The sequence below is a fragment of the Cryptomeria japonica genome, chromosome 2, assembly GCF_030272615.1.
Source record: "Cryptomeria japonica chromosome 2, Sugi_1.0, whole genome shotgun sequence".
Classification (NCBI taxonomy): Eukaryota; Viridiplantae; Streptophyta; class Pinopsida; order Cupressales; family Cupressaceae; genus Cryptomeria; species Cryptomeria japonica.
The window spans coordinates 679625851-679770029 of NC_081406.1; the positions used below are offsets into that span (position 1 = coordinate 679625851).

At 37.9% G+C, this 144179-nt stretch overlaps 1 protein-coding gene across 1 annotated transcript; it reads left to right on the forward strand.

Moving 5' to 3' along the window:
• The first annotated feature begins 10621 nt into the window (after positions 1–10621).
• On the forward strand, positions 10622–70213 carry LOC131036864 (large ribosomal subunit protein mL101 (rPPR4)). The gene is made up of 6 exons (XM_057968868.2): positions 10622–10776; positions 10882–11209; positions 67988–69383; positions 69504–69546; positions 69686–69736; positions 69900–70213. The coding sequence occupies exons 1-3, from the start codon at positions 10742–10744 to the stop codon at positions 69221–69223; spliced, it is 1599 nt and encodes a 532-aa protein (XP_057824851.2). The 5' UTR covers positions 10622–10741; the 3' UTR covers positions 69224–69383; positions 69504–69546; positions 69686–69736; positions 69900–70213.
• The last annotated feature ends 73966 nt before the right edge of the window (positions 70214–144179 follow it).

Sequence of the window (144179 nt, forward strand, 5' to 3'; positions counted from 1 at the left end):
TTATGCTTAATTCGATTTTGTATAATTTGGGTTTACAACCACCAATTTCTTAGCGAAATTTGGTGTCAGAATTGTAAGACAAATTCAAAGATTATGCTCCTAGAATATGTCACGAACCCTATTTATCGTTAATTATTTAATTAGGAAAAATAATGTTTACTTTTTGCAAATGAAATGAAATTGAAATGGAAATGTAAAATTTAAGAGGAATTAGATGATAATGTGAAAGAAATTCAAATGCAAATAAATGATTTATATTATTTTCTGTAAGTGCAATTGAATGATCAGTATTATTTTTATTATTGGGGATTGTCATTGCTAATGAGCAATTGAGTGCAAGTGAATGCAGGAACATGTGAACGCAGATGAAGGTGAGAACATGGTTCAGGTAGAGTTGTCTTAGCTCATGGACTTCGCTAGAATAGATGGAATATCTCACACACCACTTTAGTATATACATATACATGTGCATTTGTTGCATGATTTGAGTTGTGATTGAATTAAATCCAAGTTGCATGAGTGATTGTGAAATATTATGTCTTATTTTAAAGTAAGATTGTTTTGTTAATGCGTTGGATATGAATACTTATTGTAGGTTTATACGTTCTTTATGTGCAGATATGTATAAATATATGAAATATCGTACTTATGAGTTTACTTTTGTAATTTGATAATAGTATAACAAATATATGTATATGAGATATCGATTCAATCATATACATATATATCTATATAGTTATTATATATGTATATCCAATTATCGTGAAATTTAATTACTTCTTGAATTCTATATATATTTATATATACACTTATAAATATATAAACTTAATTATTTGTCATTGTGTGTGTGTGTGTGTGTGTGTGTGTGTGTGTGTGTGTGTGTGTGTGTGTGTGTGTGTGTGTGTGTGTATTATGTATATGATATATATTGCATATATTATTATGGCCAAATTTACCAAGTATCGGTTTTGTATTATTAAATCAAAGCTCTTAGAACAGTGCGAGTGGGAGTCGATCATCCCACATCACCGAATGCATACCGTATTACAAGGGAGGCAATGCCCTACGAATCATGGTATGCAGGGAGAGTCGAGGTGGTATTGGCTAAGTATATGCTGAGACTGTCGAACTCATAGAGTTCGAGGTAAACAAGGACTGTAGTTGCAAGCCTACGTGGTAGAACTTGATACCACATGCCATTCAATTGATTTGAAACTATAAGACCTATTTCTCAAGGTGGCATAAATAATAGTTAAGATAAGCTCAAAACTAGGATAGATTATAGGCTGAAATCAACATAAATAAGACTGTGGATTTTGCAAAAACACACAGAGCAACATAATCGCAAGACATAGTCAACAAAACCATGCATGAATGATATAAAGGAAGTCGTTACCAGTAAAGTCGACTTGGCATAAGACTTAAATGCCACTATAACTTGGTACTGATTTGCAAGGAGATGATAATAATATCTACCATGCAGCCAATAGACTTGTAGTGTTTGAAATGAATTTGAATTCTGCAAGGAATAATAACTACTATGAAGTGTTTGTGATGAGAATGGATTTTTGCAAAGAACACCACGATGTGTTTAAAGAATTACGTAGAGATTACTATTGGAACCAACCCTTCGTGGCCAAATATTTGTTAGACATGTTGCATGGTGGCATGAAAAACTATTATTATAGAGTATGTAAGACACCAAACTAGCAGTGGTGTCAAGATAAATAAGTCACCACTAAGAAAGATAGCTCGAAAATAGGAAAGAAGGTAGATGAAAACACTATATATAGACCATCAAATTGGAAGAGAAGGGGAGACACATACAACAAAGGATTAGAGAATATAATGTAGAAGAGAAAAGGTATTGGAGAGTTAGGTGTATGATGACCAGATGTAGAGGATTGGTTATGATCATCTCAGATTTAGCGTTGAATTTCAGAGAATACAGAATAGAGAAAGAACTAAAGAACAAAGAATGGAAATATAGAGTAGTAAGTAGAGGGAGCTCTTGAGATAGAATAGTGCAGAGGAGAAAAGCATTGGAATTTGGACGTATTGCAGACAATTTAATGTTATCAGTGATCCTAATAGACTTGGATCCTATTCCAAAGGTAGGCTCTATTGTAGCATGTTTTGTTGTAGAGATCTAAAAGATAAAAGAATGTTCTATTTTGTTCAGATTTATACAATATTCAAATGAAGGAATTAGAATCATGATATGAAACCATTTTAAATTGCTTTAAAATACGTTCATGTAAATAAAGATGAAATAATGAAATATTTTCTTAAGGTTTGTTGATAAACATAGCGTAACTCATAGAAATTGGATCACAAAATCCTCTAGAAACAAAGCAAGGGAATAAAGAGAGTTTGTGCTTTATAAAATTTGAATTTGAACCACAAAGAAGATGGAATGCTAGGATAATGAATTATTAGATATTGAAGCTTATTTTGATTTTGTGAAGAAAAGAGTTACACTCCCAAATTTGATCCTTGCATTAGAAGTTAAGATGATTTTTGGGTATCTCATTTGAAAAGCCATATAGGTATGCGCATTATGAATTTTCATCATGTTAAATGTTGTTATGGAAAATTAGTAAAATTAGTTAGTTGAATTCATAAATCATGAAAAATCACATATTAGTATCAAACTAAATAAGTTATTCGGGAAAAGAGGTAGACAAACCAAAACACATGGAAAGATAGAGAACTTAGACGATATAAACATGGAAATTCAAAACCATAAGAAATAGAATGCAAGTTAATGATTACGCTATTTAAATGTTTTGATAATTGAATAAAAGAATGTGTACTCATTTTTATTCAATTTTTAGGTAAAGATACATACATGTGTTACACCTTCTTATAATTAATTCTTGTCTTTGAATTACTTGAAAGATAGAAGCGAAAGATTGTTTTCTTTTCAGATATATATTTGTTTATCCATGAAAAATTGCTTCCTGTCAGATAGGATTGGTTGTAACAAAAGATTGTCTTCTTTAACATTGTATTTTTATCTTGCGAGAAATATGAAGCTAGAATTGAAAAATGAAAGATTGTCTTCTGTATATATTTATTCTAGATTCATATGAACAAAGCTAGATAGGCTTGTGTTTGTGGAAAGTTACCTTCCAAGACGGGTGCCAAATGTGGGTTATAGAGAGAGAGTTTGCTTTTTCCAAACTATATTATTTGCTATGCATGGCATTATACTCGGCCGAGTAATCGAATAACCATTGAAATAGATGGATTCATTTATTTATCCACTCTACCACATCCTTGATTAATCTTGCTTGTTTCTTAATGGAATTAGAAAATAGAAAATGCATGTATTATTCTAGGCACGCAAAATATTCCATCTTGTCTATCGAATTCTTTTTGCTAAGCAATTCGTGTAGGGTCGGGTATTCTTGATTGACCAAGAATTTTGGGGAAGTGTAAGCTTCAAGGTTGGGCGGAAAAAGCACCTGAATCTTGTTCTCGTCTTCATTCTATAAATCACATTGAAGATAGCTTGGATTGCAGATCAAATGATGCATCTCATCCTTTACTTTGTATTCTTTTGTTATTGAACTTAAGGCATTTTGAAAAGCCTAAGTATTGTATGATTGAGATACTACTTATATCGATTTATTGAATGAAGAATCTTTATCTCCTATAGAAATTTCGTGTTTATTATGATATGAACGGAATGATCAAATGAAGCTATGGAAGGAAAAGTGGAATGAAATAGACTTATTAAGGAATTATGAGTTTATTTAAGATTAAAAAATATTTGGTTTTATTATTTAAGTTAGAACAATTTACGTCTTTACATAATATTTACTTTGTTTTTCTTAACAAATGGAAGGTTAAACAACCAAAACTAAATGATTAGCCATAGACTTAATTTTTTTAATTCAAATAATTTATCAAAGTAATTTAAAAAATTTGGAACTTATATTAATGCAACTATATAGAAATTGAAAAAGCTTAAACTCTACATTACTTTGTCTTTCATTTATACCATTATAAAATGAAGATTGAATTTGAAATGACATTTTGTGAAATATTATTTGCGTAGAATAAAAAAGTTCCATGTTCATTATTTCTAATCCATGAAAGGATAGGGGAAGAGCACCAATAGATAACATAGTTCCAATAACCGTCACCTTATTATCATGTTGACCCCCCAATAGCCGTCATAGTGAAAACACCATTAATAAATTTATTTTGTACCAATAGCCGATCATTTTTTGTAATTTTTTGTTTATAATTGGCCCATTTGTGCACCACTATTGGAACATTTGTGCATCACTATTGGGACATTTGTCAACAAGTACTAGCGATTTTGAGTTGACGGTTATTGGAACATCTTTAGTTAGGTATCATGCGACACTTTGAAATGTGTACTTTTTGACCTTTGTGCGCATAACTGATTCCACAGCGTGCATCGTTACTACCTAGAAGCCAGATCAATAGCTATAAGCGGTTAAGTCGCATACGAAGACAACTAAAAAAAAAATATAAATCTGATGTACCGTTTAAGATTTGTGGGTGCACGAAATTAGCTATGATGACTACTGGTGCTTTTCCCCTAGTAGAGCTTGTAAGATGTAATGAAGGTAGTGTGAGGTTTCAACTTGTTTATTGATACAATAGAATATTACATTCTAATATTAGAGATGTAATGTTCATCAAGAATTTTAAACTGATTAAGATTCTTTTGTTCCAAATTCTCTACTACCTTTCAGTTCATTTAACATTGTACTGTGACCTTATACGCCTTTAATTTTTGTTAGATATGATTGATTGTTAATGTCGACATAGCAATGTTATACGTGGTACACGATTTGTTTTATTTGCACCATTAAGCATGAGATATGGCCAAAATAAATCTTGCCTTGGTACTATGATGGAGGAGGCAGATATATTTTCATTTCAACATGGGATCCCTTCCTAAGGAGGCAGTGAGTAGAATCAATTATGATATAATTTGTGAGGATAACTGTGCCAATTCTGAAATCGATTCAGGGTGATCGGTAGACAGTCCATGTAAACAACTACAAAAAAGATCCTTCTGATTGAATCCGCTCCTCTCTATAAGTGCTGTAAATTTATTCTTACTTGAACTCTCTCTATGGTCAACCATCATTAATGGAAGATAACAGTATGCCTTTGATAAGGTTTTTAAAGAATATAGAGAGGAAAGACTGAATCCTTTTGTAAAATGAGAATAGATGAAGACGGCTTTGTGAGGGATTGAAAGAAGAAGTCCTCAACGAAAACTATGGTAATTAAGGTGTCCTTTGCACTGTCTAACATTGAGCCAATGAGAGAGAGAGGAATCAACTTTCATTGAAAAAAAATGATACATGTTTATCTCTAAGACAAGGTCATGCTTCTTTGTACTAAAGGATGTGATTTTTCAAAGGAGGTCGTAATTTCATAGAATGTCATGACATTTATAACCGTTGCCACGCTCAAACTTAAAAAATGTGTCTTGCAACATTGAATAAGGACAATGAATTTAGAAACACATGGCAATGAAAGAGAAGGATTCATTTATAAGTCCTTTTATAGTAGAATCGACATTTCAAATGTGAATGTTTTGTATCTTATTAAGCATTCCCTAACTATCAAGTCATATTTTATTATTAGTATTCTTATAAGATGATGTGGTGTTTATTGATATTTTGTTTTCTATCTTTTATTTAAAGATCAAGGTCATAATGATAAGATGAGGAATTATGAAGGCCATTTGAGAATTGGTAATAATGAATCAAAAAAACATTTAGGCTATAATTTCATTTATTTTGATGAAATTTCTATCTCAAACTTCTGTACTCCAAAAACAAATGTAAACAAAAATTAATGCGTGAATTGTTTCAAAATAAAAGGAAATTTATGCTATCTATATAAAAATTCATTTTGTTTTCTTTATTTTCATAAGAATAAACATCATTCCTCACTTAGTGATCCAATAGATGTTAATATGAAAAAAAAAAAAGGTATCACCTTAGAAAAGAATGAATAGAATTTTCTAACTTAGCCTTGATGAATTGATTTAAAATTTTTTTGAGATGGCATACTAGATGCATTTCAAAAAAATAGCTTTACATATGTGTTGATTTACCATAGGGAAATTTCTCATCAAATTATATATATCTTCTACTATAATCTGTAAAAATGATTAATATAGCCTAATAGGATCTGATGATACCATGTTAGAAATTAGGATCTTAGGATTCTAATAATTATAAAGAAGATTATAAAGTAAATGAAATAAGAAGCATACATACATAAATGTACACATTACACAAGATATACATGAGGAAAACCCTTTCGGAAAAAAAAACCCCATAAAGCATCATTTAATTAAAACACTTACAAATATAGTCTATCATAAAATAGACATGAACTTGGAGATACTCCTCCAATACTTCCACATGGCCAATAATACCTCTTGTGCATAGTGATACAACTCACCATAAAGCTCCAAATTCACACGACTCTCAATGAGAGAAAACCTCCTTAAATATGGGAGGAAGGGTGACTTCACTAGTCACAAGTCTTTTCAATAACCCCCATTCATAAATAATTAATAATTCTTTAAATATTTATTAGATTATAATCATTTCAAATGGGATATGATTATAAAGCATATAATATATAAGGTTTTCTAACCTTATATTAGAACATTATATATAAATATTATTAGGACGTGACTCCTAATAACATTATGTTCTAACACAAAGACTCACTACTTTCTCTAGAAAATACTTAAGAGATAAAGAGGATTTGAGAATTGATTTTTTTATAAGAAAACAAACATGCCTTATTATTACTTTGATTTGTTCTTGGTAGGGGACTTGATTCCTTTAATTCAAGGACACCTATAATAGAGAGAGGAGAGGGTTTGCAACAAGAGAAGGAAAAAGGATACATTGACTTCTCAAATCATCCCTTGATACAAAGGGGATGAAATTTCATTCTTGGTTGACCAATTTTGGGAAATAAAACGCAAAAGTGGAAGGCTAGTCAAATAGGGTGAATGATGTGTGACTAGAATGAGGAAGGGAGGAGAAGGAGTCACAAGAAAAGGTAGAAAAAAAGACTTGAATATATTTATCAAGTATGTTGCTTGAAACTCCTATATGGAAGAATTATTTTAAACTTTGATTAGAAGAAAGTCAAGTTTTTATTAGTTAGAGTGTCCTTAAAAATGCGGACTCCAAATATTTTGTTTTCTTAATTACCAATTTAGGCATGCATGCTTTTCTATTTTAACTTCTCTCCTATTCTTTAATGATCACAAGAGTGCCTACTTTACCCTTGAAATGATCTATGGCTTAAGCATGCAATCTCCAGTGCTAGAATAGGAAATTGTGATAAATCTTAGGAGAAAATTCTATAAAGCTTCATGAGGAAATTGTATAATAGAATCTAAAGATAAGTGTGACAGATGAGGAACATGAAATGGAGACCAAATTTACCAATTTATTTGTCAAATTATTTGTCTATAAAGTTTCTAAAACCTTTCACTAAAACCATGTTGCCACATTTTAAGAACAATACATCGACTTTGTTATGAAATCATATTTTGAACTTAAATAGAGCAAGAGCCATTGCATGACATTAATTTGTGATGAAATACAATTCATATAGGATAAAGTTCAATGAAAGGACTACAATTCAATTTGAATGTGATATACTAGATTTAAATGTTATATACAAGTAACCCTCGTGCCATTACCAAAAAATAACAATATTCTTTGGTATCATTACCACAAAATAACAATATTCTTTGGTATCATTACCACAAAATAACATTATTCTCTAATCGTTTCTTTCTTAAGGTTCTTGATTATGCCTCCTCCTTCCTCAAACTGCTCATCTTCATTTGGAGTTGATTTATATGTTATACTTGAGATCTCTTTCCTTGGTTGTACTTTTAGGTTTCTAAAGCTTTTCCTTGACAATATTTTGCAAGTCCTTTATCTTGCAACACTTATTTCATAGTGCACAAAAGTTTTGTGCCAATCACTTTGCACATTGACTCGATGACTCCCATTCTAGGATTTACAGGTCTTTGATCCAGGGTTTGCATGCACAAATACTCTATTTATGTGTTTTCTTAAGGCTTTTATAACATATCTACTTCTTGCATATCCTATTTCCGTTATAAGAAATTATGTCATCTTTTGCAATTGTAGTAGATCTCTTTCTCCCTTTTTCATAGACATGTTTTCCATTTTTCTTTTAATCTCTATACCTATCATAGTTATTGAATGTCTCTGTAATATATCATTTTATACTACTTAAGTGATGTGCTTATGAATTTATAAGTGAACTCCTTACATATTTGATGGTAACTAAATCAATTCATAGAACAACTTATCAAAGAAATGAATAATCATGTAGGATTATTTATCACATTTGAATATAAAACTTGTAGGTCAAATAATAACAATAGATGTTGTATTTAAATGTTTGATTAGTTGTCATGTTATTCATAAAATGAATTCATTATTAATGTCCTTTAGGAGATCAATAAAATGAATTCTGAGCATTATTAACATGTTATAGAGGAAACATTATATAGTTACTTAAAGATTTGAAAGAAATTATAATTTTTAACATATTGTGGAACATAATAAGATTTATTATGTTTTGTATATATTATTGATATCTTTTAAAATGAGTCTATGGTGTGTGAGCCTAAATTTAGGTCTTTTATAAAACCCTAGTGCCTATTTTTACACACATATTTAACCTAAGCTTTTATTCTATGGGTCATCAGTAACTTATACCAAAGAAAATAGTTAGAAAACATGAAATATAGTTAGAATATGCATTGCATTCAATATCACATGAAAATCATAGTAGAAATAGATTGCAATAAGTACCACGTTGTTTATCATTTTTATGAAAAGAATTTAAGAGTTTTTTATATGACTGACTTATGCATGTTATGTTTGAATTATCTTTGTTAAGGAAAGTAGTTTCTTTTCTTGCATGTGATGGGTTTACCTTCTAGGATGGGTGCTAAATATGAGCTAACAAAGAAGGTTGATCCTCTTTTTAGGAAAAAATGGATATTTTAAAATGCTTTGGCCAAAGCCATGTTTTCATTGAAATAGATGAATGTTTGCTTAGCAAAATTATATTGATATATTTCTATCCCATATCCTGATAGTAGGTCATTGCATGTTCATGTTAGAAATGCATGTAGATATGTTAGGTTGCATTAGGGTTCCCTCTTGCCTATTGTTTCTAGGTTGCTAGGCATTTTGTTCAGGGTTGGCTATTCTTTGTGTCAGGTTGAATTTTGGGGAAGTGTAAGCTTTGTGGTTGGGTAGAAAAGCGTCTGATCCATGTTCTCATCTCTCGGATTTGCAAATGACCATGTGGGTTAGTGGCAATTAGAGGCTTTATTGAATATATTTCATATATCATTACTTGTATTTGTATAACATTATTTGTATGGCGATGACTACATGGCATGAGAGCCTAAATTGTACTATTTGTATATCATATTTCATGTGCTCATACTTGGATTAGGCACTTTCACATGTGAGATGTAATATGTCATATTATTATATATTGAAATTATTTCATATCACTTCCTCATTAATGTGAATTTGAGCACTTATTTATTTTTGTGATATAATTAAGGGTTGCAAACCTTACTATAGGAGCATGCAATGTCTGAGTGTCATGAAACTTAGCAGAGAGGCCTAATTAATTATGTAGATCCTTGTTTTTTGGTTTTGACATGCTAAGAAAATCCACTTTTGGGACCTCCTTTGTAAATTGGGTCCTTCAATAGGCAATTTAACAAATTTTTGGTTTAGGCATAAAAAATTCTCCAACAACCATGAAAATAGAGCCGAAGGCTAATGAGGACAAATGAACACTTAGGCAATCACGAAAATTGAGAATTTTGAAATTCTTACATGACCTTATGGATGAACTCTAAAATGTCAACACATTAAATTATGACCAAAACTCATGTTCAAAAGCCATGAAAATGGAATGCATACTCCTTACCATCTATAAAACCTTCTACCAATCCAATTTTCATGACAAGCGATAAATTGCATAAATTTTATGTCGAAAGATTTAGACTAGCTAGATGCCACAAGACTTAAAATTGAGTTTTTTGTCACCAATTGAAAGGTTGTATTATATTGGAAATTAACCAAATTGTAAGAATTTGTGTTAGCAATGTCTCCTCTCACTTGGTGCACCACTCAATCTTTTATCCATGTTGCTAGCAACATGGATGGTGAATTCGCTTTTGCCAAACATTGCAAAATAAAGCACTTAGCTCTGCAGACAAGAAAATGAGGGAAATGGTAGATGAAGAGAGTTCCAAGTTGAGGTTTGAAATTCTGCAAGATAACTACAATCTCTAATAGATGGTTTTTAAAAATGAGAAAAATGAAGAAGACAAACTTCAACTACTTAATAATTGAATCGAATATTTATTTATCAAAAGTTAGAACAATAAGAAAGACAATATGAATTATGGTAATATATTCTCCAATTATAAATGAACAATTGTGTTGTTTAACAATGACCGAGTATCACAAAACAATAGAAATTATAACTTCCCCAATTAGATGAACAGCCATATAAACAACTAGACTAATTAATTTTCATTTTTTGGGTTCGAGACTCATAAAGAGAAGGGCTCCATTATTTTGAAGCTCTTCTTCAGTAAGACGCGGGAGCACAAGTATCTCGATCGTTAATGAAGTGTCTCGCGCTTACGCCTCCGGTCCGCTGGTATAATTTAAGCTATCCATCCTCCAAATTATGTAATCGAACCCTCCAGCTTTATATATTTATTCTTCTTTCAGAAAACAGCTCTATACTAATTTCCTAGTGCAGGTCTGGTCAATGTTGGGGCAGTATTTTTTCCTCCAAGCCCAGCACGAAATTCTGCCAGCCGATAGTTCCTGAATACCAGGTAGATGCCATTTTTCCAAAACTTCATAATAGGCAAGTGGTTTTGGGTGCAGCACGTTCACGCCAGGTTAAGACATTAGAGCCCGGAGACCATTTGTACAAGAGGCTGTCGTGGTTGGGAGACCCCAATCTGGACGCCATTTTAGTGCTGCAAAAGTGGGTCGACGAGGGCAGAAAAATTGGGAAATGGAAGCTGCAAGCTTACGTCAAGTCACTAAGAAAATACGGTAGATATCGGCATGCTCTCCAGGTTGGTTCTACAGTACTTAGTTTATTATAAATAAAAGTGCTTGGGTTATTGGATTTAAATTAAGTATTTAGGTATACTACTAAAATAATAGTAGATTGTTTTGTGTGCACCAAAAACATCTCTGCAGAAAGTCTAGAAAATTTCTGCAATAATAGTAGATTATTAATAACTACTTGTGAAACTATTTAGAATTGATTAGTTTGTAGGACATACCAAATAATATAGATAAGTTAATTGGATTCTCGCCATGCTGCTGCTTAGCTTATTTTGGCTAGCAGCTTCTCAACTTTTTCGGGAACAATTTGTGGAGCAAGTGGCCCAAGGATAATAAAATTGTTGCTTATTTTTAAGCAATCTTCTTAAATTATTTTTGTAAATGAAATTATTAGTAATATTCTTACAAATAAAATTTGTAGGCAAATAAAAAGGAGAGGAAAACAATATCGTGAAGCCACATGTCATCTTTTTCAATAAGCAGCCACTGCTTATTTCCAGCCCCCCTTTTTCTTCAAAACTTATTTTCAATTACTAACGAGCTGCAGCTCCACTAAAATAGGGGAAGATTCCAATTTATCCTTTTCTCCTAATTAAAATTGGACACGAGAACACTCCGGCTGCTTAAATTTAAGCATAAAATGTTCATAAGCAGCGGCATGGGGACGTGGGGTAAGTCATACTTGGTGTTGTTCTTCTTGTTTTCAAACTTCTATCTTTCTTTTTGTCCTTAGATATTATTTCTATCTTTCTTCTTATTCGTATTCTCTTTGACAAGTAACTGATGCTGCACTGTGGGGAATATCGGCTCAAATGCAGAAGTTTTGGGCAAGGATAACAGATTATTGATAACTACTATTGGCATCCCTTAGATTAAATTGGTTTGTCGATATCAAAGTGTATAGACCAGTTAGTGGGAATTAGGTGTTATACACCTTACAAATTCTAATATTTGATTTAATTAGTTACTTTAATTATAATTATCTCTTAATGTCATGGAAGTTACTAAAAATAGTAATGACAACGGCTAATTATCACTTCGTATCATGGAAGTTACTAAAATCAATTATGACAATGAAAGATATAAAAAATTGTCAAGATAGAAAGAGTGAGAGTTAATTGTGGACTAGGAGAAGATCAAGGAGGATTTTTGGTCAACTATGATATGTATGAGCAGCTTTCTAAAAGATGAATTGGTTGAAATTGCCATGCTTTAAATTGGTGGAGGAAGTTGTGATGTTTGTAGTTTCACCAGGCTTTGGGTAGACATTGAATTTTGTGCTCGATTTGGATGCCTAAACTTGTCCATGGTTTTCAACACATGAATTTAGAAATCACTTATGCTTTCTAGCTTTGACTTGAATATATATGGATGCTAAGGTTGGAGAGTGAGATGCACTTGTTATTTTGCAATGATTATGCTGCTAAAATTTCTCTAGAGATAGTTAATGTTTGTAACAAAATATATGTACTTTGATAATGAATTGTAATTGTAGTATTGGTGATGATAGAATGATACATCAAGGCTTCTTTATTGTTGGATTTTTTTGAGAGGGCTTTCTTAGGGTAAATATTATGTTTGTCGTATTTTCATTTGCATGTTACTTGCATGTGTCTTGTATTTTCATGAGATTTTTGTAAGGAATTTAGGGTAGCGGAGCAATTTTTTTCACTAACCTTGAAAGGAGGGTTATGCAAAACTTTTTTACATCTTTACAATAGTTACAAATACTTAAAATAAACATAAATAGCAATGCATGCTACACACAATGATTTATGTGGGGAAAACCCTTTTGGGAGGAAAATCTCACACTCCAAAAGTTGCCTAATATATCATTCAGAAATCAACAACATAATACAATATACTTGCAAAGCAAGCTTCTCATAGGAGTATCACCATCTAGAGATCCGAAGGTAACTCAACAAGTATAAGTTTTTTGCACACAACCTCCATCTCACGCACCTAATATATAAGAGATACAATACATGAAACTATCAAATGGTATTACAAAACCATGAGCTAAAGCCACCAAAAAAAGGGTGGCACCCAACTTATCTCCAATCCAAGATGCCCTATGATGTGTCAAAGAACACACCAATGCATGTATCTCCCTTTTACAACTCATTTATGTGTCCGACATGTTTTTTTATTTCCTATTTTAGGAGACCCAACTTTTGGAGGCCATAACTTTTGACTCGGGAATCTGATTGACAAACTGTTTACAGAGTTGGAAAGATCTTGAAGTACTCTGTTGAGCTATAATTGGCTATGCCACTTTTGACAACTTTCAGGCTTAAAAAATGCCTCTAAGGCCTTCAAAATTGACTTTGAAACTTTCAAATGAAAATGTCAAAAACAAAAACTTTAATATCTTCAATCTAGACATGATCTTGCATTGAAAATTTACTAACATACTTATTTAGCCAATCCATAGCTTTGGGGAAAATTTTGGACCAATCCATGCTCAAATGCAAACTTACTATAAATAGTATCCTTATGTAAATGCAAAGTTGAGACACCATTTTCCTAATTTATTTTAGATCTAAGTTATGTTCCATTGAGTTTCTTGACGTGGGGACGAGGGGATGGGTTTCCAAGATGGGGGTACGGGGGGCATAAGTTTTGGGATGTTGGTGGGTGAGCGGTGCTGAATTGTATATGGTACTTTGAAAAATTAGTCATAAAAAAATTGTATAACTATATAAGGAATAAGTAAACACATTACAATGATTGCATTGAACTTTGAACATTAAGTTATAAATAGAAAGATTATGTTGGAGTATCTTAAAAGGATCTAACACTAAAGGCAGTAAAAGCTCTAATTACCCTATCATTTCAGCTCAAAGTATGGAAATAATAAGCTTAAATCTATTTAAATTTTATCATCACGAAAAACATCTTTATATGTGTAATGACCACCCTAGATGATCTTTTATGTTTTAACAAGCATATGATCCATGCAAACAAAAACAATGCTATCCCTGCTATTTAAGTACTGATAATGATTACAAGCTGATACAAATGCTGGTACAGGACAGCACATTGAAAAGACACTTTCTAGATTGCCTGAATTGCATGAAACTAGCACCCAATAGAAAACAATAAAAGAAAATACCTTGAAAAGAGAGCTGAAATGATCACATCAGGTAGGGAACACATTTAAATTACTGTATACGATAATGCAGGTTTGATACAACTAGAAAATGTGTTGCAGGTCTGGAACATCACTATTGTAGGTCCAAACAACCTCTTAAAGCCTCCTAAAACTCACTCTATGAAATCATGTTTGCTTACAAACAATGGCAAATAATTTGAGATAGAATCAACGATACCAAACAACCTTAAAAATTTGCAAGTCAGGTTGTAAGTCCCCTCCAAGGTCAAGGAAAATTTGGGAGTCTCAAGGACGTCCCATTGTCTCCTTATGGCTTTTCCTAGCATGAAACGTCTTAGAGACGTCCCCTATTAGAGGAAACATCTTGGAAATGATAGAGGGTGCGTGGCGGTGGTGGAGGGACAGCGGAGGGACGTTCCCTTGGAGTTTTTGAGTCTTGGGGACGTCCCTATCCCGGAAACGCATGGTTGTTCCAGGGGGACACATTCTCGTGGAACATTGGATCTAAGCCTCTTTGCATTCTATACTCACAAGATTAAGTAGGAAGTTGTTCAACATTTTTATTTATTTATTTTTGTTTCATTTGGTATCAGATTTTTGTCAAATGGTTTCTTTGGTTTTAGGAATTTTTAGTTTCCAGGCATTGTGCCTAGGAGGGATCTTATTTGAGTAAAAAAGATGGCAAACACATAATTGTTGGAGAGGACAAATTCAACACCGAAAATATGAGTTGGTGGAAGCTTAAAATGGAGGATTTGCTCATAGATCAAGGTTTATTTATTGTGGCATTTGGAAGCAACCTGTGACTATGAAGGGTGAAGGTTGGGCGGTGTTGGATTGAAAGATAGAAGTCTAATCAGTAAGTGTTTGGTAAATAAGTTTTTCTCCTAAAGGAGCTATATTCTTTGAGGATGATTGATGGAGATTTAATCATAGAGCACTTGGATGCATTCAACATCATTGTGAGCCAATTATAGTCCACAGGTGTGTAAATGGATGATAAGAATGAATGTATTATTTTGTTGTGTTGTTTGCTAGATGTTGCTCTTTGTTGGACTCATGGGACAACTTGGTGATGGCAACTAGTAGTATTGCCACTAAGCTTATGCTAGAAGAAGTGGTGGATACGCTTGTCTCAAAGAAGTTGAGACAATAAACATTATTTTTTGTCAAGGATGTGCTACTGGTCAAAGGTAGATTGAAGGAGAAAGGCAATGGAAAGAAGAAGAAGGATACAGATCTAAATCCAAAGGGAGATCTAAGTCTCTTGATAAATCCAAAATAAAGTGCTAGAGTTGTGGCAAGACATGCTACATAAATAGCTACTACAAGGAGAAGAAGAAGAAGAAGAAATAATTTGATGATGATTCAAATTTGAGGACTTTTAGGATGATATTGGTGGTGCATTTGTTGCAATCATGGCTATTAGGATGATATTGGTGATACATTTGTTGTAGTTATGGCTATTAGGATGATATTGGTGATGCATTTGTTGTAGTCATGGCGATGCATGCATGTGAGGATGTATGGATGATCAAATCTGGGACCTCTTTTCATGATTCCCCATAGGGAGTGATTTTTTAATCATAAAAGCATTGATGGCGGAAATGTTTAGTTGGTTGACAACATGTTCCTTTGTATTGTTGGTGATGGTAGAGTCAAGATTAGATTCAGAGATAGATGATCAAAGGCATATTAAGAGTTTATACATCCTAGGTTTGACATGGAACTCATTATCATTAAGTAAATGATGTGATTATGTAGGAGATCTGTGGCAAGAGAAGGTTCTAAAATGCTTCATGGAGCTATGGTGTTTGCTAGGGAGTTTGGGTGGAACTTTGTTCTGCCTTGAGTTTAAGACTTCCATTTAGTGTAATAGTTTGAAAGTTTGGGAGCATCCTTAGTGGCAAGATAAAATTTCATAGTAGTGGCACTTTGGCAACAAGTTGACACTTCAACAATGCTTGATGCCACTTTTGTAGCCATTAGCAGACTTTAGCAATAAAGTGCCACTTCTGCAACCATTTTTGGATTAGCAATAGCTTGCCACTTCACAACACTTGGATTGCAGTTTGGGTTCTTAAGTATGTTTAGTTGAGGTGTCATCAATTGTTAACTTGGTGCGTTCCCCCACCCCTTGGTGGATTGGGCATTGGGAGATTGGAGATATCGACCCCCTTCTCCCAAGGTTGGTCTAAGACATTATTTGTTCGCTCATTCTTATCTTAGAGAACAAGGTATCGACTAAGAAGACAATGTCTTGACATGAGTGCATGGGCTGCATTGCAAGAAAAGTCTTAGAACCTTGAAAAATAAAATCTTGTAGAGGGTTTCGTTGATTGTTATTTTAATGTTGACTTTGAAAAGAAAATTTTTGTTTATTTTTAGTCAAGCTTTGCTAGATTTGTAAGGATTTTGGGTTTAATTTATTATCAACTAGGGTATGTCTTATTTCATTACTATAGATGAGCACCCTAATCATGAGGGCATATTGATTTTGAACTTCCAAAGTTGGTAACTCGTGTTGTTTGAACACGATATTTCGCTTTGTTTCATACATTCATGCAAGGCTACTACATCATTTGGTCTAGCTGAAGACGATACAACTACCTTGAGCATCCCATGGTATGTAGGTAAAGTTTGAATCAAATCTCAAAGGGAGAACTTAGTTGAAGTGGCTGTTGGCAACAACAATGAAGAAAACTGAGAGGGGGGGAGGGGTGAATCAGTTTTCACCGGATCTACAAACCTAATCACAAATTCAGATCTGATAAATTGCAGCAATAACAGAGATAGGAAAATTGAAAGCACAACACACAACACCAAGATTTTGACGTGGAAAACCCGATTAAGGGAAAAACCACGGTGGGAACCTACCCACGGTAAGATGATACTCTGCAGTGGTATGTGAAAATATTACAATGGGGAATGCACATGCATTGAGGCACACTGCCTAGAGCTCACTGCTCAAATACAATGACCCGGAGGGCTACAACCCTCAGAGAAGTCTCACTGACCTACAACAAGATTCGGACTACAATTCGGAAGAAATGAATTGAAAGAATAACATCTCCAAATGCTTGATTACAATTTTGGTTAAGCACAAATGTCTGCTCTGCAACACAAATCTCTGCTCAATCACAATGCCGAAGGATGAATCACTTGTTCGCACATACACCACTCTCTGATAATGCAGACACAACCTCGATACCCAAATTACATGAATATATCACCTATATATACAATTCATCAACCTTGACAACAAGGTCAGCTAAACCTTCAACTCACAATTACAAAATTACATCACATGATACAAAGATCGACCACCGAACCAATATAATGATTTATATGACATAACATGGACCTAATTCAAATTCCCAAATGCTCAACTCCACCGAAAATCACGCCAAGATCAACCACAACATGTACACCACCAGAAATACCGCATAACAAGTAAAACATCACTAGTTCACGAAAACCACCAATAAATCGCACAACGATCAACGCGGATCAACAAAACAAATAGGACACGATTAGGAAACACCAACAAGCACGTTAGAATCATCAGTAACAGCTACACCAACACCACTTATCAAATCTTCATCGATCAACATCTGAGAACTCTAGAACACAACCAATCAGCAATTGTCACGAATAAAGATAACTTGCGGAGCACCAAATCACGAACCATCTGAAATGAAGATACACAAGACCATTCCAAACAATATCCCAAAAACTCAGCTCAAGATCTGATCACACGGAATATACCGGAGGAAATATTGAACTCTACAAAGCACCAACACAACAAAACAAAACTGCAAAACCGGATCATAAGATCTTCCCAATCTGCAATCACTGGAGCAAATCATAGGAATATGTTGACATCAATGACAACAACATATCCTAGCAATAGCAATGACCAACAATCTCCCCCTTTGGCATTGATGGCAACATATGAATGTGAAAAACAATCAATGCAAAGAAAGAAGATATCACCAGCAAACTCCCCCTAAGATCAAGACAGATAAAACAGTTTTTCACATGATCTCTCTCCCCCCTTTGACAACAATGCCAAAGATCCTCAAAACAGAAAACCAAACCCTCTCTCCTTAAAATAGAAACATGAGTCTCTCCCACAGACTACTCCACCAGAGGAGCAACACCAACTCATCAATCTGGACAAAAGAATAAGACTATGAAGTCCATTGGATTGATGCAACTCAATGCATCTAGTTCTCATCAGGAGGGGTAGATACCCCTAATTTGTCTCTCAAATAGACAAATGTCTCTGCAGGCAAAGGCTTAGTGAAAATATTAGCTATTTGTTCTTTTGTAGATACATACTTCAGCTTCACTTTCTCTTCATTGACTTGCTCTCTCAAGTAATGATATTTGATTGACACATGTTTAGTCTTTGAATGTTGCACCGGATTCTTTGACATGTTAATAGCACTTGTATTATCACAGTATATGATAATAGGGTCATCATAGATAATTTTGATATCCTTCAACATTTGCTTCATCCAAACTACCTGAGTGCAATTACTAGCAGCAACAATGTACTCAACTTCAACAGTAGATAAGGATACTGAACCTTGTTTCTTACTAGCCCATGAAACCGGTTTCTTACCCAAAAAGAATGCTCCACTGGTAGTGCTCTTCCTGTCATCTACATCACCAGCCCAATCAGCATCAGTGTAAGCGCATAACATGAAATCATCATTTCTTGGATACCACAAACATAGTCCATAGTTCCCTTCAAGTATTTGAATATTCTCTTAACAACAGTGACATGACTCTCTTTTGGATCAGCTTGATATCTAGCAGCCATGCACACAACATGCATAATGTCCGGTCTAGTCTGAGTAAGATATAGCAGTCAACCAACCATAGATCTGTACAAACTCTGATTAGCTTTCGGAGATTCATCATTCTTAGACATTTTACAACCAATCACCATAGGAGTCCTAACAGGTTTGGAGTCATCTAACCCAAACTTCTTTAACAATTCCTTCACATATTGTAATGTCCCCTTCTAGCCAATGATTACTCTTGGTGGAGAATAGCCTATTCAGGAGGCTCGTAGGCTATTTTTGGCAGAATTAGGGTTTCCATCTTTCGGGAGGATTTTGAATGGGAAGCAGTTGGAGTTTGAAATTTTTGATTGTGGAGTTTTTCTGGGTTTTCAGAGAGCTTCGCAGTAATGGTACATGCATTGCGTTTAGTTGAGGTTTGCATACTTACTATTTTTAGTAAGTAGGGTTTGAGTAGCACATTTTTTTGGGTTTTTCAAGTGTTTTTCGACAATATGACATGCAACTTCATTTGACAACTCTTTAGTGGACTCACTATTTTTAGTAAGTAATATTTGATCCCGGTTTGTGCCCTAAAGAAGTTGGGAGTCACTATTTTTAGTAAGTGTGGAAATTTTTAGGGTTTCAGTCTAGTCTGGCAGCACCGGCTATTTTTGGCAGTTATGTGATGGCTCAGTGACTCAGTTCTGGCAGGCATAGTTGAGTTCAAAATGCAGTTTAATGGACTTGGTCATTTATCATTAAAATGACTTAAGTTAATTTTTTATGACATTTAGTCTGCAAAATGGTTTATTAAATATTAACACTTTGTCCCAAGTTTAATATTCAATTATTAAATTGGATGACTTAGGAAAGAGGGAAAAATATTCTATTCATAAGATTTAATTATTTCTCCTAAGTCAGGGGTTGAAAAAGGGAAAAGTATTTTGAAATATTACTTGTGGACCTTGGACAAGTTTTAACTTGTCTAGGAGAGGAAAAAAATACATCTTGGGGCGGCCATATGCTAGTGTAATGAAATGAAATGCAACGCTCATTTGGGTGAAATGAAATGTCATGTAATGTGGGCGAATTTGGAGGTGTTGAATTTGAATTTCGATGAGCAAATGTTATCAATAAGAGCTTGGGCTCTCATTTGGATATCTTTGAAAACTTATGCTGTTATGCTGTCGGATTGACTCCAGACTTCTTCGAGGGTGAAAGCCTCCTAGGGCTTTTTGCAGTTTCGAGTGTGAGACATCACTCCTAGCTGTGGTTTGATTTTGGATTGCTTGTTTTGATCCCTGTGGGTAGCGTTTGTTGGAGTGCTGAGTGTGTGGCGTCTTCTTCCTTTGGAGGGCCTGATTTTTGGTGAAGAGCGCGACTTTCATTGCTGGCCGTACTTTCCTTGTAGGCTGTACCTTCCTTTGTTGACCGTACCTCTTGGTGTTTGTGGCTGGATGTGTTTGGTGTGCTTTGTGTGGGAGATTTCAGTGATTCTATGTTCAACGATTCTGGATTTTGGGTGTGTGCGAATCTCCAGTGTTGTTTGTGCTTCGTTGGTGTGGCTTTCCATAGTTTGCTGTTGTTCGTGGTGGCAGATTGGTGGAGTTGTAGCAGGCTGTTGTTTGTAACAGCAGTTCGGTATTGTGTTTTTTACTCTCTTTCAAAGCTTTTCCTTGTTCTTGTGCTTCTCCTTCAGTTCTATGTTTGTAATAGCTTATATTTCATATTAGCTGCCGTTTTCAGAATGATTCATTGTAAAGCTAAATGGTAGTACCATTAGCCATCACTGTTTGCTTCTTATTTGTAATTCCCACTGCACAAGTGGAAGAGGATGGCTTGGCCGCCTTCTATGTTTGTAATCAGGAAGTGATTTTAGTCCTGTTGACATGTTTTTTATGACCGCGTCTAACACAGAATAAAGTCACCAACGGTTACCTTATCCTCTCTTGATCAAGATTAGTCCGTATGCTAGGATTACTTAAAGTTCAAATGGCTAAATCCCAAGGTTCATTCAGTGTGTGGATGTGACTCAGTTGTTTGATGGGTTTGCTAATAACCCAAGGGGCCTTACGTATGTTGAAGAAACTTATGCAAGCTCAAGGATTTTTGTACCGATGATTTGTAATGAAGGCTCTAGTTTTGGATCTTTTGGATTTTGAATTATGCAGAAAGTAAATAGGAATAGGGTAGAGAAAAAAATAGACTAAAAGTAATCTAATCCTATGAACAAGGAGACGGGGTAACCTGCGCAAAATCCAACCACGCTTCGCTTTGCCAACAACACACAACTACCCGAAGGCGGTGCAATCTTCAGAGGGTGTGTTAAAGATTTTCAAATCATCAAGAGAAACCATGAAATCGAACAATCTCTTTTGATAATCGAAGTTAAACATACACGTATAAGGGAGGCTCAGGCTAACTTTGCATGGTATGCAACAATCAGCTGCACACCAAAAGTATGAGCACGAATTTTGCAACAAGCGATCCTATCAAATCTAGTTCGTCTAACAGCATGAAAGCAAATCTAATCTATGAAGAGAATGAGACCATGCGAGCTCCAAAACAACACAAGAACACACCAACAATTGAACAATGTATTAAGTGTTTGCTTCAAAAACTCTAAGCAACAATCTCTGACGGTAGTCTCTCCTGATTACAAATGAGGGGGTCACCCCCTTTTATAGGCCTCAAGCCATGATTACATGCAAAACCCTAATTAGGGTTTGCCCTAAAGATTCCCCACTCAAGGTGCAACAAGGTGGGAATCGGCAATTAATAACCCATTATGCCCATTTACAATAAATTTAAAAGAGCCTAAAATAGCACCCACTAGCACATTAAATGTGCCCCATGATGTTGATTATGCCCAAAATATAACCGACGCCATCATAAATGCCCATCATTCTCCAAGTGATGGCAACATGCACGAAGAATCTGTCATAAAACCATAATGAGAAGGCGACATGGAAGAAGATTCCCTATTTGGTGGTGGCATGCATTGATTGGTCCCACGCCTAGTCAATATTCCTTCAGCAATAAGTACGCCATCACTATTCAGTCAAAAGACTTTCGTCCAAAAATGGATGACCATTATCTCGTTCATTTATGGCGTATGCAATGAATCTACCGACGACAACTTCCAGTTCTCCGATGGAGACACTTGGCACATTCTCAATATTGAACTCCATCAAGGCAATTTCTTCTTCGCTTCTGGAAAAGAAGCTTTCCCACTCTGCCATGACTTCCTGTGTTTTCTTCATCATATCGGAGAATGAAGAAACATTTGCAAAATGTTCCTTAGGGAACAAATCGACGAAGAAGAAATCATGCAATTGGGATTTCAAGGAGTTCACCGTTATTCCTCTGTCACTGAGTTTCCTTGAAAATAAAGCTTCCATGGCACTAAGGATTTCTTCCTGTATCCCTCTGATAGACTCCTTCAAGGTGACAAAGTCAATGCTGAATTTGTCAAGGGTGTTCTTTCCCGAACAGATAGCGTAGAACCATCGGGGGAAATCATAAGCTTCATTCTCTTGGATCACTTTTCCGTCCACCAGAATTTGCCTTGGAGTCCTTGTCAGAGCTCTGAGCCAGGAAATGGTTAAGTCTTGGTAAACATCTACGTCCTCCCATAGTCCTTCTGCTGTCTCTAATCTACTTAGGAGGGCCACGAACTTTGAATGAAGCTGAGCTAGATCCTCAACGAATTTTCCTGCCTTAGCATAGACATCCTCTACCCATTCCCGGGAATTTTGTGCCATTGCTCTAATAAGTTCTTCATCATCAACTACTTCCTTGGGAAGGAAGGGAGGAGGAGTGGATGAAGGACCTGCTTCCCTGAGGTGTCTTTTGAAACTCCTGACGTATTCGCATAGGAATCTATTTTCCTCCCTCAGGCGCTTACATTTTGCCTTTGATTTCAGCAACTTCTCCTTCATGGCTAAGGAGGAATCTTCAAAATCCCCCACTACTTGACCGGTGGAAGCATGGCCAAGATCCACTTGTTTGATGACATAATCCTCTTGTCTAATCTCTCACTCCTATCCTTATCCACTGCAGGTTCAACAATGTGCAAGGTTCGGGATCCAGATTCTTCCTTGACCACCTTGGAAAACTTCTGGGGGGCCTTTCTTTTCGGTGGTCAATCCATCCTCTTCAATGATTCTTCTAACTCCTGAGCAGGATTGGTTCCTCCTTCTGCTTCATTCCCCAATCTACCTATCAACCAATCTGGCGCGGGGATGGAATGGCTATGATCGTCTGCATGCTCCTGTTCCTGAGATTCCTCCATTTCACCAAGGATAGTCTCCACGAAGCTATCTTGGTGAACTTCTTCCTGGTGCGGGGGACTTTCTTCCTCTGACTTCTTGGTTGATGATGGCCTTGCGAAGCATTGATGCTGAGCATATCAGGCGCTGGAACGTTCCCTGGAAGTGGGCCTATGGGATGTGGAAACATCTCCACTTCCCGTATGCTCGAGGAGCTAATTGGTGAATGCTCCCTTTCTGTCCTTGCTCTCTTTTGTGGAGGTTCCTCTTGCTGGGCTTTCTGTCGAACCTTGTGTGGGATTTCTTGCTGGATATCCTTCATCTTTGTTGCCCTTGGCCTCTTTGGGGCATTTTTTCCTTTGTCCATCCGGGCTTCTCTTCTTGCCTAAACCTGTGAAGAGCTTTCAGTTGCCTCACTGTGGGAATCCAGATTTCCCATTAGCTGGTATGTTAGGTGGACATTGTCTTCCACCAACTTTCTTGTCTGCTTGTCAATCCAGTGCTTAGTGAATTTTAGCACTGGTCTAGCTAAGATGTTCAAATCATCCACCTTAGGCTCTGACCAATTTGGCAACTGGATAGGTTGATCCTTTACTTTCTCGAATTTGGGTTGTGTCAAATCTGAATCTTCCTTCACTTGATCCGGTACCTGATGAATTTCACTTATTCTGATGGTGTCGAGGGGAGTCTGGAATGCATTCTTCTCCGGACCTCGAGGTCATCCTCGACACTTGCCTAGTAATCCTCCAAGTGAAATTTGTGTATGAATTTGACATCGACAATCTTCCTAATCTGGCTGTAAGGATCATATTGGGCCCTGGATGTGTAAAATGGTAGGTGATAGAATGCCAATTCCCCTGGTGCACTTTCAGTGGCCTCCAAACCTGGGTATATCTCCATTAAACCCCCCAAGACAATTGGAAATTCAATAGATTGCTTCTTCTTCTTCTTTTGTAGCTGATCATAGGCAGTTAACTGCCTCATGAGCTCGAGCAATACAAGCTTGTCTAACGGATATTTGGGCAATTTGTAAGACTGGAAGGAGAACCCTTGCGTCCTGATGTAGGTGAATTTGGGGAATTGCAGGAATGCAACTCCATACCTCTGGACCAAGGCACTTGCTTGTGGTGACAACCTCATGTGCAACTTGTTCTGCATAAGTCGTGTCAGGTACATGGTGAAGGTGTCATTCGCCAACCTGTAAGAGCTAACATTGGAGAGATGTAGCTGGGGGTAACACTCATGTACTTTTAACTAAGCCGGTCCGCAACCCATGATTCCTTTTGCTGGCAGCCCATCGAATCCTCCCCTTCGTGCAAGCATATAAAATAGGTAGGAGCTCATGAAAAAGGACTGGGACCTTTTCTCTTTCAGGTTCTTCAATTGTTCATGCAGGTAGTGACTGATCAATCTAGCCCAGTCGATCAACGTATTTGAATTCATGATCTTGCCTATGTAGAAGAACATCCAGGCCTCAAAGTTCACCGAATGTGGGCATCCCATTACTCTGCTTAGCATTTTTATTAGGTCCACATACTCTTGCTTGAACTCGAAGATTGTGAGAGTTTTGGGCATCTTGGAAGCGTGCACTCTAGGCTTCAGCAACCATTGCTTGTTGATCAAATCAGTGCTCCTGACAAGGCCTGCTTCATATATTGCCTGAGCTCCGCTGTTGGTCCTGTACGTCATGGAGTAATGCGAAGGGATTCCGAAAGCTTCACCAATTGACTCTGGAGTCAATGTTGCCAGTAGCTTGCCATCTGGCGTTGAGATTGTTTTCCGCTCCAAATTGTAATGTGCTGCACATTCCAAGACTAGGTTTGGGCATTGAATAGCGGGAGGAAAACCAGCTGCTGCAACTATTCCACTTCTCACAATTCTGACTGTTGTCGGGGATGGATTGTGTCCTGCTGTTCCGAACATTCGGATCTTGAATGCAGCCAAGTTGAACGTGCCTAGATTAGTATCGCTGATTTCATCCCATCTTGAATTCAACCGAGAATGAGGGAGAAAACTCTTCATCTCCGCTTTGATCAATGCCTGCCTGGAGATAGTAGCTGCCTTGCTTGGTTCCGCCATCTTGGAAGCACCTCGAAATGATGAAAATAGAGACTAAGTATGACTATTCTTCACTTCTCCACTTCTTCTTTCCTGAATCTTGCACGTGAGAAATGAAATGCCTTTCCAAACTTATATAGATTTCTCAAGAGGCATTAATTTAGCAATTGCATTCATTATGCGTCATACTTTCCCCAATCACTGCGCCATGCAAAGGCAACTTCCCATGCGAATGAGTTCAAATTTAGAATTTTCCTTAAATGCTCCCAGTCATGTGTCATACTTGGAAGATTCCTTCTGCCAACTCATTGATTTCATTCTTTCCAATTTTGGAGGGAAATCGAAGGATCTTCTTAGGATTTGCTCGATTCCATTCTAACTTGTCATCTCCTGCTTTCGAAGGAATTTTCATGCCTCTTCTCCACATCCCTATTTTTTAGGGATCTTTCTAAAATTTAGGAGTCAGGTTCATTGGATGGGGAATTTCATCCTGATTCCGAATCTATAAAATTTTCCACACTTGGTCGAGATTTGGTGTCTAAAAATAGCATATTCAAAAATTCGCCCGAGGGGAATTTTGCTTTTTATTCCTCCTTGACTCCTTGGATTCCATGCCTTAGGCAAAATTTCAATTTTTTAGCTTGGGTGAAATTTTCTCCATGCTAAGGATTCATGGATTTTCCTTCTCTCCTTGGCATCTTCAATTCAGCGCCTGACTTCAGACTTGGGCGCATTTTTGCTGTGTCCATGGATTCATGGATTTTTCCTCTTGTCCATGCCTTCTCCATTTTGGCGCACTAGTCCAGTCTTGGGCGCATTTTGGCTCTGTCCTTGGATTCACGAATTTTTCCTCTTGTGAATGCCTTTTCCATTTTGGCACCCCAGTCCAGTCTTGGGTGCATTTTGGCTCTGTCCGTGGATTCACGGATTTTTCCTCCTGTGAATGCCTTTTCCATTTTGGCGCCCCAGTCCAGTCTTGGGCGCATTTTGGCTCTGTTCGTGGATTCATGGATTTTTCCTCTTGTGAATGCCTTTTCCATTTTGGCGCCCTAGTCCAGTCTTGGGTGCATTTTGGCTCTGTTCGTGGATTCACGAATTTTTCCTCTTGTGAATGCCTTTTCCATTTTGGTTCCCCAGTCTAGTCTTGGGCGCATTTTGGCTCTGTCCGTGGATTCACGAATTTTTCCTCCTGTGAATACCTTTTCCATTTTGGGCATGGATTTTCAGTATTTGACCTATTTCTGGCTTCTCTGTCTGTTGTCTGACTTTCCGAAAATAGAAACTTTCCAGGTGTCAGCGTTAGATCTCTAAATAGGGTACAATAATGACTTACTATAAATAGAAACTTACTAAAAATAGAAATTACTAAAAATAGTAAGTTTGATTTTTGGCAAAATGGTGACATTTCGGGACTCGGAAAAATCCCTAAAAAATAGGGACTTTCTAAAAATAGAAAGTTGCTCCGTTTGGGCTCAAATTTTACTGGGAGGTCTCTTGAAGGGTCTTGATTCTAGTCGTATGCTTAGTTTTCCTGAAACCCTAACAAGAACCTCTAAAATCTAGGACAAAAGGCAAAACCCTAGAAAAAGGACAAAACAGGCCCTAGACTTTATAGAATTCGCTCGACAGAGAAGCAGATTAACTCTGACCCCCGAACATCTGCAACGCAGAGAGATTGCTACCACCACACACAAAAACCAAGACCAAACGACCAAAAGGGGCCTAAAAGCTGGGGGGGTCCCTATCTGGGATGGGGTGATGTGTGATTAGGTCACAACATCTGGCGACTCCACGGGTGAAGTGTTGAAAAACACTTTGAGTGTTGAGAAACACTTCAGGGTTTGAACCCAGAGTAAAATTCAAGTGTGTAGATATCGACCTTGTTCTAGGAGATCATCAAAACTCTTAAAATTAGTTATGGCAGGCTAGTGGTATCTGTACTTCAAAAGCATCCGGGACATTGCCTCACTGCCAGTTAGGCGTCCATAGCCCCGACGAGCTTGTCTCTGGAATTCCGCGAACATAGCTCTACTGTCGGCCGGGCGTCCATAGCCTCGGTGGAGTTATCCGCATATTCTCAAAGCCAATATTTTGATATTTCTTTTATTTTTCATCTTTCTTTCTTTCTCTTTTGGTATTTCATTTTATTTCCATCAATTCCTTTGGCTCGTAAGTAATGAAGCCTACTATGGGTTTGGAGATTCCAGTGGCGCTGAAGCAAGATGTAAAGTCTTCACCAACCATAACTTCTCCTAAAAGGTCTGAATGACTCAGGACAAAGGTCCAGGTACCGTGGAAAAGATAGGCCAAATAACATCACCACCCCACCAACAGACAGAGACTCCAAAAACTTTAAGGCAAGCCAAAAACCCCAGACCCAAGCAAAACCACACGAGCGGACAAGCTCGAGGGAAACCAGCACCGAAAGCCGCAAACCAAAACCAAAGCAACAACAAGCAAAACACACCAAAAGAAAGAACCCAAAACTCTAAACTAATATGGTACAAAGAAGGCCTCACAGAAAGGCCTATGATTGGAAATAATGCTTAAGGAACTGCCCATTGACGGGCAATGGGATGTCCTCTCCGGTCAAGGCCTTTAATCTGAATGCATTATCCCCGAGGATCTCGGAAATCTGATAAGGACCCATCCATAGCTTGTCGAATTTGTCATGATCACCTCTTCTTTCATGGGCCTTATCCCAGTACAAAACCAGGTCGGAAATCCGGAAACATTTGACCTTGGCTTGCTTGTCAAACCATTGTTTGACCACTCCCTGATGCTTTGCAAAGTTGTCTAATGCTTGGTCTCTCTTCTCCTCGAGGTGTAGCAACTGTGAGAGACGTGTCTGAATCCCATCTTCACCATCCAAATATTCTTGCAAGAACTGTAAAGTCGGGATTCTCAGTTGGATGGGAAACACTGGATCTTGTCTGTAGACTAGATGATAGGGAGATGTTCCCAAGGAATTCTTCACTCGCGTCCTGTCCGCCCAAAGGGCAAACCTTAGCTGCGTATGCCAGTCCTTGGGATTTTTGTCTAACAGCTTCTTGATAGCACTCAACAAATTTTTATTTGTTGATTCTGCCAGCCCATTTCCCTGGGGATAGTAATTCAAAGAGAATTTCAATGTGATTCCGTACTTGAAGGCCCTGTTAGAAAACTTTAATGATGAGAATGCAGGGCCATTGTCGCACACCAAGGTGTGTGGACATCCAAATCTTGTAATAACGTTCTCTTCGAGGAATTTGATCACTACATCAGAGGTACACAGTTTTAGGGCTTGGGCTTCGGACCTCCTGGTGCAATAGTATGTGGTAGCAAGGATGTATTTGTGCTGGGCTGAAGAAGGGGGGTTGATTGTTCCAATAAAATCCAATCCCCATTGAGCAAATGGCCTTACTTCAATAGCTGGTTGAAGTGGCATAGCAGGATTCTTTTCTCAAACCGCGGCCGTCTGACATGTGTGACATGCCCTCACGTGTTGGTATGCATCCTTAAACAGTGTGGGCCAATAATATCCTGCTCGGGCAATCTGATGTGCTGTAGCCAAACTACCTCCGTGACTGGTTCCAAATTTACCATGAAAATGTTCCATAATTTGTTTGGCTTCTTTGCCTATACATCTTAAGTATATTCCTTCATGATTCTTTCTGTATAGGACAACTCCTCGCAACATGTATTTCTGGCCCTTCATTCTCAATGCCCTCTTCTGGACAGGGTTCAACTGTAGAGGGCATCTGTGGTTCAGTAGATAGAAAACAACTTCATCGTACCATTCTCTAGGAGATACCTCTTCCAGAATATAAGTTTGCTGTATAAGTCCAAGCCCAGTCGTGGCAATTGTCTGTGCTAATGCTTGACCTCGGACTATCTTCATTGGTTGTATCTTGATATCATATTCTTGGATTGTGGTGATCCACTTGCCTCTTCTCTCACCCAATTCATTATGCATCAATAAAGTCTTTACAGCCGCATCAGGAACAATGGCAAACACCTTGCTTCTCAATAAATAATGTCTGAACTTCTTAATACCCTTGACCAATGCATAGGCCTGTTTCTCCACGTTTGGGTACCTCAACTCCGCGTCTTTCAATGGAGAACTCATAAAAGCAATTGGATGTTCATCTTTCTCTTCATTCCTCTGGGTGAGGACTGCCGCACAGGTATGTTTTGAGGCAAAGGAATACAAATAGAAAGATTTGGTATAATCGGGGCTGACCAGGATTGGGGCATTGACAATTGCTTGCTTTATTTCTTCAAATGCTTGCTTTGTTGGAGTTGTCCACTCGATCTTTGCTCGTTTCTTTAGCATGTCATTCAGTGGCTTTACGATTTCAGCAAATCCAGTAATAAACTTCCTGACGAAGTTAATCTTACCAAAGAATGATTTCAATTCTCTTTGACTGGCGGGCAGGCCGATCCTTGAAATGACCTCAATGCGCTTCGGATCAATAGAGATCCCTTTCTTGGAAATAACATGTCCAAGAAGTTTCCCCTCAGTAACGCCAAACATACATTTCTTGGGATTCAAAGATATCCTGTACCTTCTACAGCGTTGGAAGATTTTCTTCAGATCATCAACATGATCTTCCCTTCTTTTGGAAAATACTGTGAGGTCATCCATGTAAATTATTATGCACTTTCCCACTAAATCATAGAATGCTATGTCCATTGCCCTCTGGAAGGTGGCTCCTGCATTGATCAAACCAAATGGCATTCTTCTGTAGGCGAAGGTGCCCCACTTGGTGGTAAAAGCTGTCTTCAGTGTGTCCTCTTCCTCTACCAGAACTTGGTTATATCCAAAGTACCCGTCCAGGAATGACATCATTTGAGATCCATTGACGATTTGCAACACCTCGTCCAAAGATGGAAGGGGTAATTATCCTTCTCAGAAGCCCTATTCAGATTCCGGAAGTCTATACATAACCTTATTTCTCCATTTTTCTTCCTCACCGGAACCAAATTGGTGACCCACGTCGAGTGCCTGACTGGAAATATTATCCTTGCTGAGAGCAATTTCTTAACTTCTTGATAGATCAGTGGTTCTAGCAATGGATTCACAGGCCTCTGTCTCTATCGGAAGGGTTTGCTTCCTTGCTTTAATGGAATTGTGTGGGTGAAAAGGGAAGTATCATAGGTTTTCAAATCCTCGTATCCCCATGCGATAACATCAGAGAATTCTTTCAGGTTCTTTAAAACTCCTTCCTTTTCTTCTGGGGTGCAAACTTTCCCAATGAACACGTTCCTTGTTTGTCCATCTTTCCCCAGGTTCACAGCTTCACATTCACTTCCTTTTGTAGTTTGATTCCTGCTCAACCTATCAGGATCAAAGAGTCTTTCCAACTCAATCATTCCACGAGGGATAGTATTTGTTTTCAAGTTCATTATCCCGTCGGTATCAAATTATGCTTCTTCAAGCTCCTCTTCATCAATAATTTGTGCCATAAACACATCTGAGTTTGTAAGAAAATCCAAGATGTGTTTATCATCTTCGAAGACTTGGAAATTTGTAACATTATCTGGCACGGAGGGAACCGAAGTTAATTCAACTGTAAATTTCTTCAAACCTTTCATGGCGAGGGGCTCCAAGGAACTGGCTGTTTGAACCAGTGCATTCGCGGCCTCATTGTCATCTCTGTATATTGTCTTGATGTTGAATGCATCGAAACTCTCAATCAGGTCCCATACTCTGTTACGGTAGCGGCACAGCCTTCTGTCATGACAAGCATATATTTTCCTTACTTGCCGCACCACAATTTGTGAATCTCCCAACACGTGCAAGGTCTTTGCACCCTTCTGGATTGCAAGGAGCAATCCATGGACCAATGATTCGTATTCGGCTACATTGTTAGTGGAAGGGAATTGTAGCTTGTAAGCCGCCAGGTAAGCTTCTCCAGTGGGACTAATTAATTCAATTCCAGCACCACTCCCATTCTTGGATTTGGATCCATCAAACCTTAAGGTCCACATTTGATTAGCATTTTGAATTTGGGTGGTTGGATGGCTTGTTTCTTCTTTTCTTCCTTTTGAGAATCCTTGTGATCTGGAACTACCCTGGAACGGGCTCCAGGATTACTGGTTTCTACAATATTTGCTATTGCTGGGTCTAAGGGGACCACCTTTACTACTTGCTCAATAGCAAGTTTACACATTTCGCAGGTAAGCTCTGAATGGAAGGCATTATGGATTCTGCACCAATTGGGTAGCAATAGATCACGGGTGCCAATGCCTTTGCCCAACTGGGTTTCTTGCTCTACACTTCTCATGATGAACTCTCGGAAACTATCAAACATATCCTTACCTCCACCTGGCTGTTCTTCAGGATCATCTTCAATAAGAATCTCTGTGGAATTAGGCATTTCTTCCCTCCGTTCTATCTCTGTTGAGCCATGCAGCATCAAAGTCTCCTCAACCTTGGGCCTGTAAGTACCCAAGTCGGTCTTCAGAAACAGGATCTCATTGCCTTCTCCATATTCAGTGATTGTCAGGCGCAATTTGGGCGTGCTATCAATTCTGATCTGGTTGGGAACGCCCTTCCATGGAAGCCACATGTGGGAAAAGTCGGTAGAGATATATCCATTTAACTTCCTCGACCAATCTCTACTTAGCAACATGCCATATCCATCCGGGATGTCCACCATTGAAATATCAATACAACTCTGCACCCTAGGGTTGGCGGCCAATTGCATGTGGATGTTGTTGAGTTCCCCAACAACGGGTACTTCAGTCTTGTCAAGCTGGGTAACCTTCTTGTTTGTATGTAGAGGCATTAATCCTAGTTTTTGGCATATTGCCAATGACATTACGTTGCTTGAAGCGCCAGAGTCTATCAGGCAATTGTGTAGGAGTTTGCCAAAAATCTTGACAGAGACCAGAAAAGGAGCAGGCTCATCCCTTCCAGTGTAACAAATTGTGGGCTTCCTTCTCCGTTCACTGCTGTTGATGATTTCTTGGTTCCTCGCCTCTTGCTGTGAATCTTGTCCTGTAGCTAGTGCTTGGATGATCTTTGTAAAGGTTGGCTTTATAGGTTCACTAACCTTTTGAGTTGTTTCTTCTTCCCTTGTTACAGGGGTATTTCGCAGGGCTGGTTGAGTCGTCGCAGGACTCTGCTCTTGTGGATCATAGGGAGAATTCTGCACCATTCCGATAAAGCTTGGGGGTTGCTGCGGAGCGTCGAATGCATTGGGAAAGACTGGTGGTACATTTTGAGCAACGTTTGTGTTTGATGCCAGGTTTGAATTGTTGGGCGTATTCCTTTGAACATTCGTCATGGCTTGCGGAACACTCCTAGGTACTGGAGCATCGCTCAGGCTTCCCAACAACGAATCTCTCACCTCAAGGATTTTCATTAATTCGAACAAAGGCAAGCTTATCTTAATCTTCTTGAACTCTTCCAGAACGTAAGAGCTCAATCTTTTTAATTCTTCCCTGGGAGGATTATCTTGCCGTCTTTTTTCTGCAGGTTGAGCGGATGGCTGGACTCGTTCACTCTGAGAAGCAACTGCTTGTCTGTACTTTGGCGAATCCCTCAGCGGACTAGGAACATTGCTAGCGTTGGGATTGGGAGGAGTTGAGAAATTATTTGGAGGGATAGAAGACATGAGCGGCTCATGGTTCCGATAATTTCTCTGATATGCCCTTGGAGCGGTATTTCCATTTGTTTGTTGAAATGCTTGAACCTCGCCAACCGCTTCCACTAAAACACTGTTATTCAACGGAGGGAAAATGTATCCATCTTTGACCTGAGGTTTGTCAGGCGAGACTTTTGATGATCCTTGATATCCTTGGGCCTCCACGGGGCCATTTGCCGATGCTAGTGGGAATTTGTAAGATCCTCGTGGTGGCGTATAATCCTCAAATTCAGGTGGGAATCTGAAATCTTCCAAAATAAGGGCCTGGTCATATCTTTGTGTCGGGACTATCTCGTATCCTGTTGCTGGAGGATTTTTAGGACCTTCAAAATTCTTCAGTTCTTGCCGGAAAATGTCAGCAGCTACTTGAAATTCATGACACTGCAGTTCAGAATGCTGACTGGTATTGTGAAGCCTACATCAAGTTGACAAGGCAGCTTCTGCGAGGAATATTTTATCTGTCGGCCTATTGTCGGAGGGTGGCGGATTGTCCAGCGGTGAAGGCACACCCCCATTATTTGGTGTCGTGTTCCATGCTTTCTTATGGAACCCTTGATTACTTTTGGTTTTTTCGAAAACCATGATTGTTGTTTTGATGCTCGGTACTATGTCCTTGATGGTTTTCGTGATGGTTTGGAGGGTTATTATGATACCCTCTGTTGCCTCCTTGGTATGGCTGATAATTTCTCTGCATGCTTTGCATCTGGTTATTTTGATTTCTAAGGTAAGTCACTTCAGTAGACAACTTTTTCACTTGCTCTATCAGTTCTTTCATATCATCCCTTTCTTCTTGAGTTCTGGATGGAGTGGCTGTGATCTATAGATAGACCGACTGCGATGGCGGGGCCTGTGACATTGGGGCCTTTGGGTGAGGCACTAACTGGTTCGATGGCGTGGGAACTGGATTAATAGCAGGGAGATAATTTGCTACACCAACTTGTGGATTATAAGGCATCGTTCCTGCAGCAGTCGCTGGTGATCGTAGGCTAATCTTGAAAGCTTCATCATAGGCCGCCTTCAAATCAGCGGGGTTGGTTTGCTGGACAAACATAGAGGTGAAACAGTCCAGCGCAACATAGTATATATTTCTGGCTGCTTCATCATTCACATTGTAAGGGAAGCGTAGCCTGGAGTAGGCTCTCTAGAATCTGTTGTTAAAGGCGCCAATTGGCTCCCGTTCTTGTCTCCTTACTTAGATAAATTGCCGATACACTTCTGCTGGGGAGACAGGCAATCTGAACTTCGCCGAGAATGTGTCTTTCATTTGTTGCCAAGTTCCAACGGAATTTACCGGCAGGTTGATGTACCAATAGAACGCCTCTTCGCCCAAAGAATATGGAAATAGTCGGCAGGCGACATCCTCGTGTTGGATATCTAAATTCTGGAGAGTATCTTCAAATACTTTAATATGTTCTTCAGCAGTATGATTGACATCATTAATGTAGAACTTGGTGCAAAAATGCTCCGGATTCTTTGGCATGTCGTGATATGCGGCAAAAGAAGCGAGCGGTGAGGCATTCACAGGGCGCCAATTTAGTCCCGGGGCTTCTTGTTGTTGTTGCTGCTGTTGTTGCTGGTGTGCCATTGCAGGTATCGGTTGTTGCTGAACAACTGATGGTGTTGGTGCTTGGATGAATCCTTGCTGATCACCCGCACCAACTACTCTTAGTATTATCCATTGCGATGGTGGGGTCTGGAACAAACGGGTAAGATCTTCAACGCTTGGTGTACCTTGACTTGAGGATGCGGTTTCCTTCTTCCCACATCTTGGCTTGAATGTAAGCTCTTGGAATTCCTTTGCTCCTGGGGTAGATCGCAGAATCCTTTGATGTCTTTCTAGTGAGAATGAATTAATACGCTCCAGCTTCTTAGATCATCGGAGGCGGGGAGCACGTGGAGAAAGTGGAAACCTTTGGTTGAGCAAATCTCTTTCAATCTCAACAACGATCTCAATAGCTCCTCCCCAGAACAAGAGACCTTAGAAGTTTGTCCCAAAGGTTTTTCGCTGGCGTTGGTGGTTCTTTTGTGCTCAATGGTTCCTCCCCAGAACAAGAGACCTCAAAAGTTTGTCCCAAAGGTTTTTCACGAGGTAAGTCTTCCGAATCCCTGACGGATGTGGTTTTAGCCACCACAAAATTTGATCTTGCATGTCAATGGCTAGAGAATCATACTTTAGTTGGCTATTTTGTTGGGAGAACTCCCCCTGAGAGTGTTCTTAAAGACTGGGTTGCCAAGACCTGGGCCCCTCATGGGGTCTACCTTGCTATGGTCCAAAACCTAACCAAAGGGTTTTTTCTCTTTCGTTTTGAATCCACTAGGTATGTGTTTGAGATTCTTTAGCATGGACCTTGGTATGTCAGGTCCTCTCTACTTGTTTTTCAACCCTGGACCCGAGACTTTACTGTCTCTAATGATACAAGGCTTTGGGTGCTAGTTTGGATAGAGTTTCCTGGGTTACCCCTGCCATGCATGCCTTTTTGCAAAACATTGCCGCTTCAGTTGGGAAGGTCCTGTGTGTTGAAACTGACAGTTCTTTCAGGCCTGCCCTAAGAAGAGGTTTTGTGTTGAAATTGATTTATCCCAGGACTTAAAGGAGTTGGTGGATATTCAAATAGGGTCAATCCGGCATACACAGAAGGTCACCTATTTTAACTTGCCCAATACTTGTTACTGTTGTCAGTTGGCCGAGCATAAGATAAATGATTGTCCCTTGGTCACTCCTCGTCCTTAGCCACAGGCGTGGGGTGAGTCTTCCCGCTAGGGCGACAAGGGCATGCCAAAAACTGAGGAAAAATGGATTACGGTTGTTAGCTGTAAGAATAAAGCTTCTAGTTCTGGTATTGCTCTTAGAACCGTTGATCCCTCAAGGAGGTTTCAAACCCTGGCAGCCAGGGGAATGCGGTTTCAACAGTTTCAAATGAGACCCCACTTTAGTATCGACCCGCAACTACGCCGTAGGCGGCTTCCATTTTGGCCACACAACACTCCAGTTCTCCTCCTGCATCCTCCTACTTTAGGTAGTCGCGTAGTCCTGCTCGGTCTCATGAAGATGAGTTGCAAGGACAGGAGAAACGAAGATATTCGCCAAACTTGCAAATAGGTTTAGTTCCTCCAGATTTTTTGCACAACTTTTCGCGGTTGGAAGAGCAGGAGCTTGAAAACATGGATGCCTTTAATCCATGAATTTTTTATCATGGAATGTTCGAGGTTTGACTGACCTCACCAGGAAGTATTCCGTCAGGGATACCGTGAATAAAATAGGTGGAATTGATGTGCTTTGCCTTCAAGAAATTAAGGTTGCTGGTGTTTTGCTTGCCTCAACTTGCCGTTCTATTTGGCCTGCTAGTATTGCCTTTTGTACTAATTATGAGGCTGGTTGGGGTGGCACAGTTATTTTGTTATCCCCATGCTTGCATACCTGCGTTGTTGATCATGGTACTGATCCCACGTAGCGGCTAGTCTGGGCGCTCCTGAATATGGATAATCATTCTTTTGGTATTGTCAATATTTACGCTTCCAATGATGTTGTTGAAAGATCCCTTCTCTGGCGATGGATTGCTGATTCTCTTCCCATAGCCACTTGGCTGGTTTGTGGGGATTTCAATATGGTCGAGATGGCCTATGACAAGGATGGCTCGCTTCCTTTCAGATGGACAGCTGGCGATCATGAGGCTTGGTACTACATGCGTAATAAATTGGGTCTTTTCGAATCTAATATGGGCCGCTGCCATGATCATGCCCTTTGGCATACCTGGAGCAATTTTTGGGCAGGTTCTAACACGATATTTAAACACCTTGATTGTGCCATGATCTCGGCTCAATCTTTTTCAATTTTTCCAACTCCTCACAGTTGCCGGTGATGTCGTTGGTTGATGTCACGTTGTCTGATCATTTCCCCATTTGCTTTTGCATTGAATTGGAGTCTAGACAGGCGCGTGCCAACATGACGCAATTTTTCCTCAACATGTCATTGCTTCATCATAAGCCCACTCTGGCCCACATTGTGACCGTTTGGAATTTGGAGTGTAGACCGCCTCACGATACCGACTGGATTTGTTGGTGGAATTCTGCCATTTCCCGTACTGTGAGGTTCCTTCGTATTTATGGGCACCAGTTGGCCATTTTTCGCAGATGGTCTTATCAGGCGACTACGTCAGCTCTCTGTAGTGCCACGGAAGCCTTGGTTGCCAATCCTTTCTCCCCAACCGTTCAGGTCAGGGGTGCTGAGTTGCATCATTAGAAGCAAGTTTCTGACAGCTACACTGCCAGAGGGGTTCAGATCAAAGGCCAGATTGCACTGGCTCAAGATTGGGGATCGTGCCTCTAAAGAATTCTTTCTGGCTCTACAGGCCCGACACTCTTCTTCGGGTATTCAGAGAATTAAGGAGGGTACTCAAGTGTTGTCTGAGCTTCCCGATATCCTCCAAGCTTTTGTTTGTCATTATGAACAGGTTTTTACAGCTCAGGATTACACTCTAGAGCACCAATGTGCTCTCCAAGAGTGCTTGGCTGTCGTGCCAAATAGGCTAACCTCAACCTAGATTTTTTTTGGTGAAGGACTCCTCACTGTTGAAGATCTCAAGGAAGCCGTTTGCTCGATGGCCGATGAGAAGGCCCCTAGCATTGATGGCTTTCCGTGTGAATTTTACCAAGTCCTTTGGGATCAGATTGGGCTTGATTTGCATGAAGTCTATCTCGAGGCTTTTCATAATAAATCCCTAGGCAATCTTATCAATCAAGGAAATATTAAATTCATACCTAAGTCTGGAGATCCGGAGGATATCTGCAATTGGCAACCCATCATGCTCTTTAATGTGTCATACAAAATCATAGCTAAGGCTTTTGCTTTGAAAATTCGCCACATGTTGCCGCTTGTTGTTCGTCCTGAACAAACAAGCTTCATCAAATCCAGGTTCATTCTGGATAATATTATTGTAGTTTGGGAAGGTATGGAATGGGCTCGTTGCTCACACCAAAAAGCCATGTTCAGTAAGATTGATTTCACCAAAGCCAATGACTGCATTGAGTGGCCTTTCATCCTTGCCATGCTGTCTGCATTGGGGTTTGGGCCCAATATTCCTTCAGTTTATTGAGATGCTCTTTGTTGCGGCGTCTGCTTGTATCACCATTAATGGCCGCTAGTCCAAGACCTTTGGTCTCTTCCGTTCCATCCGCCAGGGTTGTTCGCTGGCGCCTTCTCTGTATGTGCTTGTTGTCGAAGGTTTTGGGTATTTGCTGGCGCACTCTGTTTGGCAAGTGCTGGTTCGTGGGATCTCTCTGCCCGATTCTCCCTCCCAACTTGTAAATGGCCATTTTGCCGATGACTCTTTCCTCACTTCTTTTGGAGGAAGAGGATAATATCAAAGCTGCTCTTGCTTGCTTGGAAACTTTTTGCCTGGCCTCTAGCTCGGCTATCCAGTGGCACAAAACGCTTTGCTACAGACAGTTTGTTCTCCCTAGCCTAGGTTGGCTTCAACATTATGACTAGAAATGGATCACGAAAGGGGAAATTTTTCGCTTCCTGGGCATATCCTTTGCCTTTGAAGCTTCGCCAATCGAGCTTTGGCAAGCTGTTCTGTTTCAGATTGAGAACAAGCTGGCTTATTGGATCACCAAGCCTCTCTCTTTGGCAGGAAAGTTTCAGATTTGCTCTAAAGTGTTGGCGGCCACCCATGTGTACTATTCTTCCTGCTGGTCTCCTTCAAAAGCTTCCTACTTGAAGCTTGAGAAGTTCCTGCGTGACTTCCTCTAGTGCTCATCAGATTCTCATCAAGGTTTTCATAGAGTCGCTTGGGATTTTTGTTGCCTGCCCAAAGACTCGGGAGGTCTGGGTTTGCTCTCCACTTAGAGGCAAGGAACTTTTCTTTGTGTTAAGTGGATTATCAGAGCCCTTTCTGGCGATGAAGCCTGGAAAATTCTCCTCAGGCATTGTATTCAGTTTAGTTTTCCATTACATAGACCCTCCTGGAAAGGTATTGGTCTTCAAACCCTTCTGGTTATGCGGGAACCAGTCCAGATTGTGGGGAATTTTGTTGCTAAAAGCATTTGGAAGGCTTGGGAAACGCTCAAACGGTGGCTCTGTTGGTCCGGAGCTGGATTTTGGGATGGGCTCTCCCTCAACCTTCTCAATGTTTGGTGGTCGCCTCTATTTGCCTTTAATTATAGACCCCTCACTAAAATCCCCAGGCTCAAGGCGCTTCAGTTTCACAAGAAAGGCATCCAGTCCGTCCAACATTTTTTTCATAGGCCTTCCATGCATATTCTTTCTTGGGAAGACTTTCATCCCTTGTTTGCTCTTAATAACTAGGATCAGGCCACCTTTGAGGGTTTGGTGCAGGCAATCCCCTCTGATATGCCTCACAAAGTGGGCATCTGTGGGTCTAAGCCTTGGTGGAAAGATTGGAAATGGTATTCTGATACTCCTTTTAGGAGTTATAAGCCACGTTTGGGTTACTCATGGCTCTCTTCGCATCTTCCGATGGTGGATTCCATGAATCATAGATGGCATCTTTAGTCTGCCAGGCATGTATGGCACCAGGGTTTCTCTGCTGTGTGGTCTGCTAGAGTTGAGCCTAGGCTCGCCCACTTTGCTTGGTGTATTATTTTCCAAGGCTTATCGGTGGGGTCACAACTCATTCACCTGGGGGTCGTTGACCCTTGCTGCCCTTTTTGTGGGCAAGTGGAATCTTTCAAGCATCTTTTCTGGTTTTGTTCCAGAGCTCAGCAACTTTGGTGTTGGATTCATGATTTCTTTTGGCCCTTTAGGACCGAACCCTTTTCTTGGCACATGATTCTTCTGGGAGATTCTCCCAAGTTACCCTCCAAATTTTCCCAAATTTGGCACATTTTCAGGGTGGAGATTCTCTTTCACATATGGAAAGACAGAAATGCATGCATATTTTCTAATTCTCAGATGGATGTACATGTTTCGCTTTATTCTAAAGCTGTTATATGCTCTAATGTGCTTTTGCAGATTCAGGTGCAAGCTAACAAAGTTGCACTTGAGGTTTCTCACCTGTAGAAGCTGCTCAACCACTGGGCCAATGCCCCTTGCACGATGGCGCGGATGCCTCGCTCGCCCTCCTCCTCCTGCCATGGGTTGCCCTCCCGGGACCGGTAGCACAGCCGCTCTCAGGCTTCTCAGGGTGGCTCTCGTCCTTGTAGGCGGACGCATTCCCCTCCTCCTAGGGCAGACCAGGGGTGGCCCTCGAGGGGAGCGACGGCTCCTGATGGTGGCACCTCTAGGTGGCTTGGTAGCGCTTCTAGGTGTTCGACTTCTAGTCCTCCTAGTGGTTCTAGAGGGCCGGTCTGGCAAAGTTTTCCCGCAGCTTGGCCTAGCAATTTCCCCCCGTAGGGATGAAGAAGATAAAGAGAAGGAGCACAACGACGACGACGACTGGTCTCTTCCTGACGTCACCCCAACACCCACTAGTGGTTGGGTCATCCTGATGACCGTGATCCCCCGCCTTTTGCGTGCACTGCTCTTGCGGCTTCATGGCTTTTTGTTGTGTTTTTTGATTCTCTGTGCTAGGCCCATGTGACTTTGATCTTTGGGCTAGGCCCGCGTTTTTGTAATATTTTTAATTCTCTAGGCTAGGCCCATGTGACTTCCGGGGGTGTGCTTTTTTACCACCCATCCTTTTTTTGTGAATATGTATTTCTATCTTTTATATTAATAAAGTGAATGCCTATTCATCAAAAAATAGTAGGTCATTTGAAACTTCCCAAATCCTAGCGCCAAAAGGAGGGGCAATAATTGAAATTAAATGTATTTGGTGTTTAAATAATATTCTAATTTCAACCAAATCACCAAATTTAATATTATTTCCCAAACTATCAATGGATCTTGATCTGCTATTTTGGGATTGTCGACTTACTATTTTTAGTAAGTTTCTATTTTTAGAAAATTTGTAAAAAGGGACATGACACAAAATGTTCCCCATATCATCACTCTAGGAGATACAAGGAAGAGATTGAGAAGGCTATTAATGAATTATTGGACACGGGGGAACATAGGACCAAGTTTCAAACCATTTGCTTCATCCATGGTATTGGTCAAGAAAAAAGATGGGTTTATGAGGATGTGTATTGATTATAGACCTCTTAACAAGAAGACAATCAAGAATTACTACCCCATACCTAGGATCAATGAGTCAGTAGATGAGCTTCATGGTGTAGTATACTTCTCCAAGATTGACTTAATGTCAAGGTGTCATCAGATAAGGGTTATAGAGGATGTGTCTAAAATGGATTTCAAATGTCACTATGGGCACTGCGAGATTTTGGTCAAGACATTTGGGTTGACCAATGCACTTGCCACCTTTCAATCATGCATGAATTAGGTTTTTATTGTGTAATTGATGATATCTTGATTCCCAAAATGACGTGGGAGGCTCATTTGAAGTACATAGATGAGGTGCTTGGCATGTTGGAGCAACATTAACTGTACGCCAAAGTATCCAAATGGGAGTTTGGTTTGACTGAAATAATATATTTGAGATTAAAAATTAGTGCCCAAGGTTTTAGCATAGATGAGGAGAAGATCAGAGCAATTCAAGATTGGCCTAGACCATGGAATTTGTCACATTTGGGGATTTGTGGGACTTTGCAGTTACTATTGGAGGTTTGAGGTGCTTGGCATGCTGGAGCAACATTCATTCTATGCCAAAGTATCCAAGTGGGGGTTTGGTTTGACTGAAATACTATATTTGGGGTTAAAAATTTGTGCCCAAGTGGTTAGTGTGGATGAGGAGAAGATCAAGGCAATTCAAGATTGGCCTAGACCAAGGAATTTGTCACATTTGAGGGCATTTGTGGAACTTTGCAGCTACTATCGGAGGTTTGTGAAGAAGATCTCACAGCTTGCAACCCCATTGATGGATTTGACAAAGAAAAGGGCTTTCTCTTGGAGCCCTTTGGCACAAAGAGCCTTTGACAAGATAAAGGAGGTAACGAGTTTATGCCCATTTTTGGCTATTTGATATTTGTCACTGGTTTTTGTTTTAGAATGTGATGCTTTAGGAGAAGCGATTGGAGTAGTCTTGATGCATACTAGACACCCCACAACATTTGAGAGTAGGAAGCTCAAGGAGATGGAGAGGAGCTTCTCTATTTATGACAAGGAGATGTTGGCCATCATGCATGCACTAATCAAATTCTGACAATAACTGGTTCATGGAAGATTTATAGTGAAGATGGATCACAACAACTTGAAGTTCTTTCTCAATCAAAAGGATTTAAATGATAGACAACAAAAATGGGTAATTTACAAGCCTATGATTGACATTGAGTATGTGAAGGGGAAGAATAATGTGGTGGCTAATGCACTCTCTAGGAAGGCTTATTTCTGCTCTATGATTGATATATCTTTTAATTGGAAGGCTTCCATAATAGCTGAATATGCTAAGAACACAACTGTTAATGATATTTTGGATGGGGAGTTGCAAGAATTTTGAGGGCATGTTATGGCACACCCCTTGCTGGTCATCTAGGTTACTGCAAAATATACAAGCAAGGGAATGTTTTTCATGGAAAGGACTCAAAAATGATGTGTTGAAGCATGTTCAGGAGTATATGCTAACAAAACAAAATAGACCATGTTTTTCTAGCTGGTTTGCTGCAGCCCCTGTCCATTCCAAATCAGAAATGAAAAAGTATCTTCATAGATTTCATCACTGGCTTCCCAAGGGTGCAAGGTAAGGATTGTATTTATGTGGTTGTTGATAGGCTGACCAAATATGCTCATTTCCATTCCATTTCTTTAGAGTACAAGGCTCCACAAGTTGCTGATTTGTTCTTTAGAGAGGTTTTTTAGACTTCATAGGCTGCCAAAATACATTGTAAGTGATATGACTACATGTTCTTCATCTTGTTCAGGCAAGAGTTCTTTCCTTTGACTGGCATGGAGTTAACCCCAAGCACTAGCAATCACCCTCAAACCGAAGGAGAAACGAAAATTGTGAACAAATGAATAGAGGGTTACTTGAGAAATTATGTTACAAGGCAGCAAACAACATGGATCAAGTGGCTACACCTTGGGGAGTATTGCTACAATTCGATCCATCACATCCCCATAGGTATGACTTTCTTCAAGGCACTATATGGTTATGATGCCACAATACTCCCAAAACCAGTAGAAGTTGTATGCTAATCGCCACTAAACTGAGAGAGTTTTTGAGGAAGGAAACATGATATCTTTGATATTACAGTTCTATAAGTAATCTTCACTCAAAGGGAGTGGTGTTGAGAAGTTGAAGCCACAATTTTATGGACCCTACAAGATCATAAGGAGGATTGGTGAGGTTGCATATGAGTTGAGACTTCTAGCAAACAACATAATACACAATGTCTTTCATGTTTCATGCCTCAAGACAACCCTGGGACAGCAGCTTATTCCTTCATTAGAGCTGCTACCACTAGATGATGAATGAAAGTTGATTTTGGAATTGGAGGCTATCATTGACATGAGGGAAAAGAGGCTTCGAAATAAGGTTAATCCAAAATATTTGGCAAAGTGGAAGAATCTACCCTTGGAAGACACAATGTGTGAAGGGGTTGATATTTTTGATCATTTGAATTTGAGGTTTCTCAAGGGCAAGCAACATCCAGGAGGGGAAGACTGTCATGTTCCCATCACCCGCTGAGCAAGAGGATATCATCCAATGTGAGAAAAGTGTTTATAAATACCAATTTATAAGTATTGAATGTAACTCCTCATTTTGATACAATGAATAAACTGGGCCTGCACATATTATGCATGCCTCATTGTTCTCACATTTTCCTTAAGACACTCTACTTTGGACATTTTGGTGCTCTCTCAACACCCTTGGACACATGAGAATTCTTTGTTCTTTTGGAGTCTTAGGGTTCCACACAATCATATGTCCACTAGGTTCTCTTTTCTTCTCTTCAATCATTTGCCCTTGTGTTTTTGGCTTAGTTTTTTCTTCATTCATCAACTCTTTGATACCATGAAGATTACTTTCATAGAGAAGGCTATGTTAGTTCCTTTTAGTGAACAAGATCAACACACCCTTCTTTAGTAATGGAAGTTGTCTGGCAACCTTGATCCACTCTTCCTTTATATGCCATAGGTTGTCGTTTGGAGTTGTGAGATGTTCTAATGTCTTGTTTCTTGACTATGCTTTGACCTATGCTTCGACTTTGACTTGTACTTCGATTTGACTTTGGATGATATACTTTTGGAGATGGCTGCTTCTCAGAGCCTTCTCTATTCATGTTTTTCACTATTTAGAGGGATCATCTGATTTTTCGGCATTCTCTTAAACTACACTTATCTTCTCCCACCTTAATTTAGGTTGATAAGATTTGCCTATGGAGATAGCCACCTGAGATCTAGAGGCTTAAAGGAAAACACAAAATATTCAAAAGATCAATGTGACAAGAATAAATTTTATTCCTATAGAAGAATGCAAATAGAATGGATGTGGGTACAAGATTATGAAGAGAGCCCTTTGGTTATATAGGCCAAGTGTCTTAATCTTATGATACGAGACATAAAGTGATAAGTATATTTTGTGTACCCTAAGTAAATTTAAGTGATAAGGTGTGGAAAGGACCTTATAGTGGAACTAGTTAGGTAACACCCCAATTCACACCAACATCCCCCCCTTAAGTGCAGTTGGGGGGAACAAAAAACATGAAAAGGTTTTGACTACTAGGCCTGATGAGGAAACCATGTACAAATAAGAAAAGGAGAAACCCAACAAGGCAAGATTCCTCTTTAAAAGAGAATAAAACAAAGAAAATTTTCTCAAAAATAAGACAAGACTTCATGTGAAGAACTCCCCCCCCCCCCCTCCCACATAAGAGAGAATGAAGAGAGGTCAATTGGCACCCCTTGAACACACAATTTCCTACACTAATGGTCGATTTTCAACATAGAACTCTGAAGATGGTCCAAGATCGTTGAACAACCTTAGGAATAATTAGAGCCATTTTTGCATGTGAGAAATCTTACCATTGTTGTAAGGAATATGAGGGAAAAAGGATATAAGTTTGTGGAATCTGCTCAACTGCCACATTGTTAGGAGTCTCAATCTTATTGAAGAAGGTGACAATGTAGAACAATGTGAAAATTGATGTAGAGCATGAAACAAAGATGATGACGAGTCCTCTAAATGCTGCTCGAAAAAGATGCTAAACTGTGACAAAGATTGATATAAAGAATCGGGTACCATTGAAGAAGATGTCAACATTAATGGCGATTGAGCTGAAATTGTCAACTCATGAGTATCTGCAGAATCTGTCATTATGGTAAATGTACACTCAAAATATCTGAAGAATGTGATGCACCTTCCTACGTGATGTGTAATCAAAGAAGAGATTAATATCCTCAATAGTGTCATCAACATCTTGTATGTCAGATTCAACAAACAAATAATTCATTTCTTGTAAGCAATCATCCCAATAATCAATAAGAGATGAATAATCCCATGATGTACTATCCACACAATAAGTCTGAGCATGGACCACTGTAGAATTGCAAGTGTTGAAATTGAAGAGCCCTCAACCTCTTGATGCTGACTTGAAGGAGGAAAGCCTTTATAGTACTCATTGAAGTGAAGAATCAATTGTTGTCTCTGAAGGAGGAGGAGAAGATTTGATGGCCCTTCTATGTTCAATGCTTTGCTAATAATTTAGCTATTCTAAGGTGTCTTCATGATATGGAATATTATCACAATCTAAGAGAATTAAATAATCAAAGAGACGGTCATGTGAGAATGGAGGAGCATCTAGATCACCATACATCTCCCAAATTTTAATGCAAGAAGGAATAGGGGAATCAAAATCTGATAAGATAATTTGCGTGTAGGTGTCTACAGCAACACATAGTTCCAACAATATGCCATTTCTTGGGACTATTCTCTCAATCATTTGGTGGTTGAGGAACCAATTTTTCGAAGTAGGGAAAGAGGTTAAGCCATTTGTGATGACTTGTTATACCCATGATATTCTCCTCATCGTACTCAAGAAACAAACTATTTCTGCAAAACGAAATGCAAAACTGAAAAGGAGTCTATATGAGCCTAAATTGAGCCTTGGAACTTCATAAAATGAGAACGGTTCATTCACTCCTGTGACAAATTGAAATTTTTGAAAAATCCATGCATCAAAATCAGATACCAACTGCACCATTGCATAGAGCATGAAAAAATAGCCCAAATAAAAAAAATTGCTCAAAAAATGGAGGGTGTGAGCCCAAGATATCATCTTCAGAAGTTAAATTGCAAACTCGAAAGCTTCAATGGGTTGTGGGGCAGAAATTAAAAGTCATTTGCTGATGTCAGCATTACGTCATTGCTAAATTTGGTAGAGTGGTCGTCAACCTTGGAGGTACCTCCAAATTTGGAACTCTGTTAGTTATATTTGTATATCTGCCGAATTTGGCGAACTTTGCTAAAATATATGCCAACTTTGGCAGGTCTATTGTATGGGAGGATTTTTTGAGAAGTTTTAATAATAGAAAAAATTAAAGATTTTTCTAAATTTTGAAAATTTTAAAATATTTAAATAGTGAATGTGGGGGACCCCATAGGGGTACCACCCCCATGCCCATAATAATGGGCTTGTAATCTAGTACAAGGCATAAGTACTTTGCATAGGGGCTTGCGCAGGTACCCTTAAAAAAATGATTTTGGTTTTATAAAACAAACTTTTATAGAATAAAAAATGCGATTTATTTATTTTTATTTCTGATTTTTTAATTCCTATTTTTAATTTTTTAAAATCACAAAAAAAAAATTTAAAAATAAAATAAATAGTACCACTACATAGGTTGGGTTGTATGGCTTAGCTTGCTAATTCTTTTTGGCCCCAAAATCAAATTGTCCTAAATGACAATTTGATAGTTGATCTTAAGATTTTTGGGCCTTTTGAGTGTGATGGTGAGATCGGATTTGATCCAAAATGCTTTGGAGATATGGTTATCTTTTGGATCTGGCAACCAATTCCCAATTTCAAACCCTTGCCGATGTGGCATTCAATGTCCAACTGGGACAAAACAAAAGGCTTATTTTCTTAGGCACCTCGGACACAATGGTAAGCTCAAATTCGCTCAACTAATCTCCCATATGTACCTGCAATACAAGACCACAATAGGACCCCCCCAAAATCCGATATCTCTGTGACACCTTTTTTATTCTCTAGATCATCCAAGGATGCAAGAGAAGAGCATACTGAATTCTTCAAGATAATACAAGATCTGCATTCAAGGTCTCCTAAAAGACTAACCAAAGGCACACAACTTGCTACGATACCATGTAAGATTTGGCTATGGAGATAGCCACCCAAGATCTAGGGACTAATAGAAAGCACAAAATACTAAGAAGATCAATATGACAAGAATAAACTGTATGCCTATCAAAGAATGCAAATAGAAGGGATCTAGATACAAGATTACAAAGAGAAACCCTTGGTTATATATGCTAATGTAAGACATAGGATAGCATAAGCTTATGACAAATGTCTTAATCTTATGGTATGAGACATAAAATGATAAATATTCATGTGTACCTGTTGTGACCATTTCACACATCGCCCCATTTGAAATGGGGACCCCCTCTTTTTGCTCATTTTTGCTCGCCTTTCGCTTTGCTTTTTAGGGTTTTGGTAGTTTGTCAGTTGTCTGGATTAGGGTCAAGCCTTAGGGTTTCCGTTTTGATCTTTTCAGGCCAGAGTCCAGTCAGTCTTGAGAGCTTTTTAAGCTTCCTTTTGTAGGATGCAATTTTGAATGGAATGAATTCGCCAGAATGGTCTATTTTCAATTGGAATTTTGAGTGCAGAGTCTTAATTTGTCTAAGTGTTGATGATGAAAATGTGAATTTTATTCAATTGAGTAATTTTGACCCAAATTTTGAGTTTTTTGATATTTGATCCTGGGCATGGGGAATGATTTGTTTTTGCCTTGTGAAGTGATTAAACTTGTGAAATCATGATATTTTGGCCTGTAGGAGCAAAATCGCTCCTGTCCCTCAGTGAAGGACCGGAGCTCGTTTTCAAAAATCTTACTATCTCTGCAGGATCAAGATGATTTTTCGAATGGAAGTAGTAAAGAAAGGCGTGATCTTTCCGTTGAATATAAATTGAAGAATTTCACGAACACAGAAATGCCTCAAGGAGCAAAATCGCTCCTGTCCCCCAGTGAAGGACCGGAGCTTAAAATCAAACATCACCTCGTCCTTGCAGGATTTTAACAACTTGACGATTTGGAGAGATCCAAGGGAGTGCATTTTACCAGATGAATATAATTTGAAGGCACAAACATGAAGAAAAGTGGACTAGAATGCCAAGATCGCTCCTGTCCCTCAGTCAGGGACCAAGGCGAAATCCATTGTAGCTCCCGTCCCTCTCCCAGGGACCAGAGCGAAATTCTTCATAAGGCATGTTTTAAACAAAGATCAAGCAAGTTTTAAGTTTGATGGCAAGAAAGGAGGTGAATTGAACTCGTTGAAGACAAATTGAAGATTACCAAACATCTACAAGGGACCCAAATGCCCAAGTTCGCTCCTGTCCCTCAGTCAGGGACCAGAGCAATTTTTACCTTAGACAAATTTCTTGCCAAGTAAGAGCAAATTCCAAGGCATGGATGAGTGAAACGGAGCACTACAAAACCATTGAAGATAATTTTTGAAGTTAGCAAAGTGAGATGAAGCCTACAAGAGCAAGATCGCTCCTGTCCCTCAGTCAGGGACCAGGGCGATATGATGGTTATATTGCCTTTCCTCCAAGTTCAAGACACTCCAAGACGAAGTGCAAGGTGGTGAGGACGTTTTAAGGCATCTCAATGAAGAACGAAGTATCCAAAGTCGCCAATGTTGAAGGAATTACACCAAGACACCCAGTTCGCTCCTGTCCCTCAGGCAGGGACCAGAGCGAAATTTTCATAAAGGCCTAGATTTTGAAAGTTTAACAAGTATTAAGCGACCAAGAAGGATCAAAGGACTTCATTTTACACGATGAAAGTAATGGCAAGTTGTTAAAAGCAAGCATGAGCCCAGGACATTGAAGTTCGCTCCTGTCCCTCAGTCAGGGACCAGGGCGATATTTACCATATTGACCAAATCCTTCAAAAGATCACGTTAAGTCAAGGTTATGTGAGATGATAAAAGGTCTAAGGTGTCTTAAGAAGATGATATACAAAGGTTTCAAACGTCAAATGACTATCAATTGAGCCAAGGAAGCTATATCGCTCCTGTCCCTCAGTCAGGGACCAGGGCGATTTTCACAGGATCCTTCATTTTCCTTCAAAATCAAGACAAGGCAAGGATAGGCAAGATCAAGGACATCATTTAGGAAGCAATGAACGAAGAACAAAGGTTGAAAGATGGCGAGTTTTGACTAGAACATGGAGATCGCTCCTGTCCCTCACCAAGGGACCAGGGCGATAATCCTCCAAACATCTATATGCCTTGTGAAAGTCAAGTGAAACAAGCGTGGAATGGAGAAACTATGTCATTGCTTGCCATATAAAGAGTATTGGTGATTAAAGAAGCGAGATCAAGGAGAGAAACACCAGGATCGCTCCTGTCCCTCACCAAGGGACCAGGGCGATATTTGCTAAAACACTTGTTATCCTTCGAAGATCATGTCAAAACGAAGTTACAAAGGGTTTAAAACGTCGTTTGGAAGGCAATGAACGAGGAGTTAAAATCAAGAACGAAGAATTTCAAGTAAGAACATAGGGATCTCTCCTGTCCCTCTCCAAGGGACCAGAGCGATATCACCTCAAGAGGCACTCATTTGCAAAGTCAAGTCACCCAAGTTCGAAATTCATAGCAAAAACGCCAGTTTCAACATAAGGATGAAGATTTTGAACGTCAAAAGCACAAGAATCAAGACCAAATTGAAATTTCGCTCCTGTCCCTCAGTCAGGGATCAGGGCGATGAGGTTTGCACTTTTCCATTTTCAAATTTTGGGCGCCCAAACATTTTTGAATTTATTTTAAATGCTAAATTCGATAAATTTAAAAATTCAATTAAAATAGCATTTAAAATTTGCGCAAGATATTAATTAATTATTTTTGCCTTGTAAAAAATCGAATTTGTTAATTTAAAAAACAAAGGCATTTAATAATTAATTATTAATTAATTAAAAATCAAATGGAGCGCTTGGATTGAAAGGTCGGCCTCATTATTTATTTAAAAATCGTTTTAATTACCTTATTTTTACCAAGTCGGCCTCAAGGTAATTGTGGTGTGAGCGCTTATAAAGGGTGGTGAAGATTTTCATTTTCACATTATCATTTTATCATCCACATTCAAGTGCGATTTGGAGCATCAAAGGTGGTGCAAAATTATCATTCAAGAGGAGGTGCAAGTGGTGTTCAAGGTGCGAATTTCATCAAAGGAAGGCGTAAACATCATCTAAGGAGTGCGAACTTGAAGTTTGAATTAAGGCGAAAGACATTGAAGAATACGTCAAAGACTCCAAGGGTGGCGAAGTAGATAAGAAGGACGTTTGTTTGAAGATCACGTTGAAGCCATCTAATTTCGATTTTTGCCTAGGCGAATTCTCTCTATTTTGCATTCTAGAGTTAGCTCTCTAGTGAGGTATGGCGATATGGTTTTATCGTTTTAATTTTGAATGTTGATCGTCATAGCTTCAAATTTTGAATTTTGAAATTTTGAATTCCAGTTGCTCAATTGTTTTTAGGAAATGATAACTCAAGGACTTATCATGAAGTTTCCTAAAAATTTAATCTTTAATCTAATCTAGTTATGCATTGCAAAATCTAGTTTCTCATTATGAAATGTTGTGTAGGTATGGCAACCCCGAAGGCGGGAGCATCCACCAGTCGTCCAGCTCTCATGAAAGAAGATCAAAAGACCGAAGAAGTGGAGACCAAGATCGTGTCTAAATGGAGCAACATTGGAGATACTAACTTGGGCAACTTCAGCACAAAGAAGTTTCGAGATGTCCCTTACATTGGCAAGCCATCACCTGTCGCCTGGAGGATAATTGAAAGTGGCATCATTAAGGCGGCCGGCTTCCCTCCAGCAGTACAGTGTCATGAGTTGATGATCGAGTGTGCTCGTCATTATGATCCTCAATCCAGAACGATCGTGTCCAAGGAAGGAAACACTTTGGCGTATCTTTCAGAGGAAGCTATAAGTGAAGCTTTCCATCTTTCAGAGCATAGAGATATGGTCTACAAGAGCATAGAAGGAGCCAGGTCAATGTACGAAGATGATCCAGATGCTTGCCTAAGCATCATCAACAAGAACTGGTTACTCAAGAGTCGTCCTCGCTTGAGTAAGGTACCGAACACACCACACAGGATTGATTTCCAGGAGGAGTACAGAGATTTGATTACAATGCTCAACCGAGTCACAGGGGCACCTCAAGCTTTTTACTTTGAAAAGTGGATGTTCTACTTCATCCAGGTGATAGTTCAGGGTAAAGGAACAATTCATTGGGCTAGAATGATTAGCCATTGCTTGGACGTACAGTTGAGGAGAATAAAGGCTACCAAGTCCTTCCACATGAGTTCATACGTCATATATGCTTTGATTAGGAGCTTTGAGTACGTAGGACTACCTCATAGAGGAGTGATTGGAAGAGGACCCGGCGAGGTCAGAGTTTGTGATTCCTATGTCCACTTGCATCATCCGCCAGGAAGCAACTACAAATTAGTTAATGATACCTCCACGATGAACATCACAAGGACATTGCAAGGTGGGATTCACAACAGATTATCTCAGGATGCACAGGAACTAGTAAAGAGGTATGGTGCTTGGTTTATCCAATTTCCGAAGTTTACTTATATCAGAGTTCATGGATGTCCTTCACCTCCATACATGTTGCCGAGATATCCGACAGACAGAATAGTGTTACTTGAGGTAACAAGACAGTTGGCAGCTTATGCGAAGGCATTTAGACACAGACATGGAAATGGAGTGCCTGTACCTATCATCTTAGGCAGTTCAGTTGAGGTATGTCCTAATGCTTTAGCCATGGATGACGCAGAGAAGGAGTTAGCTTTGTATTCTTTTTCATCCTTTGCTTTGAGAGAAAGCTTTGATCCACATGGATATTTAGAAGAGACAGTCGGTAGGAAGTTTAAGCATGAGTACCAAATTGAAGATTTTATGATGAATCTCTTAGATGATCTTGAAGTGAAACGAAAAATGCATTCTAGATTGTCTTTGGATTTCATCAGGAAATGCAGGATTTACAGAGTGGCCGACCAAGCTCAGGACAGTGGCAGACATATCCAGTCATCCTATGATCGAGAGAGTAAATCAGTAAGGTTAGATTGGAATGAGCCCGAGGTTGTGGATTTAGATGTTTTGATGGCTCCAGTCTTGTCTTGTACTCGCAGATGGGTTGACGTACAGCATCAGAAGTTGAGAGAGCAAGGCATAACTATGACTTTCACTTTGGAAGAGAAACCAGCCGAAGGTGGAGCCAGTGTGAGTGAAGGCAATCCTAATCCTAGAAATTCAGGTGAAGGTAACCTTCGATGTGCTAGTGAAGGCAATCTCCATCCAAGGAGTTCGAAGAGGAAAGAAAGGCCAGAAAAGAGGGAATCTTCAAAGAAGAAGCAAGGGGCCAACTGAGATCGTTCATCCGGTACTTCTTCTAGACCAGAGAAGAGAACACTTCAAGTGGAAGAATCCATGGAGTCGATGGTACAGAACGATAGGCAGGAAGAAGGACAGGCACTGCAAAGGTCACCAGATGGATCTCTCCAGGATTATGAGCTAGATGAAGATAGAGAAGGCAACGAAATAACATCTCCTCCCAGAGAAGAAGAAGTAGTGCATAAGGAAATACAGGTCAAAGAGACAAGATCAGCCATCCCAGATTGGTTGAAGGAAAGATTAACCAAGGTGATCGTGATAGAGGACGAAGATAATATAATCGATTTAGAGAGCCTTGTTGGACGTTCACACGAAGTAACAGAGAAGAGAAAGGCTACCAAGATGTCCAAGATGATTAGAGATGAGACTGGATCCAGAAAACTGCAGATAGCTACACCGGCAGTAGACAAATATGAAGGTGAGATCCTAGCAGAGGAATATGATATACAGACTTTTGAGCTAGGACCATCCACAGCTGTGCAGACACTAGATGATGCCACCGATTCATTTGAGGCATTGAAAGACAAGCTTAGAGAAGAAATGGAGAAGAATAGAAAGCTTGAGAGAGAGGTCGGTGTATGGAGGACATATTTCAGTCATCTCAATGAACCTTTGGGACGTCAGGATCCAGCTAGATCACCAGTGCAGGCACTTCCACTTCAATCAATTAATGAGGCAAAAAGATTCAAGAATATGGTCCAGCGTACAAGTACTTGGATGGATAAATCTCATACAGTTGCCGTAGAATTTGTAACAAGGATGATGAAGACTATTCATCAAGCTATCCAGGTTCTTGAGATAATCCACAATTTGATGATAACAGTAGTCGCATTTGCTCATACCAAAGATGTTATCATTCCTGTCTTGAAAGTAGTTAGACACACATCAAGGAAGGTCGTAGCGCAGGAAAAGATCATGGATGGAGGACCTCACAGTTTGCTTCAGTGGTCAACTTTACTCCATATGAAGAGTGTTTTCTTTGAGGACATCAGTACTAGATGTAGTCAAGTTGAGGAGGTGATCAATCCGATCCAGGACAGAGTATTTGAGGTACTACGTACCATTCTTGGCAGGAGGATCGAGGTCGAGACAGATGTGGATATGCAGGAATTAGAGGATAGAATCAAGGTCATCTTTTGTAAGGACACTAATATCACAGACGAGCAATATGATCAGATGTTTGCCACCATGCTCCTGATTGAAAGAACAAAGGAACTTGAATCTACTTGGGACGCAGCTCGTTTAGATGCATTCGATCAGGTCATCCACTTGGAAGAAAGTATGAAGAATCTTCCCGAGATTCCAATTGCTGAGATTGAAGGAATCGTATCAAGATTCATTGCATATGCTAAAAAGGAACATTGGAAAGGGAATAAGATTCTAGATGAGAGGTTGTTATAGATGACATGGCACCTTAAATTGTCATTGGTTTATGTCTCCTAGGTTTTTGTGCCAAATTTAATATTTGGCTATGCATTTAATATTGTTCAGTAAAAAGGAGGCCATTTGTAACAAACCCTAATTAGGGTTTAGGTGTCATGATCTTGACCGTTGATCTGCTTTCAATCTGGACCATTCATTGTAATTGAGGATGCTATTTATACCCTCATTTTCATTTCATTTGCAATAGAGATAGTTAAGAGATTAGATAGAGAGTTTGATGTATTAGAGAGATTAGAGTTTAGAAGCAATTTATTTTTGTAGCAAGATTGAGTTTGAGGAAAGGAATTCAAGTAATTGTTGTACATGATGACTTTGAAATCAATGAAATATTGAAGTTATGGTGTTTTGTTGCAACTTTCTTGGTTATCTTCATGGTTGTTCAATTCATTTGAATCATGCTCAATCAAAGTAGTGTGTTAATTTGAAGGACATAGTGTGAGACTTGATCTTTGGTAGGATTCGTAATCCAAACCACTAGCTTCTTGCTGATTGTAGGAACGCCTTGCGTGGTCGACTGGAGATATTTGAATCACTTAACCTTCAATCATTATTGTATCTTGGATATGTACCTTCGTGGTAGTGTCTTTGATCTTTGATGCGTTGAAAATCATTTGTTACCTTAGAAGATCGCATCAATTTCAATTGAGTTGTTATTTTATGGCGAAATTGAAGTTGGTAGAATCTTGCTAAGTCTTGTCCACATGAAGTCATTCTTAGGGTTAGATTAGATTAGACCTCTTGCAAACCCTATCCTTTTGTTATTTTTTGAAAAGCTTCTTTAGTTTAGTAAGACTTTCGGAGTGTAAGGCCCCTTGAGGACACAGCAAATCACAACGACCACTGGTGCTTATCCACACGTAGAGACCCTACCAAAAAGAACATTGGAGTCATCCTAACTGATCCTTCTTGCGAAATCTTCAGCAGTTAGCGACTTTATTCAAGAGAGGATAAGATGCCTTTGGGTATTTTATTCTGTGTATGATTGTGTACAAAATACACGTCAACAGAATTGGCGCTAGAAGGAGGGCGTGAGTCTCCGAAAGTCCTAAAATTTTGAAGAGAAATACATTGCAAACATGATCATGAAGTACGATGGTGTTGCCACATGAAGGACTGAATCAAGTAGTACAACCGAATTTGCGGATAGGCAATACTCAAGAAGATATCGTTGCAGAATTGAATCAAGTAGCGTGGAACGTAAGGAGAAGTGAAGTTGAGTATAACAGAATAAGAATTATCTTGGAACAAGAAGAAGATAGAGCCGAAGAACATCAAAGGGTCATAGCTAGAGAACTTCGCAATCAAAGGAACCCACAATAATCTTCGCAAGACTCCACGCTGGATCGCATTGGTTCTTTCTTGCCCGAGAAACATCAAAGGTTATTGAGGTCGACACCAGGCATCAAGAATCTAAGTGAACTTCAGTTTACTTCAAAAGCGAAGCGAGTCAAAAGAGAGGACACTCCCAAAGAATTCGAACTAAGATTGGAAGAATCTCCCGAGTCATCACAAGTTCTTCAAGAACAAGTACAAGCAGCGATCCAATCCAGTATCCAGGCAATTTCTCAAACAAAAGGCCAAGCTAGTTCATCAAGTTCAGTTTCAAACTCTCAAGCTTCAAAGAGTACGATGGCTCAACGTGCTCCGCCTCCTCCTCCTCCTCCTCATATACTTAATGGTGCGACTTGGCTAGTCAACAATCCATCACCATTGGAATTTGCAGTTTATCATGATATGCCGAAAAATCCAGAGCATTTTTGTTCCAAGTTTAATGTCAGTGATTTCCATCGCACAGCAGAAGATCATATCAAGATGTTCGAAGATCTTCTTCGTAACAGACAAATTGAATATGGAGATGTGGCATGTAGGCTTTTTCCCTACTCGTTGGGAGAAGAGGCATACTTTTGGTTTATTCACTTGCCTACAGGGTCCATCAGGACTTGGGACGCGATGAAAGATGCATTCATTGCCAAATTTGGTATCCCAACTACACCAGCTGAGTTGTATAGACAATTTGTTGAGGTCAGAAGGAGAGAACATGAACCCATTACTTCTTTCAACAACAGGTTTCACCGCGCATACACAATGCTACGTCCTCCCTATCTCATTGCAGATCCAAGGGAAATTTACTATGGAGCTTTAGATCATCTCACTGCTATGTTTGTAAGGACGCATCCGACCCCGAATGATCTAAATGCGGCGTATGCAAAGGCTATTGAAGTTAGTAAGCACATGGGACAGAATATCACCGGGCCACTACTACACATGGGACCTGTCGCAGCACCAAACCAGATGCAGGCAGTTGGTACGGCATTGGCCAACCAAACTCCAGTCATGAATCCAATTCCGCAAGCAACATATCCGAGCGTACAACCGGCAAATCAGTTGGTCCTTCACCTTGGAGCTCCAATTTCTCAAGCTCCACCCGCACAACCTGTGTACCTGCAAAATGCCACAAGTTCGTCAAGGACACAAGAAGAAAAAGATGAAATGAAAGAATTGATCGAACAAGTCAAGAAGTTATCAACTGAAGTGACTCACCTGAGGAACCAGAATAATCAACTCCAAAGCATGCAAAGGATCAATCACAATCAAAATTTCCAAGGAAACAACAATCAAGGGTTCAGAAATAACTATCAAGGAAATAATAACCAAGGCTTCCAGAGGAGACCATGGAATACGGCTCCCAACAATGGAAATGTGGTGACGCCTCTAGATAATCCTCCAAATTCGCAGAATCAAGAAAATCCTTCTACAAGTAAAGTGTTTTTAGCAGAGGCAGCCTTGCCCAGTTGGTGCAGACTCCACAATACGAACCAACATTCTGAGCTGCAGTGTCCTGAATTCAAGATCGCGGCCGATATTTTCCAACAAGAGATGCGCAACACTGATCCACCTGAAAATCCGCCCATGACAGGATACGAAATGGTTCCAACCACGCAATACGGTCAAGCCATGATTGTTGAAACCTGCAAGTATTCACAAGAAGAAATTAGTCAAACACAAAATGGGAGATTTCCACCAGAATCTGCAAATGGACCAATGGTACCACCAGGATCCCAGTTCCCACCTGCATCTACAAATGGACCCATTGAAGATTTAGAATATTATTTTCCACCATTAAACAACAGTGTCCTAGTTGAAGGAATAAAAGAAGTATTTCACCAATCTTCGGGAGGTGTGAACCAAAGAGTTTATCACAGAAATCAAAGAAATCAAGAACCCCTAACTACATCGATCCCCCCGAATAATTTCTCTACTCCACCGGATCCTCAAGCTAGCAATAATCCGGAGTACCCGCAGAACACACAAGAATACAGACAGAGGAATATTGCACCCCCCATGGGCAATGAAATGAAAAGATTGGCCGCGTTGGTGTTGGATGAACTTAAGAAAGTCAAAGTGAGCCTACCACTCTACGAGTTGCTCAAGGTGTCAGAAATCAAAGAAGCAGTGATCAATAGCCTAAGTGAGTCTAGTACAGCTAGGTCAAATGTTCAAGCCACTATCAACGTGACCCAAGAGGAAGCCACTGACCAAGGACAATCCGAACAAAATGAATGCATGGTCCATACCATAACCTTCCCAGCCAAAAAGGAAGACATGTTGGAAGGAAAAGTATTACTCAAAAGGGGCAAGACTAAGAAAACTCAGCCTACCGTCAAAGAAGGCCTCGCCAATAGCCAGACTCTTCCAGAAAAGGAAGTAGCGATTAAGAAAGATGTGGTCAAGAAAGGAAAATCCACAAACAAAGCCTATTACTCAAAGGAGGAGAGTCTAGCAAAAGACGATCATTCAAAGATCAATGAAGTCAAACATCAAAGTGAGGAGTCCTCAGTCCCTTCCCAAGGAAAAGATGAACCGGCACCGTTCCTGCTATCAGTTAGAATATTTGGAAAATTACTACACAATTGCCTTTATGATTCAGGAGCTTCCAGTAATGTGATGCCCCTGGCTGTCTGTCAAAGACTAGGTATAACTCCCGCTCCTACCAAGAGAAAGGTCACTCAGCTGGACAAGACAGAAGTTCCAGTCATGGGCAATTGGCCGCGGACCCGAGAGTTCAAAATTTCATAGATATTTCAGTAGTGGATATTCCAGATTCATATGGGATGCTCCTAAGTCGAGATTGGTCACGAAAATTGAATGGATATGTATCGACTGATTTCGCACACATGTGGTTACCATGGAGAGGAGTCCCGAATCAAATCAAGATCGATAGCACTCCGAGGTTGAGATTGATGATAACTGAATATGGGGAAGACAATGAAGTCCTGTTTTTAGAATCCGACCTAGGGACATACAAGCCTAAGGTAGAGGAAGTCCTGATGATACAAAACATACAAGATGAAGATAGCCAGCAAGAAGTGATAGAGTCTACAGAGATGGTCATTGAAAGTGATCAGGGATCCGACCAAGAAGATGAGGGAATGTTTGAAAATTTCAGGAGATTCGTACATAGAAACATCCAACAAAGTGTGCAACTTGGCAACTTAGCATCCGTCCGAGATTTGCTTCTTCCAAATTGGTGTAGAATTCACAATGCCGTTCACTCAGAACTATCTTGTGCTTTATGCCAGACTGCATTAGAACAAGTATACAAAAAAGCCTCGCAAGCACTAATTATGGAAGAAATTCAAGATTCAGAGACCGAGAGTTCTATGGAAGATGAAGTCTTATCCGATACATCATCTGAACGTCAGGAAAATCCAGAGACAGAAAATCAAGAAAATCGAATATGGACATTAAGGTTCGACGGCTCTAAATCTAAACAAGGATCTGGAGCCAGTTACGAATTAATTAGTCCAACAGGAGAAACCTACCTTGCCGCTCACAGATTGCAGTTCCCTTGCACCAACAACGTAGCTGAATATGAGTCCTTAATTCATGGACTATTATTAGCCATCAGAAAGGGGGCGAAAATACTACAAGTATATGGAGATTCAGAAATAGCTATAAGGCAAATCAGGAAGCAGTATTTTTGCCATGACAAAAGATTGACTAGATACAGAAATCGAGTCTGGGATATCATTGAGAGTTTTGAAGCTTTCAATATCAATTCGATTTATAGACATCAGAATCAAGTAGCGAATTCACTTGCACAGGCCGCTAGTTCCTTGATACCATTAGCAATGGAAGGATTGAAGAAGTTCACAGTCGAGTTAATATCAGTTCCTTCAGTCCCAGACAACATCACCAATTTTCAGGTTTTCGAAGACGACAAGCATATTCTAGACTTCTTAACCAACACAGACGTCTTCTTAACACAAATCATTGATGAAGATGAAGTAGGTGAAGCAGAATTCGATGCCGAAGGTATCTTGAACTTAAAGACAAACACTATTCCAAAAGGAATGGTAGAATTAGAAAGAATTTTTGATCCTGACAAATTAAAAGAAAAGAGGAACCACAACATGGAAGGGAACATGTGCGATATGATCAATTTAGGTGACGATATACAAGCTAAAAATGTCTTCATTGGAAAGTCCTGCACAGCGACTGAAAGAGATGGAATCCTGAAAAACATGAGGGACTTCCCAGATGTCATTGCATGGAGTTATGAAGATCTCAAGACCTATGACACTGCGATTATCACTCACACAATCCCGTTGAAGCCAGGAAGCAAGCCATTCAGGCAGAGACAAAGACTGGTTAATCCTTTATTGGAACCCTTGATATATCAAGAAGTGAAGAAGCTGCTCTCAGCCAAGATCATCTTCCCAGTACGACACTCGACGTGGGTCGCCAACCTGGTACCTGTCAAAAAGAAAAATGGAGAAATCAGATTGTGTGTTGATTTCAGGAATCTCAACCGAGCATCAGAGAAAGATAATTATCCGCTACCATCATTAGATGAAGTGTTGCAAATCGTCAACAGATCGCAGATGATGTCCTTTCTAGATGGATATTCAGGATACAATCAAGTTCTAGTCGAACCTGAAGATCGACTAAAGACCGCTTTCACCACCAAATGGGGAACATTTGCATACAAGAGAATGCCTTTTGGACTTATAAATGCCGGGGCCACATTTCAGAGAGCTATGGATATCGCTTTCAGGGACTTAATTGGTAAATGTATTGTTATATATATGGATGACATCACAGTTTTTTCCAGGCAAAGAGAAGATCATGTGGATGACTTAAGAAGAGTCTTCCAAAGGTGCAGAAGATACGGTGTCTCTCTCAATCCAAAGAAATGTATATTTGGAGTAACAGAAGGAAAGCTTTTAGGACATGTCATTTCAGAAAAAGGAATATCCATCGATCCTGAAAGAGTGAAGGCCATATCCACTATCAATTTGCCAGCAAGCAAGAAAGAACTCAAGTCATTTTTCGGCAAGATCAACTTTGTCCGAAAGTTCATTACCGGATTTGCCGAGATTGTCAGACCTTTGAATGAAATGTTGAAGAAGGATGCAAAGATTGAATGGACTCCACAAGCCAAAAGGGCGTTTGAGGAAATAAAGACCGCAATCACAGAAGCACCAGTTTTGATCAGTCCAGATTACCTCAAGCCTTTCTATCTATATTCCTTCGCTTCTGATTACACTTGTGCCGCTATTCTCACTCAGAGAAGTGAAGAAAGGGATGAAAATCCGATTGCATTCATGAGTACTCCGCTGAAAGATGCAGAACTTAGATATCCCAATGTTGAAAAGCAAGCATACGCCCTAGTAAAGGCCGTTAAGAAATTCAGACATTACCTCCTGAGGGCCAAGATTTATGCAATAGTGCCTGATGCAGCAGTCAAGACTCTTCTCATGCAAAATGAATTAGGAGAAAGAAGAGGTAAGTGGGTCGCCATTATCCAAGAATTTGATATTGAAATCCAGCCCTTGAAACTTGTTCGAGGGCAAGCTTTGGCGCAGACATTGGCAATTGATGGACCAGGATTAATCCAGCAAGTTTATGAATTAGAAGACGTCACACATGATGAATGGTACAAAGATATTGTGACATACTTACTTAATCACAGATGCCCTGCTCGCATGACACCCACACAGAAAAGAGCACTAAGAATGAAGTGTCAACACTACATGCTTCAAGGATCTGTTCTATATCGCAGAAATCATGAAGGAATATATTTGAGGTGCCTTGGCAAAGATGAAGCAAAACAGATAATTGAACATTTCCATTCCAAGTTTGGAACCGGACATGAAGCCAACCTCGCTACAGCTCACCAGATCTTAAGAGCAAGATATTACTGGCCTACGCTTTTCAAAGATACTTTTAATCACATCAAGACTTGTCATACATGCCAAGTCGCAACTTTTAGAGAAAGGAATCCTGCCATGCCACTGAATCCAGTGATTGAAGCCAGACCATTTGCCAAATGGGGAATGGATTTTATTGGTGTTATTAACCCCGCATCCTCAGCACAACACAAGTACATCATTACAGCTACAGATTATTGTACTAGATGGTCAGAGGCACAAGCACTTAAAGTTTGCTCTACTGAAGTTGTAATCAAATTTCTGGAGGAAAACATAATCACAAGGTTTGGATGTCCTTATGCGTTGGTTTGCGACAATGGTTCGGCATTCACATCATTGAGATTCTCGAATTGGGCTTTTGAATATGGAATAACCCTTAAGTTCTCATCAAATTATTATCCTCAGGGTAATGGGTTAGCTGAGTCTACCAACAAGAATTTACTCAGCGTTATCAAGAAATTGCTAGAGAGAAGTCCGAGAGAATGGCACACCCAGTTAAGATTCGCCTTATGGGCAGACAGAATCAGAACCAAGAACGCATTAGGCATTTCACCTTATTTTCTGGTTTATGGCCAAGACCCAGTCTTCCCCATGCAACTCAGGATCCCGACTTTGAGATTTATTCAGGAGTACATGGAAGACATTGATGCAGTACAAGCCCGACTGACACAGTTAATGAACCTGGAAGAAAAGAGAGATCAAGCGTTAGAAAACTTTGCAAAACACCAAGGAGTGGTGAAAAGATGGTTCGATCGACAAGCTAGAGTCAAAGCATTTCGGATTTCAGATCTTGTCCTGTATTGGGACAAAGCACATGAAAAAAGAGGAGAACATGATAAGTTTGATAAGCTTTGGAAAGGTCCTTATCAAATTTCAGAGATATTGGGAGAAAATGCATTTAGGTTGCAAACTTTAACTGGAGAAGACATCCCGTTGCCTGTCAATGGGAGGTATCTCAAACATTATTTCCAGTCCTAAGATGCCCAAGGCCTTCCCTTGTACATAGCTAGTTTAGTTTGCTTTCGTTGTTTTCCGTTTGTTTGTTTTTCTTTTCGTTTTGGTTTGCCTTTTGTTTTGTTTTCGTTTTCTTAGTTTAGGTGTTTTGTTTTAGGTTAGTTGTTTTGTCTCGAGGGGTATCCATTTGACATTGGGTGATTTTGTCATGTAACGCTCTGACTTCCCGCTAGGTTGTTGGTTGCATTTGGAAAATCATGAGGTCTTTTGGAATTGCAAAGGGAGTTTCTTTTAATAAAGCTTTGAGTCAGGACGTATTTGCATTGAAGCAAGATTAGCTTATTGAACTCACATATTTTTGTCCTCCAGTTATTATACTTTTACACACTTATAATCTCCGAGTCATTATGGTTTCCAGGCGAAGCTGTGATCAGTGAAAAATCTAAAGTCTGACTTCAGCGCCACCGCAATCCTCAAACCCTAGTGAGTTTTACTACTCACGAGCCAAAGAATTGACGAAACTGAAAAGTAGTATCAAAAAGAAAAGATGAAAGAATAAAAAAAATGAAAGAGAAAAAGAAAGAAGATGAGCTAAAAGGAAATATCAAATTGGCTAAAGGGAATTTACGAGTAACTCCATCGGGGCTATAGACGCCTGGTTGGCAATGGAGCAATGTTCGTGAGCTTGCGGCGATAACCTCGTCGGGACTATGGACGTCTGACTGGCAATGAGGCTCTATCCAGGATGCTTTTGGAGTCTAGGCAAACTACGTAGCTTATCACATGGGAACCTGAAGATCATGATTGTCTTGTTGAGGGGAATTAACGCATTTGCACACACATGGGTAACTGTGGACTTGATACTTTGTCTCAATATGATGGTCTCTTCTTGTAAGTGTTTCTTGACTCCTGGTTTTGTTGAGGGAGGTTTTCTGAGTTTTCTTCTAGAAAGATTGATTCCCAAATGTTTTTCAACATTTCTCAGTGGTGTCGCCAGATGTTGTGACCATTTCACACATCGCCCCATTTGAAATGGGGACCCCCTCTTTTTGCTCGTTTTTGCTCGCCTTTCGCTTTGCTTTTTAGGGTTTTGGTAGTTTGTCAGTTGTCTAGATTAGGGTCAAGCCTTAGGGTTTCCGTTTTGATCTTTTCAGGCCAGAGTCCAGTCAGTCTTGAGAGCTTTTTAAGCTTCCTTTTGTAGGATGCAATTTTGAATGGAATGAATTCGCCAGAATGGTCTATTTTCAATTGGAATTTTGAGTGCAGAGTCTTAATTTGTCTAAGTGTTGATGATGAAAATGTGAATTTTATTCAATTGAGTAATTTTGACCCAAATTTTGAGTTTTTTGATATTTGATCCTGGGCATGGGGAATGATTTGTTTTTGCCTTGTGAAGTGATTAAACTTGTGAAATCATGATATTTTGGCCTGTAGGAGCAAAATCGCTCCTGTCCCTCAGTGAAGGACCGGAGCTCGTTTTCAAAAATCTTACTATCTCTGCAGGATCAAGATGATTTTTCGAATGGAAGTAGTAAAGAAAGGCGTGATCTTTCCGTTGAATATAAATTGAAGAATTTCACGAACACAGAAATGCCTCAAGGAGCAAAATCGCTCCTGTCCCTCAGTGAAGGACCGGAGCTTAAAATCAAACATCACCTCGTCCTTGCAGGATTTTAACAACTTGACGATTTGGAGAGATCCAAGGGAGTGCATTTTACCAGATGAATATAATTTGAAGGCACAAACATGAAGAAAAGTGGACCAGAATGCCAAGATTGCTCCTGTCCCTCAGTCAGGGACCAGGGCGAAATCCATTGTAGTTGTCGGTTAGAACAAAGCCATTGGGAATTGCTACAAATAAACATGAACAACTAACTCAAACTTGACATGAATAACAAAATAGCTGGCTTCTCAAGTAATCAAAACATTGCAATGTTTATGCTAAATAGAATCCTTAAATGCTATGAAGACTCGAAAGAAGAGGGACGCTCGTCTCAACAAATGACTTAGCTGCTATTCACTTTGCATCATTCTAACCGAGATCCGGAAAAACTCTCTATCTGGCCAAAGATGTTTGAAGATCAAAAGCACTTGAAATTGTTGAAGGAACCATATCAATATTCATATTTTGTGAAATAAGAGGAATGATCCAAGTACTTCCACTTAGTATTCCCCTTGCTTAAAGATTTAGCACCTTAGGTTGCTCCTTGTCCTTGTAATCTTTCAACATGAATCTTTGTCCACTGTTGACTAAGTGGTGCTTGTTGACCCTTTGGTAAATAATTTTTTTTTTTGTCATACATGTAGGGGCTGCATAACACAACTCCATAGACATTCACAAGCTCCACATCCAAAACCTCTTCATCAAAAAGTTTTTGGCGAACAACAATCTTCAACCTACATTGCTTATACATGGACAAATTAGCACCATTTTTTTAATCCAATCCAATGCGTGAGGCTTGGGGTGTTGATAAGTTTCAATAATCAATGATTGAGAAATATGGTTAGCTTTGGAACAATGATTGACAAGTTCATCAATTTTAACATCCTTGATTTCAGTGTGAATGCTGAACAACTTTGAATTCATATTTTCCTCGTGTGCCAAAGTATTAAACCAAACCCTTTTTGAAGTGCATGATAATTGAGGATCAACCTTTGAACTACAATCAATTTCTTTAATCATGTTATAAACTGTGGGTATAGTGGATTTTATACCCCTTTTCACTTTCTGAAATGGGTATTCCGTTGGATGTGGTTTCCAATAGTTTTTATCCATAGGACCATCAACATCACAATGGTCACAATGCTTTGCAAGATTTGTTTGTGTCCTTGTAGCACTTGCTTTCTTTGTTTCAGCCATGTCTCCTTTTATTTTTGGAGGATGGAGGGCTATCTACTTTTTAGTAGTCAGCATGTGCACATGGTTCATCAATGTGCACCCGTTTAGAGAGCAATATGAGCCTGCAAAGGTGGCAATAAAGGCCTTGATAAATTTCATCAACACCTTCTCATCTTGCATATTCTTGTCCATTTGGAAAGCCCTTCTTCAAAACTCACTACACTTGGCAGTTAGCACACTTCGTCCTTCTTGTTTCAAAAATTATCACTCCATACATACATCTGCTCTATGACATTGTGTAAAATTGCTTTTTCGCCAATTTCTTAAATTGATCCCCTGAGCTAATAAGAGCTTGTTCTCTTAAAGCCATATAATACAAAGACTTTCTAACCAAGTTGAAGCATGCTTTGCATTCTTGATCTAGCAAAGGAAATCTTTTGTTCCAAACTAATATAATGCATGTTAAAATATACCTCCATTTGTGCCAACCAATAGTCAAGCTTATTTGAATCCACATCTCCTTTAAATAAGGAATCTCAATCTTTCCCTTACGCTTGATTAAAGTGTTCTTGGTAGAGTTGATTCATCATAAATTTAGAGCTCTTTTTCAATGGAGTTGGATTACTGGTTGCTCTTGGTATCTCTCAATGAGTAGTTCTCCATGAGAGCCTCCGTGATCCCTCTCATTGTCTCCACCGACTGGGATATCTTTGCAACATCAATTTATAGCTTGAGGTTCTTTGCTTCTTCATTAAGGATTTTTGCATCTCTTCTCATGGTTCTTAGTTTTTTCCTCCAACTAGGGGAATCGATGCCTCTTTTGAAAGGCAACAAATCCTTTTAGTGTGCATGAACTTGAGAAATCACTCAAAATACAAAGTAAAGAAATTGCTCTGATGCCAAACTGGATTTGTAAACTAGAGAAAGCCATGAAAGCTGTGCCTTACAACTAGTCATCACACACAGATCTCTATGAAGGATGAACTAACTGCACTTTCTAGACATGTAAATAGCAACTAGCTTAAAAAGAACTGAGACCAATAAGAACCATCAATTATAAGAGTCAAGCATTTACCTTGAAGAACCCAACTTTTGGGAGAAAACACAAGCAAAATTGGGGCAAAAACATACATATTCATCAACTTCAATGGAGAAATACAATCTTAGGTTTCTTGGGCACACAACCAGCTTGAATTAAACTTATTTTTGTTTTGAAGATTTCTACCACAGCTCTATTTTTAACATATTTTTGGTTATGTCCTTTGCCTATATAGTCAATTGAACCAGTGAGCTCTGCTAAAATCCACTTCATTTCAATCCAAATTCTTCTAATGTGTCTTTAGAGGAGTTTACAAATGTTTCATAGACTTGAGTAGACCTGTCAGGGATTTCAAAAGTCATCAGAAACAAAAAATAAGAGGAATTTGAAACATTGTTGGTTGTTACTGGGTGTTCAAGAACATTTGATGAAATCACCATTTTATCACCAGTTCTAATATGAAGCCACTGTAGTGGTTTTGCAATTGCCACTTAGTGAAACAGGCAGTTTCACACAAAGGCTATAATTCCTTTTTTCCCAAATCTCCAACTTTTGATGTCTTTTGCCCACTTCATTTGTCTTTTGAGCTGTGTTCAATTTGTCTAAGAAGTCAATAAATGTTTTTACTGATCAACCATTCAAGGAAGGGACTAATTACATTGAGTTTGATGTCCACGCACTAGTACATTGCATCATAGTTCAAAAACTTGGTGAGTAATTCATTAACTTGTTAGGCAAACAAGGCAAATGATTCACTTGCCAAAAAAGTCGTTGACAAAGTGCAGGCATGTGACTTGCTGAAAAATTGCTAAATTTGGCTAAGTTAAACTTTAAATTTACTAAATTACGTACAAAGTTACAAACATTGTGTGTGCAGTTTTTTGGTGGGAAGATTATGGTGCAAAAACACCCAATCTTCAAACCCTTGCCATGTGCATTTTGTCCCAGCCCTGTAGCACTTCTAGGTGTGAGTACAATTGGAACACATTTGGGGCCATTCACATGATGAAGCACAACTAGTTGACTAAAAAATGCTTTAATGATCTTGTTCTTGTATAACATGAGCATTTGTGTACCAAAAAGGTGGAGTGACAGGGCTCACATGAAGCGATTAATGTGGATGACATTGATCCATATTCAGATTGGATTTTTGAGGATGTGGAGCCTATGTTTTCTGCTGAGGAGATTGCTGTTTTTGGGAGGGAAGCAACAAAATGAGTTGCAGATGTAGTGGCCCAAGTGGAGGTAGAAAGTGATTTGTCAATAGGGGTTTTATTGGATGATATGGTTCCTCTAAAGGAATCATTACCGTACAATTTGAGGGCACCCATACAGCCACCTAAAATCTGGTAACTGGAGAAGAAATTTGTAGAATATTAATAGGGATTTGTAATTTACAATCAATATCCATATGACATTGATAAGCATTAAACTCAATTCTTGGTCTATAATGAAGGAAAAACTACATATGAGCTCTCCAAATTCAGTTTTAGTCACGTTTTACATATTTATGTGTTTTAATTCATAAATTTTGCCAAGTTTTTGCTGAGTCCTGAGTCCAGAGTCCAAGTCATAATTTACTCTTGAGCTTTTGCCAAGTCTTTTTGAACTATGTTTTGGAGTATGAAACAAGTCCTATTATGCTCTAGTTGAGTCTCAACGTACAGTAAATTTATTTGTTTTCTTTCCATGTGTGTTTCTGTGTAGGGATTGGCTTGTAACAGAATTGTAATGAGATTTTAGGTTTCTGAGTGGGTTGGTTTCTGCTTGTATAAGAGAAAAGGGTCTCACTGCTGAATTGAAATTGAAGTGCAGGTTTCTGAATGGATTTCCAGTCGCCCAGATTATCAATTGGCTCCAGCTGACTGTGCCATCCGTTTAGATTTGATAGCTAAAGTTCACGGCATACAAAGTGCAGAAAATTATTTTGAAGGCCTTCCTGATGTGGCAAAGAATAAACTCACATATGGTTCACTCTTGAATGTTTATGCAAGAGAAAAATTGGCTGGAAAAGCAGAGGCAGTAATGGAAACGATAGAAAGATCTGGTTACGATATATCTACACTTGACTATAATGTGATGATGAATCTATATATGAATACATGTCAATTTGAAAAGGTGCAGTTGATGTTCCAGAAAATGAGGGAGAGTGGTGTTCTGCCAGATGCATACTCTTATAACATTTGGATAACAACTTGTGCTACCATGTCAGATTTGGATAAAATGGAGCAAGTGATGGATGAGGTAAAGCGTGACAATAATGTGAACAAAAACTGGACCATTTATAGCACCCTGGCAACCATGTACATGAAAGCTGGCCTTATTGACAAGGCAGAAACTGCTTTGGATGAGTTAAAGAGAAAGATGCGTCAAAAGGATCGTTCTGCACATGAGTTTCTTATTAGTCTGTATGCCAGTATTGGCAATAAAGAGGAAGTGTATAGGAGCTGGCAATCTTTGAAATCTGCCTTCCCTAGAGTTCTAAACCGAAGCTATATTTTCATCCTTTCTTCATTAGTGAAAATTGGGGACACAAAGGGAGCTGAGGATATTTTTAAGGAATGGGAATCTGTTTGTGTTCGATATGATATCAGAATTGCAAACATCTTAATCAGTGTTTATGTTAGGCAAAATTTGTTGGAAAACGCAGAATTGCTTATTGAGCGTATCTCACAGAGAGGAGGCAAACCAAATTGTAATAGTTGGGAAATGTTGGCTGAAATTTACATACAGAATGGTATGTTTGAAAAGGCTGTAATAGCAATGAAGAATATTGCATCAGTTGGAACATTTATTCAATGGCAGCCAAAACCTGAAAATGTGCTTGCCATTCTGACACATTTTGAGAAGCATGGTGATATTGAAGGTGCAAAGAATATTTTTGAAATCATCAAAGACATAAATTGTGTTAACACTGAGATGTACAATTCTTTCCTCCGAACATTTATTGAAGCTGGTAAAACTGACATTGAGATACTTGAGCAGATGAGAAAAACTGTCAGTCCTAATGAAGAAACTGAAATGCTGCTCAGACAAGTCTGCAAATCTTAAGGAGAAAAGTATCGGTTTGCTGGCAGAACATAGTACTTACATTAGTTCACTTTTTGTTCAATATTTGCCTTATCATATTCCATCTTCACTTTTTAAATCCAAGTTGATTTAGTTTATCTGTGGGGTGTCTCAGAAGGCTTTGGTGCTTGCCATTGAAGGTGTATCCTTATTTTCCTCCATTCATTTGGTTGTTTCTTATTCATTATGTAATAATTTTTTTGACTCAGTTAAATTTTATGCAATGGCTTCAATGACTTAATTGATAATTTTCCTAATTTAGATGCAACTACAGTTTCTTATGGTCCTACACAGAAGGTTGCCAGGTAATACAGAGTCTTTCCTGTGAGTTTGTGTTGCATCATTGAGTGGTTTTAATCTAGTTTGAAATAATTTAAATTGTACGCACATCAGTTAACATTTAGAAGATTTGATTGAATCAATTGCTCAACCGGTGACTTGCAGCTGTTCAGAGTCTATGCAGTACTACCTGCGAATACTGCAGCCCTTCTTGTGGTGAGTTAAACATTAGCTGATTGCTTTATATGTAATTTCGTTTCACCTATCATAATGCATTATCAATCTCTTGATGACTTTATTTTATCATACTGTCCATATAATATTATGGAAGAAACATGCATCAATGTTAAATACAGCATTCATTGTCAATTACTGGCAGCTATGATCATTTTTCTAACCAAGGCTGCACCTAGTTATGGAGTGATAATACGCCATTTTCCTACTAAATATTGATTTTCATTGTCTTTTTCACTTTATAACTGAACAAGACAGCCTTGAGTGCTATGGAGTTGTGATAACTAGTAAATTTATTGTAATGGCTTAGAATCGAAAATGCAATTAAAGGTGACCTTATATATTGTGTAAGCTTTATTTGTTTAGCTACATGATAGGACATAAATCAAGGAGTGCTCAAAGATATTGAGGAGTTGTTGTGTTGAAAATTATAATGAAAACTCAGAAACTCTTCATTTGTCCAGTTGTATTGATTTCATAGTTGCTTGTAAGAAAGGCCAAAACTGGACTTGAGACATGCTTTATTAGAGAGATGATTATATTTCTTTTTGGCATTTCAATGATTGTAGAAATAGGATTTTCCTGATCAATTGGTGTTAAATATTATGAACTAAATTTGCCTATTTATTCTTCATTAATAGTGGTTTTAGGAAGTCACTTCAAAGGAAATATACATTGGCCATTGATTGCCTGAAAGATGTTTGTGACATACTTGCACTACATTAAGTATATGTAGTTGAATTCACAATTGGGAGTAGGCTTATCCCTTTTTGGTGTTATCTTATTGTAATGGTGAAAAATGCTTGCTTTGCACTTTCCTTGCCTTATTTGTTTCCATTTGCCTTATTCTTAGAGACCATAGTTGTAGTTGATGAATAGTACTCCACTTACAAACTCAAATACACAAGAGAAATAAACAAAAAATGTAAGAAAGAACAACTTGCTTTCTATTATCCCAATGATAAAAAAAATACAACATTCATAAAATAACATGTTATAGCTATATGGGCTTTCTCATTACAATAGTCTACAATCTACACTACTAGAATTGTCTTTTGTAACCCTTGTTCACTTTCTTTATTTGGAAGATATAACTGCCCTAGAATGTTCTAGAAAGTGAAATCCCCTGTTTTTGGATGCCAATAGCCTAACCGACCATTTTCCAACATAAGAAAATATTTCATTGGATTTATGGTAGTCAAACTTTTGGGAGCCATAATTTTCAATTTGGCTCTCAAATCTAAAATTGCCATATATTGTTGGAAAGCTTGTGAGGAGATCTACAACAATAAACTTTGCAAATGTAGACTCTGATAAACTTTTGAGCCCATTTGAGGGCTTTCAAGCCCTCAAAATTACCTTTCAAGCCATATCGGAATGTTAGGGGGCTTGAGACCCCAAATAGGACACACGTTAAAAGGTTCCTCATGCAACATAAATCTATTGATAATTTGATGTTGCAAGATTGAAAACCATTAAATTTACATTAGATGCAAATCTTTGCTATATTTGGAAGGATGCTATCTCCTTCTCTACCAATCATGATAAAGGTAAGGGGGGAGCAACCATTTTGATAGGAGGCAAATGGAGAGATAAAATGGTGGAGATTGGTTTCCCTCCCTATAATAGGGTTGTATGGGCCATCATAAGTGAACAAGATACTAAATTCAAGGTCTGCTCCCTCTATGCATCTAATGACTACATAGAGAGGATTGACTTGTGGAATTGGATGAGCACCCTCACGAATGTCCCTTGGATTATAGGTGGAGACTTCAACATGGTTGAGAACCAGGAAGAAAAATCTAGGGGCCTAGAGTTGGAATGGAAAAGTGGGGAGAAGCTCTACTGGGCTAGAATGAAAAATAAGCTTAGGTTGTTTGACCCACTTAAGGTAAGGAGCGAATATAAGTACATTTGGAACACTTGGTGTAACTTTATGCAAGGCATAAAAAGGATCTATTGCAGGTTGGATAGATTTTATGCCAATAGAGACCTCTTCTCCTTTCAACAGGAGGATGATGGTTCCACTGTTAAGGTATACCCCTATACCCTATCAAACCACTATCCAATCAAAGCTCAAATTACAGTTAATGCAAATGTTGGCCCTCCTATTAGGAGAGGATAATTTTTTTCTTAACACTAATCTCCTTAAGGACTAGGATGTTAGATGCGCTATCTACATGATTTGACAGATCAATAGGTGGGATGGTCATGCTGGTTCAACAATTGATAGATGGAATAAAATGTGAATAGCGGGGAGGAGTCTGATACAACTAGTAGGCACGAAGAAAGCTAAGGATGGTAGGAAACTTGAAAGAGGCTTAACTGATAGCCTTATGATGTGGGAAGCTCAAACCCAAGGGACCTCACTAATCAAGACTTGTTGTTCTCAATCTCATTGATCAAGAATTCTCTTAGGAGCATTCAAAATCACAAGGTCAAGGGTATTAAGGTAAGGGCTAAGATCAATTGGTTAGAACAAGGTGACACGGGCTCCAAATTCTTATTTAACCTCCCTAGGTAAAAGGAATTCAAAGAAAGAAGTGGCAGTGTGGGAAGAAGGAAAAGAGCTTGTAGACAATAGTGACATTAAAGAAGACTTCTTTCTCTATTAGCAGAGATTATTCTCATCCAAGGGGAACTCTTTGGCCAGTCAACTTGCTAGGGAAAGATGTAAAGTTCTTATCCTAAAGAAGATTTCAAATAAGGAGGCCAGCCTACTCAAGAAATCAGTTTCAATCGATCAGGTTCTCAAAGCCATAGGCAGTCTCAATAATGATGCATCGGGCCCAAATGGTCTACCTATATAATTCTATAAAGTTGTTAAAGATTGGATTGGGTTGGACCTGCTACAAGTATATGAGGAGACCTTAGAGAAAGGCTCCCTAGGAGTAGATATTAATAAGGGATTAATCAAGCTTCTCCCTAAGGAGGTGATAAGTCTCTCATTAAAAATTGGAGACCTATTATCCTGCTTAATGTTTCCTATAAAATTTTAGCCAAAATCATAGCACTCAAACTTGTGGATATCTTGCCTAGTTTTGTAAGCAACACTTAGACTGGATTCATCAAAGGAAGATATATTCTAGAAAACCTTATTACCAACTGATGAATTGGGCCGATTGCACCAACCAGAAAGTGGCTATGTTCCTTATTGATTTTGAGAAGGCTTATGACAGGATTGAATGGAGTTTCCTCTCATGATGTTGGATGCATTCAACTTCCCTAGGGAGTTTTGTTAGATGATTCAAGTCTTATTGATGCTACTGCTCAAGTAGAGGTCAATGGCTCTTAGACTATGCCCCTAACTCCAGAGAGATCCATTAGGCAGGGGTGCCCATTGGCCCCTGCCCTCTTTGTTATTGTTGCAGATGCCATCTTTTATCTCCTGAGAGATTACACCTTCTCCCCTAGAATCAAAGGCATCACCTTTCCTAATAAGGAGGACCTAATCAATATTCAATTTGCAGATGATGGAACCCTCTTTTTAAAGATCGGTGAAGACAATATAGACTCTTTAATGACGAAGTTGAAAGTCTTTTGTGATGCCTCAGGAGCCAAGGTCTCTGATACTAAATCCATTTTGTTTGGGTGGGATGAAACACCTCCTGGCTAGTTCAGGAAATATGGCAATCAAGCGAGGTATCTGGGTATACCATTCGTAGTCATCCCCTGCTTAAAAGATATGTGGATTTGGTTTAAAGGGAAGATTGAGAATAAACTGGTCAAGTGGAACACACACTCTTTGTCCATGGTTGGTAGGATACATGTATGCTTAAAAAATTCTCTCATCCTACGGTCTCTATTACGCCTCTGTGTGGATGTTTAGCAATTATCAGATTAATGATATTCAAAAGGTCATAAGAAATTTCCTGTGGTCTAATGGCAAGGGTAACAAGAAAGGGCATTTTGCAAGTGGAATTGGTGTTGCTTAAGCAAGCAATTAGGCGATTTGGGATTAAAGGATCTCAGGTTACAAGGCTTGCATTGGCTATCAAATGGATCCTTCACGCCATGGAAGGTAACGAACCATGGAAAGTTCTCATTAGGAACAATATTTGGTTTGTTGTGCCCAAACAGGCCAAGACATGGAAGTTGCTCCCCGCTAGTGAGTGACCTTCTAATTGGTTCTTTCCCTATTTCCGCGGCTGGCTCTAATGTATTCAAAGTGATATGGAAGGCTTGGGAATGTGTTAGAAGCCTTATTTGCTACAATAGTATCCTCTGTAATGATATCTTCTGTTGTGGGGAACTATATATCTGGTGGAACTTATTCCACAAAGGTAGACCAATTGCCTTGCTTCAAGGTTGTTCTTCTAAACATTGGAATGCTAAAGGTATTTGTTCTCTAGAAGATATTATTATTGATGGGAAACTAATTTCTTGGAATGATCTTAGTTTTAGATTTTGGTTGCCTCAATCTCATTAGAGGATGTATACTATGTTGCGAGAAGCTTGTAACAGTCTTCACCTTCCCAGACAATGCTCGATGACAGATAATACACTCTCTACTTTCACATGGGTGCATGTTATTGTGTGGAGGAATACCAAGGCTAAAGCAGTTTACAATGCCCTAGGTTCCAATAATGATCTAATTAATCATGTTAATTCTATTTGGAATTTAAACTACAACAATGATGATTGGCAAAAAATCTTTAATAGACTATGGGGCAATGGTAATACTCCCAAGGAAAAAGCTTTTAAATGGCTATTTATTTTGCAAAGGCTTCCTATTAAGAACTTGCAACAATCTAATGATATTTGTAGTATCTGACAAGTTTCAAAATCTGTAGAACATATTTTCTTTGATTGCATAATTTTTCTGATAGATTTCCTTACTGTGATGTTATGTGCAGTTTTATTAATGGTATCAAGAAAGACATCAACTATTTCTTGTCTATGTTGAATTGTGAAATCTTATGGACTTTGGGCTCTTAGAAATTAAGAGAAATGTCAAGGAAAAGGAAGATTGCTTACTGAGTCTTATTAAGACTCATTGTTTATAATGTTGTTGTACAGGTTACAATCGTGATGAGGTTTTCAGTAAAGAAGTTCTAGCGTTTAATTAAAGATGGTACCACTAGGGTCTTCCTCTTTGAACTTTCTCATGGCTACACTTGGTTGAAGTTTAAGGTGGAAAGGTCTCCATTTGTTAACGCCGTAGAGGCTTTTATGCATGAACTTAATGAAAGCATGCATATAGAAAGGGAGTACCAGGCGCAACAGATGGCGGCAACAAGTGCTAGGAATTGAAACAAGTCCATTATCTGGATGGAGGGGCCCTTGGGCTGGACTACTTGGATAGATGATTTAGTTGGTTGATGGTCCTATGTGTCATGTAATGTCTTTTTGTATAATCTTGTTTATCATGGTAAATATTTGTATGGGGTATATGTATATGTCAATGTATAGGCCCATTTTCAGTGTATAGACTTCATAGGATAGCTTTAGTATGTTACCTTCTTCAGTCAGTGTTTCAGTGATATGGTGTTTCAATGATATAAGGCTTCAATCTCTTTGCATAATGTTTTCCCTCTATATTTAATATAAACAATGAACATATTAGGCACCACCACTTTTACCATGTCCAATACCCAAGCATTTCTAAGAGGAAAGTGCGCCAATCTTTTCTTGAATAGAGACCACCCTGTACCAACAATTTTGCATCCCTACAACCTTTGAGGGAATCAATCAATTTGTCATTAAGGCCTCTCATGCTGTAAACATTAGCATGCCTTCTAGAAGACTCGAGACATTGTATGAACATGTTTTAAGTCCCCTTTTGGTTGAAGAAGATGATTTAGTAGCTTGACTTACTTTTAGGCCTAGGGTTTACAGTCGTGGTTAGGGTTTAATAATTATCAACAATTGACTTTAATTCTTTATTCAAAATAAATTACAACATTAATTACAAGCTCAAAGCATCAAATTTAGTAATATCAAATGTAATTGAACCTAAAGTAAGCACTTGCAAATGAATTTGGAAAAGACCTTGACCTTGGCACAATCATAGCAAATAGATTAATTCGCTAAGAAATTATTATTGAAATCAAATAGGCTCATCGAAATGGTCCTAATGATGTCTTTATTTCATTCAAATGGGTAGAGAATCGACCAAAACTAGTCACTTTTTCATACTACACATTTGCTTGACAAATGCAGTCTAAAACTAGTAGTTTCAAACTTTTGAAGTGGACCATTAATTTGACCAAATCACAACAAGACCAACACTTTAGATTGATCTAGTTAGATTTGAAAAGCCTTCACATGCACAATAAAGATATGGACCAATCAGAACATGCCATTTAGGATTGCACTTTCCACCCTAAGCAATAGTCAGTGCCAGTTGCAATATCAAACTCACATTCGAATTTGGGACCCACTATAAAACCATTGAACCCTACTAAGCCTTCTTTGCTCTATAGATTGCATCATGCACCTCCATGTGGCATGATCTAATAGTCGTGCACATTTGAATAGGCTAAAAGCTCTGACATTGTGGGATGAGTAACCAATATGAATGAATGAATGATTTTACCGATGTCCATGACACTGATTAGTCTATGGGACCAACAAAATCACAACCCTAAATCATCTGCATATTCCTTTCCATGTCTATTCTGCTACTATGAATCTTGACTAGAAGGCTAGCAGTCTGGTTGATCTTGCCCTCGTCAAATAAACAATGCATGTTGTCGGCCTTCAAGATGATCTCATATTGAGCACAAAGATCATCATAAAATGTTCACTCAATGAGAAAGTGTGATTTTGTCTCAGTTGCACCTCTCCTGCAGAACAAACAAGTTCTGTCTTCCCATACCTTTTTGGGCCTTTTTAACCTACCCATTTTACACTTGAGATGATGCAAACAAGTCCTCAATTCTGCAACCAACAACCTTGTCTTCCCATGGCCTTCCCTTCAATAACTACTCCTAAATATGATTTCTCTCCATGATCCCAAGTTGGGTTAATCTCTTTTATGTAATATGCCCTTTTACGCCCAATGCGGTTAGGCCACATGGCAATTTGAAACTTTTCTATGACAAACTTCTTTATTTCCTTGTTGGTATTAGCACATTTGTGCAACTTGATGTTCCACTTGTTCAACCACTTTTTGTTTTGTTTCATCCAAGTTTTGTTCCTACGGTTAAGACCCTATTCCATCGCAATCTTGGGCCACCATTGGTTATCCATGTTTTCAACCTTCTTTAGATAGCTTATTAACCGGGTTATTGCTAATGCCTCCAACGGAAAAGTACCTACTTCCGCTAAAAGGATTTCATATGGTATTGCTGTTTTAACTTTGAGATCGCCTATGATTAAGTGTTTTTGAATCCTTTCTAACTGTCTCCATCCATAGTTTGACATGTTGCCTCCCCAAACTTCACAACCATAGAGAACAACCACTGTGACCAACAAACCAAAATGGGTTTTCTTGATTTTCCAGTCCCACAGTTCAATTTATCTACACCTATGTTGGAGTAGATTTGATGCTTTCCATGCCCCTTGAATCCTCTTTGCTCTACATGTTTCCCAACTAAGCCTATAGGGGAAGTCAATCCCAAGATATTTGTATTCTTTCACAATTTCCAATGGACTGCCTTCAAAAAGGAAGGTAAATTGGTTTTCTTTCCTCTTTAAAGAGAAAATCATGATATTGGTTTTGGTAATGTTCACCTGCATCCCTACTTCCCGACAAAAGTGTTCTAGAGCCCTTAAGTGATCTTTGAAACCATGAGCTATTTTAGAGATTAGGTTAAGATCATCAATTTATAAAAGTAATTTCACCACATAGCCCGCAAGTTGAACCCCTTCACCATCCGATTTGTCTAACCATGTTTCTAATTTATCGATGTATAGACCAAACAAAGTGGGGGATAGAGGACATCCCTGCTTAACGCCAATGTCACTATCGAAACACTCAGACATTCCTTCACTAGTTTTGATTTTAGCTGTAACTCTCTCATATAGTCTATGCACTGCTCCTCTATTGCATTCTATTCCATAACTTGTCTCTAGGCACCATGTCAAAGGCTTTCTTAAAGTCCACAAAATAGCAATATGCTTCTTCCCCTTGATTGTCCCATATTTTCTCTATCTAATGTTGAAGAGTGATGCAATGATCAATGGTGGAATGTCTAGGTTTGAAACCAGCTTGACCTTTGGCCCTTTTTACTTCACCTTCTACCCAATTGCTGATTCTATGCTCCACCATGCTCCCAAAACGTTTGCCTAGAAGAGGGTTGACCATAATAGTGTGGTAGTTAGACGGGTTATTGATATCTCCACTTTTGAAGAGAGGGATAACCACACTAGTTGTCCAATCCACTAGGAAACCATCTCGAATGACACTATTGAAGATTCCCCTTATATGAGGAGTGTGAAGCTCAACTCCTCACTTTAAAAATCCAGCTTGAAGCCCATCAATATCACCCGCCTTACCATTGGCTAAACTCTTTATTCCCTATTTGATATCATCCACTGTGAATAACTCCACCGATGTGTTCACTATGGGAGGAAAGTTCTTCTCGTGTATCCAATCATAAAGAAGCTTTGCATATTCTAGCCATTGGGCATTTGTAATATTGTTTTCGGTTTGTTTTCTTCTTTGTTGTAGTTCCTTCTAAAAATCTCTAGGGTTGTGTTTACCAAGAGAGATTAAGTCCTTCCTTCTTGCATTTGCATATTCTTCTTTTTTTGCTTGAATCAATTTTGCATACTTTTTATTTTCTTGGCTCAACTCATTCCCCCTCAAAGATCTCTTGGCTGCCTTACACTCTTCATCATACCGAGGGTTTGTCGGGAAAGTACTCGGGACCCTCTTCCTACTATAGGTCCTTTTGCAAGCACTCAAAGCCTTGTGTAATATAGGAATCAACAAACTACAATGAACATGGTCATCCTTCTTATTCCCTTTCATCAACCAGCGTATTATTTATTTCATGAAATTGCTGCTTAAGAACAACACTGAAGATGTCCCTATTTTCTTGATTTATGAGGATTTTGCCTTTGGCAGTTATTTTCGTTTGCATGTAGAGAACTTGTTCATTTTGTGGGCTGCTTGGGACATAGTCCAACTTAACACAAAGAGGCATATGATCGGATTTCTCTTCTATAGGGCAATCTCCAATGTCAGACTCCAACACTCTAGATATAAGGTTTTGAGAGGAAATCAAGTAATCTACCACACTCTGACCATTATAGGTTTTGCAAGTGATACCTCTTCATGACGATCAACCTCTCATTCCGTTGCAAATAACCATACCAAACAAACTGCACATCCCCAAAAATTCTACCCCAAAGTGTGATATATACCTATTATTATCTTGTGAAGCTCTTTCTCAAGATTGACCCCGACCTTCTTCCTACCATAGAGGATTATTTTATCCTTTTTCACCACTACTCAGTCGAAGAGATTGGTTATTAGTTGTCCTTGCATTGAAGTCACCTATTAGCATTATTTCTCCTATGGTGCTGAATATGGAGATATCTTATTTTAAAGATGCATACGGATCTTCATTGTCTAAATTCCATCTCTTGTAGAAGAGTTTTTAGAAGCGAAGTTACAAGCAACCAACCTGAAAATTATCTCATTCATAGTTATTTGCAATCAAATGTATTGTTTATTTGGGTCCTCTTTTTCAACTTTTACTATTACATACCAATTCTGATTTATAAGCACCGTGACTCCACCATTTCCTTTACCTATCCCATTCCTTTTGTTCCATACTGAAAATTTCTTGTAACCTTCAAAATTCAGGGCCTTGCAATCGTTATGCTCATGTGTTTCAACAAAAATGGTAATATCTTTCCCCTCTACTATGGAACAAACTCACTACACTTAAGAAGTCCCATGGTGCCCCTATTTTCTATTTCTTAATTGAGAAGCACTCCTTAATTTGAGTTTTCCCATTCTTTAACCATGCCCTCTTTCCCCCATTTCTCGCTATCTTTACTTTATCCCATTCCTTCCTTTGTTCCTTCTACTGACAAAAGTCAGATCTTCATCTAGGTAGAATTGTGTACCTTTAAGTAGCTTTTTGTTTCTAAGGATCATATTCTTATCCTCTATGTTTCTCAGGATAACTCTCATATGCCTATCTCTTCCTCTGTCTATCTTCTTTCCTATCCTATTTGCTTGTTGAATACCCCCTATCCACTTTAGCTTATCTCTAAGAAAGTCCCTAGCTCGAATGTTGGTTCTCTCTTTTTCTCCGAAGTCTTTATACATCCCGACAAAAGGACAAGGCCCACTAGACTGTTGGCAATATCATGCGAGATTGTAGCTTTGACAAATTTGACATATTTGTAGCCCACAAACATATGCCAACCATTGATCTTGGCCTTTAAAACATAAGGCTTGTGACTTAGGAAAAAATAAAACAAAACTTGGCCAACTAGTTGTGAGGTAAATGAGGATGGTAAATTATTGCAACTAGGACTATTAGATCAATTTGAGAATATAATGTAGAGCTTAGAGGAAATAACTCTATGTCAAGGGTTTTACACAATAAATTTTTTCTGGGGTTTTAGAAGATAGAGAGACTAAAATTTTTGTACAGGCTCTATAAGGATCAATTTTGATATTCAGTACACCCCTTTTTTGGCCTTCAAATGTATATGTAATTGCAAAAGCAATGCACATCACTTTTATGTTGAAATTCATATTCAAATCTAGGCTTGAATTTACCCCCCTTTGTGACTATCGTATGTTGATGTAAGGTTTGAAAGTATTTTCTTTGAACCTTGACATTGTATTTAAAGGGTTAAATTTTGTCCATTTAAGATCATTCAATTATCATCACTAGGGCCCAATGATTACATGTTAGATTGTTTTTATAGAGCTATCAATTATTATTAGTACACATTATTAGGAAACATTTATTTAAGAATCTACATTTCACAATTATTTAAGGCATTTTGCATTTATGAGAATGTTGCCTTGATCTTTTATCTACATGTTAAATCAAAATCTATATGTGATTTGACACAATGCAAGCATTTATACTTGTTGAACACACAATAGGACTAAGAGGGAGGGTGAATCAATCCATAACTTCAAAACAAATTAATTATAAAAAGCATCAACTTAACAACAACATAATAATCATCAACACATGAACACCATATTTACTTGGAAAACCGAAACAGGGAAAAACCGCGTTGAGAATCTAACTCCCAATATGAACAAGAATGATTAATGTTGCCAAGGAGCAACAACACCTGAAAGTCTTGCAAGGCTAAGGCACACTGTCTTAGGGTTATATACAAGGATTTGCACAACCAAGGCTTACTTCAAGGCAAAATACATCTAAAGCACTCACTATCAATAAACAACAAAGTAAATAGTTGAATTGAACTGAGAAGGATTCTCCTAAACATGAAATTATCCTTGATCAACCGGATCAAGCGACCAACATCATGGCAAACATCTTTGATAACTTTTGTTGTCACGACATTGCTTCTCATTGAATATATCACCCTTAAAGCTCTTCTCAATCTAACTTTCACACATTCACAATCTCAAATCCACTTGCTTATCATTCACATACATTTCACATACATTTCACCTACAATTCACTTTTTCATACTCACACTCTCTCCCTTCCTCCTTAAATATGAGAAAAATTATTGAAAACATAATTGAGGGTCGGCGAAAAAAGAACAAGCAATGTTATACAAAATAAGCCACCCAAACCAAAAATACTCAAGATGGTCCCCTCCAGGAGAAAGAGGGAACCAAAACATATTACAATACATCCTTCTAAGATTAATCCAATGGTCCACACATGCTAATACATTCTCCAAAGTCATTACCAAACGTAACGTGTAGATATAACACTCAGTAGGCCATAGTTAATCTTTTGATGCAAAATACATGCAGATCTCCACATGCCAAGGTGAGATCCATAACGACATCCCAATACAACTTCCAACTCATATCCAAACCAAAAAAATATGATCGAATTAAGATAACTTAATCGGGCATATTGAGTCAGAACAAAGCTCTCTTCCGGAACAAAGAAACCATTTGAGAAACATACTAGGAATACTACACATGCCATGAAACAACGTCCACTAAACTGCAATGCAATTTATATCATATACAAATGACACCAAAAGCTTCCTGGACCATTCTGACTACCACACTTGCTATCAAAGAAGAAAGATAACTATCCAAAACAAAATGACACAACCAACACCAAAAGTACTGAACTCAATCTGCAACACAAAGCATAATTGCAACAACCAAAAGCATATCTGGACCAATCATCCATTTGGATAACCAGATTTGATATCAATGACAACCATACACGCTCATGTTTCCAACAATACTTACCAAGTGCATATCAACAAATGCCAAAAATCATTAAGGATATCAAGGCAAGTTGAGATTGAATCTATGGTGTTAGATTATATCCATGACAATATATTACATCCATACTTGCATGATTGATTTTGTGGTCATGGAAATGACATGAGGTGACAAACATATGTATTGATTTCCAATCATTCTTTTGATTATCATCACTAACATCTCTATATTGTTAGCAAATCATATTCTATTTGTTACAATATTTCTCATGAAGCATATTTATTTTATTATTTAATTTCTTGCAACATTAAATTTAGCACACTTATTATATCACCAATGCTTTTTGTCCAAGATATTCAAAATATTTATATTATTAAAAACAAATTTTTAATGCATAACAAAATACTCTAAAGTAGTTTTCTAATGCCTATAAGAACAAAACAATCTAATATTGTATGTAAAATTAAAATTTTTACTATTGAAGACGTGAAAATCTAATAGCTTTGGTTTGTGTTTTGAGAACAAATTTGCTAGTGTTTTAGAATAGATTATGCAATTTAACCTATAAGTGTTTTAAAATTAAAATAATTAAGTTCAACAACCAACTAGAAAACTAGATTGAATTGAATTGTTTTTAATTAAAAAAGCAGCGTTAAGAAGGGCGCTGACCCTTTACAAAGCCAAAGGCTATCAAAATTAAAAGACCAAGCAGGGGTGCGAACCCCAAAAGGACAAAGTCGGACAGACTAAACCAACTTGTCAAACCATCAACAACCCAACCCAAATCAAGAGGGGGGAGAAAACCCCGAATCTTGACAAATGAGGGCTTGGGAAAGGGGGTTAGATTTTCCTTTCCGCCTATGCAAACAACCGTCCAGGCAACACTATCATTAGGAACTTTTAAAGAAGAAACAAGCGGTGAAGACCTTGCAGAGTCACTGTCAGACTGCTGTTGCAGAGCAGCAACAGGTTGTTGTAGCGGAGTAGCAACAAGAGAAGAATCGCCAGGAGCAGAGTGAAGGTGAGAAGCAGGAGCAACGGGTGTAGGAACCAAGGGGGCGGAAGGGACCGCAACAATAGTAACATTACTCAGGGCTTCATTAACAGTAAGGGGCACCTCATCTTGAGATGAATCCACCGAAACAGAATCTGAGGCATTAATCGTCAAGTGGTCTTTTGTAGCATCCTTCCACAAAGTAGCAACACCTTTGCGACGAGAGAGAGAAAGGTGACCCGTTGAGAAACACCTTCGACAGCGAAATGAGAGGCCCTCATAATCTAGCGGTTGGGTCCAAGGCCTGTTCCCAACCATAAGAACCACATCCCTAGGGAGGGCCAACAATATGTCAACATCAATTAATAGGCGAGCAAAGGTAGAATGACCCATGGAGAACCTGACATCATCAACCTTTAAGAAGCTGCCAATGGAGTTACCGATGATCTCAAAACAAGAAGGTTCCCAGAAATGGAGGGGGAGATTGGGGAGGCGGACCCAAACCAGACGAACAAAGAGAGATTCCATAAGGGGGTTGAAGGAAGGAGTCCAGGGCTTAATGGAGAGGGAGTGATCCCCCCAAGTCCATAACTTACCCAAAATCAAATCACGATCATGAGTAGAGGCAAAGGAAGCAACAAAAAACCCCTTAGCACAAGGGAAAAACTCAATGCCATAAGAAATATGGGGCTTTCAAGAATCACTCACCCAACGATGAAGGTTCGGGAGGGAAGGCCAAAACCCAATAAATCTGCAGACCAGAGCGCTACGTTGATAGAAGTCAACATTCTCCATAACCTCACAGCCATAGACCACAACAGGAGAGGTCTTGGCACAAGGAAGAGGATTGAATTGAATTGTTGCTAGATATTGAAAAATTAATATTAGAAATGACATGCTAATAACGTAAATGGAACAAATGAGAGAACTTGTGTCTAAAATCTAGAGCTTGTTCGACTATATGTGAATTCTTAGCATGGATCTTTTATGATGTGCTATAGTTTCATATGACTAAAACCACCAAGGTACATATATTCCCTAAAAATGTGCCTTTCTAACATAAATAAACAAAGAAAAATACTAGTAAATCACTAGTGACAAGGAAGATATAAAAACATTGATTTAATCCTTTTATTTTTGGTCGATAATATTGAGTTTTGTATTAATAAAAAAATTAATATTATATTATCCATGTCCATACTTGTAGAAACAAACACAACCTGCATACCCCGTGACTACAAACACCATGTATATTCTAAAACCCCTCCTACCCATCAAAAACCAAGCCACACCTAAAATTGTTATTCGAAAAATCAGCTTGGCCAACCAAGAAGCCATATACAACCAAACATTAACTAGCTAGACTGTAACATATTTAGTTCGCTAATATAAATTAACAAAACATATTCAAATTTAAAAACACAATGCAACTATTTCTTCCTCACGACTTTTAGTGGCCCATTATTCCAATAGCCCTTCAAATCAAACCTCGGCCCTGTGCCCCACTCTACTTTAGCAACTCCTTTCCCTTTCCTTTGCACCAATGCCTTCTCTTGGAGAAAGAATTTCAGCGACTCCCAACCAATGTAGACCTTTGCCCTTCTTTCCTCACGATTCATTCCCTTTGGCCAACGGATGAATGACATGAGCAATTTTGGATTGCCCTCCCTCGCACCATGCTCCTCATCTTCAGGAAGAAACCCAACCCCCACCATTGCCTTAGCAATTACAGATTGCGAGCCATATAGCCATTCCTCCTCAACATAGTCTTTCACCACCCATTCCACCTCTTCCTTCTTCCCTACTTTAAGACCCCACGCCACCAACATCTACACAATGTCAATGTTGGTGCAATACCTTCTCACTTACTAATCCAAAAGTTTTATCTCTTCCAAAGTTCCCACCTAATCCATTTGAGTGCATCTCTCTCACAAGATTTTCTCTTTGCGATCGAAAGAGGATACAAAGTTGTGACCCCTTAAACAAGAATCCATCTAACAACATATAGTCTTCAAATGGTTGCATATGAGTATGGCTTGGGATATATATATATATATATATATATATATATATATATATATATATATATATATATATATATATATATATATATATATATATATATATATATATATATATATATATATTTTTGAGCAAAAGGCCATGACCTATAATATATTAATAATAATTGAAGATTTACATATACTTAATTAAAAGAAAATGACACTACCTCCTTCCCCCTACAAGATACATTTCTGAAAGAGCAACCCCCATTTATTGGATCATGGGGTCTTTCAAAAAAGCCCTGAATAGAGATTGATTGAGACAAAACCTTTCCCGATATGGACAACAACAAAACTAAACTCGTACAAACGATGAAGCAAGATTATCAAAAACAAAGAGACTACATGGTTGAAAATGCCATATTCGGATCTACCCTAATTCTACCAACATTAACCCACCACCCCAGCTAGAGAAATTTTCATATTACAATTCCGGATTCTTTAGATGAAGCGACCTCCATTGGAGTTGGGAAAGACGAATGATACCCATGAGGATCAACTTGAGCATGTTCACAAATTTCCCACACTTCCCTGAATTTAGCCATTACAATTGAAGCCAATGGCTCTCCTATTTGAAATGCAAATTGTTGAACTCAGTGGAGAAAAGTGTGAGGAGATGCATAGCCCAAGCCATAGACGAAGGAGAGGAAAACTGATCTTGGCACTGAGTCAAATACGAAGAGATCTCTATTTAAAAAACCTCCCCACCACACCTCCCCTGTAAACAAATCATATTTCTCAAACTGCAGGTCCAATTCCTCCCAAGTAAACATCGCTGGATGTACAAAAGCCCCCACCACCATCTTTGTATAGTCTTGAGACTGTGTGAGGTCCATCACCATAGACGCAAATTTGGAAGCCACCAGGTTTGGAGAAGCCATCGGGTTAGCTGCAATCCATTTTTCCCCAAGGATAGTCCTCACCGCCCACTCACAAATTTCACACGGGATTGCCAAAGAGTCCACTAATCTCAGAGGATGAGCGATAGCGTTCTGTCTCTGGCCACGACGACCTCCCACAAAATAAATTCGAAGGGCCATAACTACCCCGTGAGCACAACCAACAAGGAAAGCCTGTACTTGGTCGAGCGAAGTCCAGATCTGAAATTTTGGTGAGACATGCTGCCAATGGCCAAATTATAGAGAAACCGATTAGGAAATGATGCGATGTATTCGTTGTAGCTCGTGTAAACCATCTCAGTTGCATTCATTCCTTGTCCTTGAGCTTCCACGCAAGTCCTCTGCAATGACCATAAATGATCGCATTTATTGTAAGAAATGATGTGCAAGCTTGCGGATATGTGGGAGCCCTGATATTTCCTCAATTTGAGATCCTCCGCAGGTATGAAAGGATTGGGAATTCAACAGAGAGAGAACATGTGGCCTGTTTTTCAGTTCCACATGCTTCAAGTACCTCGATCTATCCCAAGCCAAAGGATACTCGTCCTTACCCCATGTGTGAGGATATTGGAATGGTACCCAGAGCGTGTGAAATTCCAATGTCGATAGGCTGATCTCATCCCGTACTACATGCCACCAAAAAAGAATGCTTAAATGACGAACCCCTTCTACTTCGCATAAAAGCCTTGCCAGGATGGAAACGTCCTTGCAGTACGATCAACAGTGACATGGCTAACCATGGCACAAAGATCTTCCCACTGCTCAAGCCACAAGGTGATTCTGGAAAAAAACCATTTAAGTTTAAACCTCAAATAGTTTCATAACTTGGGGCTTTGGGAGAAATTCTGAGATACTCCAATGCTACGAAGAGTGAGGAGCCCTGCATCCACAACAAACCAAACATTAGTCTAATCAATCTGAATGGGACCAGGTGTCACATCAGAAGTCATTTGTGCTCTGAGACACTCGTCTTCCTGAACTTGCCTGGGAAAAAGGAAAAAACCTTTCTCATTGGAATCACATCCCATGTTAGCTAATAAGTTTGCTAACTAATTTGCTTCCCTATAACAATGAGTAATGTTATACCCTTGAAAACTTGAAATCTTTTGTCTAACTTCTTGAATAATATAATCTATTTTCCAATTGGGAGCTTGGAATTTTTTTAAGGCTGATACGATGTTGAAGGAATCCCCTTCAATCTCTAAGTATTCAACCTGCTCCTTAATGGCTAAGTTAATCCCAAATAGCAAGGCTCTAGCCTTTGCTATGTTATTTGTGCCATATGGAATTTTTGCATAACCCGCTCTTAATAGTTGGCCTGATTGATCCCTGAGAACACTTCCAATTCCGGACACTCCAGGATTACCCCTCACAGCCCCATCAAAATTTAGTTTCACAAAATTCTTTGAAGGGGATCTCCATCTAATTCCTTTTTTATTGATTTTCTTATGAGCATTTACCATCAAACTTCCTTTAAATGGGATTTGCAAGAGTTTCCAACCTGTCATTAGCTCGTTATCCCATGAGGTGAAAGGGGAGTCCAACTTCTTAAATTTAGTTGTGTGAGCCTTAACCGATTCTGAAATTGTTAATTCTAATTTGATAAGCATATCCTGCACACTATGAAATTCCTTGCTAAATATGCGCCTATTCCTTTCCCACCAAATGTTCCATATGAGAATGGTAGGAGCCATATCCCAAGTAACTGCAAAAAAGAGTCTGCAAAGAGCTTTGGCCATGATTCAAATACTTCTGGTAAAGTAGCTTGTAATGGAGAGTTCCATTGTAGTTTGTTAAGTAGCTACATCCAACAATCTTGTGCCACTGTACATTCTAAAAGAAGGTGATTATTTGTTTCAATGGACTTATTACACAACACAAAATCAAAGGGTTGCACAATCTTAAGTAGAGATAACTTGTCACTAGTTAGGATTCTACCCTTTAAGGCCAACCAGGCAAAGGATCCTGCCTTTTGTAATCCACATCCCTTTCAACAAAATGAGAACTTTCTGGGCGGATTATCTATCCCCTGAGATGTCAGCTGCTTAAAACCCTCCTTTACTGAATATACCCCTGATTTATAAGGAAGCCAAATCAGTTTGTCTCGATTCCCTTTGTAAAAAATCAACCCATTTCTTAATTCCATCATTAACACTTGTTTTTGCTGAAGCGGGGCAGGTATATTATCCAAGTCTTTCCATTTCACTTCCCAAAAGCCATTAACCAGAACCGGGTGGAAATAGTTGCTTACAAAGTGTCCCCAAGAGGCCTGTAAAACTTCCTTGATGACATCCAGATTTGGAATACTATCTAAAGGCGGATAGTTGTTCCATGAGTCCTTCCAAAATCTTATTTACCTACCATCATGCACAATCCAAGTTAGATTATGCAACAAGCTCTCTCTGCATTTTATTAGGAAATTCCACATCTTTGACCCTTTTGGAGGATCCATAACTGTGAAAATTCTTTCTGGATCTTTTGAATCAAGATACTTACTTCTAATAATAGCAACCTAGACAGACGAAGAGTCTGAGTACAATTTCGACACAAGTTTAGCCCCTAAAGCAATGTTCCTATCTTTGAAATTAGGTATTCTTGGTCCCCATACACTTTGGGAAACCAAACTTTTTCCCAGGCCAGTAAGTGTATTTTATCTTTTGGATCTTTGCTGCCCTTCCATAGAAATTTCTTAAGGACAGATTTCAGTTGCTCTTGGATCTTGAATGACATGGGGAGGACTGACATAATATAGTTTGGAATTGTTGCCAAGACATATTTGATCAACAAGATTCTCCCTGCTAGTGATAACCAATTATTCTTCCGAGAAGTTACCTTATTCTTGATCGACACGACTATGGATTCCCAATGCCATTCTTTTATCGCTATCGAGAAGAGAGGAACTTCAAGATATTTGCATGGTAAATTCGCTTGCTTGAAGCCCAAGGTATTTATCAAGTTTTTTGACAGAATCAGAGAGCAATGAAATAGGAATGTTTTTGATTTAGTCTAACTCACTTTTTGCCTTGAATCCTCACTGTATAATTTAAGGGCTCTTTTAATAACCTTAGCTTCCCTCACCGAGGCTTCCCCAAACAAGACAATATTATCAGCAAATAATTGATGTGTGATAATAATTTGAGTTTGTGGAATTTGTATTCCTTTCCATATGGACAAACCTTGAAAGGCTGAGATCAATCTACTTAGAGCCTCTGCCATGATGATAAAAAGAGATGGGGACAAAGCATCACCTTGTCTAACTCCTTGGGAGGATGGAAAGAAACCCACTAGGCTGGCATTAACCAAAACTGAAAATTTTGCTCCTGACAGACAAGAAAGAACCCATTTACACCATAAATTGGAAAAACCAAACTTGAGAAGGATTCGATGCAAAAAAAACCAATTGACCCTATCATATGCTTTCAACATGTCAAGCTTAACCGTAATTGCTTCTATCTTATGCGCCATTACTGAGTGCATGATTTCATGCACTACCAAAGCTGCTTTTGTTGTTTCTCTACCTGGCACAAAACCACCTTGTTGCTTGGATATGATCTTAGGAATCAATGGAGCCAATCTTAAGAGAGATGGCCTTAGTTATAATTTTGTAGACTGTGTTGCATAGAGAGATAGGTCTAAAATCTGCAAAAGATTGCGGATTAGATAGCTTGGGAATTAGTAAAATGAGGGTAATGTTAGATTGTTTCAACATATTGCCATGTTTACTAGACTCTTCCACCATCATCCAAACATCTGACCCCAAGAAATTCCAACACTGTTGAAAAAAAAGGGCAGGGAACCCATCCGGTCCCGAGGGTTTATCCGGGTGCATGGAAAAAACTGCATTCTTAACTTCCTCTAGAGAAAAGTGTTTCAGCAGTGATATATTGTCCTAATGTGTGATTATGCATGGTATGTGGTGAAGAATGCCCTGAGTCTTTCTTCTAATATCTTCATTCTCAACAACTGAATTTAAGAAAAGGGAAGAGAAAAAATTAACTGCTTCATCTTGAATTTTCTGATTATCCAAAAGAATTTCCCCTGCCTCATTTCTAATTTGTGTTATTTGGCTGCTTGCTCTCTTTATTTTAACCGAAGCATGGAAGAATTTTGTGTTCCTATCCCCTTCTTGCAACCATGCCTCCCTAGATTTTTGTTTCCAGAAGAGTTCTTCTCTTTTCAAAACTTCTTGTAATTGCAAGTTCAGGGAATTTTGTTGTCTATAAGACTCTTCATTTATGCAGTTTTGAATAATGTCTTCGTTTAGCAGTTTGATACTATCTTCCAGCTGATCCTTAGAGTGAAAAATATTCTTGAAAACTGATGTATTCCATTATTTGATTCTAGCTTTGATCCATTGAAACTTTTTACAAAATTGAAACATCCTAGAGCCCGGGGTAAATGGAGCAGTCAACCACCATTTCTGCAACTGTGGAAGGAAGGAGATATCTTTAAGCCACATCTGCTGGAATTTGAAGAAAGCAGATCCCTTATTTGTGACGGTAAACAAGGGAATGTCCAGTTGAAGTGCAAAGTGTTCTGAACCTGATAAAGGCAGGATTTTGGAGGCTGGAGTATTGAATGAAGCGTTTCAAATAGGATTCACAAAAAACCTATCTAAGCGCTCTGCAATATGAAAAAAATCTTGTCTTCTGTTTGACCAGGTGAAGGAGCCATTGGATGGCACACAATCTATGAGAGCATTGGAGGAGACAAGATCGTTAAAATCTTGCATTGACTTTGGATGATGCCTCCTGACTTATCCCTTGGGGAAAGGATAGCATTGAAATCTCCTCCTAAGATAATCGGATCCTCTGGAAAATTTAGGCAGATTTGGGAAAGCTTGTCCCACACTACTTTCTTCCCCGTTGAAGAATTTGGATCGTAGACTGACATCAAGTGAAAGGATACTGAAGAAGCTACTACTTTGATGTGGATGAAGTTTGCTTTGATTGAGATAACATCTACCCTTCCCACACTTGGCTTCCATAATATTGCCAACCCACCTGAGGCCCCAATGGATTGGGATGCAACATACTTTCACTTTTTCCATCCTTTAAAAGGTTGATCTTCAATGGTTTCTGAGAATTTAGTTTCTTCTATTAAGAAGAGATCAGCCCCACAATTCTCGATTTGAGATTTGATAAGGCGCCTTTTGTTAGGAATGTTGATGCCCCTAACATTCCAAGACACTATTCTCATTGTTGGCTCGGAGAGTCATCCACTCTCCAAGATCCAAGTTGACCGTCTAGTGTAGTCTGAATTCTTGCTTTGACCTCTTTGTTTTTTTTGGCTAATCTCTTCTTCTTTGGTGGTCTCCCCACTTTCCCTTTAGACGTCATCATCATTATTGCTTTTTTAGATCTCGTTTGGTATATAGAGGATACTAATGTAGGGAGATCTTGATTTTCTCCCTCCTGCTGATCTTTGAGTCCATCACTACTTTGTTGCTGGAAATTTCCAAGGATGTCTTCTATTGCTAGTGTTGCAGGAGCAACAAACTTCTAATCTACTATATGCTTGAAAAAACCCATCAAGTCCTCAATAACAACCATATTGCTTGGCTGATCTATGATGTCGTCCACAAATATAGAACATGCTTTATGGAGTTGATTTGTTACAAATTGATCAAAATGATTTGGATTACCCTTCAGAAAAGAGGATTTGTAGTGTTTTAAAAACAAGTTATTCTCTTTCAGAGGGGAGATTGGGATTGACGGTATTACATTGGGATAGCACAGGCCTGTTATTGACTTATCCACCGAGATGTGGTGAAAGGAGATAAGGCTTTGTATCCATGGAATAGCGCTTGGGGGCACTGTGATCTTTCTTCTTCTAGTATCTATACTGAGAGAGTTAATGAAATATCGAATAAGAGAGGTGGTGATTTCCACCATTTTCCCTCTCTTTCTAACTGCTGTTTTTCCCATCTGAGAGATATTCACTAAGGGCTGAGAACTGTCTATTTCATTCCTTGGAATCTGACTACTTTCGACCTCTATCTCCCTTGAAGGGTTGGAAACATAAGTGCTGCTAATTCCATTCTACATTACTTCTCCATCTTTTTGATTTTCTGTTTCCAATGGGGATTTCTCCTTGTTTTCCTCCAGTAACGTCTCCAATTGTATGATTTCAGTATTTGGTTTCTGACTACTTTGGGCCTCATCCTCCGCTGAAGGATTACAAATGGGAATGCTGCTAAATTCTCTTTGCCTATCCCGTCTCTCCGAGAAATTGTCTTCAGTGGGCACTTTCCCTTATTTTCCTCCATTGAGGGCTCCAAATTTGTTCCCCCACTATTCAATGTTGGATCAAAGGGAGATTCCTCAACAACTTTTAGATTTTCTATTATTACTCCTTCGGATTCTAATGTCAAGCATTCTAAAATGGGTGCTCTAGCGTGTGGTGGGTTTCTAGAACATTGATCCACAATAGACGAATGGTGTTCACAAACTCTTAGATCTTGGCAAAGAGATACTTGATATTTTGTGGTTAGATGACCCAGGTAATCTGAATGCAAGTCCACTGTTTTTGGATCCTGAAGAATGATTTGCTGGTCCCATTCCCTAGCTTTCGAAATGATTGAAAGATTCTTAGGAAATGGTTTTGAAAGATCCAATAGTAAACATACCGTTAAAGGAAGTTATGGATCTTCAAATAGAATTAAATCATGCTTTACAAAAATCCCCAAATGATTAGCTAAGATTTCTATAAGGTCTAAATCTCTATATTCTATTGGGATCCCAGGGAAGCTTATCCAGGATGGCACATATTTTATATCTGTGGCCTGAGGGTTAAAATTTGGATACCAAGGCAATGTATATAAACCAAAACCCTTGTAGAACCAACCCTTAGATATGTGAATCTTATCTCTACATATCTTTGAAGAAAATATGGCAATAAAAAACTGAATACCCTAATCTATGAAAAAAAATTCCTTCACTCCCTCCCAATGTTTTTTAGCCCATATGCATAAATCAACAGATTTGGGAGAAGAGCCCCAAAACTTACCTATCATCGCTCTTTCACGCAGATCTGAGTTGTGTGAATCAAGGAGGTTATTCGATAATTTTATAAAGACCTTTCCTCTCGCCAGATCTGTAATCCATGACGATTGATCTTCTCCCTTTGTCCTTCCGGTTTGGTGTTCCATTCCATTTAGTTTCAGATCTGTGGGATTAGGTATTTCTTGCAGCTTATAGGAATGATTCTTTCTCCAATATTTCGTAAAACCCATGCCAATCTGCCTTGGCCTATGAATATGTTCGTTTCTGTGAGAGTTGGTGTTTAAGTTGAAAACCTCCCCATCCCGTCGACCCCTAAATTTCTTCAAATGATTGAAATGTGGAGGATTGAGACTCCCAACTCCAAACCTTAAAAGAGAGTCCCATGCCCTAGGCCCAACGATCGATTTGGGAGGATTCGCCTTTGGAGACAAAGATTTTCCCCTCAACGAAGTTCTTGGAGGAATATTATTTGGGAATGTGAGCACTCTAGGATCCCCACGTGACTTGTAAACCCCTGACCCCCAGTGCCCATATTTGTTTTGTAGCGGAATATTATTAGGGGCTGTTAGACAACTTTTCTTCTTATTGAAAGCCTCAGGACTATCAATGTAAAGCCTATTTAAAAACTTCAAATGAGTTTCCCGATGTCCAGGGCTTATTTTTGAATGAATTTGGCTAACTTCGTCAGGAAGCCTGTCATCTTCACATATATTAAAGATTTCCTGTTTCCCCTAGTTCAACTTTTTCGGCCACGTGAATGGTTTCCAGGTAGGTTTGGAGAATTTGAATTTGTTTTGAAGTGGTCTGTGGGCCCGACGAAAAAAGTCCTCCCTTTTTGAAGTACCACTGTTCTTCCCCTACAGATCATACCTTTGGCGCCCACTGTTTTGTCCTCTACCACAATGCCTACAGGAGTTTTGAAAAAAAATTCCCACCCAAGGCCATCGCTCAGTTGCAGAGCCCATTACAGTAAAAAAACGGTATGGTTTGAAATATTTAAAATTGCAAATATGCTACTAAAATGAGGATCATTTGCATATTCCTCCTTCATCCCCTCAAAACCAACTAGCCCATGACTCATAACAACAAATAAATGACGTCTTCTACTCAATGCATCAACCACTACATTTGTTTTACTACTTCTATGCTGCACAGCAAAAGTATAGACAAAAGTGAATCTCATTTACCTTGTGAATTTATATATTTCAAAGCTTGATTGTTAGTCATCAAAATAAACTCATGTAAGATATAATGCTGTCAATATTTTAAAGCTTGTACCATAGCATATCAATATTTGAAGAGTGTATCTCTTTTTTTGCCTTGTTTAGTTTCTCACTGAAAAAGGCAACTGGTTTCCCTTCTTGACTTTACATTCCCCAATAGCTACCCCTGAAGCATCACATTTAACTATAAAAAAGTTTCTCAAAGTCAGGTATGGCAAGGATAGGTGCTCCTATAACCTTCTTTGAGTTTTTCAAAACTAATATCAATTGCCTTTGTCCAAATAAAGACCTTCCCTTTTGTGCAATAAGTCAATGGTGCACTTATGCCACTAAAATTCCTAATAGATCTCTTATAGAAATTTACCAAAACATAGAAGCTCCTTTTCTCAGTAATACTTTGAGGAGTAGGCCACTCAAGAGTAGCCTTGACCTTTTTTGGGTCCATGCTCAATCCATCTGATGAAATAACATTTCCCAAAAATACCAATTTCCTTGGTTGATAAATAAATTTTCTACCCTGAGTATATCAAGTACTATTCTCAAATGTTCTACATGCTCCTTCAAGGATTTACTAAAAATTAAGATATCATCAAAATAGATTATTACAAATTTTCCAATGTACATTTTAATAACCTGGTTCATTGTATGCATAAAGGTAGTTGGTGCATTGGACAATTTGAATGGCATCACCATCCACTCAAATAACCCATCTTGGGTTTTGAAGGCGGTCTTCCACACATCACCTTCCCAAATGTGAATTAATCCAATAAATCATCTATCCTGGGTAATGGATAGTGGTACTTCATAGTGATCTTGTTAATGGCTCTCAAATCCATACAAAGACTCCACTTTCTCCCCTTCTTAGGGGAGAGTAGAGTAGGTGTGGCACATGAACTCATACTTTCTCTCACGAATCCTTTCTCCATTAATTTTGTGATTTGTCTTCTCATTTCCTCATTCTCTAGGGGAGTCATTCTATAAGTTGTATGTGTTTTGTGTTCATGAACACCTCTCTGAGTATCACCTCTAGAATCTACAGAAAATTCTCCTCGCCATGCTTGAACAATCCTTGTGCAACCTCTTCTTCGAAATTTGCCCCATGAATGCAAGTTGTTGACATGGAGTAATGAGAGAAAACGTCGCCTCCATTATTATGCCCATTCACCACCTTCTACATCAATTGAACTCCACCACCCATATCTTCTACAAGACAACACCTTGCAATTCAGAAAAAAATTTAAACAATAAACATACCCCTTGTCACATCCACTTGCCACCATCCCATCTCATAAATGGCATTCTGCAAACGATGGCATTAACCCATTCCATGCAATAAATTTGAGGTTCATGCAAGTACTCAATCAAATGTGATGTCATTGAAAGCCTCCATAGTACTCCATCCTTCCACATCAAAGAGTATCAACCAGTTTCAGAGTTTATCTACCAACTCATTGCCTGCTTGTGCCACATGACAAATCTCATAATCCTCAAAGGTTATTAAAATTGAGTTTGCAACAATCACATACTTGTTCAATTTCCAGGCATGTATCTCGCCTTTATTTACCGCACTAATAATTATTTGGGAGTACCTTTCTACCTGAATTTTATTAAGCCCCACGCCTTTAGCCATCTTCAGTGCTTCAACCGCCGCTTGAGCCTCGACTTCATTGTTTGTTCCTACCACCAACTTGGTTGCATCCAATGCAATGATATTACCCTCCCACTCAAATGAGACAAACCCAACTTTCGATGGTCCTAGCTTGCCCTTGGAAGCCCCATCAAAATTAACTTTATACTAGCTAGGCTTTGGTTTAGACCACACCACATTCTTCTTTGTATTGAACATCGAATTAACCCGAGAAGGCCCATTAATAGGCCACCTTAATTTAATCTTACTCTATTAAAGAATAAATGATAAAATGATAAACAATAAAGAATAAAATGTAATTGAATCCACAAGAGGCTAGAAATATTCCTTCACAAATGGGCTTTTCTATCTTCACAAACAACCTATTTTTATTATAATATTAAAAATATATAATACAATGCAAGTAGATTAATAGTGCTACAATAAAATGAAGTGTTAATGTAAAAAACTAAAAATATGATCCCATAATGTTGAAGATGTAAGCACAAAAGGAATTAACTAACACTGCTAGTCTGAAACTAAAAAGTTGGAGAAGCAACACAAAACAATATCATGTAAGACACCTTGAAAATTTCGAGAGGGACATTGTTGGTTTGTAGATCAAACTACCTGTAGACACCTAAAATTGTCCTGTCTAATATTTTATTTATTTAATTATTTTATCCTAAGTATTCTATTAATTAAATAAATTTTTATTTATGTAATTAATTCATTAATCCCCTTCTAAGCATTTCCTTTTTTAAATAAATACTTTTATCTATTTAAATTGTCCTTTTCCTAAATTAAATAAATATTTTATTTATTTAATTGATCCCAATTCTTCTATTAATTAAATAAATCTTTATTTGTTTAATTAATTCATTAGCCTTTTCTACCGATGACACATGTCACTTGTATCTTAATTCTTCTCTTACCTACCCACTTTATCATTTAATTATTTCCTCTACCTACCCTTTAATCCTAGCCGACCATTTATCCTTACACCTCTCAATCTTATCCCTTCATTTCTTATAGTGTTCTCTATATAAGAGGATGCTTCCTTCATTATCAACGCCAATCTTCTAATCACCTAATGACACAATCAAACCTTCTTGCGATCAAGTTATCAACCACATTTTCGTTCTTTGTTGAACTCTTGTGCATACATAAAATCTGAGAGCAAATATATCAAATAAGATCATTGGAGATAGGAAGAAATGGAGATTGAAACCCTACTAGACATGTGAATGATATATTTGGTTTATTTTGTTTGTTTGTATGGTCTTAGGCATCTTCATTTGTGTATGGTGGATTGCTTTCATCGTTAGGCTAGGGTTTTGTTGTTGGATCTTTGTTAGTTTTTCAATATTGTTGTTTTCACTATCCATTTTCACCATATACACTACTTGACTTTCATGAATATGAAAATCACAAGAATAATCTTTACATAAATGGAGATTTCTAATAACAATGAAGATAGCTTCAATAATTTCATGGTTTCGCTAAACTTGATAGATGGAGAGAGATATTATTGCTAATGAATTAATAGAATAATTTAAAGATGCAAATTGATTCAAAGAAGAGAACCAAGAGGTAGTAGCTATTGCAAATCTCTTCAAGATGGTTGCATACTAAATGTAAGAGATGACAATGTTTATATTTGAAATCATCACAAAACTATGAATTATCATAATATAGTAGCGAATTGTGTGTAGATTCACACAAAGCACTAATGTCTAGAAAATTAAGCTAAACAAATGTTTCAGACACTAGGAACAACAAACAGATTACATGTAAAATAAAAAGAATTGGAGAAAAACACAAGAGTGTTAGAACAATGGCAACAAGGAGGAAAATATCAAAGTGAGCACAAAATATAGCATGGAATTGTAAGGGTATATGATTTTTTATGTTATCCATCCCACCAATAGCCATGTCTTAGACAATACCCTTGCATCGCAAACTTGGGAATCATACACCTTCAAGTAAATCAATGACTCCTTTAGTTGAGCCTTATTAAGTCTAGATTAAGAAGTTACCAACCTTTTGTAGCTTGTGATGCATTAGCAAACATTTAGGCTTGATAAGTTTCTCATCATGTACATGTGGTATATTTGTGGGCTCACAACACAAAACACCTAGACATGATTAGTAGAGGTGGTTGTTGCTTCTTTTTTTCGTTACTGTTCGTGTTAAATTTATGCTAAATCAAAACCTTTAAACCAAATCCAAACAAAAAAATAAAATTCATGTATCCATCATAGGATCTTTATTATCAACTATAGCCTTGTACAATCAATTGAATATATTGAACTATGATTTATTTAGAGCTAAACATGGGCATACAAAATTTGATCCATTCTAAGACCAAAACCTAGATGAGCTCATTACAAATATCTTGAAATGACAAGACAAGATTTTTTATAATTTTCAATCCAAAAATAATGAATAATATTACAAGTTGATATCCTTTAGACTAAGAGCATGTTAGTACTAGCTATCCCCTAGGACAAAGTCAGACATATATTAGTCAAGCACATGCCAAACTTGAAAATGAAGAAATCGTTATAGTTAAAAATCCTCAAAACCCAATTACTATTGGATTTACAAATATTAAAAGAACATATAAATACCTTATCCTACAATATAAGTTCATCATCAAAACCTTCAGAATCCATCAATCCAATCAACCATGTAAACATTAATATAATACTATCCTAGCCAACTTACATATGAAGGATGTTCTTCAAGGACTATAAAGGAGGAACCATAATCAAAAGTGTGGATTTGAGGTAGTTGTATGTTGCCTCACCCTTTTAAATTTGGAGTCACCATCCAATTTCTCCTAAGTGCTCCCTTTCGCTCCATGTTTCAAGCTTCCGGTCGCGCGCTTTATGAGTTTCTGAAGTCATGTCGTGCGTAGTGTCCCTTTTCTAAACTTGTCACGGAGTTAGAAATTTTTGAAAGTTTCTGATCACCCGATCTCCCCTTGTCTTGCGCTTCGGTCGCTCTAGCGCGTGTTGTGAAAAGTTTGAATAAGACGAATTAAAGGATTGTCTTAAAAGGCGAAGTAAATGCAACGTTTAAGACATGTCACATCACTCGAGGACACAGATGGGGTGGCAGATGATTTTTAAACCAACCTTCATTTTTTTGTTTTCACAAGGTGCATTATCGAGCTTGTGTCCATGCAGAGTTTGATACAAAATCACTGGGAAAGCGTGCTAGACACGAAAGTAGAGCAATTGAACTGAGAAACTTTTCTGCAAGATCTTGAAGGAAGCAAGAGAACTCCGTTGCGGGAGAGAATTTTTTAGTGTGGCTTGGCTTTCATAGCTGGGATTCCGTCTATTGTTCCCTGCGCAGATTTAATTGTTTCATGCTTTGAAAGATACAACCCAGAAAAACAAGAAATCCGAGCAGAGGGTGGTAGGGTTATTGCATGGATTAATTCTGAAAGCATCTCCCACACTTTGTGCCTTCCTCAGAGAGAAGCCTCCGAAAACATGTTTGTTCTAGCTAGCAAAGAGTATTTACAAACACATGGGGACTGGTGTATGAACTGCATTACCAGGACTTGGTTAGTCCGAAAAGGGAGGTAAGTCTCAATTGCCCGCCAAATTCAAAAGGATGCACTTTAAGGACGGAGTTGTAGAAATTATAGCCCTCTTGCATCGTGTTGTAGGAAATGCTTGTACTGATTCTTTTGAGTTTTGGATGTGTCATTTCATTCTGGTGATTTTTGCACCTGGGAGTTTTATTGACTGGGCCTCTATTATTAGCTATCAATTGAGCAATTTTCGTCAGTCCCTGGTTTTTCATATGTGTTCATATCTAATTTTCGTCCTAGCTAGTCAAGAGTTTGCTTGGTCGGGTCTGGAATTGCATCATCCTCTCCTTGCATTCACACCCGTCTACCAGAAATTTCCCCAGCTCACCATGCGGAAGGGTATGCAAGATTTCTCCTGTGTCAATGATGTGTTCTCAATGGGCATGGTCAGGAAATTAGAAGGAAACGCTGGCCTACAAATTTCCCATGAGTCTGCTACCTTTGTGACAAAATTTGGGAGTTTCTACACCTAATTCGACAAGTTCACATACCTTAGAATTGGTTGTTTTAAGAAGGCCTCGCTAAAATTGCCTCAACTCCCATTTGATTATATTGTGTTTTTGGAATTTTGCCGCTAGATGGCTGTTGTAAATATTAAATACTTGAACATGGGGAAGAAAGGATACTCCTTCCCATTATCCACAACTTATTTCTCTTGCAAAACAAATAGCGCTGCTAAGGCCGTGCAAATGATTCTAGAGAAATTTCATTTTCTATCTCTGCTAGCTAGAAGTAGTTTTGATAGTAAGGGATATGTGACACGTCATTTGTATGGAGCCAAAGGTTACATGTATTGGCCAGAGATTGAAGATTTCTGGGAGGATTGTCTAGATGATGCTGAAGTGTTTAAGAGAAGTTTCATGAGGCTCTCTCTACAACAAATCCACTCTTGGTGTTTCTTTTAATGTCCCTGATGATGTGGTTGAAGATAAGGACATTATTGACCCAGAGTATCATACTTTGGTTGATGCGGCCCCCACAAAAATTGATTGGTCTAAAGAAGAAGTCTCAGACCTAATGGTTCGTACTGCTCTAGTGTTAAGGAGGACATTCGACTGGTTAAATGACAAGTGGAAGCAACAGGTCGGCTCCTCACAAAGCCAAAAGTCATCATCCCACATGGAGCAAGGAGTAGTTTCCTCTTATCTCGTTCCAGCATCAGCAGTTAAGTCTGTAGATAGGTTACTAAACCGAAGCTCTTAGTCAAGTGGCGATGGAGAGACGTGAAGAAACTGCTGCCAGACTGAAATCGACCCGTGAGCGGGATGACGGGATTGTGCCACCCAAAGGGAAATCACTTCTCGTTGATTATGAAGGTATTTACCAACAGATAATTGATGATTATTCTTTTTCTGGTTTGCTTGAAATCCCCTCCTCTTTTGTGCAAAATACTCCTAGCACTATTAATAAAGGATCAAGACTTGAAACAACCTCTCCAACATGGCTGAAAATAGAGGTAGAAAAGAAAAGAAAAATGTCCACCCCTATTTCCAGTGAGATAGATACAGTCGTGCTGTTGTTACAAGGTTCTTGCAAGCCTAAAAAGGCTAAGCGAATGTCTCAGATCTTTTCTAACTTTGTATCTGGTCATTAACTTCTAGAAATTGTTGACCCCATTAGGGACATAAATGCAAGTGACATAACAAAAAATGATTATGAGATCAACCATGTGGATATGGGACCTTCTACTTTAGAAGGGGATGTCTATCAGCTCAAAAACATAAGAAAAAGAACGTGGAGTTGCAATCCCAAGTGGACTCATTGAAGGATTTCATTTCATCTATCATAAATCCTACTAGTGGGGAGGCCTCAACTTTGCATGTACAGGGAATTGATCCGGATACTGTAAGAAAGGTCAAAGGTAATTTGGGGTATGCTAAAGTTGTCACTGAGTGGATTGATGAAATGTATAGAGTTGGTGTCAGTTATATCACTAAATTCAGAATGTTATATGTGAACATTAGGAATAAGAGAAAGGAGTTATTAGCCGAGCTGCATCAGATCAAGAAAGAGCATGGAAGCGTATTTGTGCTTTCAAAGGAGGTCACAGAGTTCATGTCATTGAACCATGCCACACTAACGATTGAAAAATTAGTAGAACAACCTAAGGAAGTTGACACTACATGGCGTGAAGCTTTGGATTGGAAAGAAAAGATCTATCGTGATTATATCAATGACATTGATGATGCTTTAAACTACTGCTTGAATGGTCTACTGAAAATAAAGGATAATTTCAGTGCTTTGGATGTTGACCTCATCGACAGTTTTTAGGAAAATGTATGGGAACAATGAAATGATGGGCTAGTTTAAAGATAATTATTAGAAAAGCGTCAGAGATTCTCAAAACATCTCCTTGGAATCCTTTAAAGGATTGTGTCACTTGCAAATGCATACCATTGCCTTTGAGTCCGAGATAGATGAAATGCACAGGAACATAGCCACTACCGACGGGTTAATTTCAAAATGGAGAACAAGACTGCGCATCACAACAATACCAGAGGACCCAAAAATGGAGCCGGTTATGAACAGGTATCGTGAGTACAGGCAAAGACTTAAGGCCTAGGAAGTGACATGTGCCAGACAGGAGGTGGAGATCATTGGTGATAACAAACTGAGAGTAGAGTAGGCAGTGGCAGTTTTATAATTTTACTGTTTTATTGCTTTTCTTAATTATTAGCTAGGATATCTAAAGACTTCTTTTAAATAATGATTGTCTTCAAGAAACTATTACTTTAATGTTTTAAATAGTTGGACTTAAGTTTCATTTCAGCATCTTTTGGGCAAACTTTGTTTTACTCTTAAGAGCATAAACTTCTTTCAGTGGCTTTCAGATATACATATTCTTTGAATTATGGTGTGTGGATGCCGTTTGTTCTTTTAAATGGTTATCAGTGGATGAATTTATATTTGAGATGGTGAATGGTTTAAATTTTCTGTTGTTGCAAGAATATTATTTGTGAATGATATTTTGTGGTAGTCTGGTTGATTCAAAATCTGAAAAATCTAAAAATAGTTTCTTCAATTTGTGCATGCCTTTGCAAAGCGTTCTGGTTAAAATCTCTTTCCTTATTTGCTTTCGGGTTAAAAGCATTTTGATTAATTCTCTATTCATTGAATATCATATGAAGGTAGCTACTACCTTGTAAAATAAGCAGAGAATCAATCAGTATATAGTTTGTTTAAACTGGTTCAATTGTGGTTACATTTGTCACCTTTGTGGGCGTAAAAATATAGAGTTAGGTGATAAATCTGTTAACAAACACTATAAAGACTTCCAATCTATATCATCATTCTTTTGCAAGTACAAGCATGTCATTGACAATGTGGCTACTGATTTGAACCATGTTAAAAAATGTCCAAGATTCTCTTAGCATTGCTCCACAAGTCAATCGTAGCAAGAGACTAGATTAAGCTAATAAAGTTCTTTAAGAGAGTCTTTAGAAGTAATTTTCCACAAGCTAGTGAAGGCTCATAAGATCATCTTTCCACTTAGCTATCCTTTTCATGAAAGTAATATAAAGCCCAAACGGTATAGAGAAAATTAGTATTGGGAATACCATAAGCTCCAAGGATATTCTACCAATTAATGCAAGGTTTCCCACAATAGTGGTCCCAAACTTGGGACATCACTTTTTGTGTCTTATGGCAGGCTAAAATTTCCAAACATCTTCAAACAAATATGCCTTCATTTGAAGGTTTTTCTATGAACACATTTGAACGAAGACTCCCGTTTGTTTAAAGGTCACCATTGTTTGAAGGTAATATTTTACTATTAAAAAAAAATAAAAATATTATTTTAATGTAAAAAAAAGTAATCAAAAGCTAAATGATGAGAAACCATTTTGTTTTCACATTGCAAATTCCAACAATGAATAGTGCAACTCCCATCCCTTTCAGCATTTGACTTCGATAACACATACATGATAGATTGATAAGGTTCTTTATGTAATCATTTGTCTTGTCATTATGTCATGTGGCTTTGAATAGAGGTCTACTATGCACAAGTTGCTTGTAATATTTAATATTTAAAAGGTATTTTCAATACTAGACCTATGATTTTTAATTGATATTATGAAATTTCATTTATGTTACTTTTACCCTAAGATATCAAATTTAAACCCTAAATGTATGCTTTTCAACCTAAAATTTAAAAATAAAAACATAAATAACTATTTGAAACGTAAAATATTCAATTGAACCCTAAACAACTATTTTGAAACTCTAAAATCTTCAATTGAAACCCTTAACAATTATCTTAAAATCGTAAAAATTTGATTGAAACCCTAAACATATATTTTGAAACTCTAAATTTTCAGTTGAAATCCAATACAACTATTTTGCGATCCCAAAATGTCAAATTCAATCACCAAATAGTTATTCTAAATCCTCTACAACATTTTTAAAAACCTTAAATATGAATTTGAGACCTTATCAACTAATTTTTAACCCTAAAATGTTGAATTGAAAACTTATACAACTATTTTTAACCTTGGAATGTCAAATTGAAACCTTGAAATATGTATTTGAAACTCTAGTTTCTAGATTATAAACCCTAAAATGTGTATTTCTAACCTTTTTTTATTACAAAACCTAAAAATGTTTATTTTTAAACCTAATTTCTAGATTATAAAACCTAAAATATCTATTTCAAAACCTAACTTCTAAAATTTAAACCCTAATGTAGACGTTTTAGGGTTTATAATCTAGAAACAAGGTTTAAAATTCAAATTTTAGGATTTGAAATCTTGATATTTCTATGAAGACTGAAAGTAATATTACTTCTCACCATTTCACTTTTAAGTAGATTTTTTAGGGTTTATCATAGTTGCTTAGGATTTCAATTTCAAATTTTAGGGTTTGAAAATAGATATTATTGTAAGACGTGTGAAGTTTTAAAATATCAATCAAAAGCCATAGATCTAGTATTGAAAATACCCACTTTGAAATAGAAATTTGATGTTTTATAATTTAAAAATAAATGTATGAACTATACATTCTAGGTTTTATAATTGTTGTTTAGGGTTTCAATTTAATATTTTACTTGGTCTTATCAAATTCAGAACTTGAGAGATAAAATACAAAATATATCTAAAATGGAGGGATTAGGTGTTCACTAGTCTACACATGCAAACTAAGAATCATTTCCAACCACTCTCAAACTTCACTGGAGAATAATAAGTTAGACCCAACTTTAGTCCCTTAGGAAAGTCAGGCACTTGGATTGATTGTTTGCTTTTGATGTTGTTATGATTGGATATGATGAATACACGAAATGATGCAAGAACTAGGTAAAGTGCTAGGTAATTGACAAGAATTAACATAAAGAGAGAAATATAGAATTGCAATACAAAATATGAGACCAAATATGGAAACGGGTTGCAAAAAGTAACATGTGTCTAAATTTGGAGCTAAAAGTGTATTTTTCTAGAGTGAGATGCCCTGGACCTAAAATGTATTCGTCAACTTTAATCTTCAAAGTGGTGGTCACTAGAGAGATGCTTCATAGACCATGTATTTTATCCTATTCAAAATTTGGAATTGTGTGTCTCAATCTATACTCTATGAATATGCAACTCTCTATTACCAAATTTGGAAATTCCACACATAAAAGAGGAGAAAAGTTTTGGGTTGTATATGAGTTTGCTTAAGTCAAACCTCGGGTAGCAATTAACCTCCACTAGAAGTAAAATGTCAAATCAAAATGATATTACCTCAAGATTGATAATTTTGGACATGCAATGCTTCTTGGATAAGGGTTGATACAATAACATGACAAGACAACATGAATCTTGAAAACACACTTACATGTAGATAGCTATAGCTCATTGCTCCATAATTCTTAGATTTGAATAAATTCACTCATGCATATTCTAGGATGCGATCTCAACAATGCTTGATAATGTATGATGCTTAGGTGAAAATGAAATAGAGAGAATGCCTTTATATAGAGATCATAAGGTATTTCCTATTTTAGGTTGACCTCCAATAGTCATATCAAAATATCATGATCAAATAACCAATTGTGAGAACTAACACTCTGACATGTTTGATTTTGGGCCTTTTGGGAGGGACTATGGCACTCGGTTCCATAGTCCACCTAGAAAAGGGTGAAATAAAGGTAGATGCAAAGTGCAAAGGTCTAAAACATAGGATTTGGTCAGCAAATAAGCATATGAAGACAAATTGGTAGTGACGACCAAAAGTAGGTTGAAAATGAGCTATGAGAGGCCTAACTAAAGCAAAGGCCCAAAAAGGAGTGTGAAGTTGTGAAGGGGTTACAATTTACGACACTACACTTAGCCCCCACTTTAGCAGGAGTATGAACTTACATTCATTGTGTGTGTGTGTGTGTGTGTGTGTGTGTGTGTGAGAGAGAGAGAGAGAGAGAGAGAGAGAGAGAGAGAGAGAGAGAGAGAGAGAGAGAGAGAGAGAGAGAGAGAGAGAGAGAGAGAGAGAGAGAGAGAGAGAGAGAGAGAGCGGGGGGGGAGGAGGAGGGGGGGGCAATGGATAAGATGTCACTAAGTTTGAGAAAACAAGCCCCAAAACTTAGGATCTGAACCCACACAACAACATCCTAGGAAGGAAACACAAAACACAAGACACGGAAAACAAATTAAAGGCAAACAAGGCAAAACAAAAAGACACACAGAAGGGATTAGTACTAAAAATAAAGGCTCCAAGTCAACTAGTTGAAGAGATCTCAATAATCAATATGTCTTAATTGCTAATATCATTATTATAATGTTATTGCAAGAGCACAATAAGTTCTACAGAAAGAGTAAGAGCATACCCCAATTGATGAGACAAGAAACCATGATCCAACAACTAGCAAGGTATTTTATGTTATGGGTCCATGGGGAAAGAGAGACACAAATTCCACTAGACAATAAGAGGTATTATGTTGTGTGATCCATGTTTAAGAAGGCAGAGCCAAACAAGTCTAGGAATGTGTGTTATGCTAGTTGAATCGCTAGGCAAGTATAATTGCACATGAAATTGTACCACCATGAATGACAAAGAGCCCCCAAAAGATAGGCTACTAGTGTCACATAGTGAGGAGCAACACAATAGGACTAAAAAGGTGCTAAGACACTACATGCAAATTTGGATTTAGAAAATGAGTGACATAAAATGTTTAATGAATAAGAGCCTTATCATATAATACTGGTGGAAATTCTTTAAATGTTCTACAATCGACAAGAGAGTGAGTATAGACATGATGAAAGAGACAAAAAGTAGATGACAATTGTTTGGTTTAGACTTAGACCTACATCTCATGAATTGAAAAGCAATGTTTTTATCATGATTAAGTCTCCAAAATATTCTTTCTGCTAGAGTCAAATTAGTGTCCAAAGGGATAGACCTTGCCTCTTGTGGGATGGGAAGATTAGAATTTGATGAAGGAATTGGTATTTGGAAGGAGTATGGAATCATTTACCTTCTCTAGTGTATTAGGACGAGAGTTCTATACAGACCTTTCCTTTTTCCATTCGTTGAAGACCTATCCACTATATCCTTGTTTAGAAATCATATCAAAGCCACATTTGTAATCTATTTGCAAATGTCATGGGATGAATAGAGGAAGAAGAATGGATCCTTGTAGGAGGATGCACAAATTTACTGTCATTATTCATGTCCACTTGAGAGGTAAGATAGTTCTTTTGTATTAAGTTGTTGGTTTATGAAGAAGTGTTTTCATCATCTAAAGTTTCATTCCCACTCAATGTAATGTTAGGTGACAATCATTAAGGAAATGCATAACATCATCTTGTCTTAAAACATAAGCTCTAAGAGAATAAGGAGGATCTAAGGTGAGAATTTGATTGGCAATGATTGAAGGATGTCCCTCTTGCACCAAAATAACCTTATGAGAAGATGATCCATCGCTACTCTTCAATGCTACACCTCCATTGGAGAGATCATTGATAAGATAATTAACTATTTTCTCATGAATAAGGGATACTATAGAAGAGGTACAAGTATGATTCATCTCGACATCATTTATAGGAGTATCAAAGGTACCGCATGAAGCTTCCACTAGGTCTTTAATGAAGTAAATCTTGGAAACATATTTGAAACCCTCACTATGCAATACATTAAAATGTAATGAATCAATGCAGGCAACATGAGCTGAAATAAGCGACCTTTCAACACATGGTTTTGATAAATGTAACTTTAATGAGAAATACATAATCAAATGTGAAAATGCAAACCAATTAAATTGTGTAAAATCCATGATAATAAATTAGATTAAAAAACTCCTAATCATAGTTATGCAAAATGCAAGTAGCATCAAAATCACCAAAATGAAATGGAGGGATTAGGTGTTCACAAGTCTAAACATGCAAAATAGGAATCATTTCCAATCCCTCTCAAATTTCATTGGTTTATAATCAATTAGGCCCAATTTCAGTCCCTTAGGAGAGTTGGGTGCTTCGATTGATTATTTCTCTTTTGATGTTGATATGATTGGATATGATGAAGACAAGAAATGATGCAAGAACTAGGTAAAGTGCTAAGAAATTGACAAGAATCGGCATAAAGAGAAAGATATAGAAATGTAATACATAATCTAAGACCAAATATGAAATGGGATGTAGAAAAGAACCTGCATCTAAAATTTGGGCCTAAAAGTGTTGGTATATGGAGCAAGGTGCCCTAGATCTAAGGAGTCTTCATTATCTTTTTTTGTTTATATTTTGAATCGACGTTCTATGTAGATCTTCCTAATTCACTCATAATGCTTACTTTAGGATGTGATCTCAATAATGCTTGAATGTAGGATGCTTAGGTAAAAATTAATTAGAGAGGATGCCTATATATAAGAATCACAAGGTATTTCCTATTTTAGGTCAATTTCCAATTATCATATTAAAATATCAAGATCAGATAACAAACAACAAGAATAAACACTCCAACATGTTTGATTTTGGACCCTTTTGGGAGGCATTATTGTGCTAAGCACCCTAGTCTAGTAGGATTATGGTACTAGGCACCATAGTCCACCTGCAAAACGGTGGAATAAAGGTAGATTTAGAGTACACAATTCTAGGAGATAAGATATGGTCACCAAATAAGCATGTGACGATAGTTTGGTAGTGACAAGGCCATAACTAGGCTGAAAATTAGCTATGAGAGAGCACACTAAATCAAGGGCCTAAAAATTGAGTGTGAAATTGTAAAGGGGTTTCAATTTATGATACTAAAATATAAAATTTAGTTGAAGGTTAGACCAATCCAAAATTATATGTGCATTTTTAGTGCATGTGAGAATCTTGATTAAGGATTTCAACATCCTCAAATTGATAGTATAATCACCCTAAGCTAAAATATAATCCATCTTTCATGTGTATGTAGTATAAGGATACTGAGAGTGCTTGAGGATCTCAACTCAAACCTATCACTAGAACCATAAAAGCATCAATCAATAAGAAATAGGAGCAAAATCTATGTTATTTCACATCATCAACCACACATCCAAATTTAAGTACATTGTGATATTGTTAATGCTAATTGGGCTTTGCAACTCATCAATTTGCTAGTATAATCGCAGTTTAACATGTTGATTTACTCTTCAATATGCAAGTCACATACTTGACCTAAATCATCATTCACACAATTAACATGTGAATCAACTTGATAGCCTCCAAGGAATCCTTGGTCCCTTAAAGTTTGCTCCCTATATCGAGCTCCTTTTACCAACAAACAACATGATCAAGTTACTACTACAAAATAAATTATCAATACTTTCTTCTTCCCCCGTGCAAATTAACATTTAGATATCCTTCATAAAAATCAAATTTAGCCTTGACATACACAAAATTTAATAGTCTATAAATAAATTCTCTATATGAATTATATTATTAAAAAATTGAGATAGAAATCTCCAACAAGTTCATTATCATTTAAAGAAAATACACATGAATCACAAAAATCTACATCTATATTATCACAATCTTCTTGTGAATTGAAATCTTTTACCTAACCCTCATTAGAGAAAATGGATATAATATATACACTAATGTATTCACAATCATCAATACCATAAGAAAGAAGAATATCAAAGATATAATCAAGTTTGTCCCTACAAGCTTCTCACCATCATAGATAAAAAAAAGGTATCAAGTCAAAAATGAAAGAATGATAAAAAATAAATTTGAAATAGTTTAAAAATAAAAATAGAATATCTAAAAATATAAAAAACAAACAAGCACTTGCATAAAAAAATAAAATAAAAACACAACGAAAACTAATACTAAACTCTAATTCAACGAAAACTAATACTAAACTCTAATTCATAGTGAATATTTGTGGTTACAATAGTTGCTAGAAAAATTGTGTTTATCAAGTTGTTTCATTAGGTGTATATTTCTCCTTTAGAGGAGACCCCATGAAGTCTATGTTAGAGATGGTATCCAACACCTTTTCGAAATAAAATATTTCACCTTTTAAGGTACCCATACGTTTTTTAGAAACCATAATAATTTGATAGGGAGGTAAGCGATTATTCCCTTCTACGAACGACCAGTCAAACCTATGTATGTTTCGAATGTTACTTATTCAATTCTGATGGCTCCTTAACTTTTCTTTGTCATGATTTTTTGGGGGTCGGTACTTTGTAATCTCGTAAAGTGATCTGGTTTCTTACAAATGATCTCTAATTTCTTATGGGTTTGAGCCTTATCAGAATTCTCTGATCAGAGCAAATTACACAAGAGATATTTATATTATTGTGGGATCCAAGACTATATAATTATCTGACAATCATAATACAAAAAAAATTGGAATATTTTTATACACTCTGCACCCAGAGAATGCAAGCACAATCATAAATGATCATCACTTTTTAACAGATTGAAAACGACCAGAGAGTAGGAAAACAAGGCATGTAATTTATATAATTTGGGCATCTGGATGCCTTATTACAGGTAAGGTTCAGGAACATCTCAACATTCCTGAGCGAAAGAATAATTCAATCATGGACTCTGTATGAGAATACATCAGAGGAGAGGCCATAACATGTATATACTCTGGGGTGGAGGATTTACCCCATCAATATTTCCTATATTAGCAATCTCACTCAACTGAGTCATTGACTGCATGTGAATCTGATATGCCAATTCAAGTCCTTCAGATTGTTCTCTTCACATCTGAAAATTGGTTTTGCTGTTCCAATCATGGATTGCGGATCCAAAATCGTGCCAGTGAAGTTATAACATACTTGTCCCTGCACGCATATATATGTATTGGTATCTCCATGAGCTTTATGTGTGCAAGATATATAGAATGAGCATTGTGGGTCACGGATCAGAATGAGCAGTAGCAGTGGGTATGCTATTGTGGTGTTTGGAAGGAGCTGATGGGGGTACATGAGATCCTTTGGGAAGCAAGGTGAATACAAACCTAAAAGTCTTTGATCTTAGATCACTTGGCACCATATCAGCAATAGCAATGCTTGGATTCATCTGCTTGAATCGTCTCTCTTGTTCTCCTCCTTGCCTGGCTATCTCTTTCAGATTTTTCATGCTGTTGTGAGGCCCTAGTCTGGCATTGCATTCTTGTGGTGGAAGAATAATCAGCAAAACAAGTATCGCGAAAACCATGCAGGTCTTCATCGAAGAAGATCTAAGGAACCCAACTCAACAAAATCTTAATTTGATATTCTGTAAACCTTTACTTTTTGTTAGGAATGAGCCTCTAGTATTCTTTGAAACCGCGATTATGTTTGTTGGGTGTCGAAGTATTTATATTAAGAATAGAGAGATTTGAGGTGCCTTTGGCTCCAAGAATACTCCGCTTGCCGACGTTCCAGGAAAGTGTTTAATCCCTATCCTAACAATAAATGTCAACGCTGCAACGCTGGCAACCATGCCACAACTATACCAGGCAGGCCCCTACTATTCTAAGGCGGCGGCAACTATAGAAACTATACTCTCTTTCAAACTAGTTTCCCACTTGGATTGCCTTAGAATAGTAGGGCAATGACTCTTAAGACTGAAAGTCTCATCCTCTGGCTTAAGGGGATAAATTTGACGGCCGACGTAATGGTGGTCGTTAAAATGCCACACTATCCTAGTCGAATTTACCTTGGACTTTCGCTTAGGATAGAGCATATTGCAGTCAAGCCACATAGTAGATATTATTATTGTACTTACTTTTGCAGGAAGGTACGATGCTGCACAGAAATGTCCACTTAGCGTAAACATCTATTTTTTCTATGGAGGGAAAATGAATTCCCTCAAAATCAACTAGCCAAGCCGCCATGGCCCACTTAGCGTAAACATCTATTTTTTCTATGGAGGAAAATGAATTCCCTCAAAATCAACTTGCCAAGCCGCCATGGCCCACTTTTCAGTTTTTAATTTTCATATACAAGTGTAGTTTGATTGTAAGAGAAGCCTCTGAACGGATCGAACCAGGTTAAATGACGTGGCCTTAATTGACTCGGCACGTTGGCGGCTACTTAAAATGCTATCATCGACTGTTTTCAGTTTTATAATAAAATTCTTTTTAAATTTTAAAAAATTATTAAAAAAATTATTGTTATTGCCATCTAATTATTTTCAAATATTTTCAAAATGTGATATATATAGGTAGTCAACAAAGAGCATGTCCGATTATCATTTCATTGAAATACATGAGCGTGATATGGTACAAAGTCTTTTTTTTTTGGGGTAAAAATAACATTAATTTGAAATGAAAGAAATAATATTGGTAAAGGGTATGGAGGTGTAATGGTGTCAACCAATGCATAATTGTCGAAGTGGAGAAGGGAAACCCAAATCAATAATACATATAGTTGAAAAAAAATGAAAAATAAGTTAAACAATAATGTTAGTTGCTTTCTAATTTGCATTGAGAGGTTCAAAGACATATAAGAAAATGGACTTGATTTTGAAGGCCCTTATGCATTGCTGAAAAATAACATTTCATTTTTCAACACTTTGGGGGAAGTCTTATTAATTGGGCACTTCAATGTGAGGACAACAAACAATTAAGCCCTTAATTTGAGCAATCATGGCAGAGGGAAAAGCAACCCATTATAGCTAAAGGAAAGAGAGGCCAAATTTAGAAAAGGAAATGGTAATGGAGATGTTACACATCATGGGGCTGAATTATCAAGGTTGTGTAGTTTGTATGACATGGTTATATGCCAAATTCAAAGAATATCACTTCCAAAACTTATAATTGTTGAATTGTGATGGATTGCATTATTTTCCTATAAAGAATTGAAATGAGATTATAATGCAATAAGATCATAATCAAAGTGTGGTGGACTACTCTAGTTCGAGGCTAATGGAGTTAGATATTAGAGATTACCATGAAGAACTGAAATAAGATCATGATCTAGTATTTTAAAGCTCGATATTTGTATAAACAACCAAGAAAGGGAACTAAAGCACCAAAATCCAAAGAGGGCATGTTCCATTTCAAGTTAAAACCTGCACAACTCAAAAGAATCATGAACTCTTCAAAGCAACTAGTATACAACTCCTTCAGGAATTAAATAGTACTATAGCTTGCATGGTAAGTGACCCAAAAAACAAAAGTATGTTGATCCCCTTGATTTGGAAGCCTTTAAGTGCATATAAGATCTAGACTCAAGAAGAACTACATTTACTTTTCCAACAAACCAATGGTATTATTATGAGCGCATGATAGAAAAGAGAACTTTGCAGGAATTTGGGATGGACAAAGAAAATAATTGATTATGAAAAATTTATATGATCTAAAAAGGAAAGGTAGGTGAACATGAGAAGGAAAGAACTACTTGGCAGCACATTCCCAAAATCTTTTGGAGGGATCTACAACAAAAAATAAAACAAATAAGAAATAACATCTCAAGTTCTCAGTGGTTAGAATATATGAAAAGTTATTTTAGAAGTGCATTCCTCCCAACCCCTCCAAATCAACACAACTATTGAGAAATTCTCTATAAAAGATAGCAATCAAGGCATAAAGAGACTAGTAGGGGTAAATCACAAGATATGCATGTGCTATATATCTATTTATAGTACTTCAAACATTGAATAAAGGTCCTCACACTACATAGAAAAAAACATCTTTAATAGTGTCGGTCAAGAAGGTTTCTATTAGAATATGCAAAAGGCAATCAAAAGCTAGCTAAAACCAAAGTAAACACTCAAACCTTAATTTAACAAACATTTCAAGAATCAAACTAGTGAACTATAGATAAATTCTATGAATGAGAGAGATACACACAAAATTACAAAACATAAATTGGCTCAAGACAATAGATATTCATCAAAGATATCACAATGCATTAATGAATCAATAAAATAGATGAGTGGATACATAAATAGAAAAGGGGGAAGAAAAATAGAACCAATGAGAGTAGTAACTCCAACTCATTAAAAGTAAGAAAAATTTATGGTCATCTATCCTCATAATGACCCAAGAGTTATATCTAAGAAAACTAAATAACAATGCATAAAAATTCATAATATCCATTAAAGAAAAATTAAAAACCTATACTAACACCCTTTAAGTACAACTTAGTCAGGTGAAAAGATGGAACTTGACAAATAAAACCCGACGAGGTACCTTGTGTACATAGAAATCCCCAAAAGAGAAGACGAAGCCCTAATAAAAGAGAGATAACCCCCAAATAGAGAGATAAAATACCCCCAAAGTAGAGAGAGAAAGAGAGGACAAAGTGAAGTCTCAAAGAAGTAGCATCCCCAACCCAACAAAGCTCAAAAGAAGAAACTTGTTTTTTGTAAAAGGTATAGTAAAGATGTTAGCAATCTCATTAAAAGTAGGTTGCGTTAGAGATCAATGACTTGTCCATGAATAATATCTTAAATGTGGTGCACATGAACTATTTGCGTGATTAAGGTATTGTAAGGTAGGGAAATTTAGGGTTTCACAAGTTAAGCTTTGTAAACTAGGAAATGACCTAACTTCCACACACATTACATTAAAAGGGAGACTACATTAATAGATCCAACGTCAATTCTATTAGGAAGAGGGTTGAATGCAAATTGGATTCTATGCCCCTTTTGTTTGAGCTGAAAATGTAATTGAAAACATGTAAATTGAATATCAAATCTAGGGTAAGTGCATGCATGAACAAGCAACCTAGATTGAGTATGTTCTCTAATATTGAAATGAGAACTATAGGATATGTATAGGAATGAAAAGGAAATCCAAAAATGCACCTTTGCCTAATAATTGAGTTGAAATTGATATGATTGCGGTGCTTGAGGCATATTCCTATCCAAATAGTCAAATTTATGAACACAAGCCTGAAATTGGGTCTCTAAGACACTTTAAATACTCCCTGACAAATTTGGACCTGTTTTGGAAGGACCTTGGTGCCCATAATGCTCTAGTCCTAGACCATGGAACCCCCAATGCCTTGGTCTAGACACTTTCAGGTGAAATTTGGCCAAATGCTTCACTATTAGGTCCTAGTGTTGTCTTGAGCTTACTGGCTTCAGTAGGCGCCTGTAGCTACACACAAGAGGAAATAAAGAGTGTTATGGATAGGGATTTTCCAAATTCAAACCTCGGGTTAGGAATTAACCCTAATTGAAATAAAATTTGATCTTGAATTGAATTGGAAAAGCTTGCCTTTTGAGGGCAAGGATAGATCTAAAATTGAAATGCTTGAATGTAGATGTTTATACCTTAAATAGGTGATGCAATGCTCTTACGATAAATTTTCTATGTGTTGATGCAACAACATGATAAATCACATAAATCCATCATGAAATCATAGATGAAACATAAATGGAAGATGTCTTGATGTAATTTGCTACTCCTTGAATCATATTTGGTCTTGAAGTGTTGGAGTATCATCATAATGATGAGATAATAAATAATAATTGTCAAAATGAATTGAGAGACATGCCTTATACAGAGATTTTACAATTAAAATCACCTTTACGCCTACCTAGATTTGTGATTTATTCACACAAAGCAAAATTTGAATTAGTTAGGACCGCCAAATTATCCTCCTGAAATTCGAGGAAAAAAGTGTAGGACGAAGAGGGTAGCGTGTCCTAGTCCTGGCAACATTTTTTTCACTTTCTAGGGATGCAAGTTAATGGGGTTCTAATGTCAATTTCAACTCACTGACTCAAACCCTAATGTATAGATATGCGAAATATGCTTTGGAAGTTGAAACTGGAGTAGGATTAAGGATAGATTGGGATATTGAAGAAATTAAGGGTACACCTAGAATTAAGGGCCCAAGTAAGAGTGTGATTATGTAATAAAGTGGCATAAGACCCATAATATTGAATTAAATATTAATTAACTACAATAATGGTTGTATAATGCATAGACAAAATAGAAATACTAAAATGAGTACTAGGAGAGTATGAAATTGGACACACTAATGAAGGTGTACAATTTACGACACTACATTTAGCCCCAACTTTAGTGGTTTACGATCTTATAAGCATACTCTCGGTAAATTAGAGATGAAGAGATAGAGCATTTGCGAGCAAGGCAAACTAGGGATAGGATAATAATGAGGGATGGCCAAGCTCCCAAGCATATGATCCTATCAATCCATGCAAGTAACCTTCAAAGATACACAAAACCAAACAACGTTAGTAGTAAAATACAAAGTTCCAAGTGAATTAGTTGAAGAGACATTGATAATCAAAATGTCTCAACCACTAATATCATTTTTGGCATGTTATTGCAAGAGCACAAGTGAACTTATAAAAATGACAAGGACGTACACCAATTGAAAGTACAAGAAATCATGATCCAACACTAGCAAAGTGTGTTATGTTATGGATTCATGAGAGAGGGAGAAGAAAAATAGATGTTATGCTAGGTGATCCATGGAGGAAGGAAGAGTCAGAATAGTCTACCAAGCTATGTTATGCTAAATCCACTCACCCTGAAAAATGCAGCACAAGGAGGGTTGAAAGGTCTAGCAAGCTATGTTATGCTGGTCAACCTATCTTAAAGAAGTTGAAAAAGGAAGAGTTGAAAGGTCTAGCAATTTGTGTTATGCTAGTCAACTCATCTTGCTATATATGGCATTGTCTTGTTTTAGGAATGAGGCACCTTGTCTAAGACTTTAGTCTAGTTTCGAGCATGCAACAACATGTATAAGACGTGTGATAGAAAATGTTTGGTCTCAGGAATGCAACATGAGGATGCAACAACTCATTTAAGACAAATTGTACATAAAATGAGGATGAAGCATGACGATCCCACAATGCCATAAATGCTAGATAAGATAGGAATGAAACATGAGTATGCAACAATCCCATAAATGGTAGATAAAATGAAAATTAAGCATGAGAATGCAATAATCCGAAATGATGGATAAAATAGGGATGAAACATGAGTATGAAACGATACTAAATTGATAGATAAAATAGTTGAAATGCAACAAGGAGGCTTCATATATGCCACCCCTTAAGATGTCAATATAGTATGATGTTGGTATCTTAAGGTAGATAGAAACAAGGATAACTACCTTCAACATCAAGGAGATATCCTTCAAGCAACAATGTACATGGAATCCAAGCCAAAGAGAGCATAGCTCTTTTGGGGCAAAGAGGAGATGGTTATAAAAGAGATATCTTGCAAAAAGTGTAAAGGGGTCCTTTTGAGGGATACAATGAGGAAGAGATAAAGACATCTGCCTCCAAAAATAGAGATCTTACATAAAAATGACGTCTTTGAAAGGAGAAGGAGACTAAGAATACACATCTTCTTTGATGCTTAAGAAAAAGTGGATTCTTAGTGAAGGATTGCACATGTTCACTAAGAAGATATTATTCATTAAAACATATCGCTACAAGGAAGAATAGGTCCTAACAAAGGAACACACATGTACTCGCATGAAGGATAATTCTATGCAAGAAACAATGTCGAGTTATGAATGATGTAACTCAACAAAGGAAAAGTGAATCCTTAGAAAGAATGAATGATTGAAAGATTATTCTTGACCCCCAAGTGTGGAGACAAAAATAACAATGCTATTATGTTGCTACCTAAGTATGATTGCACCTAAAATTGTACAATGAGCCCCCAATAAGTAAGCTAGCAATGCCACATAGTGAGGAGCAACATAATAGGGACTTAAATGTTATGTGCAAGGAATAAGATGAGAATCCAACTTATTGTCATCAAGTATTTGAATGATACCGATTATGATAATTGTTGAATTTTTTTTGCAAAATCATGACATTGATTGGTGGAATGGCCATGGATTTGATGATACTTACAAAAAGAAGGATTTTGTTGATTTTTCTTACAATTATTATTTTTATTTTTGAAAGGGAGAGTAATCAAGTTGGCTTTAAGAAGCATATACAAAATAACTCTTTTTGTGATGAGAAGCTATAAGAACACATATGTATTAGACAATTGGGGGGGGGGGGGGGGTTGTGGAGGATGTCGACAAAGGAGGAATTTCGAAACCTAAACCTTCTTTGGAAAAGTGATGTAGATTTCTCATGGCCATCAAAAATTTGTTGTACACATCCTAAACCATGTCCATTGTATCCATGTGTAGAGTTAGATATAGGTGTCAAACTATCTAGAGGAAAAGTTTCACTCTTAGTGTCAAATTCTAAAGAGCTCCATCATCATCAAGACATGTGTTAGAAAGGGAGGTGGGATTTGATTTTGAAGAAGCTTAGATAAATGACACACAAGGCTCCTTCAAGGCTTCATTCTTACATTAAGGGATCTTATACCCATTTGAGGAAAATTAAAAGTCTAATCTACGCCAATTTTTTGCTAATGAAGTGTCATTGATAGGGGATTGTGTTGTTGAAGAAATCGTAGTATTAAAGGGGGGAATGCATCCTACTTCATCATGAATGAAAATATAAGGATTAGGATCAACCTTGATTGTGTGAAGTTCATTGTTATATATGAATTTGATTGTGTGATGAAGAGTAGAAAGGACTGCTTTCATAGCATGAATCCACGATCTACCTAGAAGAAGGTTATAATGAAGATGGCTAGGCATGACATGGATAGGAGTAGGTAATGTCACAAGTCCTACTTTGATAGGTAATATGACTACACCGATTGACTCTCTAGGAATGTTATCAAAGCCACGAACACAAAGAGGATCAAGTTTGATGCAGGAGCATTCAATGGTGTAAGGGCAATCCTACATCACCCAAAAATATTTCCTTTTTCTAGTTAGTTTTCTTTTAATGTTTTTGCAGTTATGTATACCCATTTGGACGAATAAGAGATTCCAACTTTCACAATTGTCAAGCTCTTTTTTCTTGCTGACTGCCAAAAATAGAAAGTTTTTATTTGAAAATGGATGAAGCCCAAATTTTGTGAGAAGCCTGAGAACAGAAAAATAAGCACATTGGCGAAAGAATCAAATTAAAAGCATTAACGGTTTGAAATTTATTCAAGTTTCAATTTCTTGAAAAACCGAAAAAATTTCTTCCAAGTAAGATTTGAAGCATTAAACGGTTTCAAACGACCCCGAAAATGGCAGGAATTGGCAAAGCAGATTGTTAGCATATTCTTTGCTCAGAGAGCTTTCTGGTGGTTCAAATGACGCGTCCATCCGATTTTTGGATCAAAAGTTATGGTTGCTGGAAGTTAGACAATTTTTTCAGAAAGTTTCATTTTTCGAATCTGATTGTATTTTCATATTTCCAATTTCATGTTTTGGCATTTGTCCGCCAATTGGTATTTTCAAAATTGTAATCTTAGCTCCAAAACAAAAGAAAGGCTATTTAGGACTCATATGTGTAAACTTGGGAGTTAGTTGTTGTATGTGAGTTTTTTGGAGTTTAGTTATGGGTTGGAAAATTGCATTGTAAGGGTTTTCCAGAAAACTTTGTGAGTTGTTGTATTGCAGCTTGTGAGGATTGATTCCTCTTATTTGTAATTGCGTGTATTGAAAATAGTTTTTCAGATAATAACACATATATTTTATGTGTCTTTTGTTGTGTTTTTCTATTCTTCGAGTTGTGCCCTCATCAAGTGGTATTAGAGCGGGTTGTTCCTAAGTGTGTGGATAGATCACCGAACGTGAGGCAGTTTGCACCAGAACTTGTGATTGTGGGCTCATGTTCAAGATGCCTCCAAGAGTGATGCATGGTGGCAGAAATGCTGGTGTCAGAAATACTGATTGTATAAATGCTTTGGCAAACGAGGGTTTGAGAGCCCTCCAAAGATAAATTAATGCATTGCAAGAAGAGATGAGAAGAGTGTTTAATCCGAGGAGAGGTTGAAGATACATCCTCAAGTGAATGAGAAGAAGTAATAGATCAAGATCAGGGTCGATTGTTGAGGGCCATTTCCTAGATCGGGAAGAGACCCAAAATTGAAGTCTCTAATTATTCTAGAAATCTAAACCCAACTGAGCTAATTGATTGGATCAATGAACTACAGGAATATTTTGAATATGAGGAGATAAAAGACCTAGATCAGGTCAAGTTTGCGAAAACAAAGTTGAAAGGTCATGCAAATATTTGGTGGAAAGAGGTCCAACTTGATAGAAATCTGAGAGGAAAGGGAAAAATCACCTTATGGGATCAAATGGTTGATAAATTGAATAAACGATTCATTCCTATGGACTATAAGCTGGACCTGCTGAATAAATTGCAAGGGTTGAAGCAAGGAAGCAAGACTGTGAAGGAGTATACAGAAGAATTTTACAAAATAATCATTAGAACAGGCCATGCAGAGTTCAACAAGGAAAAGGTTGCCTGTTATCTGAATGGGTTAAGGCCAAGTATTCAAGAGGAGTTGAGTGTGGTCAAAATGGCCAGTATTGAAGAAGCATATCAGTTTGCTTTGAAGGTTGAAGAGAAGTTGAATAAGAGGTTCGAAGGTAAGCAAAAAGGGAAAGCTCAAGGTGGTAGAGGCAGTGGAAGATCCTTTGGGAATCAAAATGAAGATCATAAGAGAAATGATGATGCGGGTCCCAACCCAAATTAGAAAGGTGATAATATTGATCACCCGCGTGATCAGAATAATGACAAACAAAGAGGAAGAGGAAGAGGAAGGCCTCGACAAGGAACCGAAAGAGGAGGTTTTAGAGAAACATGTTTCCAGTGTGGTGAAAAAGGGCATAGAGCCTTCGAATGTCCACAAGACGAAGGAAGGACAAGCAGAAGAAATGAAGGACATGCACGGGTGGCAAATGCAGACAAAGAAGATCAGTCTAAACATTCAAATGATGCTGAAAGGGGGGATGCCCTAGTTATCAGGAGAACCCTGATGAATGAGGAGAAGGAACCAGATCAGCGAAGGAGTTTGTTTCTCACCGGATGCAAATGTGAAAATAAGTGTTGTGATGTGATTATTGACAGTGGGAACACTAATAATCTGGTGTCTTAAGAAATGGTTACAAAGTTGAAGTTGAAGAGGGAAAGACATCCACAGTCCTATCAGATAGCATGGTTGCAGAATGACCACAAGGTTTTGGTCAATGAACAGTCTCTGGTAAAATTCAAGATTGGAAGCTACCTTGATGAGGTACTATGTGACATCATACCCATGGATGCGTGTCACATGTTGTTAGGGAGGTTGTGGTAGTTTGATAGGCATGTTGTACATGATGGCCATGCTAATACATCATACCTCTGAAGGAGATGGAAGAAAAGGTATGTAGTAATGCCAGAATGTGTTTTGTTGGTGGAAAAAAAAAATTGGAAGCCTCAAAATATGAATGTATGAGTTATTCTTTAATTCCTAGAGTGGATAAGGATGATAGTAAAGAGGTGCCTATAGAAGTTTCAAGTAACTTGTTGAATGGGTTTCATAACATTGTGTCTGATAATGTGCTTGAGGATTTACCAAGTGGAAGGTCTGACAAGGTTGCAGATGCCTTAAGTAGGAGGCAAATCATGTTGACAGAGGTGAAGTTTGAGGTGGTTGGGTTCAATGAACTCAAGACATTGTATCCCAAGGATCCTAATTTTGCAGAGGTTTGGAAAACTTGCAAGGAGGTTGTTACTTTAGACAGGATAAGGTGGTTGGATTTCATAATCCAGGATGGTATGTTGTTCAAGGGAAGCTAGTTGTGCATTCTGAGGAGCTCCATGAGAGAGAATTTGATCAAAGAGAAGCATAGTGGAGGAATGACATTACACTTTGGTCGGGATAAGACCATTCCCATTATCAGTGAACATTTCTATTGGCCTCAGTTATCACTGGATGTGAAGAAATTTGTGCAGAGTTGCAGAGTGTGCTAGAGGGCAAAAGGAGTAAGCCAGAATACAAGGCTATATCAGCCATTACCTGTATCTAAGAGGCCATGGGAAGATATAAGCATGGATTTTGATCTTGGTTTACCAAGGACACAATGAGGGAATGATTCAATTTTTGTGGTGGTTGACAGGTTTTCGAAGATGGCACATTTCATCCCATGTCAGAAGACCCATGATGTTGTCCACATTGTTGATTTGTTCTTCAAGGAGGTGGTAAGACTGCATGGTTTGCCAAAAAGTACCGTTTCATATTGTGATACCAAATTTGTTGGATACTTTCAGAGGACCTTGTGGAAGAAGTTGAAGACGAAGTTGAAGTTCAGTTTTGCACACCATCCGCATACCGATTGGCAGACTAAAGTGGTGAACAGGAGTTTGGGTAACCTACTGAGATGCTTGGTAGGAGACAAACCCAAGGGATGGGATCTAATCTTACCATAGCCAAAATTTGTTTACAACAATTTTGTCAATAGAAGCACTGGTAGATCACTATTCCAAATTGTTTATGGAGGCAGTCGTAGGACCACTCTAGAATTCAAGAAGATGGACCAGGAAAATCATACAAGTGCTGAAGCCGAAGACTTTGCAAAACACATCATAAATATACATGAAGAGGTGAGGAAGCACATCAATGAGATGAATCTGCATTATAAGGCGAAGGAAAGTCAGAAAATGAGGTATAAGAAGTTCCGGGTTGGTGATGAGGTGATGGTCCATTTGAGGAAATAAAGGTTTCTAGTGGGGACATACAATAAGTTGAAGAAGAAGAAATTTGGTCCTTGCAAAATTTTGAAGAAGCATGAATCTGGAAACGCATATGAGGTAGAGTTGCTAGAAGGAATCAACATTTCCCCTGTGTTCAACATTACAGACTTAACAAAATATCATGAAGGTGGCACAAAAGAGGAGTCAACAATTCAACAGTACAAAATTCCCACGCCTACTTTAGAGAAGGAGGAGATCAAATCGGTCCTGGATAGCCATGTGGGAAGAAGTACAAAAAATAGAAGGTATGAGGAGTATCTAGTGAAATGGAAGGGGAGACCTGTTGAGGATTCTTCATGGCAATCCTACATCACCCTAAAATATTTCCTTTTTCTAGTTAGTTTTCTTTTAATGTTTTTGTAGTTCTGGATAACCATTTGGACGAATAAGAGATTCCAACTTTCAGAATGGTGAAGTTGCTTTTTCTCAATCCGATTCCCTGATCAAAAGTTATAGCTGCCGGAAGTTGGACAATTTTTTGAAAAGTTTCAATTTTTGAATCTAGTTGTATTTTCATATTTCCAATTTCATGTTTTGCCATTTGTCCGCCAATTGGTAATTTCAACTCCAAAATGGAAGAAAGGCTATTTATGACTCATATGTGTGAACTTGGGAGTAAGTTGTTGTATGTGAGTTTTTGGGAGTTTAGTTCTGGGTTGGAAAATTTCACTGTAAGGGTTTTCCAGAAAATTTTGTAAGTTGTTGTATTGCAGCCTGTGAGGATTGATTCCTCTTATTTGTAATTGCATGTATTGAAAATAGTTTTCAGATAATAATAACACATAGATTTTATGTGTCTCTTTTGTTGTGTTGTTTATATTCTTTGGGTTGTGCCCTCATCAAAGTTGTTAGAAGAATAATCCCAAATTAACTTACCTAATAAGTCAACACCACATATGTTAAGTGCTAACCCATTGTCAATTAAAGTACCTTTTATGTTTTTTTCATAAATGTGAGGAGTAAACATAAAGGGGATCATCTCTATTTTTAACCTCTATAAAAGGCAATTCATCTTGTGAGAATGTAATATCACTTGGTCTAGAAGAAGGATGAGGAACCACCTTTTGTAAGGCTTCTTGAATCAACTTATGGTATGAAGGTGAAGCTTGAATCAAGTCCCAAATGGAAATCTTATCTAAGATATCATGAAGTTTCTCAACAAGATCCTTATCAACGTGTTTCTTAGAAGGAGGAGGGGAAGGAAGGGAAATTAGAACATTGGGATCTTTTTGTTTTACAAAAGCATTAAATGTGTGATGTATTTCAAAACCATATTTTTGTTCTAGTTGTCTTTCCATAACACCTCTTTCACATGTGTATTTTGCAACTTTTAGGATATTGGGAGGTTTCTTGGGCTTAGGATTCTCATAACTAAAAACATGAATTGTATTGACTTGATTAGGTTTTTTTTTCTCCATGGATACATATTTAGAAGTGACAGCATCAAGGAAGTTGCTAATGATTTCATCATCTTGCTCCAAGGTATCTTTATGGGTAAGAAAAGCTTTAGGAGAAGGACAAGCATAACTCATTAATGTTTCATCTCTAGTGGGAAATTTATTGAAATGAAAAGAGGGTATGGTATCATTGGGAAAGTTAGCTACGTTATCATCCGCTTCCACCAAATTATCCTTCTGGGGGAGGTACATTTTAGTAGAGTTGAACATCATTCTTCAAAGCTTCATCCTTAGGGGGGAGATATTTGAAAAAAGTGTTCATAATCTCTTCTTGCACCAATGTGCCCTCATTAATATGACCAAATTTGGGAGAGGGTAAATTGTAGATATGGATGAAAGGAATTAGCTAAATTTTCTTCATATGCATAAAAGGGAACATCATGAACATCTTGAATAAAGCTTGAAATTGAACTAGCAAAAGAAGATAATAACTCCATATGCAATTATGATCAAACAAGATACTCATAAGCCATAAAAGATACAACAAAAGCAATCTCAACTCAATATATATAATAAAATTATGAAATCATATTTGAAATCAGAAAAATATGCAAGTGTAAGAAGAGTCGAGTTCGCCAAAATTTAAGGTAGGGAAATTTAGGGTTTCACAAGTTAAGCTTTGTAAACTAGGAAATGACCTAAGTTCCATACACATTACATTAAAAGGGAGAGTGAATCAATAGATCCAATGTCAATTCTATTAGGAAGAGGGTTGAATGCAAGTTGGATTATATTCCGCTTTTGTTTGAGTTAAAATTTAAAAGATGTAAATTGAATATCAAATCTAGGGTAAGGAGATACATGCATGAACAAGCAACCTAGATTGAGTATGTTGTTTGATATTGAAATGAGAATTGTAGGATATTTATAGGAATGACAAAGGAATTCCAAAAGTGCACCTTTGGCTAATAATTGAGCTAAATTTGATGTGATGATGGTGCTTGAAGCGTATCCCTGTTCAAACAATCAAATTTTTGAACACGGGGCTTAAATTGGGTCTCTAAGACACTGCAAATGTTCCATGTCAAATCTTGACCTATTTTGGAAGGATCGTGGTGCCCAGAATGCCCTAAACTTATCCCAAGGTGCCCCCAACACCCTAGCCCAAGCATTTTCTGATGAAATTTTGTTGGATGTTTAGCTATTAGGTCCTAGTATTATCCAGAGCTTCCTACCTTCATTGGGTAACTGTAGTTGCACCCGAGAGGAAAGAAAGAGGGTTGTGGATAGGGGTTTGCCAGAGTCAAACCCTGGGTTTGGAATTAACCCTAATTGAAATAGAAATTGAACTTGAATTGAATTGGAAAATCTTTCCTTTTGAGGACAAGGCTAGATCTGAAATTGAAATGCTTTAATGTAGATGATTATACCTTCGATAGATGATGCAATTCTCTTTAGATAAATCATCCATGTGTTGATGCAAGAATATGATAAATCACATAAAATCCATCATGAAATCATAGATAAAATGCACGGGGGCTTCATTGGTTAGGCAATATTATATCATGTGCATTCATATTGGGGGGTTTAATATCCAAAAATGAGGGTGCAATATATTGCCTATTGGTGAAAATAGGGGGGGTTTAATTTCGGGTATGAAAAATACAATATATGGTGAAAATAGGGGTAATTCGGGTTGTGTATTGGGAGGCGGTGACACAAAAGGAGTTTAGGGCAATATTTTTTGGAAATAGTGAGATTCTTTAGTATGCCATGAACGCACATGCTATAACCTAGGTTCACTAAGTGAATCCCCTGCGATAAAACATAAATTGAAGATGTCTTGATGTAATTTGTTGCTCCTTGAATCAAATTTAGTGTTAAGTGTTAGAATATTAGCATAATGTTGAGATAATAATAGATGTCAAAATAGATTGAGAGAGATGTCTTATATAAAGATTTTACAATTATAATCACCTTTAGGTCGACTTATATTTGTGATTCATTCACATGGAGTAGAATTTGAATTAGTTAGGACTACCAAATCATCCTCTAGAAATTCAACTAAAAAAAGTGTGGGACTAGGAGGGTAGGACGCCTTGTTCTCGACAACATTTTTCTGACTTTCTAGGGATGCAAAATAATGGGTTTCTAATGTCAATTCTGGCTCAATGGCTTGAACCATAATGTATAGATATGTGAAATATGTTTTGGAAGTTGAAATTGGGGTAGGATTAAGGATAAATCATGATATTGAAGAAATAAAGGGCACACCTAGAATTAAGGGCCCAAGTAAGATGTGATGACGTAATAAAGTGGAATAAGACCGATAATATTGAATTAAATATTAATTAATTACAATAAAGGCCCTATAATACATAGAGGAAATAGAAGTACTAAATTGAGTGCTAGGAGATTGTGAAACTGGACTCACTAATCGAGGTGTACAATTTACGACATTACATGTATTTACCTAACTAGTTCACTAGTAGGTCCTATCCACATTTTAAGTCAACTTAGGTCATAGGGAATCTTTCTAGAAGGTTGATAGTTGTCATAAGATCTTCTCTAATCTTTTATCATTTACTTCTTGTTACCTAGTTCATTCAATAATTGTCACTTTAGTTGTCTTGAATTGTATGGGATTAAGACACATGTCACAATCTTGTTGTATCCTACCTATCAACCTTGCCTATATAAGAAAGGTCTCCTATGTAAATTACATATTCAATCAATTCAATCTTGCATCCATAATCAAGTAAGCTATTCTTGCCATTCTTTCTTATGTAAGGTTATTTTATTTTGCAAGTGATCCTCAAGTGTGGGGAGTTCACAATCAACTCCTACATGGTATTAAAGCTCCAATTTGGTGAACTACCTCCAAAATCTAAGGGAGGGAATTTGGTTTGATTTTCTTTGTGGGTGCATTTTGGGGCTGAAAAGACCTCACTATTGAATCCATGGTATTAAAGAAAGTCAATTTTGGCATTTGTTTCATCAAAATCCAACATCATGAGTTAGATCTACAAGGGTTTCAAGTTGGGTGAAGGTTGCGAAATATAGGAGGTAGCTAAATTTTTGGATTATTTTGGGCCCATAAAAACCCTTATTTTGTGTACGAAAGACCCAAATATCGTAAGATTGACTATTAAATTGTAAAAATCAAAGATTTTTTCTACGAGAATTAGAGGTTTTCTTGCCATTTTTATCATTGTATGGAATCTATATGGTTGAACAAGCATCAACAAGTAGTACAACGTATGCACAATCGACATATTCGATAGAATATTCTAGGTTTGCATCTACAAAATCTCTATGTCATCCCTACATAGATGATGTATATTAAAATTGGTTTCACTGACATTTTAGTTGGTGTAATCACTATGAATTGTTATGAACCTATCATCCTCAATTTGAAGTGAGGCTAAAATTGGGACAACCCCTATGAATTATGTTCATTTCGTACCCCAATTCTCTAAGGTACTTTTTTCCAAGAAAGTTGTAATTGTCTTTCTAGTCATGCCTAGTCACCTCTTTGAAAAGCGTGAAAATTTTATCATTTTTTAGTCATTTTTGTGTTATTTGTTGAAGTTTTTAGGTCTTTACCTTTGTTTTTATTTGAGTTCCTAAGGTATATGTAGAATCAGTTCTTAAACCTGAAACTATACATACTTTAAATTTGGAAATAAAGTCTTTATGTAAAACCGGGTTTTATACCCAATATCACATGCATTTTTTTATTTTTTTAATCCATATATGTGTTATATTGGGTCTTATACCTACCACTACATGTTTTCTTTACCATTACCATTTAACACATGTACATTGGGTTGCGGAACCCGATATACATGTTTTTAAACCCTACATGCTCGACATTACACTCCCAGTTACGATTTTTTATAAAATCTTCTTGTGATTTATTTTTATCATTTCATTTCCAATCTCCAAACCTATGTGAGTTGAGCGTGTGGTCGAGATTCCTTCGACATGTTTCATTGTTGGATCTTTTACCAAGTATTTTCATTTTTATCCGGTTTATGTTTATGTTTCACGTGTTTTAAACCTATTTTTGGTTTTATTATATACTATTGTTGGTGGTGTTTGGGGGTTTCATCTCGTCCAACACCATAAAATGATGGTGGGCGAGATGGAACTCCTAACTCCACTCACTATCGTTGTTCCCTGCAAACATTTGACAACAAGTGTTTAGCTTGTAACACAAATGTAAAGGCCCTCGTTACAAGCCATTAACAACTTGTAGGTCGTGCCCTCCAACCCATGTCTCAAGAACTTGTTGAGTGTTACCTTGCAAATGCCAAGCATAAGCTAGCAATGATACTGTGTTTCGGACTACAAGATCCAAACTACATGTAGTTTGGGTCTCGTGGCCCGAACTACATGTGGTATCATATTTTCAATAGGCAAGTCTTATTATGTGTAGTTCGGGTTTACTTATTGTTAATGTATTTCCAAAGCTAAAAGTTGCAAGTTTTTAACTTGTAGTTTTGGTTTAAAGACCCAAACTACAATTTCAAATATATTTTTCCCAATTTCATACTTGTAGTTTGGGCCTTTAAACCTGAACTGCATGTTTTTGAAGAATTTCTATGAAACAGTTGCAGTTTACGTTTCAAACACCGAACTGCAAGTCAAGTGAACTACCCAAATATGTAATCTAGGGTTTGAAACCCGAACTGCATCTAAGTTATGGTTTTTCGAGTCTTTACCTTGTTTGCACACACGATATGAAGGGGGAGTTTTTCTCTCGAACTACACATATGGATCCAAATTGGATATTTTCCTGACTCTATTCATTTATGATATTTCTTTGTAGCCTCCAATTCATCATGACTGAGCCATCCCCAAGTAAGAAAGGGATGAAGTATAAGTATGATAAGTCCCTGAAGATGTACCCAGAAAGCTCAATCACCTTGAATGTATCCGACATGAAGGATACTAAGGTGGGTCATGTGAACATGAAATAATTCCTAGAAAGAGTTGAAGTAGAATCACCTTCTCTAGAGACAAAGAAGGTTATCAAAATTGGAATTCATAAGGTTGCAAGTTTCCCTGTATCGACACAGGATCCTAAATTTGTGCTTGCAACAACAACTCATTTTGATGCAATGAATTGATGTGTTTGGGATTCAAATGGAAATGTAGCTATTCAAGTCATTGAAGAGTTATTTGCTAAGATTTTCATATGCCCCGATATTGAAACTTATGCAGATTTGAAAGTGGACAAGGCTATAGAATATTATGAGAAAAACACAGAAGAATGTAAAAGAGTAATCAACACAGAATGGCTGAAACAACCTAGAGCAACTTACACCAGATGGCCCAAGTCATTGCCTAAGAGCAACGTTAAGCAAGAGATAAATGATCTTATGACTCTTCTTAGTAGGGTTAAGGGCTTACCAAATTCTAGTATCTTTCAAGAATGGATGTACAAGTACATTCAAACCATATTGAAAGGTAAACCTAAGATCTATTGGGGGAAAGAGATCAATGATGCCATCTATGATTAGGTCTCCAAGGTTCACACAAACTTTAAGTTCTACATAACATCTTATCTAGTCTATGCAGTTGCTTCAATCAAACATTTTCCAAGTTTGACTACAAAGGGTGATCGTAGACAAGTACATGTGTACTAGTACTTTTCTTAGCTCACCATGAAGGAGAGTAAGAATCACTTCAAGAGGGTCAATGATGCTTTCTTTGCAGTTTATATGTGTTTGTTCAATAAAGAATCGGTGAAGAAAAGATTGTCACGTGAGGCTTTCCAAATAGTGAACAAGTGTGGATGTGCGTTCTTACAATTTCCCACCTTCACATGCATCCGAGTTGGTTATTGTGATGATTAGCCATACATGCTCCCGAGGTACCCCAATGACAAAATTGTCCTCATAGAGCTATGCAATCAAATCATATATGTTCATGCCCAAGGATCAAATGCCCATAAAGTAGGATTCAAGTTTCCACTCTTTATTGGCAGGTATATCATAAATACTTGTCTCAAGGCCAAAAACGTGGAAATCAAAATGCAATGGGTTGTATTGAAGAAGTTCAAATGGAGAGATGACTTTGACTACAAGGAAATGAAGGATAGGTTGAAGAGAGCCTATCATCGTGTTCAAAGGGTAGAGGATATCTAGGTTGAATGCAAAACATAAGAAGATATCAGGAAGCTTGATTATAGCTAGCTTACCCTTGATTAGTTAAAAACTCTCAACCTAGCAAACATTCCTAATGACATGCAAGAAGAAGGTGATGTTCTAGATCCTTCTTATGTAACTAATCATGTTGTCGATTCACTAGTACCAATAATTCAATGGTCCAAGAAGGAATCAGAGTCAATTAGAGAAAGATTTCAGCCTGTTCTTGCAAAAACAAACATTTGGTTGCAAGGAAAAAGAATGAAACCTTTTGAGATGAATTCTGAGAAGGAAGATCCTCAAGGTCCAATTGGGAAGACCTTTGAGCTAAGGACCAAGAACAAAGAAGATCCTAAGGCTACCAAGAAGACTCCCACAATCAAGTTCACTGTTGGGAAGGATAAAGGTAAAGGTATAAGTGAGTCTTCTTCACTTAAGGTTTCAGATCAATCTCAAAAGAAAGGAAATGAGAAGGAAAAAGAGTATGAGGAACTTATTGATGTAGATGAACTAGAAGTTAAGCTTGAAGATGAACCAAAACAAGAACTGAACCATCAATCAGAGGAGAACTTGGCAGCAAAAGGGGACACCACACCAGAAGATCTTCCCACAGTGTCAAATCCTATTGCCGCATTGTCACTACTTCCTTGGTAACAATGTCAAGTTCTCTCTCAACTCCTATGGTTTTTGTTGTTCCTAGTTTGTCAGATTTTTCTGTATCGACAATTCCTTATTCTACTCCAAGTGGGTCTACATTAGAAACTCCTCATGACAGTATCAAGAATGTTTTTGATTTTGTGTCATCATGTCCAAGTCTATCAGATGTTTAAACATCCATGCAAGAAAATATCTTTGACTTGGATAGAATTATCAATGATTCTACACAAAAGAGTATTACTCCTCTTTAGTACAAGTTAGTGCTCTGACCATTGTCACCACTGTCATTCAACATCAAGATATGTCTCAATAGATGGTTTTTTTAGGTCTACCTCCATGGTTAGACTCTTCAACATCAAAAAGAAGAAACGAGCTATTTCTCCAGATGATTTTGATTCTAGTCAATTACTTGCCACCAAACCTAAAACAATCAAGAAAGCCAGAACTTTCTCCCGGAATAGGCTAGATCAAAATAAGGTAAAATATGCAGAAGGGGCAGAACATCCTCTTGATAAGGCCCGAGATGAAGTTCAGCCAAAAGGCTACACAATTAAAAAGAATTGATCTAGGAAACAAAGTCATGATGGTGCAAAAGATGATGCACAATCTTCTTTTGATATTTTAGTGCAAAGGTATGACTAGCTCAGAGAAACCAAAGACCACTATAAATGCTAAGCAGAGCAATTGACTACAATGTTGATCAAAATCACCAAATCATTTGAGGTGGTGGCTCTTATTGAAACAACATTTGATGATGTATCAATGAAGAGAGCAAAGCATAAAGGCAAACGAAGAAGGGTTGTTGGTGAATGGATTAACAGGATGCTTTCTCAAGGTACTCATCTTTTGAGTTCTTCCACCAAGTTGATTGACAAACTGGATAGCATGAAATCAAAATTGGACCAAATATTGAACACCTTCTTACAAGAGCTTCAAGTTTTTGAGAAAGACTATGATGCATGGTTAAAACTTGGAGACTTCGAGTCAAAGGTCTTGGTAAAAAATGCTATCATTCCTACAAGAGAAATATATATTGAACAACATGAGGCCTTGCAGTATAAAATGGACATTGTAGAAAGGTTAATAAAGGATTCAGGAAATGCACACAAAGAGTGTGTGGACAAAGGCCTTGAGATCTCAAACAAGATCTTATGATTTCCATGTAAGTCGTTCAATGATGATGATAATAAGTTGCTCCCAGTTGATAATATTATTCAAGAATTCAGCCTAGTTGTTGATACAGAAACTGAGGAAAAAGAGTTCACCTTAGATTCCACTAATAATCTCATAGAATTCCAAACCATACTAGATGACCCGAGAATAATTTTGAAGAAACATAAGAAGGGGTACACAAGCATTGAAGATGCGATCATTTGAATATGTACCATTTCTAAACATACTCAAAGACCTAATGATTTAGAGATTCAGAGTACTCTTCAAAAGTTCGAAGGATTCTTTAAGAAAGAATAAAATGTGTCCACAAACACTTCGATCATTTTTTATATTCTTAGATATGTACTTTTTAGTTTTGTTTTGACATGTTACATGCAACTTAGGAATATGTAATTACATGTAACAAAAGCACAAGTCGAAGTCAAGTAGAACTGTACTTTTGAATAAGTCATAGTTGGTTTCTAGTTTTTCTCATGGCCCCTCTATAAATATGAGGGTGCTCTTTGTAAATATATCTTTTTGGAACCTTATGCAACTAGACTCTGTCGAAGTGAAGAGCAAAGTGAAACTTTGAGTCCATATATAATTTGATTGAGTAAAAGCAGTGTTTAGTAATATTGTTGGAAAATAGAGTAAATTCAATCTTGTAGACTTTGTGTTATATTTTAAAATTTCCAAAGTAGAATTTGTGAGTAGATAACCACTTGAATACTTTAATTAGCTTCATTTTGTTATCATAGTAAAAGTTTATGAATTTGTATGTAAATATCAATATAAATACTTTGAGTTTTATTTTTTCGTTATTTTAGAAAAAGTTCATATTAGGTTTGTTGGGTAAAAATTTTATAAACTGATGAAGGTTCACAAAATCTGTGTTTCACGATAGCACATGGGATGATATCTCTCAGAAGGTAATATATAAACCCTTCTAATTATAATGGAAGGCTCCGCCTTTCTACTGTAATTACTTTATATTCTACTTACCTGCTAACTTTACACTTATCCAAGGTACAATAACAACTTAGTTCTCTTCTTTCAAAACCAGTTACATCTAACTATCTTCTAAGAATAGATTTTCCCTTATTTTAAACAACTTGAAAACTTGCAGTAATATTAAGCTAATCTATCTGTGAAGTAAAGTGTCTGTGAAAAACAAAGTCTTTCGTTACGACCGCTTTTCTGAAAATGACCTAGGGATGGGAATTATGCACACTTAAGAACTCAAAGATTCTCTTATATATTGAACTCATATCAACATATTTTCAGCTCAAAGACTTACAATATATTTAAAGATCTTATACTCTAATCAGCTAATTCGTATGGCACAAAGACTCTACTTTTTACCTTTCAATACAAATTCCTGAGATAACTTGTAAAAGCTCAAAGACTTAAAGCAACTTTCTCTCAACTAATTTCCAATTCCTAAATTTCCAAAGTAACTCAAAGATTACTTGTAAAGACTCAAAAACTCTTCAATATTCAACTCCAATAACTATATCCAACTTTAATCATTCAAGAACATATGATACCAATGACATAAAAACAATCATACCACATAAACTATTGTACTCAAAACAAAATTTGAATGCCAATCTCTACCCTTTCTTCATTAAATTGCAAATTTACAAATTGAACACCAAGTCTCAATTTGCTCTTCACTTTGGCAGAGTTTTGTTGCATAAACAAAGATGGAAAAAAGGCCCTTATTGTAATAATACATCATATATATAGAAGAGGGGTGCAACATGAAAATAGGAAATTATAACTAATTCTAAGGCTAATCCAAAAGAAGAGTACAAATTGACTTAGGACTTGTGCACACAATAGATGCACATGAGCAATTACAAAATGACACATGTGGTGTTGATTGCTAAAACGAAATGCGACTAGGAAAAATATGAAAATGACTAAGTGGCATTCTCCTCAAGCTGAATCTCACCTCTAGAATTCCTTAAACTTCTCCAAAGCATGCTTCATTTGAACTCCATTAGGTCCCTAAGTATTGTCGGTGATAACCTTGACCCTGGTGATGGAATCTTCCAAGTCGGGGTAGCACTTCTTATGTTTCTTCAAAAGTGAATCCGAAAAATCCAAGATGAACTAAAGATCTTGTAGCTTGTGAATTAAGGAGAAAGAGAAGTCCTCCTTGTTAACTGATAACTCAATGATGAATGAATAGTACCAAACTGGTACTGAGAGCGGGGGGTGAATCAGTACAGACAAAAACACACTCTTAAACGGGTTTGTCAGCAAACACTGTGCATTGACAGACAAACGGTAACACCGGTCCTTAAACAGAGTACAATTGACAAAACCCAGAATAACTGAGAGAAGCATAAACCGATTGACACTTATCTTCTCATACAATCTAACACTTCATTTCCATTTCACCCTAATGCATGAACAGGTAATCTACCATCAAAGATATACATATAAGAAACTAGATCTAAATGATTCACCACTTGACAGAAAACAACATAGCATCACATGAAGAAGACATCACACATGACACACATATTTTTCACGTGGAAACCCAACTGGGAAAAACCACGGTGGGGATGAATACCCACAAGCTTATTTTTGAACTCTTGAGAAGTCTGCTCTATCAGGAGCCTTGTCCGGTTAAAGACTGATACAATAGGTTCTGTTAGGAACCGATCCTGTTAGGGATCACTCGGTTAAGGGATGGCTAGAATACCCGGTTAAGGGTTAAACCCTGTTAGAGGTTACCTTGTTAGAGGATTTCAAGAACTCAATAGTTTTGAGTCACCCTATTAAAGGATTTACAACAAGCCGGTTAAAGCTACCCTGTTAAGGGATTTTCCAACTGTTGAGGTGGTTAGAGATCAACAGGTATTACAATGATCTGGTAACAACACTCAATGCCAATGCAGATCCGCTTAAGCTCCTCTTCACCTTCTGCACTTACACTTTGCAGGTATCACTTCTCTCCTCTGGTCTGGGAAGAATCACGTATCTCTTCTCTTGGATACACACACACAACTTTTGCCAACAACCTCAGAAAGAATCACAACATCGACCTTATAGGAAAACAGATAGGTCAATAGCATAAACCCTAAACCCTAAACCTGTTAGGTTAAGTAATTCAAACGGTTCAATCATGACCATTGAGCACACTGCATTAAATGCAACAGTCTTGATCCAATCTCAAGACATTCTCCATCGTTCATTTTCCACCGATTTCATGGCGGCTGATAACCCATCACACGTTATCACCGTTTATAGACTTCACACATTCTCGAGGTGGATAGGAACAATCTCCTTCATGCAAGATCCTTCACGCACACAAGGCTTACGTGGCAACACGGTCTGTTCTTCTTTATCATGCTAACTCATCACACAAAGTCACCGGTTGAGCCACACAGGCTTGAAGCACTTCAACCGGAAACCTTGAAGTTGAGACTACCAACCGGTAGTCATACAACGCTTCCATGTGCCGGTTCCCATATCCATATGTCGGTTCACCTTGAACAAACACACCGCTTCACTTTGGCACAAATGCTAGTTCACAGTGTTACACCGATTCTCTTCTCTTCATCATATTGACATCAATGACAACACACAATGTCATTATGTCCTCATACCGGTTCACATAATGCCAACAATCTCCCCCTCTGGCATTGATGACAATATACAAAGATATCTCTTCGCTTCACATCTTCTCCCCCAATTTTTGCAGATATCTTCTCCGCTTCACATCTTTTCCCCCCTTGACAACAATGCCAAAGTGGTGGCACAAGCTGCTTTGTTCCATTATGGTGCTCCCCCTGAGGAGTAGCATCCTTCAACACATCAATCCAAAAAAAAATTTGACTATGCAATACCTGACTGATGTGTAGCATATGCCTTTAGTTTATCTCCTGAAAGGGCAACACCCCTAGTTCACCTCTTAAGTACATAAATGTAGCCTTTGGGAGAGGCTTGGTGAATATGTCTGCTAACTGCTCCTTACTGGAAACATGTTCCAGTGCAATCTCTTTGTTCTGAACCTTTTCCCTCAAGAAATGATACTTAAGCTCAAAGTCCTTGGTTCTAAAATGTAAAACCGGATTCTTGGAGATATTAATTGCACTAGTATTGTCACAAAATATACTTACCGGTTTAGATACAGGAACTTTGAAGCCATTTAATACATGCTTCATCCAAATTGTCTGAGTGCAGTTTTTGAAAGCTGCAACATACTCTGCTTCCGCTGTAGACTGAGAGATACAACTCTACTTCTTACTCATCCATGAGACCAGTCTACCACCGAGAAAGAATGCACCATCGGTTGTGCTTTTCCAGTCATCTACATTACCTGCCCAATCGGCATCTGTGTATACTTTTAAGTTGAAATCCTTGCTATATGGATACCACAATCCATAATCAACAATTCCCTTCAGATACCTAAGAATCCGCTTGACTGCAACCAAGTGGGATTCTCTTGGGCTTTTCTAGAACCTTGCAGTAATGCCAACTGCATGTGCAATATCTGGTCTGCTATGCACTACATAATGCAACTTACCAATCATTGATCGGTATTCCTTCTCATCAACCAATGTTGAGTCATCCTCTTTGGATAGTTTACAACTGGTCACCATCGGAGTACCAAATTGTTTGCTATCTTCCATGCCAAAGGTCTTCAACACCTCTTTGACATACTTGGACTGAGTGATAAAGATTCCATCTTTCATCTGCTGGATCTACTTTCCAATGAAGAACTTAATCTCCCCTATGAGTGACATCTCAAACTCTTTCTTCATCTCATCTGCAAACTCATGACTCATCTTGTCATCTCCACCAAAGATAATGTCATCAACAAATACCTCACAGATCAGGCTCTGATCTCCTTCAGACTTCAAGTAGATATTGCTATCTTCACTTGTTCTCTCAAATCCAATCTTCACAAGATGGGAATGCAGACGTTCATACCAAGCTCTAGGTGCCTGCTTTAGACCATATAAGGCTTTATGTAGCCTACATACCATGTCACAGTCTTCAGATAGGGCAAACCCATCTGGTTGCTCTATATACACCTCCTCTTCAAGTACACCATTTAGGAATGCATATTTTACATCCATTTGATATAATTTGAAACCTTTAAAAGCTGCATATGATGCAATAAGCATACAAACTCCTTCCAATCTGGCTCCAGGAGCAAAGGTTTCTCCATAGTCTTCTCCTTCTTCTTGGGCATATCCTTTGCACACCAATCTGGCTTTGTTCCTAATCACTGTGCCATCCTCATTCAGCTTATTTCTGAAGACCCATTTGGTACCAATGACATTTTTATTCTCCGGTCTGGGTACCAAAGACAATGTACCATTTTTCTCTATCTGGTCAAGTTCCTCTTCCATTGCCTTGATCCAGTCTTCATCTTTATGTGCCTCTTTGAATGATTTGGGCACATATTCAGAGATCATACATGAGTTTTCTCTGACCTTTCTTCTTGTAAGGTTTCCTGCATCCTTATCTCCTATGATCTGCTTAGGATCATGATTTAGCTTGACATATCGAGGAATGGTCTTGATAGATTCCTCTTGCTTTTCTTCTTCATCTTCATCTCCATCAGTATCGGCATCTACATCTGTCGGTGTAGGAACACTATTGCTGGTACTTGGTTGACGGACAACCGGTTCCCAGAAGGTTACAACCACTTCATTTCCCGCTTGCTCACTGCCGATTTCCTCAGTTTTCTCAGAGGTTTCATCAACTCTTACATTGATACTTTCCATAATTCTCTGAGTCCTATTATTGAAACACTTGAGAGCTTTGCTCTTGGTGGAATACCCTAGGAATATTCCCTCATCACATTTCGCATCAAATTTGCTATGGTGTTCACTCCTCTTGATGTAACATTTGCTACCAAACACTCTAAAGTAGCTAACCACAGGTGTCTTACCGATCCAATACTCATAAGGAGTTTTATCCTTACTTTTCTTAATGAGTACCCGGTTCATTGTATAGACTGCAGTGCTCACCATTTCTCTCCAAAAGGTGTGGGCTACCTTTCCTTGAATCAACATAATTCTAGCTACTTCAGCCACAGTCCGGTTATTCCTCTCTGCTAGGCCATTCTGCTGTGAAGTCCGGTGGGCAGACAGTTGCCTCTTGATGCCATGTTCTTCACAGTACTTGTTGAATTCACTGGAAGTGAATTCCCCTCCTTGATTAGTTCTCAGGCACTTGATCCTTTTACCGCTTTCCTTCTCCACTAATGCTCTGAAAGCTTTGAACTTTACAAAAGCTTCAGACTTATCTTTCAAAAATGTGACCCACATCATTCTTGAGCAATCATCAGTGAGAATCATAAAGTACCTATCACCCTGTTTTCATAGTACCACACAAATCAGTATGCACAAGATCAAGCAAATTGTCAGCAGTGAAAGATTTACCTTTAAAGGTTGAGGAAGACATTTTCACCAATTGACACTCTCTGCACAAGGTATTATCCGGTTTGCTTTGCACCGGCAACCCTCTAACTGCCTTGATCTTACTAGCCTTCACAATGTTATCAAAGTTTACATGGTAGAGTCTCCTATGCCATATCCAGCTATCATCAAATTTAGCCATAAGACATGTACTTATATTTGCATTCAGCTGAAATAGGTTACCTTTGTTTTGCATGTCAATGGCCACCAATTCACCATTCTTTCATTTGATTCTGAACACTCCATTCTTGAATTCCAGAGTGAGACCACTGTCATTCAGTTGGGCAACACTCAGAAGGTTGTGTCTGAAGCCATCAACCCAATACACATTGTCAGCACTACTCTTTCCATTCAAAGAGATGGACCCTCTGCCTTTGACCATGCATGGTGCATCATTACCAAAGTGAACCACACCACCATCATACTCTTCCAAGGATAGAAACTTGCTCCGATCACCAATCATATGGTTCAAGCAGCCACTGTTAATAATCCACTCATTGGAATTATCAAACCGGGAGACAAGAGCCTTCTTGTCTAACACATCTTCCTTGACAACAACAAACACAATATCTTCATTTTCTTCATCTTCTGATTCCTCATCTGTGACACCTTCATCAACTGCCACAAAACAATTTCTCCGGTTTCCTCCTTTGAATTTCTTGAACCTTTCCAATTTGTCCTTGTTGTCGCCATTAGGACAGTTTACAACAATATGTCCTATCCGGTTACAAAAAAAGCATTTCAAACGAAGCTTACCTCTGTATTTGTTGGTTCCTTTAGGAAGTTTCCTGGCAAGGAGAGCTTCAAATGGCATCAGAATCTCATCATCCATTTCTCTGCTCTATCTTGGTTCACCACTGGTGCTAGCTTCTTTTCCTTTTCTGGATGGTACAGCAAAAGCTTTAAAAGTTGATTCAGTCTTTTGAACACTGCCATCAAAACTATTTAGCTCACAGGTTGTCAACTTTGCAATGATGGAGTCTAGGGATACATTAGTCTTGTATATTGATCTCAGCTCCTGAATAGCAGCAACCCTTATTGCATAGACCGGTAATAACGATATCAGGACTTTGCTTACCACAGTGGAATTTTCCATTTTACCACCTGCACTCTTGATATCTCCAACAACGGTTTTGATTCTTATTTCATACTGTTGAATGGTCTCACCTTCAACCATCCACATGTCTTCAAACTTCCCTCTAAGGATTTCTTCCTTAGCTTGTTTTACATGCTCATCACTGCCACATATATTTTCAAGAGTATCCCATACCTCTTTGGGATTTACCTTATCTTGGACATCAATAAATTCAATGTCAGATAAACTACTAATTAGAGCTTCCATGACTTGCCCATTCTCCTGCATCTCTCTCTTTTGGTCATCGGTGAAAGTATCGGTAGGGGTAACATAGGCATTCTCAACATAGCTCTAGTGTTGAGCACCCATGCTTTTGATGTATATATTCATTCTGTCCTTCCATATATTAAAATTTTCTCTGTTCAACTTTAGACCTTCCCTCTTCATCATTAGACTAGGATCTTTACCTCAAACAGTTAAGCTTATAACACAGAGGACCTAGAGGATGCTCTGATACCAATTGATAACTCAATGATGAACGAATAGTACCAAACTGGTACTGAGAGGGGGGGTGAATCAGTACAGACAAAAACACACTCTTAAATTTGTTTGTCCACAGACACTATGCATTGATAGACAAACAGTAACACCGGTCCTTAAACAAAGTACAACCGGCAAAACCTAGAATAACTGAGACAAGCATAAACAAGTTGACACTTATCTTCTCATACAATCTAACATTTCATTTCTATTTCACCCTAATGCATGAACAGGTAATCTACCATCAAAGCTATGCATATAAGCAACTAGATCAACATGATTCTTCGCTTGACAGAAAACAACATAGCATCACATGAAGAAGACATCACACATGACACACATATTTTTCACGTGGAAACCCAACTGGGAAAAACCATGGTGGGGATGAATACCCACAAGCTTATTTTTGAACTCTTTAGAAGTCTGCTCTGTTAGGAGCCTTGTCCGGTTAAAGACTGATACAATAGGTTCTGTTAGGAACCAATCCTGTTAGGGATCACCCAGTTAAGGGATGGCTAGAATACCCGGTTAAGGGTTAAACCCTGTTAGAGATTACCTTGTTAGAGGATTTCAAGAACTCAATGGTTTTGAGTCGCTCTGTTAAAGGATTTAGAGCAAGCCGGTTAAAGCTACCCTATTAAGGGATTTTCCAACTGTTGAGGTGGTTAGAGATCAACAGGTATTACAATGATCTGGTAACAACACTCAATGCCAATGCAGATCCGCTTAAGCTCCTCTTCACCTTCTGCACTTACACTCTGCAGGTATCACTTCTCTCCTCTGGTCTGGCAAGAATCACATATCTCTTCTCTTGGATATACACACACAACTTTTGCCAACAACCTCAGAAAGAATTACAACATCGACCTTATAGGAAAACAGATAGGTCGGTAGCATAAACCCTAAACCCTAAACCTGTTAGGTTAAGGAATTCAAATGGTTCAATCCTGACCATTGAACACACTGCATTAAATGCAATAGTCTTGATCCAATCTCAAGACTTTCTCCATCGTTCATTTTCCACCGATTTCATGGCGGTTGATAAGCTATCACACATTATCACCGTTTACAGACTTCGCACATTCCCGAGGTAGATAGGAACAATCTCCTTCATGCAGGATCCTTCACACACACAAGGCTTACGTGGCAACACGGTCTATTTTTCGTTATCATGCTAACTCATCACACAAAGTCACCAGTTGAGCCACACAGGCTTGAAGCACTTCAACCGGAAACCCTGGAGTTGAGACTACCAACCAGTAGTCATACAACGCTTCCACGTGCCGGTTCCCATAACCATATGCCAGTTCACCTTGAACAAACACACCGCTTCACACGGAATCACTAGCACTAGTGGAATATACATGGATAACATTTGTAGGAGAAACACAAGTAACCACTAGAGGATTGGGCTCAAAAGTAGAAACTGGAACCTGTAATGTAGACGAAGAAGGAGGTACCTTAGGTATAGACTCATCTGCTTGTGGAAACCCTTCTTTGTTAAGTCTACCTTGTTCTTTATCATCTTCTTGTTCTTCTTCCAATTGATTAGCATCAATTGGTTCTTCATCAACATGCTCACCCTCCTCTTGTTCACTTGGTTTCTTTGACTCTTGTGTCTCCAGAACATTAGAACTTGAGCGTTCTCCTTGAGCTTTCCCTTTCTTTGTTCCAACTATGAATTTCAATTTAGGAGCCTTGATTGGAGTAGTGGGATCTTGTTTATTCTTGGTTCTAATTTCTAGTCTACTTCCCATTAGGCCAACAGTGTCATCATCAAAACTAGAAGAGAAGTGTTTCATTGGAACACCATGCAGAGTCAACCAAATATAGGTATTTGAAAGAATACTTTGAAATCGCTCCCTGATGGAAGTACATTCATTTTGTAACCATTAGATGAGAGACAAAGGAGTAGAGGAAACTTTGTTCTTCACGTACATAGGATCTAAGATGCCTCCATCTTCCTCAAGATCATCAGGAACATCAACAAGACCAAAATTTTCAATTTCCTCAACTGTCAGCCGACAATAGTCAAGTTTTCTTACATCATGCTCAGACCTGCAATCAGCCCAAACATCTTCAATTTGATGTACATGAAAATATGCCTTCTTTAGCTTATTTCTCATCCCTTTGTAGTCGAAGTCCTTCCTGGCTTTGAAGAACCTCATGGTTACTCTCCTCATCTCCTTTTCCATTGCTCTAGCTTTGTAGATATAGTTGATGGAATATCTACCAATGGTAAGAGAGAACTTCAAACATGTTTTATGAGAACGTGATTGGGCCTCATGTCATGCGTTCATCTGACAAGTTGGCTCCATCAATATAATCTTATCAAAAAGGTACCTAGGGAGCATGAAAGGCTCACCAACAAAACAACCAACCCTGCGGTATGTGAAGGTTGTGAATTGTAGGAACAAGCATCCATATTAGTTCACTACCTTCCAAGCATGATCAGATACTCGCTTATTATACAAATTATTGTTCAACATAACCATATAATAAACGAAGAATGCATCATTTACCCTTCATAAATGACTATGACTATTCTGAAGAACCATTTAAGAATAATATTTATGTACCTCAATCTGCCTCCTATCACCAATTGTAGACAATCCAAGAAAATGTCTCATTGAAGTCGCAGCATACTCCAAGTATGAAGTCATGTAGAACTTGAGTGGTGTAGGTACCTTAGTGAGTTGTTCACAAATGGTGTCATTGATTTGTTTTCCTCAAAATGTCTTCTCTTTATTTTTCTTGATCACATGAATGTATTGATACATCCATTTACAGAAGGTTTTCGAGGTGGGAAGACCCTTCACCCTACTCAAGAGAGTTATCAAATCATTGACTTCTTATGAAATAGCATCTGGGAAGAGTTTCTAGCCATCTTGCAATGGTAGGTCTTGGGGTCTTCAGCCAATTATCATTCATGTCCTTTCTGCACTTGTCAAAATTTCTATCAAAATAAGCTATAGATGATTGCATTGTTATATCAAAATACTTTTCAATACTAGGACACTTGAAGATAGAATCAAAGAATTCTTCATCAAGCCTGATCAATTTCTTTCCAGTTTCATCATTCATGCTTGTACCGATTGGATCAAAATGATTCACACCTGCCATCACGAACTCAAGGTCTTGAGCAGACATGGGGAAATCCGCTACCAAGTGGATGCTATTGTTGATGAAAGATTTCATCTGACTGTAGGAAGAAGACTGTTCAATCCTCTTTATAAATTCAAATAGGTCCACATGACCTATTTTCGTATCTCTAATATGATCAAATATTGGATGTGATTGAAGAGGGTGGAAAGACCGGATGGGGGTCTTGTTTCTTGAATTTCATGGCCCTTTTACTTGGAGAATCTTCTATCATTGATATGATAATAACACTGAGAAGAAAAATCATCAGTATTTCTATGATACATTTGATCTATCATTTTTGTTCTTTCTGATTTGAACAAACTTCAGAAAATGATGTATTTTAGGCCAATAAGGTTTTAAAAAACCCTCTTGAAATCTAGAAATCTCTAAGGCAAATAGAATATAAAATCTCAATTTACATGTGTGCGATAAGTGAATTTCAAGTTTATAAGTTTGAAAAAATTACCTAAGAAAAATTGTGGATCAAGGTGTAATTTGGGTTTTTGAACCCGAAGTGCACTTGGGAAGAACAAACTCAAATGTAATTCGGGTTTAGAAACCCGAATTACACTTGAAAAAGTGTAATTACAAAGTAGGTGTTTGGCAGGGTTACAAACTCGTCAAACACCTAAGGGAAATAAAACAGTGCAAATGAAGTAGAGGGTGGGTATACGAATCCCGCCGAACACCTCAAGGAAAAAGGAAGACCAGTCGGTGCTTGGTGAGGTTACAAACCTGCCAAACACCATGTTTGGTGTATGGCGGGTTTCTAACCCCGCGAAACACGAAGTTCGACAATACTTGCAAGACAAAATGATAGCAGTGGTGGTGGTCAGGGTTGCAGACCCGCCACACACCACGGCGTGATGTGTGAGCCTAAGGCCCCACAACACATAATTCTACTAATGCAAAGTAAACGGGGAATAAGAATGGTGGTGGTCGGGGTCACAGACCCAACACACACAACACGATGATAGTGCACAAAGTAAAACATGCAGGGATAGACCAAGGTGCGGGGCGAGGTCACAAACCTGCCACACACCACAATGTGGTGGGTGACGGGGCTACGACCTCGTCCAACACCACATTTGGTTTGGCATAAACTGCTAATAAAAAAGGGATGTCGTTCGAGACTCTTGATCTAGACGACACTTCA

Excerpts from the sequence above, each read along its gene's own strand:
- LOC131036864 (XM_057968868.2), top strand. The coding sequence starts at position 10,742 with ATGAAGTGTCTCGCGCTTACGCCTCCGGTCCGCTG. Across the intron at positions 10,777-10,881 it reads CTTACGCCTCCGGTCCGCTG|GTCTGGTCAATGTTGGGGCA; the intron begins GTATAATTTAAG and ends TTCCTAGTGCAG. Across the intron at positions 11,210-67,987 it reads GATATCGGCATGCTCTCCAG|GTTTCTGAATGGATTTCCAG; the intron begins GTTGGTTCTACA and ends ATTGAAGTGCAG.